This window comes from Acipenser ruthenus, chromosome 19 (genome assembly GCF_902713425.1).
Source record: "Acipenser ruthenus chromosome 19, fAciRut3.2 maternal haplotype, whole genome shotgun sequence".
Classification (NCBI taxonomy): domain Eukaryota; kingdom Metazoa; phylum Chordata; class Actinopteri; order Acipenseriformes; family Acipenseridae; genus Acipenser; species Acipenser ruthenus.
Genome location: NC_081207.1, coordinates 18,948,440 through 19,068,402, shown reverse-complemented (window position 1 = coordinate 19,068,402; position 119,963 = coordinate 18,948,440). Strand labels below are relative to the sequence as shown.

The following is a 119,963-nucleotide window of genomic DNA, read 5'->3' as shown; positions in this document are numbered from 1 at the left end:
CCATGGCATGACGTGGCATCGACTCCGCAATGTGCTGGAAGGGGTCCTGAGGGATGTTAATCCATGTAGACATTAATATTTAATGCATTTTTCTGCAGAGAACTAGGAAGAGGATTGTTATGACGAATGCGTCAATCAAGACCCAAACATGCATGTTTGGTTTGTGGTGGCTATGGAAGATGCCTGAAGTATCTGGCATGCTCCTCAACCCATTGGCATGGTGTACGAGTGCATTACTGTCTTGAAAGTAGCCATCGATATCCAGAGTAATCAAAGGACCCAGGCATTACCAGGAGAACATGGCCCCCACCAGGGTGATGCCAAATCCAATCAGGTAGACATGTCCTAATAAAGTGGCCAGACACATTATATATATATATATATATATATATATATATATATATATATATATATATATATATATATATAAATCAATATGTGTTTTGCTATGAGTTTAATAAGGCACACCCGAGCTTGTTACAAGCTCGTAATGAAACTGGAATGGGTGACAGTGCTATACAATTGGAGTCTTATTTTCATCCCTGCATTTGGTATGCCTGAATAAATAGATAGATAATCTGGGAGGAACAATGGCTCTTCATTTCACCTAAGGCTGTAAAAGTGTATTCTACACGGCATAGTCTAAACGTTTAACTAAAAACGCACTGTTTTGTCTTTGATTTTTTCAAAACGTTTCAGCATTTTTAGTATTTGTAAACCACTGTAATATTGTATGAAACAAAGTAATGTAACATTTGAAATATACAGTATAAAAAGAAAAATATTGACTATCAATACTAAATCAAGTGTACTTTTGCATTGAAAATGTCTATGAAGGTTTGAACAGGTAACAGTCGTTTACACAAAAGTGTTAACTGTCTAATCTAAGTTTACAGCCTTCGTTTTACCTCTGCAAGGGTGAATGCCACTGGTGCCACCCTAAATACCAGTACAGCCAACTACTTCTAACACTGTCAATAACTAAATAATAGCTGTCTCAGGGGTAAACCTTTGTGACTGCAATTAGACTTGTGTCTTTAAAACGAGCAGTACAGCCAAGCCCTCTGCTACTATAAATCTAGTGATACCTTTCCCTTACAGGGGGCCCTTTCAGTGTCTAGTTTGCATATACACAAGCTCTGCTATTCCCTGCAGTGTGAGCACTCTGCTATTGCTATTCCAGTCATTTCTCATCTTGCACAGAACAGGTCTAAATCCATTATTAAAAAAAAAAAAAAAACAAGTTAGTCATCTGCTCACAAGCAGCAGACATTATTTAAAGAGAACTGTGGAGCTATAGCTACAAATGTTATTAATATTTCCACCTTCCTCTTGTTTTTTCATGTTTTCAGCCAAAGCAAGATTAAAGCCTGCTTTAAACTTGCTTTGGGCTTGTCCAGAGAATTCTAACGGAGGCAGGTGGAAATATTAATAATATTTGAAGCTATAGCACTACAGTACTCTATAAATAATGCCTGCTGCGTTGAACAGACTTCCTCATTGCATTCCATTCCTAACCTTTCAAATCTGCCCCAACCTTACTGTACACATGCAGAGTAGGTGGGGCCAGTCAAGATGAAAGGCTATTTTGTGTATGAGTGCATTCCTGTCTTGAAAGTAGCCATCCATATCAGGATACAAGTGCAGCATTGTTGGGTGGACTTGATCCACAACAATGCTTAAGAATTTTGTCTTGATTGCAGGAGTAAGTCTGTTCGGTACTTGCCAGACAGAATTTTCCAGACAGGTAAAGACATATTTAGTGACAAATGATAATAACTCAATATTCTAATTCAGAACCACTTAACATAATTTGCAAGTATCAAAAAACAAAAACAAAAACAAAAAAAACACAAGGGAAAGGTCAATAAATAAAATTATGTTTGAAGCTGCACGCGCTTTCAGGAACCAAGCAAGCCTTGGGTGTGTGTGTTTACTAATTGATACACTTGCACTCATGCCTAAAAACATGGAAGGCGACAGACAATCCTGTCTTTCACGTGCACAAGTGTTCTACAGCAATTACAGCTTAGAGATGTTATAAGCCTCTAACCACCATGGGAAAAATTAAACCAGCCAGGTGCCAGAACTGAGAGTAGAGCTATGTTATTATCCACACATTGAGCTGTAGTGAGGGGTGTATATGTACACAAGTCACAGGAGTTTTATAAATTCAGAGCTCTCTCTTTATTTCGTTATCTAACCTACGCATCAACAAAAATTCAAGTGAATCACTGAAGGGCCTTTATAATGTAAAACGTAGTGCAATTTACTGTCAACCTGAATTATTAAATCATAAAATGTTGAGAACCGTTAATCCAATTGTGATGAAACTTGGTTATATGACATATTATTGAGAATATCAAAACGTAGGGATATTTGAGAAGTCTGCTCATACATACGTACATACAGTGAACCCTCTTTATACCACCAGGTAACGGCGATTGGCAAAAACGGGCAATTAGCAAGGGTGGCGTTATAATGAGGGTCAATAAAAAAAATAAATAAAGAAATTAAAATACACACACACACACACAACCTTCTATGTTTGCAATAAATCCAAACATTTTATTTTTGTTTTTTAGTTATACAAGTACAGTATCTCCAGGCCATTTTAATAAAACATGCACGTAAACAAACAAACCTCTTATCGTACTTTATTTGTTTATTTATTTACTGTGGTTTATAAAAGTCACTTATTTTAGACTGCGTCAAGCCTTTTTCAGGTTAAACAAATCGACCCATTCCATCAAGGTAAGCCATTTGTTTTTATCCAGAATGTCTCCAATTGTCCTTCGATTAACAGTATATGCCTCACATAGGCGAGAAAACATTTGCGATGTCTTGCTGACTTGCTTTCTTATTTTCAGATGCATACATGCAGATTTGTTTCTTTTGCTCTGGTGTAAATGTAGGATCAGCTTGCCATTTTGTACTTTCTGTTTTGCTTTGGGAGCGGGAGTGTTGGTGACATTGGTATGAACGTTCAGTTAACAATGAATTAGGAAAGTAAGTCAAAGGTTAACTGCATAACTTTGTTGTTTTAATTGGCTATGATTATTTGGCTGGCGCTACGATGAGGGAAACCACAATGCTTATATTTACGTTTGCTTGGCTTGGGAAGTTGGCAGGTGGCGGACAGTGGGGTGGTGATATAACGGGTAAAAATAGCACTGTTTTTATATTGGTAACATTTGTTCGGAGAAAATTGCTGGCAGTATGCGAGGGTGGCGTTAAAAAGGGGGGCGGGACAACTGTATGTCACTAATGTTGAACTACTATAGGTTTCCAAATCCATTTTCTTCCATCTTATCAGCACTAGCAATTTTGTTCTAGTCGCTATTTCTTCTAATGTATTTCTTACATCCACTAGGGACAGTGTTACAGGAGGACAGGTTAATGGTTATACTCTGGTGTACCAGCTGTACTTGGAGAGAAGACATGTTTCATGGCTCTATTGAGGCCACAGGGGTGCTTTAAATTTTTTTTAAATTGGTTTGCTCACGTCTGCTGCCGATCTCCTGGGAGTAAAGAGGTGGTCGGCTTGATCGTGGGATCACAGGATGCCCATCGATCTTCAGTTCCCCTGATTTGTTGTAGGAACATAATTGCACATGCTAAATAGGGGAGAGGAATGTGGGTAAAATAATTAGGCGCTCTAAATAAAACTATTAAAATAGATCCTGACATTTTGCATAGTTTTACAGACAGAAATACAGTACAAATAGACTCACAAACACTTAGATGTTTGATTTTCTCAACCTTTGTACACCCATTTTAATTATGGGCAATGCTGCCCCTGCCTCACCTGCATGGTCCTCTGGTGCACGTCAAAGCTAAAGGAAAGGATGGGTGACAGTGATTAAAGGTTAGATTGGATTGCTCAGGCTGTTTTTTTCAGGCAGTATTGAATGTGATCTGCTTGCAGAAAGTGGGTCGTATTGTTTTTTCACCCAGCTACAGTGGAATACGTCTTAAGATGGATTTTCTGTTCTTTTTTCAATTCAAATAGTTTTTCTCCAATAAGGAAATATGGCACTTAGTTGGTTATATTCTTGTTTCCTCAACTGTTTTTCATAATTTTAAATGGACAGCCTAAATAAGTCCACAGAAAGGGAGTAGTTTATGTGCGTGTTGAAATGGCAAGCCAAACTGGGCTCTATCGAGAGGGCTTGTGGAGATTGGTATTGTGTAATTCTGTGTGCAAACCTATGTTTAAAAATAAATAAATAAAAATAAATAATTATATCTATGTATACTGTATATGTATATATATATATATATATATATATATATATATATATATATATATATATATGTATAAAAAGTTGTTTTCGTTGTACGTATCATAAGAAAGGTAAGCCACTGTAACAACTGTCTAGGAAATAATTGTATTCATAAAAAACTGACTTTGAAATTACATTCTGTTGAGCCGATCTATATTCCCTGCTTTTTTCAGCCACTTGCTAATGCAGTAATCAAAACATACTGGCATATTAATTTCCCCCAGCAATCCGAAAAGATTAAGTACACAAGAATAAAGGTTACTGTGGGATCACCAAGAAAAAAACATGTAGGTATCCCATATTAATCCTGTAATACACTGGTCACTAATCCTGTCTGTAAAACACCCTGCAGCATTTAGTGTAATGTTTTGTTGTGTGGGTCCTGCAAGACCGCTTCTGTGTAATATGGGATTCTAAACCAAATCTTAACCGCACTAGAGGATTACTGTTATACAATTACAAGATAACGCACTGTGCAACTATTAGAGTCATAATCCATGCAACGCAAGCAGAGACACAGCCCAGAGGTTAAAGATTGTGCTATGCTACATGTTGTAAAAAAGATAATATGTTAATTTGCTTAGGCACTGCTGTTTCTGTGGATTGATATATAAAATCGCCTTGGACCTTAAAGGAGTGCCAACTAAGGTTAGCAATGCTTTATTTTAATCACTATTTTTAGCACCAGCAATCTGATCTGAGGTCCCTTTTTTATCTGTTGAAGATGGTCTGGTTCTTTGCTTGAAATTTACACTTAAGCGTGCAGGTATCTCAACGGGCAATACCATTGTTAAAGTTGCTGCTGCTCCTTCCTGGTGCCTCATCACTCATCATGTGTTGTAGTTGCAAGTCACTCCATTAGTTGCAATACGACCATGTGACCTACAGAAAAGGTACCAGGATGCAGCACTTTATCCATGGAGTTGTATTTGAAATATTTGCAATTGAATTCAAAACAAATTTAAGTGAAATCTGGTGAAGAACTGAAAGATTCTAAGCACAGTAAATGGTGGACCAATAATAATGTTAATAAAGCAAATGAAAGAAAATGGATTGTAAAACACTGATTAGCTCTCTAATAAGTTTAAAGAGGTTCTCAACACAGCATCATAACAAGCTCTAATTATATCATTTATCCATCCAGTCAATGCAATAAAGCAGTCACTGCTACAGTGTAACACATTTAACTGAGTTCAGACACTGCTCTTCAGTTCTAGTTGCCTGTCATATTGTAGATATATGTAGCACAGGACAGATCAGTCAAAGTGTCTAAATATTGTATATATGGTCCTGGAGATCCATTCCACTCCCAGGTGTAACAGGTAAAATGAATTAATTAACTACTTTGTGGTCTGGATGTAGGTTTAATTTAGAACAGGGTTAAGACAAATGTCAGGAGTCAAAGAGCCAACGTTGACCACCCCATCTAGTGATCTGCTCCTTGGGATCAAGTTTCCTTTCTTTTTGCTGGGCAATACACTACAGAGATTGAAATACGTTTGATGCATTCCTGGTTTTTACTATGAGTTTAGTAAGACACACCTGAGCTTGTTACCTGTACACTGTGGCTAATCAAGCTTGTATTAAAACCAGGAATGGGTGAAACTGCTATGCAATACGAGTCTTATTTTCATTTCAATATTTCAGAAACACTTGATGACTACAAACATTATAAAAAGGCAAGGGGGAAGTAATTAAGTAAATAAGAAAAGTTCTCACATTTCCATGAAGTTTTTCAGTAGGTGGCATTCCTCTACAGCACATGGCCATGTGGTCTGTGATTGTTTTCAGTGGAACGGATACAGTAATTCAGAGTCTCTGAGCTCGCGAAAGCTGCCAATATGCTAAATTACTGAAACACTTTCGGAATGGTATTACATAAGGAAAGAAGGTCCCTGCACACTGCGGATGCTTTTAAATTTATCACCACAAAATAAATTTGGGTTGAGAAAACTGCATTGCTGTTATTGCAAGGTCTCATGTTTTGGAACAAGCACAGCCTTTTCAAGCAGTGCAAATTTAAAGAAGGATATTAGTTTGCTGTAACAGTTTCCATTCTGCACATCATTTTCACCCTACTCATATACTTCATCCACTGTACCGTGAATAATGCATACATTTAGTCCTCATATATTTATTACAATGAAGAAAAACTGTCCAGGCATTTTCTGCCAGTACACTTTTCAATACATGAACCTGAAACAGAATACACTGGGTTCTAGTCTCTTGACCTAAATATTGTCACAGTTAAAATAATGAATTATGATGTCATTTCACTTGCTTTAATAAAACTAAAGAAACTCACAAACACTATTAGAGATGTTGGTTTGCTCAACGGCCCCTTCTTTTAATGGTTTTAATAACTGCGTTAATAACATCTGCCACCACTTATAGTAGATCAATTGAAAAGACCTCATTATCTTCATACTGTAAAAAAAAAGAAAGAAATCTATCAAACTTAAATTATAAACTTAGTCATATTAAATTAGCCCCAAATCTACGGCCAGCACTGGTAACAAGACAGCCCCCCTCTTAAAATGTAATATAACTAGTAACTAAACATGTAATACAAAAAATAGGCACTTTAAATAGGCTTTGCTAAAAATAAGATGTTTTCAAAGATGTTGGCATTGTACCCATAACAAAATACTGTTTAGTTATTTATATAAAACTTTTAAAAGTAAGAAAACCAAAATAGTGCAGAAATAATAGGATCTCTGTAGCATTTGAGTAACCTCTTCCCTCTTCCAGGCTAGCATCTATTATTCATATTTTACGAGTTCCGCAAAATTCTGCAGATGAAAAAACAGGTCGATCTGGGACTTTTATTTGAAAACACAAAGGGTTAGCTTCTCCCTCGGTATAGACTGTACCTGGTTTGGAAGTAATATCGACAGTATTTTGTGCTGTGCTTTTAAAAGCTAAATCCCCATTATGCAACTAATATGTAAACTACACAAAACTTATTCATTTATATTACTAGACCACACTTTTGATGTGACATGGCCATCACATTGTCACCTAGATGCCAAGTGTGATGCACAGATACCTTCCACTTGGCACTGCGAGATTCCCTTACGGGAAGGTGAGTTCCTGAGATGTTACTGCCAAAGGTTTTTACAAAGGAATCATTTAGAACAGGAAGCCTGCCCAGCTTGTAAACGTCTAGACTGTTTCTAATAGCAACACCTGCAAAGTAGGGCGTGGGACTGAGTTTCAGGACTACAGTAACTGAAATAACCCGGAGATGGGGTAGACCAGAGCCCTCTACTGGTCCAGCAGACACTAAACAGCTCCCTCACACTACAGCTTGGCCCCCATTTTTAACACAAGCTTGTACTGTAGTTCCAATAATAGCCTATTTTTTAAATCATGTTTTGCATTGGGCAGATTCTTTTTTGTGACTAGCACCTCCTCTTAAAAACGACACCCTTTCTTCTGTCTGTTTTTGTACATTTGAAATGTTCTGGTCAGATTTAAAAGTTTCCAAAATATTAAATAACCTCAAAAAAGCTTTACAAAACAAATTGGTCAAAACCATCTGGTCAAGTGGACTTTGTGAGCTCAAGGCTTAAGAGAATGTACTTTGAATTCTTAGTTCAACCCATTTCCATCTTTACTGACAAAGTAAAAAGAGAGTATGGTGTGCAATTCAAAACTTAAATGAGTATGTTAATGAACATAAGACTCTGAACTCATAATTGTAAACCTTTGAATCAATTGACTGACTTTTGCTGAATTTAAGCAACTTTGAAATCGCTTGCATTACCATTCAGGGGGAAAAAAGGCAGAGAAATACAGCAAGGCAACTGGCAGTAAGGAATCACGAATGAACACCATCTGGGAAAAGAAAGGCAGAGAAATAGAGCAAGGCAACTGGCAGTGAGGAATCTCAAATGAACATCTCAGCAATGCCCCACATGCAGGTCAGGGTTCACAAAGTATTGGCCCTAAGTTTAGAGTGTATGGTTTCTTTTATGTTAAAGCTTCAAATAGAGATCAATAATTTTCATGGTAATTCTGTAACATGAATCTTTAAATGAACACAGGTAAATGTCAACTAGGAGGACAAAACTGATCCTTGTTCATTTTAAAACAGGTTCCAGCTCCTATCAGGTAACCACAGTGAACAAGCAACATTTTCACCTCGATATAAAGAAGCTCATAAACTACTGAAAGAATCATTCCATTGTTTTCTTCATTCCAATTTTTATTGAAATGATGTGTGTGAGCTGAATTAAAAAGACGGGGATCAAATTTAAAAGACGTGTGCAAATTATTAATTGTCAAGGTTACCTGCACAGCAGTTTGCCCCAGTGATGCTTCCTACTGGGGATGGGAAAGTGATCAGAGGTGATTTCTGCCAGGAAGAGATTGCTTAAACAAATGAAATACCAAACTGACATTGACAAACTGGAATTGTATTTCCATTCGTGAACAACATGACGGTTTATTTACTGCCTGCATGCAAGCCTATCAGCAGCCAACAACATAACAGCAATCCAGAACACCCTTAAACCTTATTATAAAAATATGTGGTAGAAAAATACAAGAACACATGCTTGTAGTATTGCTCTAAGATATTGCATATATCTACCGTATGATTTCCTCCTTGCTGAATGTATGATTTAGATCTGTCCAAGAGTTATACGATTAACAGTAACATTTGAGAAAATTTAAACTTTCCATAATTGAAGTACAATCAGTTACAAATGCCTTTCAATATATATATTGTATGTATGTATATATATATATTGTATGTATGTATATATATATATATATATATATATATATATATATATATATACACACACAGTATATATATATATATATATATATATATATATATATGTATATATATATATATATATACATACATACACATACATACATACATATTATTGAAGGTTTGAAAGCAAGGCAGCCTGTTAGATTGAGCAATAGAATTCGGAATATCTGAAACCCTCATTTAAAGGACGTTTGTAGTTATATGTACTTTAAATAAACAAACATAAACACTTACTAATTAGGGATCTAATTAATGTCTTTACACTTGGAGCTCTCTGCTATTCCCTTTAATTGGGATTCCAAATCCTGTAATGCTGCTATTCCACGACTGTAGCGGTTCAGAGAGCAGCCTGCCACCAAGCTGAATGACTGATTCAACTCAACAGTGGAAGCAGCACAGAACTGACTTTTTAATTAAACTCCTGGACAAAAGGAATGACCAACACACAAGTCTTATAATAGCTATAATGACAGGACACCAGCTTTCATGCCATGTAGTAGCTTTAATAACTCAATTGTATCAACACATAAATAAATAAAGATGTAAATCCTTGATGTGTCAACACATTGAGTAAACACAAATGTATTTTCTTTCAATTCTCATGAATATAAACCTGGTAAGAGAGGATGAGACTTGTATAGGGATAGGCCTTTCTCTGTTTGACTGTTTTTAAAATTGCCTGTGAATATCATAGTAAAGATAATTAACAAACATGTAAGCCCTCTGGTGACTTAATCATAAATGATGTCACAAAAACCTTGATGCAAAACCTAACCTTGTTAATTCACTGTGGCACATTGTGGCAAAGTGGTTAATAGTGTATAGGTGCAGGTGATTAAAGAACAGACAGACAATTGTAATCCAGGTGAAAAGGTTTGTTTTTATTAGTTGTTTTTGTCCAATGCCTGACGGCAAAACAAACAGGAAACAGTAATGATAAGTAATACAGCAGCGTGTATTACTGACATTTATAATCCCCCAAGCTGGGCCTGAATTAATAGTCCCATTCTTGTAGCCCCACATTAAACACAAAACACATACACAAGTCTGGTTAGTGCGTGAATTAGTGATTGTGGTGCAATACAGTTTTACAGTGGTACAGATGAAGTGCTCTTCCGGGTTTGTGCAGGCCTCTGGTGACAGCTCCGGATCGTGTTAGCCGTCTAGTGAATACACTCAACAATAGACAGAACAAACAAACACTCATGATCATTTCACCAACAGTACAGGTCCTTCCAGGTCAATGACACAACCAAAACGAAGGAACAGATAACATCGCTTCGACCCCTATTTATACCGTCACTCATGACCCCTTGGTAAACGATTGCAGCTGCTTTTTATGATCTGCAGCTGTCACATCATTTCCCCTCCGGGTCAATGAGTTAGTGTACTGAAGCTCCGTCTCTTTTCTACATGACCAACTTCCTTTTAACCCTCAGAACGAAGTGTCAGGTCAAGTAGTCCAGAGTACTCTGTTCCTGTTACTTAGCGCCCTCACAGGTCGAGAGGGAGATTTACCACCAAGAATCATTGTCTTTATGTCACACATCTATTATTATGTTTCCCAAAACCAGTTTGGAATAAATATGTTATCAAATAACAGTAGCACCCATATTTAATAATGGCAGAGTCTGAAATAGTTTGCAAATTTACAGAAAATCTTAAAACAATATAATAACCAAATAATACAAATCATAACTTGACCAAGTTATACACACAAACATTACAATTATATGCCCCCTCATCCTGTGGAGATACTCTATAGGTTTTTTTTAAATTAACTAGAATCTTGAATTTTAGGATTGTGCAAGTTCCTGAAATTCCTGAAGGTCTTTACATTGAATTAAATGATAACTGTATATATTGTGCGTAGTCATTAAAAACACAAGGCTGTTGTAGAAGTCTTAATCAGGATCAGCTGATTGCAGTCTAGTATTCCAATGCATAAAAATGGTGTTGACAATCACTCTGAAAAATATGGTCATTTTTAAACATTACAAAAATGAACCTTTGAAAAAGGTTTACTGTGTGTTTTATAAGTTTTAATTCCATGCTACGAGGACTTGCTTTAGTCATTGTATGTCGTTAATGCGGGCTTGTATCAGACCAGGCCGTCATACAAAACCTTTGCCATGGCACGAGCTACCTTCACAACTTTCTTTTCCTTGGCTTCTGGGCCCATATTCGCCCGGGATACTTTCACCCAGTACTGTTCAGTCCTGCTCAGGTAGTCTCCATACTCCTCTCCAGGCTTAACAGGAGGGTGATCATTCTCTAGAAAATAAAAAGGAAACATTCTGTAACTGGTATGGTCCATGGCAGATATTAGGAATATTTATTCTGTTTTTGGCACACATGCAAAAAAAAAAACCAGTGCAAACTTAAGCTATGACTTATTCCATTTGATGATTGTTTTCGGTCTGCATGTTTACCATTAAGTTCCATCTGTCGTTATGGCATTTCTTTTTTTAGGTAGGCGTTTTAAGAAAATTGCCATAATTGCAGTGGTCATTTTCTAATAATAAATCTACATTTCCAAGTTTTTAACTCAGTTTCTGAAGTTTTGTTGTTTCCATTTTAATTCGTAATTCAAATTTTAAACTACATTGGTCTGCTTCTATTTGTTTGCCAATAGCAATCAGCACAACAAAAACACCATTGGGAAATACAAATGTAAAAACAATGCCCATAGTTGCAGATCACACAGTTTTTTAACAATAAGCAACTCATTCTTTCAGCATCGTCTTTTCTATGTCCTTACCAAAATTCAGCATATACCCCAATTCACTTTAAGCCACCCATGTAGTTAAGTGGAAAGCTGAATGTAACTGCGTAAGGAGAAGTGAAAAGTTGTGGTCATGCTTGTTACCTTCTCCTTCCTCACTTTCTTCCTCCGAGTCATCTGATTCATCCTCTTCATCATCCCCCCCCGTCGCTCCTTCATCAGACTCGTCGGACGATCCCTCCGAGTCAGACTCCTCCAGCCACTCCTGCGTTTCTGTAACAACAACAAACTTTCAGCCTGGAGTGCTGGCAACCTGCTGGATTACCAAGTCCAAGCAAACAGCTGCACATCTTAATACAGCTGCTCTGAAATTAAGAAACCAGTGGCTGGTTGCATTAAATATCATATATTACATTCAGACCCCCTAAGTATAACACTTCAGGGTATACAGTGCCTATAGTAAGTATTCACCCCCCTTGGACGTTTTCACAGTTTGTTGTTACAACCTGAAATCTTGATGCATTTAAATAGGATTTTTTTCCCTTTGATTTACACAACCTACTCAACACTTTCAATGTGTAAAACAATGGGGGGTGAAAAAACAAATCAATTAAAAATAAAAACCTGAAAAGTCTTCATTAGATAAGTATTCACCCCCTTTGCTATGATACTCCTAAATAAGCTCAGGTGCAACCAATTGCCTTCAGAATTCACACAATAGGTTAAAGTGGTTCACATGATTTCAGATTAAATACACCTGTCTCTGTAAGGTCCCACAGTTGGGTAGTGTATTCAAAGCAAAGATACTACCATGAAGACCAAGGAGCTTTCAAAACATCTCTGGGATAAAGTTGTGGAAAGGCACAGATCAGGGGAGGGGTATAAAAAGATTTCAAAGGCACTGAATATCCCTTGGAGAACAGTCAAGTTGATGATTAAGAAGTGGAAGGTATACGGCACCATCCAGAATTTGCTTAGAGCAGGCCATCCTCCCAAACTGAGCAGCCGGATAAGAAGGGCATTGGTCAGAGAAGCCGGCAAGAGGCTAATGACAACTCCGAAAGACAGCGTTCCACGGCCGAGATGGAAGAAACTGTCCATGTGTCAACAATAGCTCAGGTACTCCACAAATCTGGCCTGTATGGAAGAGTGGCAAGAAGGAAGCCATTTCTGAAAAAAGCCCATGTAAAATCCCGCTTGCAAAAAGGCATGTGGGAGGCATGTGAAAAGATGTGGCAAAAGATTCTGTGGTCCGATGAAACAAAAATTGAAAAATTGAACTATTTGGCCTAAATGCAAAATGTTATGTCTGGTGCAAACCCAACACAGCATATCACCCAGGTAACACCATCCCTACTGTGAAGCATGGTGATGGCAGCATCGTGCTATGGGGATGCTTTTCATCGGCAGGGACTGAGAAGCTTGTCAGGGTAGAGAGCAAAATGGATGGAGCTAAATACAGGCAAATCCTTGAGGAAAACCTGCTTCAGTCTGCAAAAGACCTAAGACTGGGATGGAGATTCACCTTTCAGCAGGACAATGACCCCAAGCACACAACCAAAGTGACACTGGAGTGGCTTAAAAACAAGAAAGTGAATGTCCTAGAGTGGCCCAGTCAAAGCCCGGACTTGAATCCGATTGAGAATCTGTGGCAAGACTTGAAGATTGCTGTCCACCAACGATCCCCATCCAACTTGACAGAGCTTGAACAATTTTGCCAAGAAGACTGGGCGAATATTGCACGATCCAGATGTGCAAACCTGGTAGAGGAGTATTAACTGTTGTTCCACAATAAAAATTCTCTTGCCTCTTCAAAGTGTTGAGTAGGTTGTGTAAATCAAAGGAAAAAAAAAATCCCATTTAAATACATCAAGATTTCAGGTTGTAACACAACAAACTGTGAAAATGTCCAAGGGGGTGAATATTTATTATAGGCACTGTAGTTTCCCTTATCCAAAGTATTGCCTTAAGTGAGCAAGAAAGACTCAAGAAATAAGGGAAAATGTGTTACGCAACTAATCTTTTTTTGTAAAGTTCATAAAAAATTCAAAAAAGCAGCAGCAGGATTAATACAGTTTTTTTTTTTAGATTTGCTGTTCAGTTCCTTATAATAGACTCAATGTGTGCTTAATAAAGAATCTACACAGGCAGTAAAAAAAAAAAAACCACTGCCTGAATGTATCAATTCTGCATACACGCACACCTGTTTAAAGATGGGTTCATTCCTCATTTCTGTTGGTACAGGTTAGCAGAATAGTATGTGCCTGAATTACTTGTATGCTGGCAAGATAGTTTACTTTGTATTTTATTTGGGAGGCAAGCCAGAAGGCTGCTGCAGTAATCTAACCTTCAGGTGCTAAAAGTATCTGCAATAGAAAGGGTTAAATATGGAAAGTGGGCAGGGTATATGTATTGCTTGAAAACTGTTTTAAGCTCAGAGAACATCCTAAATGACATTTTTAAATTTTACCAAACATTTTACTGAAAATGTACCGTTTTAGGAGGATCTTGCATTGATTTTGGTCGTTCATATTATCTAGATGCATTGTAAACCACTGTAATTGAATTCTATATTATGTGAAACAATCTAAATAAAAACAAAGTAATGTATGAAGATGTCTTTAAATACCGTGCCAAGTCAACTTTTGCATTGAAAATGTATGACTTTAAAATGGTAAATGATGGATTACATAGAAGGTTTGAACGTTTTATCAACTAAACACTGATTTTAAGATTTAGAGCAGGTTATACTGGGAACAGCAAACTGTGCCAGCAAGCAAATTTTGTGTGACAAAACTGAGTGCGCTGCTGAGTGAATATTTGTTTTTAAATGGCTCTCATTTGGGATGTTGTGTTGCTAAGCAGATGCAGAACTCTTCAATGGAGGCTTAAACATATATTTTTTTCCATACATTTTACGTTCCTAGAGTGCTGCGATTATTTCCCTCATGAGGACAGCCGATACCAACCCGCTCTGGGGCTAGTGGGTTATTGGGCTCCCTCTTTCATGGAATAACTACAACACTGTGTACACCCCAGTACACATGACCTGGATACTCACTGGGATCCATCTCCACAAGAACCTTCCACTCATCCATCTTGTGCAGGTCGACACTGTAAAGGTCGTTGAGTGTGAACAGTCGGTCTCCCACCTCGAACATGCCCCCGTAGACATAGAGGACCCCGTGCTTCACAGTGGTCATGGCGTTGGAGCGAGGACAAGGCTCCACCATGGCAACTTCAGCTCCACCCGCCTCGCTCCCCTCCTCCTCCTCCTCGCTCTCCAAGTCTGATACGCCCCCCTGGGCGCTGGGTGGTGAGATGACCTGCTTGATGGTCATGACAGTCCCATCCTCTCCCACAATCTCCTTCACAATCTCCACCGGCTCCTGGAGTGCCTCCGTCTCCACGCCCGGCTCTCCCCCAGCACCCTCCTCCTCGGCCTTCTTGTCTCTCCGACGCTTTTTCTTCTCCGTCTTGGGACCCTTTAAGAATAGATGTAGAGAGTCTGTTAGTCTGAAGACCTGCCTGCTCATGTAGGCTTATAAGCCAACCACTGCTCATTGCTCATTACTTCACATTATTTTGGAGGCAAGATTTGTTTTCTTACCAAAAACAGTTTTAGTAGAGGATTCAAATACATGCTGGATGAACATGGGTTTTTATATTCTTTTAAAATTCAAACAAATATTAAAATGTTCTTTTTGAATTGAATACGTACCATATGATAACAAAAAAATAAAAATAAAACTACACACACACATTACGTATATATATATATATATATATATATATATATATATATATATATATATATAATGTAAAAAATATCTTAAATAAATAGACTTAAGCTGATAAAAGCCCACCACAGGTTTCATCACAACTGGCTGAGCAGTTCTCAAGACACTTAAACAAATGTGTCGCATACACATCTCCACAGTGTTACCATGGCTATTTAATGAATAACAAATATGGTAATATGAAGTGTTTTTTTTTTTTTTTTGTTTTTTTTTTAAATCGTTTCCCCATCCAGCCAGACAAGCACACAATGTTACAGTAACCCTGCTGAGAAACTGAGGGATACCTTGAGCTGCCCTGTGAACCAGCGGTTCTTGCCCATGTCGTAGAAGTACATGTCATTGTAGAAGTCTCCCTCCAGCGACTCGTCATCCTCCTCGTCGTACACCCCTCCGAACAGCACCGTGCGGTTGTTGGGGCCGACGGCCAGGGAGAATCCTGAGCGGGGGGTGGGCCTCACTCCCGCTGAATTCATTCGGCTCCATGCCCACTTATCTGAGAGGAGAGACGTGAACACTGTGACAATCCCAACCCCTCTGCATACCAACAGCCTGCTGTTGACCACTCTTCTGCAACACAGGCATTAAAAAATACAGTGTAGTATATTACATTATATAATTAGGCGATATCAAAAACTGGCATGTGCTGTGCTTCCTCTCCAAGTTTTACTTCAACTAAATCATTAATTCAGCCTGACGACAGGATGCTGTCAATAAGACCCTGACTTGAACTGTGCCGTGCCATGTCATTATAGGGTAACAGTAACTTGAATCACACCATGTCAAATAATGAAAGATTAAGGGGTTGTATTGTAATTGTTTGGTAGTTTCCCCGATTGGGAAGGTTATAATTTATTGTTATACATAAACAGTTCTGGATATGCTAAAGCAAAAAGTGAATCATGGATTTTATTGCATATGAATAATCCCAGCCTCTACCTTTATAAACATCAATTTGAAACTCAGCATTAACCAATATCTTGAAGTGGAAATAACACAAAATAAAGCTTGCATTACAATAATGTAATATATTCTTTCACATATGACATGAAACCCCCTTCTAATTAGTTTGTTTTAATGAGATTTCAAGGTGATTTAAAATATAATTGGGTATAGAGAAAACATGTGCTATATTGTGTCTAACAGTTGGAGACAGCGCTCCAGTCAAGGTTTTGTTACTCTCTAATTTTAACAAAGAATAAAATGTATTTTCAGGGGGTAAAATGCAACATTACCTTGAAGTCATGAGTAATCTCGATAAATACTGTACAATCCTTAATGGTAATGGGGTAGGCATTAAAAAAGAGCCTTCCAGTTTAACTGCAATGCTACTACTACTGTACAAAAACTTCAGACACAACAGCTATTGTTATTCACTTTATTTACCACAGCCAATATGACTTTGAAGGTAAGCACAGAAACAGAACATATATATGAAGATAAGCACAGAAAATTCTTAAACTTAGTGAACATGTTAAAACTTCAATATAAAGCCACACAGACAAATAAAATAAGGAAATGCATTAACAAGTTATAAAACAGTTAGTTTAATATTATAGGCACCTTTTTTAGCGGTTGCCTCTGACGGTGGTTCCAGCTGGATTTATAGCTGGACTGGGGTGTTTCTGTTTCAACCTTCGAATTTTTCTTATTCTTACTGTGACTGGCTGCAAATACAACAGGGCTAGCTGGAGATTGGAAGATGTTTGTTGGGTTGTTTTTCCCTGTGTGCAGTTTCCAGTAACTGAAGACATTGTATTCTGGGAGATGTAGTTGTTAGTGGAGGTTTTAGAGGAGGCGGGAGGGGACGCAGACAAGCTGTGCAGCAAAATTGTTATGCATATTTTTTAAGGCTGAGGCGATGCATCGATTTGTTGATGTATTCTATCATTTGACAACTATCAATAGTCAAGCCTGTGCATCGTTTTTTATGTAAAGGGTTTAAGCAAAGGAAAGATTTTTTTTATTAAATTTGGATTTTTTGCATTAAGAGCAGAGCTTCTCTGCCTCACTGAATCTGCAGGAGCTCACCTTCTCCCCTCTACCCCGCCCCCTGTGAGTGTTTACTGATGGGCTTGCATCTATGCAGGAGTCTTTGAAGTAACACAGCAAGTTAAGAGCGCTGTGTTATAATTAAATACTGTATCGAGCGAGCTACAAATACAATGCCTTCCGATGTTTGGCAATTATTTTCGAAATACAGACAGTAAAGAAAGTGATGTTTGGGATACTCCGGTAACACAACTAATCTGCGTGACCATTTAATGAGATGGCACCCTACAAAACTTCAAACAAAACCTGCATTTATTCACCTGAACTACCTCGGAGTAAAAACAAAGAACAACTACCAAGATTTTCCAAAAGTTGTATCTTTGGTCAGAAGTATTAAGCATCCTGGCAATGTCAGTCCCTAGTGAGCAGGTATTCAGTAATGCTGGGCAGATTGTAATCAAGTGCCAGTCATTGCTTAAAATCAAAACAAAATGTGGACACTATCATGTTCCTTAACACAATGAAAACGCACGTCTAAGTTTTACATCAATAGGGCACATACATAATGTTATTTACATTTTAAATAGTGAGCAGATAAGTTTGTTGATTGTTTGAGTAATACTGTTCCTTGGGATAGGAAAACACTGAGCTCAAATCATGTGATTTCATAAAAACACCAGGTGCTCAGTGCTTGGTATGTGAGTTGAGTTTAAATTGCCAAAATGAGTTGATTAAGAATCTGTATAACTAGCCAATTAACGCAAAAACAGCAAAAGATACGACCATGGCCTGCTTAAGTAATGAAGATCGCCTGGGTGCTATCGGCATGATTGAAGGCGGCCTGTCTGTGAGAGAAGCTGCCCGGGGAATGAGATGTTCTGCTTCAACAAATCAGCAGACTAGTCCACAGAGACCAGGAAACCAGCTCTGTGAGGGACAGGCCATGTCCTGGAAGGCAGAGGGTCACCACACCATCACATCCGACTGATCCATGGCCGTAATAGTTTTCAGACTGCAGTGGCTACAGCAAAAGAAATTCCAGGAAGAAATAATCCACGCATCACCAGAACTGTAGCTCGCTGTTTGCATGAAAATGATTTGCGTGCTCAGAAGCTGTTCAGGGGTAACATGCTGACAGCTGAGAGACGAAATCGGCGTCCTCTGTGGGCCAGAGAACATCTGAGGTGGTGGCAGAGAGAGTGGTGGAATGTTTTATTCACCGATGAATGCCGTTTTGCTCTTGACAGACCTGACGGAAGACAACATGTGTGGAGATGTCGTGGTGAGCGTTATGCTGACTGTTGTGTTGTTCAAGCGAACAGTGGAAGTGTGATGATGTGGGAAGGAATCTCCTTTAACACAAGAACACCTTTGGTGCAGATTGAGGGGAACCTTACTGCTCAGCGATACATTGACGAAGTCCTTGAGGCAACAGTTTTTACGTTCCTGCAAGCCAATTCAGAAGTGTCGATTTTCTAGCAGGACAATGCAAGACCACACAGTGCTAGGATTACAATTGCACGACTTCAAGAAAACAATGTCGAGGTCTTGCCGTGGCCAGATTTTTCTCCTGAACTGAGTCCAATAGAACACCTGTGGGACCAAATCGCCAGTGCCATCCACAGGAGAGAACTGCGACCAGCCAACCTTCACCAGCTGGCTGCAGCTGCACAGGAAGAGTGGAGGAAAACATCCCACAACAGTCTATCCAGAGGCTGATCAGGTCTATGCGTCAGTGCTGCCAGGATTATGTTAATGCTCAGGGAGGTCAAATTGTATTGTTTTCATTTTGACAGTGTGTCACGTTTCATACTGAAAACTTATCATGATTCTTTGATCTGTATTTTTGTTCACATTTACTGTGATTCTGTTTGATATCTATGTTTAAAATATTTGAGTAAATCCATTAAACCTGAGTGTTGCGTTTCTTTTGTGCATCAATATATAAGCCATGGACAACACTCTTGTTACTAAACTGCTGTGGAAAATGATAACTTGTTTTAAATTTATTTTTTTGATTGGTTGTTACTCTGACTTGTTATGGATTTAAACAACTTTTTTTTTTTTTGATTTTGCTTTGACCCCCAACTGGTACAAACAAATAAGATAAAAAATATAATATAATATATTTTGTAATTACTATATGCATAAACAGATGTAATCAATTTAATATGCATAATAGCTTTTAAAGCGTTACTAGCAATGTTACACAGTAATACACAGCTCCACATGTATTACTGTGGGATTTTTTACCCTTTCATAGTGTCGATAAATCAATGCATCTGCTTTTTTGGAGAATGATATATCGATAGTTAAAAATTAGGCATCGCTCCAGCCTTGGTATTTTTTTAATGCGTAAAAGTGGCAGGTACGCAGCTTATCTGGACCTCTGGTTGGAGGTATAAAATGAACACATCAACACATACATTAAATCACAGACGCACCGGAGGGGATTTCTTTTAATTAATTTTTTTCACGACAGACCCAATCCAACATTAAAGCAGTGAAGTGGTTTGGTATATCATTTCCCTGGAAGTCTGTCACAGTAACCCGATCACCAAGCGACAGTTTTATTGAATCCAACACAATGAAATCAATTAAAACATCTTGGTGCTTGTGCATTTAGTGCTCATGAAAAGTGAGAGACAATGGCACTGGATACAATCAGGCACTGTGTTGACAGATGCCCTGCACAAGAGCTTTCCCTTCCAGCTCTGCAAGGCCCTTTGCCTGCCCTCCAGTCCCAAGACTCTGTTTGCAATTCATTTCTAACCTCTACTGGTTTGAACCCAGGATTGAATTACTATGGTATAGTGTTGTCGACTGTGACCCAGGAATCATATTTTTCAATATAAAACTGAACATACTGCAGCTTTAAACATGTCATATTGTGCTACCAGCAAGCTAGTTTTGCTTAAGTATGGCTGTAGATTCTGGCATTTGCAAAATACAATGCCTTCATTAAAATATTACATTGTTGTCTGGGAACAGAGAAGTTTATGTTCAAATGTCAAAAACTATAGCAATTAGTTGCTTAGCACTGGATTTAGTAAGAGGATTTCATTCATGAATTTGTCAGCTATACCATTAAAGATAATAAGCTGCTTTTTTTAAACTAATTGATATTTTGGAATTCTGCAACATTGTAAATCTATCAGCCATATTCAGAAGCGCTTGAGTGTTAGTGATCACTTAAGTTTGCTTTCTCAATATGAGCAACCATTACCTTAGCATACTTAAAGTGCTTTATCTTATTACAGACTCAAATGCACTTAAGTTAATAACATGGATGATGCAGAAATGGAAACAAAAGTCTGGATACACCAATATGCCAGTACAGTATCCACAGTGGTGGAACAGAACATTTGAAATATTGCCAAAAGGGGTTGTGGTGTTGACATTGTTCTGGAGAGATACGTTTGTCAATGATTGCTGCCTCTGCTGCCAAGTCTGTTCTCCAGAGTGAGTCAGAAACTGTACCCTGTGAAACATCAGCAATTTGTGCCGTCACGGATAGGAATAGGAGCGGAAACTATCAGCAATAACCCTAACCCTCAATCAAAGTCTGTCACATCTACAGTGAGATGTTTCCAGGGTCGGACGATAAAGAAATGTTCAGTACAGTAAATAAATCGAGACACAAGAAATGACAGATAATATTGCGATATTCAGTTATCGTTCCAACCCCAGGTTCAAATTTAAAAATATTACATGCATCGAACGACGTTCCACTCGCATAACAAATTAAAAACCAGTCATGTGAAGGACAGACCTTTTACACTAAACAGTGTGCTACATGTGGCAGCAGCTGTGTTATCAGCAGTCCTTGCAAGCTGGGTTAGACTACAACAGTAATACCACCATACCTTCAACAATGTAAAGGTATGGTGTCATTCTTTAAACTAAGCTCACAGAATAATTCTGCAGAATTTGAAAAATTCCTATTTAAAATCCAGAGGCCAACACTTTGACACAAGACTTCTAAAGATGAGAGCCAAAAACGATGTAATCATTGCACTGCCACTTTGCAAGTCCATGCCCCTCAATACTCCTCCTCATCCAAGGAATAAGTGGTTTTTCATAACAGTAATACTGCGTTTCACTCAATCTAAGTATACTTGATCATTATCATCGCTTTACAGTAGCAATCCAGCTTTGCTTAGAGCTCTATTCTGATAAATGGTACTGTATCTCAAGTCTTGGTGATCCGCGAATAAATGTAACATTACGGAACCGTCAAGCTTCAGGTGCTGTCAAAATATTGACAGAAGAAAATGTTATTTGCAAGAAACTGACAGAGAATTCACAAAACACCCTGCCAATGCATAAGGCTTCATATTAGTGAATGTATTAGTATTGATCTCAATAAGTATATACAGAACTGAACTGTACCTTTTCCCTCTTTGCCTTCGTTTTTCAGCAGGAACATGTCTGTATGGTGAGAACCTTTGTCCACATCCTTTTTCACTTTCTAGTCAAAACAAAAAGATAAAGGTAAAATTATTGTGCGCATGGTAAACTTGCAGTGCTGGGTTTCTGTGTATTTGAGTGTTTTATAGTTGGATCTGTGTATAGATTCTGCCTTATCTAGAACACAGGACTTAATGTTCTACCACATTGTTACCTATCCCAAGAAGACAGCCGAGGCTTTGTCATGAATACAAAGGCATGGCTATGGTGACACAAAATGAAGTCTATTTTATTTTTTTGTCTAACATATTTTTTGCAACTATACAAATACTGACTGGGAAAAATATATGTTTACTGTAACTTGACTACATTCTGTTCCCCACCAGAATCAATAATGAATAAGGATTCCTTTTTATGAAACACTGAAACAAAAATCTTAATTTAAAATCAAGAATCATAATTTACAGTTCCTTTCTAGTACTGTATCTGTATTTGAAAAATGTTTGTGCAAAATGAAAAATTTTACAACACAAAAAAAATACAGAAGTTGAATATAAAGAAAACTACACATACTAAACCAAGTCTACTTTTTATTTTTATTGAAGAATGTTAAGACATTAGATTTACAGCCTAACTAATGAAGCTAAGAATAATTCAGGAGCAGCAGAAACAGCACAACGTTATGTACCTCACAAATGAGACACTAGAGGCCCCAGTGTAAGGAATGATTGTGATGGATTTTAAAGTGACATGCTCCGGGATGCATGGTACTTCATTCAAGAAAGAAAAGCCCTGCTGGGAAGCTTTGCATTTCACATACCCACCAGGCTAATATGACAGCTCAGCAGAACTGACCTTTACCAATCACCTTAAAACTCAAAAATTATAATCATACCAGTGTATTGTTCTAAGCAGCGTTCTGCTGTGGCGGAACAAACAAAGACAAACACAGACAGATGCATGAATTATACATTTGTGTGTTCGAGTGGACATAAACATATTTGTAATTATTCCCCGGGCAAGATTGAAGCAAGGACATTACACAAAAAAATAAACATAATGTTTGAGTAACTTGCATAAAACAGAATCATTCTTAATTAAATTCTCTTTTTTGGAACAAAGTTGTAAAACACTGATTGTCAGTAAACCAAATCCTCTACTGACTCCTAATCCTTGTGCCCACAAGGAATCCATTCAGGTTATTACTTCAACCTGTTACTCGTTCAAAGTAGTCTGATGATGCACACAGAACAATGAATGCAAAATCATCTAAAATCTCCACCGCTGTGTGTGTTGTTTAATACCCAAGACTGAATTGCTCCCAACAGTTGGGAAATTCTGCAAAAAGACAGAGAATGCTCTTCTGAAAAGGGATCAACTTGCATTTCAAACACTTTATGAAAAGGCAATAGATATTTAAGCCATCATTACAGACAGACAGTTCGCAATTTGTATTATTACTTGCCCTTTATTTGCAATAATGCTCTTGTTTTTCATATCTGCTCCGATAACTGGCTGGCACAGGATCAGCTGATCAATCAAACAAAAAAGTCTAGATGCCAAAAACTGTTCAGGCTGATACCAAGTCTAACAGATGCTGGTAGAATGTAGGATTGCTGGCAATCATTCAAATTAGATTTTGAAAGAAGTCTGGCTGTTTTTTCCCCGCAGTACAGTACTTTGATTTTGCCTGCCTCTCTTACTGCTCAGGTATATAAATAATTCACCTGCCGTCTTGACGGCAGACATGGGCCTAGGCTGCCGCCACTAATGCCCTCCCAATCACCCTCCATCAGTCACTCTGCAATCTCCCGCCTAGGCCTCCAGTTGCCAAGCAACAGCAGTCTCCTTGCTGGCTGGGTCGTCATGGCTGCAGCCTCGGTAGGGCACAAGGAAATGTTGTTTACTGGTAAATGACAGCATCTGGCTCCAAAAGTATCAAAACTCATGGAGCATGCCATGGATCTTACTGCACACAGCCTTTCAACCAAGATATCAAATATAAATTACATTATAAATTGTTGACCTGCAAGTCAGCAGCATACAGATCACACACAATTACCGTACGCAGGATGAGCAGATACACAGCAAGATTCAATTAATTTAAAAAAAAAAAAAATTCAATCAAATCTGGCAGGAAATAATTTGGATGAAGGGTTCTTGATGCGAGAGCAAAGCAGCTGATCTTATGCTCAGTGGATGCAGGGTGCACAGTCATGAGACAAACTATGCAGATTAAAACATTTGTCCCTAAATCTGCTCTAACATGGACTTCCTCATGATGTTTTCTTTGCTGTATCCATTGATGTTAAAAAGTAGATCAATAAATCATTCTAAGGGACAACAGGTGCAAGATGTAGAGTTAAAGTGGGAAGGTATACAGATCTTCCGCTGCTTAGATCAGTAGGACCGGGAGCAAATGGTACAGCATCATCAATGCAATAGAACCAGTGGTGCAATCGGCACCCTAATTTCGTATTCGATTATCGTATATGCATTTATCAACTATAATTGATGCACTGACGTTTTATTTTTCAAAATAAACAACACACATTAGTTTTTTTTTTGTTTGTTTTTTAACAGAAGATCCAATAACTAAAAACACTGCTGTGCATAATAGTTAAACAAAAAGGCACAACTTATATTCAAATGCATTTGTGTCAACGTGATTCTCCCGCAGTAAGCGATGGACGGTATAAACTCCAACAAAATCTTTATTAAGACACTCATTACACTAATAAAAAAGATGTATTAAAACCTAAGAATGTAATAAAAAGTAAAGCAATAAGTAAGGGTGGATATGTAAAAAGGCGGATAAATGAATCCTGTTTTAAATACCATTATACACAGCTGTAACAATTACTGTACTGTATTATTGTAATGGTTTGTGTGAATGAAGACAGACAAGACGGGGATTGCAGTTCTTGAATTCACGGTTTATTATTTACAGGTACTGTATTTATTTAGTCACTGTCAGCCATGACCCACACCTCCAAAACAATAAACCTGGCTGGTTACTGATGTCCCTCTTTTTAAGTCCTACTGGATTTAACACTGTCTTTGGCTCCTCTCTCTCAAAAACCCTTCTCCGTTTTTGCTGTTGCCGGCTCGAGCTCCCTTATTTGAATCTTTAAGACTCTGGAGTGTTCGTCTGCCCCGTGCTGCTTAACACTGCCTCCGCGTCCGAACAGCAAAACAAGTCCTTTTAGTTAGCACAGACTGCCGGGTCATTACACAGCTCCCCCCTAAGAGTCCCTCGTCCTGAGGGGACCAACAAAGTCCCGAAAACGATCCGGGAGTCTGTGCTGGCATCGGGGCCTTGGTAGTGCTGGTGGCCCTGGGAGAACTCGAACCTCCAAGCAATTGGGAAAAGGAGATTGTCAGGCAAAGGGGAGACAGGAGCTGCTGGGTCAGGTTCTGCCAGGTCCTGTCCTCTGTAGGGGGCCAGCCGGTCTCGGTGGAGGGCCACCTGTCATCCTCTGGGAGGTACTTGAACACAGTAGACCACCTACCCAATCCTCTTCAGGAACCCAAGCCAGTGGCCCCTCTTCCACTGGGGGCTGTAGACCCACACAAGCTCCCCATCTTCAAAATGTCTCCCAGTGCCCAGGTGTCATAGTCCCGCTTCTGCTGGGAACCTGCAGTCATCAGTTGGTCCCTGGCAAAAGCATGAGCTGTCTCCAGGTGATCCTGTAGCCTCCTGGAGAATTCAGGAACTGGGGGCACCCGGCGCTCATCCAAACTGTCAATCCAGCTGGAGTCCGGAGCTCACGTCCCAACACAGGCCAGCAGAACCAGAGGCAGATGAGTGTCCCAGTCGCGCTGGTGACTGGTGGTGCTGATCGCAAGTTGGACTGCGAGAGTACAGTTGAATCGCTGCACAAGACAATCACGCTGGGGGTGGTGGCATGGTGCGGGTCTTGAGGATGTTAAACACTCAGGACTCCAAATTGCAACCGTCACTGTGAAGCTCATGGGGGACCACAAACCGGCTAAAAAACCCCTCCAGTAGGGCACTGACCACAGTCTCAGCTTCTTGGTCGGGCAAGGGGTACGCCTCGGGCCACTTTATGAAGTTGTCCATGGCCACTAACATGAACCGGTTTCCTCTGTCCAACCGCGGGAATGGCCCCAGGATATTGACCCTGACCCTCTTCATGGGCCCGCCAACAGGGAGGAGAGCATGCGATCAGTCTGTGGGTCCCTTGCGGGTGGTGCAGCTGTCTGCACCGCCCCCAGTAGAACCTCTGCTGCAGCTGACGCATGGTCTTGGTGACCCCAAAGTGCCCGGTATATGGTGCTCCATGGTGCGCCCTCAGCACCGCTTCCTTCAGAGCTCAGGGGACCACCATGTGCCACCTTGCTTCCACTGGCGCTGCATGACTCTGTTTCCGAGTTTCAGTCCCTACCACTGGGACCACAGGACTATTGTGGCTGTGGAATGGGGCGCCACTTCCTCCCAGGGGGATCGTTCCTGGTCTTCCAACCACTGGAGGGGCTGGAGGTCCGGATCCTGGTCCTGCTGGTGCCGCCACTCCGCAGCATCAGTGGTTGTAAGCTCCCACCCCGGCCCTGCTCACCTCTGCTGCAGGGCCCCACTCCTCCTCCTGGCCCCTCAACTCCTTCTCTCGAGTCTCCCTCCTGGGGCAGTGACTACAGCCGTCTATACTGCAAGGCCGGCGGAACAGGGTGTCCGCATTGGGATGGTGAAGTTGAAGGGCTGGAGCCACGCAATCCAGTGGGCGACCTGTCCTCCCGGTGTTTATATACAGACATATTACATAACACGCAACCTTAAAAAACTGTAAAAACTGAAATAAACAAATATTTGAAAATAAATTTGTGCATATACAGGAATATCATATACATACAAAACTGTACAACTGAAACAATGTAAATAAATATCAAATTATTTTAAATTCTGCCTACATAACAAAGCACATACGCAACCGAAGCTATACGTTTATAAACAGACATAATATAATCTAAATGGCATGCATAAATAAACATTTGAACAGAATGGGCTTCATTTACAATCGTTGAAGTCTAAATGCTGGCACAAATCACACAGGTCCTGCGCTTTAAAAAAAATGCTGTGCACTTATCGCATACTGTCGTTAGGCATTTGGCACAGCTATCAACAGTAGCCCAGGCTTCTGGCTCCAAATGCTCCACGGGCATATACTAGTGCAATGAAAGCTTCTAATTCCTCCAAGGACATTGACCAGGAATCATGATGGTGTCCAGTCTGCTTCAGAGCCAGATTCGTCATTGTCCGTCTTTGCAGCATCAGAATCGATGTTTGGTATAATTTGCAATAATTCCAAACACTGCTTTGCTCTCCTGCGTTCTTCGGCGATCAATTTTCATTGTGTATTGGGGTAACAATGAATTTCTTAGAAAAACAAGTGACTTATAGTAACCAGACTGCAGACAGAGCCTGGCGCTGTGAGCTGTCAAGGCTGATTGATGGGCTATCAGGAGGCTCACTGAAACAATAGAAATGTCAACAGACCGCTCACTTGAGGAATGCAGACTGATATAATCAAACTTCAATACATGGCTGCAAGTCCCGACTGATAAATACAAATAATATGTTTTATATGTATTGGTCAATTTGACCGCTCCTGGTCAGAATAGGTATGAAAGTATTTTATCTCGCTAATTTTTGCAGCTACACGATTCTTTCTTTGTCAAGGTAATTAGTACATACATTTAGGGAAAGTCAGAAAAGCACAGCTCCGTATCTTACACACCCACAACAACTTAAATTTAAATTCCAAAAACGGTCAAAATGACCGCCTTGGTCGTTCTAGTGGTAAAGGTAAAATTAGGTCAGGAAACAGGCTTCTAGAATGGAGGAACATTTTCATTTTGCCATTTCTTTGCAGCTCTTGGGATCTGCTTTTAAATTATGTCACAAGCTCCATAAACGTCACAGTTACTCTACAATGCAATTTATCAAACTGTTCAGCAGCATTTGCCTAAACATTAAGGTTACATAAAGCTTCTGAAAAGTTAGTTATTCGGCAAATACAGAAAACAGGGGCTAAAAAACAAAGAAGATTTTGGTAACATCCCATCTGCCACTACTGTATACATATATTTAGTTTGAGTGTACTGTACAGTAGCATGTGCTTGATAGACCAGGAAGAACATTTAGACACCACAGTAATTTCAAACAAACAAAGCTCCCCTCATTCTGCAAGATGATCAAATCTCCATTCTTCCAAAAATCAGTTAACATATAGTTAACATTAAATGATCTTTATTATTACTGTGCAAAAACAGATAAAACCAACATTTCTAATACAAAAAGGCGTCAGCTGGAGATTTTTTTTACCAAAACGCTCTGAAGAAATACACACCTTAAAGCTGTTGGAGTTGGACACAAAAAAATAGAAACAATGATGAAGGAGATATCCTTTCACTGTTGATCTTCCCAGCTGTTTACTGACATGGAGACAATGGTAACCCAGCATTATGTATTAGTGTGGCCAATCCTGGCACACAAACAATCTTAAGTCTTAGAGGCAGCGAGTAGGTGGTTTATGTGTACAGTGGAAATCAACACAGGTCTTTCCGTCAGAATGCTTAAAAAAAAAAAAAAAAGCCTATAACAAGCAGATTATTTTTGAGTTACCCACAAAGAACCATAGTGTTTTCTGTTTATCACATATGTAATTAACCATTTACTTATATTGATAGCTTGAATTAGCCATTGCTGTGGGGTTCTGCATTCCAGTAAGCTGTTATTGTGACATTACTGCATACTTAAAAGTGGTATGGGATTATTAGTGTTGGGAATCACTGAATTAGTGAAAACTGTACTGAAGATTTTACCACTTTAGAGTATCCCCCGTAGATGATGATGCCCCCTTCTGGTGTGGTGGTCATCTGACAGCCAGAGCGAGGGGAGGGAGCGGTTCCGGAGGGGGCGATTCTGGCCCAGGTGAAGGTGTCCAGGTTAAAGGTGTAAACATCATTGTAATAAACATAATCCCTAGACACATTAAACAAATAAATAAGAAAAAAAGCGTTACACTCAAGACAGATGACAAAGTCTTTGAATAATTTAATCTCACTTCTCAGGTGGAAATTGCAACTTTTCAGTGCATCTGTCCTTTCTTCAGGAACAATGTTCTACTCAATATAAGGCTATGAACCTGCGAGGCCCTGATCATAGCAAGCCTCTTTGGAGGAGTCACTGGGGACTCAATGTATGCATTCCTTTTAAATACATATCTTTCAGAGGATCATAAATTAAAACAGACTCTTACCTTGTGCTCTCATGGAAACCTCCAAAGACAACCAGCTGTCTCTTACAAGCCACCATCCGATGCCCACTTCTCCCTGAAGGCCCTCCAGTGGCTCTGTCAAAAACATGAGCTTTTAATCAGTACAGACATCACTAAGACTGTGGCCCTGTCCTGTTAGTGTGGAAAGTTGGTTGCAGCATGGATTTTGACAAAGTGAAATCTCATCGGTATGAACAGCCAAAAAAAAGCGTGAGCCAAGAATTCCGGATTTCAATAAAACCCATTGGGTAGGCAATTCAACCACTGGAGCCTTACAGTCATATTCAGAAACAACCCTGTGCAAGCGTTCACTTCAGCGTGCCAAGTTCATAGTACAACTGAGTACAGGCTGCGTATGATATAGTAATGTGTCACGTGTAGCAATTGCCAAAGGCAGTGGGAGTCCAGTGCAATTAATCAGTAGTATAAATTGAGGTCAGTATGCGTGAATTAACACCACAAGGTTTATTTATTTTAGCCAAGAGTCATTTTTTCTTGTGTACTGCCAATGTTTTTGAATTAACAAAGGGTCGACCTAGGACGTCTCATGAGAAGTAAGACTTACACAAAAAGGTTTTAAGAATATTAAGATTTCCCCAGCAAAACTGTACTTCTGCAGTATTTGATACAAAACACACAGACACAACATAAAGCGCAACAACTTTTTCTCTAACTACAGGGCCACAAAATGTGAAATACTGTGTAAGCCAGAACCACCACAGGCATTTTCCAGAAATTATTTTAATTCTTCACTGTGTCCTTTGAAATGAAGCCCACTCTAAAGGGCATGGAAGTTGTCTAAAAAAATTATTTTAAAAACATGCCAGCCAGAGATCTTGCACTTGATCCTTCATGATCCCACAATCATCTGAAATGTCTTGGCTCACCATGTTCAATTTTGGTGCCAAAGAAAAAAAATGTAATACAATTTAACACTAGAAGCCCCGCGGCAGTCATTTTGGCGGTTTTTGGTTTTAAAATGTCATTTTCTCCAGTCTTGCAACACATATGGGGCTGTGTGTTCTTGTACCTTTCTGTCCTTATGTATTAAATATTCTCACAAAGCATGAACGCAGGAGTGCAGAAATAAAGGAGATATATTACGTTATACCTAAAAGCCCCGGGAGCAGTCACATTGATGGCCACACAGAAAACAATTGTATTTTGATTATACAGACTGGTAAATAACAATAATAAATTAGAATACCAGTCTGCAATGTGTTTAGCTGAGTGAATGACTGACAGTCTATTGTTTTCAATCAGCCTTTTGAAGGCTGGCGTCTGCTTGCCAGCTGCACTGCTTTGGTCAGTCAATTAGCGTCGGGACTAGTGAAAATAAATAGCAGAGACCGTAGTTTTACAATGCAACAAAATATGGAGTTGATGTTTTGGATCAGATGGTATGGAAGTATTCAGTGAAAGCTGGTTCCTGACAGTGGTCTGTTCAGGTGTTTTACAATGTATTGGACCTAGCAGCCATCAACTCCTGGGTACTTTACAAAGAATGCACGGAGAAGAATTTACCAAGGAGAGAATATATTTTACAGTTAGCACAGCAACTTCGCAAGAAGCATTTGGAACAGAGAGAAACTGCCAAGCGTGTACCTACAGCTGAAGCTGGCAACCCTGCTGAGAGCCGCAAGAGATGCCAATGCCAGGTTGGCAAGTGCAATAAAAATAAAACTTCGGACAGCTGTGCCCTGTGCAGAAAGGCGGCGTGGAGAAGCACATTACTCAAGGTAGAGGAATACCCTTTTGTCAAAAAAAAAACTTTTTTTTCAACTTCTTGTGCTGTGCACTTCTGTAAAATGTTTTTTTCTAAGTCTATTTATCTATGTTGTTCAGTTACTTTTGTTCATCTGATAATCATCTGATTGCTGTTGAAAAGTTAAAAATGTACTGCTATCGTTTCAGTTTTATAAATATGTATGTTGTAAACCGATGTCTGTTCAGATGTTTATTTACATTTTCTTGTTTTGATTTGTAAAATAAATGTTCATACATACATACATATATATATATATATATATATATATATATATATATATATATATATATATAAAATATATGGCGGCGATAGCGAACTGTTATCCTAAAGTCTTAAAGTAATGACTGCTTTAGGTACTGGATGACTTTAAGCTTTTTGAAAATTAAGTTGATGAGTTTCAAGAGCTTTAGAAGGCATTTACCAATGGATGAGGACTGCTCAAATCAGATCCATGAGGTTTATAATATATTCACTGATTTTCAATATTCATTTTTGATCCAGCGTCGTGCGCAGTAATTGTATTGCTTTTATCCCCCACAATAAGGATATTTGATTTTAGACTGAAAAGTTGACTCTTACAGGTACCTCTCAGAAAAAACATCTCAATTCTATCTCATCTAGATAATGTAATTTCATCAGCTGGGTCTGTAATGCGATGAGTGCAACCGACAATTTAGACAGGATAAAATAGGATAAGACTTTTTTCCCCCCCATGTCAGATAAATTTGATTTTCCAAGTTTAAAGACATGCTCTCAGTGGGTGGTCTGGGATCTTCAATAAAGCTAGAAAAAAAACTCCTACTTATATTAATCAGAAAACATCTTCTGGATAAAGCTAGCTGTAAAGTGTTTGTTTCTTTCCAGCACAGTATTGTATTCAGTCACCTGTCTGTAACAATGTCATCAGGTCTACATTGTCAGAACACTGGTTCCCAGAACACCTTTCATCAGCTGAGCTCTGATTGGACGGCCAGCAGGCTCTTTCACAGCAGGTCACCTGGCAGAGGCCAGATAGACGACCACACACATTCTGGCGACTTGACCCTTTTAGCATCAATTGAGTATTACTGTTAAACCAGTTAAAGGACAGCCCAGTTATGACCAAGTAAGAACCTGGCATATAAAGCCATGCAACTCTCCTTTCATATTATGTAAGTTGCAACAGGATCAGGCATACTGTACGTATTAGAGATGAGAAGATATGTGTTTAAAAAAAAAAAAAAAATCATGTTTGGTCACTGATATATAGATATAGATATAGCGATAGATAGCTAGATATATGAGAGAGAGAGAGAGAGAGAGAGAGAGAGAGAGAGAGAGAGAGAGAGAGAGAGAGAGAGAGAGAGAGAGAGAGAGAGAGAGAGAGAGAGAGAGAGAGAGAGAGAGAGAGAGAGAGAGAGAGAGAGAGAGAGAGAGAGAGAGAGAGAGAGAGAGAGAGAGAGAGAGAGAGAGAGAGATAAGGGGTGTACCAATAAGGATTTTCTGGGCCGATACCGATAATCAATGATGACCCAACCATATCGGCCGATACCAATCCGATACCGATATAATATTAAATAATAGTGCAAGTCATTTCAAAATACTGAAGTAAATTAACTTAAGTTTTTAGTTTGCATTTATAAAACGTGCACACTTTTGTTTTTGCCTTACTGCTTCTAGACACATTTGGAACAAAAAATCCACACATACGAACTTTTAAACTTTTACTTTTAAAATAAATGCAGAAAAAAATGGCCAAATCAAAACACTTTTGTCTTCAAGATAAAACAGGCTTTATATCTAGATTAAGGTGTTACAATTACAAAATAAAAACAGTGTATACTAGTAGAAACGTTGTCATCACAAAAACAACAATACCAAAAATAGATAGATAGATAGACAGATAGAGTAAAAGGAGGGATCTGGACTGACTATTTGGCACATCTGTATTACTGCAGGTGGAGGGCAGCAGTCTCGTGGGATCCGCCTGTCGGTCATGGCGATGACATGGAGAGGTGGAGAAGAGGGTGTGTGTGCTTTCCCTCTCTCTGAGTGGCTGAGGGGCGGGCCTTGGGAGACTGCTCGGCCCATAAGATCTGGCTTGGTTGTGCACTCGGGTGGCCATGTTTGGGGAATATCCAGTGACACTGACGAAACACGTCAGTTTTAAAACAAAACAAGGCAAACCTGGCTGGGGAAAACAGCCGGCCTTAAAATAATTTAAAGAGGAAATAAATAACAGAAATCACCACGTACCCGAGGGGACATGCTTAGTTGTACGGGGAACTCCGGCCATCCCAGGTATAGGGTAACTGAGTGTAGGACGGATGCTCGTTCTGACCAGCTTAGCGGCAGTGGGGGCACTGCGTAAGCAGCACTTTTGTTTGTAGTTTTATTACTGTGTTTTATTTTCCCTTTTTCTTTCGCCTTTGGTTTTCATTATTATTTACGAGCACTTGTTGTACCTGTACCTGTATTGGTAAACACTGTGGTTCTGGTTACTGTTGTCAGTATCCAGTCCACGGACAACAGCGCCATCTACTGTACCACATAAATCTGTGCGCCTGAGCGGCGTTACAAATAAAGTACTGTCTCCTTGTGTCAGTGAATTGCCCACCACCCTTCCACAGACAGATTTACAGATTAGCCTCTGTATCCGATTTACATTCTTGCCTCCATCATACAATAGCTTACTCATATATTTAGCATAAATAAGTGAGTGGAAGGTTTTTCTTAACAAATAGTAGCATTTCTGCTTTTTCGCACATTACCCTGTTTCTCTTCTCATCCACAATATGCGAAGCTGCACTGAACAGCCGTTCACTGTCAGCGCTACTGCAGGAGGCAGACAGAAACTTCCGTGCAGATTCAGCTAGAATGGGAAAACGACCCTTGTTGGTCTCTCAGTATTTTAGCTTATCTCCACTTCTTTGAAGTGTGGGCTCGCTCATGTAGCTTTGTTTCTGAAGCATAACACTACTGCTTATAGCATCAGTTACTACCCCACCGGTACTTTTTTCCAATATCTCATCGTACATCGAACACAGGTTGTGGCTGGGTTTTGTAGTGCCGTCATCTGCTTGCTTTGGTTTCTTCGAAGCAGGTTCCGTTGAGGTCTGTTCCTTTTCATTCCCTTTGGCTTGCATGTTTTCCAGGTGTGTCACCAGCATTTGTGTAGCCAGCAGCTTTTTGTCATTACCAGTGAAGTACCTGTTCTTGTATCTTGGGTCCAGCAGGGTTGCAACGCAGTAGAGAGGTTCAATTTTCTCAAAGCGTGTTTCCAAGGCTTCCAGCAAAGTGTGTTTCATAGTCTTTACTCCTTGGTCTGAATCTGAAACTTTGGTCAAAAGTCTTTTTAAAGCTATAATGGAAGGGATGACATCAGAAGCAGAGGCTAAGGATGAACTCAGTTCACGAGTTAGTTCTTCAAATGGTGCTAGCTATCACTATTTTTTCCATCATCCCCCAGTGATGTACAGTGAGAGTTGTGGGGATTTCATGGTCAGCAGCATATGCTCCAAGCGCACGCTTCTGCTCCCAAAGGCTTTGCAGCATGTAGTGCGTGCTGTTACATCTTGTCTGTACGTCCTGCTGTAACCTCTTCCAAGGCATTCCGAGCCTGCACGCCTGCACCCTTTGAAGACGAGGATATGCCAACACAGAGTGTTTAAAGTGCCCAACAATTTTTCGTGACACTGCCAGTAAATTGGACACGCTGCGCTGTGATAACAGTCCTTCGTTCACAACAAGCTGGAGTATATGTGCTACAAAAGGTAAACTTGGTAACTGGACTCTTGCATTGCCTTTGCTATGTTTCTTGCATTATCCCTGATAACCGCATGAACTTTTTCCTTCGGAATTTTCCATGCTGCAAACATATTATCAAATGCTACTGAAATAGCCTCAGCTGTATGGAAAGTGCTGAACTCCTGTGCCTGTAGTACTGCCTATCCATTGTGCAGTTAAACTCAGCATTGACATTGGCGACACATCAGAGCTCCAAATATCCGTCGTAAAGCTCAGTGCTGATACATGATCATCTTCAACCAGTGTCTGTATTTGTTTTAAAACAACACTGTAGAGCTCAGGAAATGCAGTCTCGGACATAAACTTTCTACTGGGCAGTGTGTAACGAGGCTCCAGGCATTCAATGAGACGACAAATCCAGTATCTTGTGCAAAGGAAAATGGCTGATCATCCAGAGCTATAAATTCCATTAAACGGTTTGTAATTTCTTTAGCCCTTGCATCCTCACTTCCAAATTTTTGTGTACGTTTAAGTGTTTCATGTAGTGATAGTTGCTTCGGCGCAGCTCTTTCCTCCCCCTCTTTTTTTCCGTAGCCTTTAAGTAGTCCTTGTATTCAGGGGCATGGCGTGACTTGAGGTGATGAATTAAGTTTGTTGTGTTGAAATCTTTATCTCTGTTGCCACCACATGAAATATTTGCACCACATAGCTTGCAATCAGCTGCTTTGGAGTTATTTACATGCACTTTAAAAAAATCTGTACTCCTTAATTTATACATACTTACAATTGACAGAGAGCACACCTTACACACTATAGCGAATATATTCTTGTCTCACGGTTTATACGTCACCGCATAAATATTGGTAAACATTATCGACTATAAATAGCCGATAGCCGAAACGTTATTTCCCCCTTTATACCGTCTTTGAAATCAGTTTCTAGACCCCAGCTAAAGCGTGTGATAAAGTTGTTTTGCACAAAAAAATGTCATGAAGACTCCATTGACACCATAGCAACAGCAACCTGTCACCGAGCCAAATTACTGATTTAGTTAGACTCGGAGCAAAAGCAGCACTTGAAACACTATTTATTATAACCAGAGGACTCGTCAAGTTCCCTTGTCTCAGAATTTCTGTGACAAGTGGAATACTTCTTCCATTCCCTTTCATTTATAGTCTAAGCCCATGATAACATGACAGGTTACAGTTTGGATAAACATACATCACAAAGGGTCCATAGCAACAGCAGGCTGTTGCCAAGATGACTGTAATCTCCTTCTACACTTGATTTGCCCTGTAGTTTTATGCTTATATGGCAGGTTGCTGATTTAATTATTTAAAAATGTTGTCTTTTATATTCTTGACAAACGTATTGCATGAGTTCAGCTTACTCTCCATTCAAACTATAGCTCCCAATTTAAACTATGGAACCCAGGCAGCAAATGAAAGCTCTATGAAAGGTACTCTGACCTTAATCAAGTTTACAGTTGCTAGGCAACCATATACACTCTCCACAGAAACTGGCTTAAAGTGCATGTCCATTTTTAGTTGTTTATTGAGATGGACATCTAAATAAGCAGTTGTTTAACTAATTAACTAAGACATATTTTGTCCATTTATTTCAGCAGGGCATTTTAGGGAGAGGTGTGGTTATGGTTTAGTTTTTATAAATGTTGTTGTTTCTAGGTTTGTATCTAACTTTAAGCGTCTTTATCCGAATTTATTTTGAAAATGTTGTATTCAAATTAATCTTTTTAAATGTTTCTTTTAGATAATTTAGACTGCCCTGAAGAAAAAACAATGCTGGTTTCTGAAGTTAGGTTGCAGGTTAGAGATTTAAATTCTCTCCCCCGTTGCTTTAGAAACCCTATTTTGCAGTGATAAGATTGTTATGGAAGAACACCTGATAAGATGGGAAGAGATCTGATAAGAAAGCACGACATCCTTTGGGATTAGGAAGCACTTTTTCTCAAATGCTTTATCTTTAGGACACAGTACACTCTCTTTTCTCAGCGTATCTCGTTGCATGAGGAGATAAGCAATTCATTTCAAAGATGCACTAAACCAACTACGGCAGGGGTCAAAATATTTTTTGGGAATCAGCCGGATGTAGATTTAGGGGCTCCTGCACATAATAGAGGATTGTAAGTACCCTTGGAGTAATACATATACACAATTAGTATAAGAGAATTTTAAACAGCCTTATAGAGGATACTCTATGAACATTCACGTGAGTATTGTAGTTATTCCACGAATGAGGAAGATAAAATAAATGATAAACCCCTGAAGGCATACAGGGTTTCAGGCACACGGGACCCCACAATTTCTTGGCCAGGGTACATTTTCTCTTTAAATCAGAAATCGACTTATTGTGGGGTTTCTTACTTGATCTGTTCCCAGGTCTTGGTTGCCAGATGAAGCACCCACAGGTCTTTGTAGTGGTAAAACTGTTCACCGTCTGGAGATGCGAACTCCCCTCCAAAAACCCAGAGCTGGCCGCCAGCCTGCGACACCACGACGGCCTGCCAGAGGAAGGAGAGGGCAACACCGTTACAAAGTCAGCGTTTAGTAACCAGAATTTGACATCCAAAACTGGAAATGGATTAATAATCATTTATGATGGGTCATGGGGCCTACTGTAGAGATTGACAAAAGTTCACCAATATTCTCAGGAGGAAAGACTGCAAACACATATGATTAGGTTTGGAAAATTCACACACAGTGTTTCAATAAATCAGGAATTTTGGATAACATGGGATGTATTTACTGTATAATGAAAGTGGTGCTTAAACACTAAACCGTTCGTCTTTAATTCAGGACTTCAGGAAGTCTAAAACTCTGAGGAGTTCGTAATGGGTCCTACATTCTTCCCATAATTACGTGCAGGTATGACTCACTCTTTTGGGAATGTGGTGCAATCCTGTTAAGTCCTGTCTTTCAAATCTAAAGTCTGTAGTAGAATATGAATCTAGCATTAGGCACCAGAAAAGTACATTTTGTGGTCTCTCTTTATTACTAATGGGTTACTGTATGCAAAGAACAACCCACTTGAATATATTCTCAAACAGAATGGTTTGAGCCACCACATAAGAAATAAATATTGATTAAAATAAGGGGACATGTACTCATCTAGAGGTGCAATCAGCAATCAATCCCCTAATAGAATAATCAGACAGGTGGTGATAAACAATAATGGATGCACAGAGAACATTTCAGTATTCAAGAAAAACTGAAAACATGCTTGTGTGTATAATTATACACAGACATATATTAGATGCTTTCAGAAAACATTACTATTAAAAAGCAAGAAGACATCCGATTTTTCATTAGATGCCGCAATTTACCATCGCAAAACAAATACAAAACGGAAGAGGTTTAGTCTAGCAAAATGTTAACGAAATCCTGTGTTTCTGGGTAACGAACTGAGGTTCCAAATAGGGCAACAGGGCGATAAAACAACATGCTTTGAAACAAAAGAAGGTAAAATCAGTAGATTTAATATTGGCATTCTTTTGAAAAGATTACACATTAACATAAAAGGTATGTTGTGTTCTTGTCACTGACTCACCAGTGAACAACTCAACTCATTTTACACAGGTATATCCAATGTGAATGTAGAGGCCTAAAGTGTGTATGTATCCTAGCAAGGCGCTGCCATTGTTTATATACCGTACTAGCACTAAAAGGAGCACATTATCACACACTTAGGTTTTAATATAAACCAGCAATAGGAGACTTCAAACTGGGTTCTAATTAGATGCATCAATTCACCAATATGTAATCAAAGCTCAGGAAATTTAAGGACAGATTATAATAATTGATGCATCGATTAATTGCTGCAGCACTAGTTTATATATATTGTTTATGTATGGAAAATATATGGTAACACTAGCTCTTTCATCTTGTTGTATAATTACAGATGATCTAAAGCTTATAGGTGGTAACGTTACCTGGTGCGCACAGCGGCGCGGTGGAGGGTTTGGAACGTCAGCTTTTGTCCAAGAGTTCTTCTTAATGTTGTAAAAAAACAGATCACTGTACAGAAAGGTCTGTGGAAGAAAGAAAAAGCAAAGTTGTGAACTAGTTCTCAGGTTTGGCCCGATTCTTAAAATCACCATGCAGAGGCGCACACACACAAAGAAGTTTACCTGACTAGCATACTACTGCGGACTTGTGTGCATGGTACATGTTTTAAAAAATTTAACTAAAAGTAAAAATCGCAATTTATAGCTCTTGTTCCTTACATTTATGGCCCTTCTGCAAATGTTTTGATTCCCATAAAGTTTAAAAGAGGTACTCTTGCAGTGGGCATGATGTTTGCTTTGAATGTGTATTTTTAAGTGTGCATCAGCGATCTCAGTATGCACTCACTTGGCTGTAACTGATGGCCACTGCTTGCGTGAGACGAAAAGAAGCAATGAGAAAACCTAGACAGCGCATATTAACTCCAGACTTTAATTGCACGATTGAGGAATGACCTAATAACTCATTGGTGGAGAATCACAAGTCAATGAATTAAACATATAGGTCATTCCTCAGGAGTGCAATTAGAGTCTTACCTGGTAACAGCCAATACTGTAACCTATTTCTAATAGGGCTGTCAGTTAAGCCTCCAAATAGCAATCGATTAATTGGGCACACAAAATCGAATCGTTCGAATAAATATCGATGATTGTACTGCCCACATACATTTTCGCTCCATTCCTCTCCCCCCGGATGTGATTATTTTAATATCATTGCAGTTAAGTAAAAGCTTGTGAAGGCGAGGGGTAATTAATCCTTGGTAGTGTCAGGAGAAAAAACAACACACAACATTCTCAACAAGCCTAAAGCAAGTTTAACATACTACAGGGGTGTTACTAACTAAAATATTTATTCCAAACAGATATAGGTCAAACTGATCGTTACTCCAAAATTGCGTTTCACGTCACTGATGTTTTTTTCTTAACGTTACTGAATATTGTTAAATATTCACTATATACAGACGTGCTCAAATTTGTTGGTACCCCTCCACAAAAAACGAAGAATACACAATTTTCTCTGAAATAACTTGAAACTGACAAAAGTAATTGGCATCCACCATTGTTTATTCCATATTTAATAGAAATCAGACTTTGCTTTTGATTTTTTATTCAACATAATATTGTGAATAAGAAAACAAATGAAAATGGCATGGACAAAAATAATGGGACCACTAACCTAATATTTTGTTGCACAACCTTTAGAGGCAATCACTGCAATCAAACGTTTTCTGTAGCTCTCCATGAGACTTCTGCACCTGTTAACAGGGAGTTTGGCCCACTCTTCCTGAGCAAACTGCACCAGCTGTCTCAGGTTTGATGGGTGCCTTCTCCAGACTGCAAGTTTCAGCTCTTTCCATAGATGTTCGATAGGATTCAGATCAGGACTCATAGAAGGCCACTTCAGAATAGTCCAATGTTTTGTTCTTATCCATTCTTGGGTGCTTTTAGCTGTGTGTTTTGGGTCATTATCCTGTTGAGGACCCATGACCTGCGACTGAGACAGAGCTTTCTGACACTGGGCAGTATGTTTCGCTCCAGAATGCCTTGATAGTCTTGAGATTTCATTGTGCCCTGCACAGATTCAAGGCACCCTGTGCCAGGCGCAGCAAAGCAGCCCCAAAACATAACCGAGCCTCCTCCATGTTTCACTGTAGGTATGGTGTTCTTTTCTTTGAAAGCTTCATTTTTTCGTCTGTAAACATAGAGCTGATGTGACTTGCCAAAAAGCTCCAGTTTTGACTCATCTGTCCAGGACATTCTTCCAGAAGGACTGTGGCTTGTCAATATGCATTTTAGCAAATTCCAGTCTGGCTTTTTTATGTTTTTCTTTCAAAAGTGGAGTCCTCCTGGGTCTTCTTCCATGGAGCCCACTTTCGCTCAAAAAGCGACGGATGGTGCGATCAGAAACTGACGTACCTTCACCTTGGAGTTCAGCTTGTATCTCTTTGGCAGTTATCCTTGGTTCTTTTTCTACCATTCGCACTATCCTTCTGTTCACTCTGGGGTCGATTTTCCTCTTGCGGCCGCGCCCAGGGAGGTTGGCTATAGTTCCATGGACCTTAAACTTCTTAATATTTGCAACTGTTGTCACAGGAACATCAAGCTGCTTGGAGATGGTCTTGTAGCCTTTACCTTTACCATGCTTGTCTATTATTTTCTTTCTGATCTCCTCAGACAACTCTCTCCTTTGCTTTCTCTCGTCCATATTCAGTGTGGTGCACACAATGATACCAAACAGCACAGTGACTACTTTTCTCCATTTAAATAGGCTGAATGACTGATTACAAGGTTGGAGACATGTGTGATACTAATTAAAGAAACTAATTAGTTTGAAATATCACTATATACCAATTATTTATTATCTTTTCTAAGGGGTACCAACAAATGTGTCCAGGCCATTTTAGAATATCTTTGTAGAATAAGCAATAATTCATCTCTTTTCACAGCTTCTTTGCTTTATTCTATGACATACCAAATACATGCAAGTATACATGAAAAAATAGCTTTTAATTTCATCACTTTTCAGGAGGAATGAAGCATTATTTCAATGAGCTGTAAGGGTACCAACAAATTTGAGCACGTCTGTAACAGTTCATTTTGAAACTCCAAAGAAGCGCAATACAGTCAGTTGTCTTTAATGTGCACAGTTTATTTACAGGCTGTTTGCCAGGAATACCAGCCTGCCATCCTGCTCTGGATTCAAGGTGGCACGCTTTTTTGTTTGTTTACATCGAATACACAGAGGGGTGTACTTACAAAGCATTTTCAAAACTGATTCGCTGGTAGGATGGGACCAGCAAATCAGAGGCTAGTTAACACGAGCAGGAAAAGAAGAGCACGCCCACTGCTTGTCTGGCAGAAATACTGTAAATAGCAAGGCAGGGCGTTCGGTGCAGTTTCATTGATAAACTTAATAATTTTATTAACTATGCACGTTACAAAAATGTACTTATTGAATCGATTATCTAGTAATTATATCAATGTATATAATGAATGGAATAGACCAAAAAAACACATTTTCGATTTCATCGTAGCAGCCCTAATTTCTAATACAGCATGCTAAGCAGGGTGGTTATAAAGTCAGTACTCTGCTATGGAGCTAACCGCAGAGCAATGAAACACTATGAAAACCACCTCAGGTCATAAAGTACATAAAATGTTATACTAGTGAGGGGCACTGCTGTCTCCAAGTATACATAATGTGTCCCCTAGTTTGGTCTTTCCCTTCTCAATAACATGTGTTTGGCAGGTGGATGGCAGAGAGGTTCCAATTGTCATATAACCAGCCCTGTATAGCTAGATGTACAATGCCCCCCCCTCCTTATAAGTTTAATTTAATCAAAATCAATGTGATTCTAGTCTGAATTATTCAGAGACACCTGTATTAGCAACCATCTGTATCGAAGGACCACTGTCTGTAGCAACCACACTGATTAATCTCTTTAGGGTGATTATACTGCACTTAAATAAAAAGGGAACCAATCTACTCTGAGAAAGGATCCTCGAAGAGGTTCAGAAGCATTTAAACTAGAAAGGAAGGGGGACAAAATCAACAAAAAAAACAGAAGGGAGACTACATCAAAACAAGGGCAACAACTCAGGTAAGATAGCAATTAAATGTATTTATCTAAATGCTAGAAGCTCAAAAACAAAATGTTAGAACTTGAAGCTACTGCACTAACAAGTAACTATGATGCGATAGGTGTTACAGAAACTTGGCTATCCGAGAGTGATGGAGACGAATATGTGGCGTAGGGGTAGGTTCTCCTTTGCTATACTCATTTCTAATGTCATTGTATAACAGATTATTTTGCTTGGTATCTGAATTTGGTGGTCTATAGCATGCCCCTATTATTATGTCCTTTGAATTTTTGACCATTATTCTGACCCATATTGATTCTGCGTTGTTTTTTTCTTCCAGATTTAACACTTGGGCTTCAAGACTATTTTTGATAGTCACACGCATTTGCCTTTCATTCTTGGGAGCATAAGGGACAGGAGTTCAGGTAATGGAATACACAAAAATGTTGCACCCTGTGTATTCAGATAGGAAACTATATGAAATCCCCATCCCTAATTCTAATAATAAACACTATTAAAACAATATTCATAATACAAAATAATAACAGTCCTTCTCAGAGCGTTGTCGCTTGTGTAGCCTTTCCCAAGTCAGTGCCAATCTTGCTGAGTGATACCAACGAGTCCTGGAAAGATTGTGAATGGCATTTTTGACCTGAACACATCGGATCCCAAATCAAAAATCGGACATCTTACTGTGAGACGGGATATGATGTAAACGAAATGTTGATTTCACAACAAATAAAGCTGCTGTTTTATCTGCAAGTCTGGGAAACTGACGCCAAATAAGGCAGAACGTTACTTTTTTTCACTGTCATAATGAAGCATCCACTCCAAATGTTCATCTTTGTTTTTTTTCCATAATTACTTTCTTTATGATTTATTGATTTCAGCGCTTTCCTTTTGGCTTATTGGTTGCTTAGTTGTAGAAAACCCGATTTGTAAAAGATTTGCCATGTCGCGGGAATGAGTTCCACCAACACAGCACTTCGGTACTCAATCTCAGATTCTGACTGTACAACAAATATGATGTGCGGCGGGAAAGTCAGGATTAGTTTGTAGTTATGTTTTTAAAAAAATGGTTTGTAAATTAATTTTCAGCTTTTTGGCACACTGGCCCATTGCCCTGGATTCATGAAATGGAAGCCATGTGCACTAATATATATATATATATATATATATACTAGTTAAATGTAACCAGCCCTGAATGCGAAGCGTATGAAAGCAAGACGAGCATTAATTATTTTCAGACCGTCGAGTCTGATTCCAATTAAATGTCAGTATGTCATAATTTCGGTAAAATTGAATCATTTATCTCAGTGTATGTGATGTAGCTTCAACATTTCCCCAAATATTAGTAACTTAGCTACCTATTGGTGATGATGGTAATAACATGATCCAACCAACATTTTATACTAATTCGCTCACATTTATGTCATCATTAAAGTTACACTGTAGATGATGCAAACGTTAAAATATTAAAATAGTAGGAGGCTGTGTGGTCCAGTGGATAAAGAAAAGGGCTTGTAACCAGGAGGTCCCTGGTTCAAATCCCACCTCAGCCACTGACTCATTGTGTGACCCTGAGCAAGTCACTTAACCTCCTTGTGCTCCGTCTTTCGGGTGAGACGTAATTGTAATTGACTCTGCAGCTGATGCATAGTTCACACACTCTTGTCTCTGTAAGTCGCCTTGGATAAAGGCGTCTGCTAAATAAACAAATAATAATAATAATAATAATATTAAAAAGCAACCAATTACATTTTGTAATGTAATTGCTTGATCTGGAATCAAACTAATTTAGGCTACTTGTGCTAGCTATGTATATATTGTTTTAAAATTTAATTGTGTTGGTGAGCGAAAAAATCGTTATGAAACTTACCCGAGTGCCTGTAAATGATAATCCGCTTCTTGCGCTGTGTATCATTTCTCATCCAATCATATTTCGATGCGATAATTGGCCACTTCTTGCATTGGCCGTAATTTCACAGCCAATCATGTTTCAGTACAACCACAGGGTTATTCACATGACGTGAACACCAAATACATCACGTTACGCAGGGGGTGGGGAGGCAAGGCGAGGCGGCACAGGAGCCCTGCAGAGCCTGTTCCGCTAAAACAAACCTGAAAACTAACTTCACACTCGCAATTATGATTTTTTTTTCCAATTCTGTAGGCCCTGTGGCTGCCTTTTTTGACCTGGTGGCCCGCCGGGCCTATAGAATGGTAGGGGAACCACTGACTTGGCTCATTGCTGGCATTAAAATAAGCAGAAAAAAAAACTTAATTATACTGCAACAGTTCAGAAAACAAATGTCAAGCACTGCTGTGAGAATCATATTTACAGTCTTCCACTAATAATGTAGTTTACAAATGAAAATACCTGTTTATCTTATTGCTGGCATTACAATAACAATAAAAAATATGAAACAGTTTAGTAACAGTCCAGCAAAGTCATGTGAGAGCAATCCTATGTACTGCACAAATTAAGTTTTACTGGCATTACAATAACCAGGATAAAATATGAAACACTGATAAAAAATTAAAAAAGGCGCAGTGTTGACTGACTTGTTGCTCTACACAGGTTCACTGCTGTGTATCACCCGGTTGTAATTTAAATGGCGCCCCTTTTAATGTAAACGCATAATGAATCCTCCCAATGGTTTCTTTGCTGATTCTGCCTTGTTAAATTTAGCAAATAACAAGATGTGTGTCTCTGGTCAGAATATCTTTATGAAACAAATGATGTGTAGTGTAGTGACTACATCCCTACAGTAAAGCGATACATTTCCTTTGAATATATAGCTAGAAAAATAGCTTTGAGCTTGTTTCTTCTTCGTCAGGTAATATAATGTAATTAAGAAACGGCCATGGTTTAATATTGATAATTACAGCGTTATTAAAGGCAGGAAGCATGGAAAGAATAAACTAAACAATAATTCAACTCGCAATTCATTTGGGTGTTTAATTACAGATTTAAAATTACTTCGGGAAAGCCCTGCCTGAGCGCAGTACAGTTTTCACAAAAAAAGATTAAAGATTCTTAAGTTAACTCTTAAGTCAAGGTTCTGTCTATTGAAAGAAAGTACCAGCGCTTTTCTGGGTCGACTACACCACTGCTGGTAATATGATCCTTTAATGGTATTGACTCCTACATGATCAATGGAATGACAGCAAAACTCATATAGATAACCAGATTTATTTTTTTTTAGCCCTGTCTGTTACTGAAACACTGCATTTTTTTTTCTTTGTTGGTGCAGCTGCCATGTTGAGTTTCAGCAGACACGTGAGTGAAGTCACATGATGAATAAACTCAACTTGCAAAAAAAATGCACATGGTATATCTACTTTAATTACTACATGATGCATTTAACTGTGTATTTTCAGCGCTAAATCAATATTTTGATTACATTTTTACCACAATTTTTGTACCACGTTTCAAAATGATTGAGATGATGATATTTCTGAAATGTTTTTTTTTTTCAAAAGGGAAATAAAACAAAAAACGTCAAATTATGAGCATTGTAATAATTATTTGTTTGTATTCAATTATACAACAAGTTCAAAACCACAAAGTTTACGAGCAGCACCGAGCAGCACTCTACATAGAGGCAGAATCGCCAAACGCCTGCTTCTCCCACCCTGTACAGGAATGTGATGTGCTTTTTTACAGAGAGAAATCAGAGAATCAGCTGCAAGACAGATGCAAATATGCTTATGTTAATGCTTTGTAAAAATGCTCTCAAAATGATAGGTTTACCTCAAGATGGTGGAGTCATGATTTAAGGTTGATATTTATGATAGTAAATTGCGAAAGTTAGTAAACTGAGTGACATTTATTGTCAAAAATGCGCGCATTTTAGCCTTAGAGGGAACGCTGTTTCTTATGTTCTTATAGAGCATATAGGCAGCTTTAGCTTTCATTTTTCCCCCACTAGGGCAATGGTAGGTAACTTTGTACATACCATGTGCTTAATTATACAGCTGAACCCATCAAGCCTCTGACCAGATCCTAATCCTGGAGTAGAATGGCCCAGATCCCCAGTTGTCCACCCCTGCAGTAGGGCTTCACATTGGCCAATATTATGACTATTAACCACTTCAACACCATGACGTGAAAACCCACTTACAGTACCATGCTGTACCTGCATACGTAAAGTTTCCCATTCTATGATCGGTTTCTCAGTCTGTTTCATGTTTCATTCTCTAAGGCAGTGGTAGTATTGTGGAATGTGCAATGAAAGTCAGGGGAGAGTCAGGTGACATCCAATTGCATGTCACGTAGCGATTCCAATCTAGCTGTGGGCGTTTAGAAGACCGATATATTGCGAGAAGCCATTCAACTTTTACAAGAATATATATATATATATATATATATATATATATAGTGTTTTAAATCATTATTTTTTGTTTTATTATTAGTTTTACTTGTTTAGTTGTAGTTTATCTAGTTTTTAGCGAAAGCTAAACATGGCAACGTACGTGGTCTTTCTATAATGAGCTACGGGAGTGAAGTTGGTTTGGAGGATTTCGATACCAGCGACAGTGATGCTGACTTATCACTCAGCGATGATGATGAAGAGGATGTGGAGCCAAGAACAGTACAAACTGTACAAACAAAAGAGCATGCAGCTACTTTACAGGTAAGCCAGCTGCAAACGGGAAGCTGTTTGGTTTGAAATGGCAGTGCTGTGACGAAATACTATCAAAACACAGCACTGGGTACAGGCAATGCGGCAGCCAGATCCATCACAATGCCTGCGCAAAGTAGCTGTGTACACGCATTTGTGACGATCCCTCCAACACAAGCGAAGCAGACACCGTAAAAAAGGTACAGGGTCTGCTATTTCAAATGAAAACAAAAGACACAAGAAAAATGTGCAGTGGTTGCGAAGGCAACCCCGGGTTCTGTTGTATTGAACATTTCAATAAATGGCACAGAGCAAGTCAATACTGACACACGTTTTGATGTTGTTTGACTTTTATTTGATAATTACTGTTTACTGATTATTATTAGCAGCGTTTTTGTTTTAATTGTAAAAAAAAAAAAAATTGTTTTTATCTCTATATTGAACATGGTTATGTAGTACACAGAAGCATAACGGGTTAATGAAAAACACAGTTTAGGTAATTTATTTGTGTTTTATTCATCATATGTTAACATTTTATAGCAATTACAGTTTTGAAAACATTATTATTATTATTTTCAAAATCTGGTACCTGGGAAGGGGTTTCATTTTTACATCTGGAGTTGAAGTGGTTAACAGGTGGGTTTACAGCTCCTTTTATACCATCCTGTCCATATGAGGTGCTGGCAGCAATCCCACATATACCACCTGAGTTTCCATTATTACTATAAATAGGCATTCTAATCTGTGTGCCGGGTTAGCCAAACACACGCAATGCATGCAAATAGAAATACCAAAGTCATACTTACTTTTTGGCCATTGAAATATTCACCACCAAACAGGATTAGCTCATCTTTCTCAGGATGGACAGAGAGGGAGGCATTTAACCTGTGGGCGAAATCAAAAGAAATACAGGATACTGCATGAATGTTCATTCTGCATAAAAAAAATATTAAGGGATCTCAATCTCCTGAAGAACATTGTAAAGTTGTACACTACAAGGCTGATTTAGCAATTTATGAAGCATGCAGATTGCACAGAGAAATTGTCCTAAACTAGTTAGAAGAGGAGGATGGCGAGACAGTATAACGAGACACACTTTTTTCAATGACAGGCCACAAACTGGGAGACCAAGAGTCACAACACCTGCCCAAGATCGACAGATCATTTTGCAGCATTTTCGTGATGTCAATTGTTAATCAGCACAATTAAAAGTCACTGCACCTGCTCTAAAACAGTCATTTTTCGATCATCTAGTGAATTTTATAAGTGATAAGTTTCTTTTGATGCTCAAAAATAAGTGATAAGTTTCTTTTGATGCTCAATATAGTTTAAGTTAGTAGTAGTTGCAGTAGTAGTAATTTAGAGTCCATGTAGCCTATACAGTTACCAGACTAACATTCACCCTAAGTAATGCTTTATAATTAGTTTAAGGCTGACAAAACTGTAATAAATATAGGTGTATATTTATTATTCGTAAGAAAATAGTATTAATCACGCAAATTTTTGCTCAAATGCAGCATCGATTATTATTATTATTATTTATTTCTTAGCAGACGCCCTTATCCAGGGCGACTTACAATCGTAAGCAAATACATTTCAAGTGTTACAATACAAGTAATACAATAAGAGCAAGAAATACAATATCGATGCGCAGTTAGTTACAAAACCACCTCTGCGATATCTCTGCTCCGTCTCTCTCTTGCAGCTTGGCATCACTTCAGGTCCTCTTCCGTAGCTCATTTGATCAAACCCTTGAACGTAAACAGTTTTGCTGAAAAGCACTTCAAAACCAAGACTACAGCAACAACGACAACAATCTCCCTAACTTCCAAGGAGTTGTGGGCTCTCTAAACATTAAGTGAGAATTACCTTTTGTAATTTTTGTTTATCTTGCTCTGTTTGTTTATCTTAATCTGCATTGGTTTGGTAGCATTTTGAAGCTGGAGTTGATTACTGTGCCGTCTTGTTTAGTAACAAATTCAAGTTTGTAGTTGACATTGCATAGGCTAATTTTTTTTCTACTGTACAATATTAGGGATCTACCTAAACCGCGATTTCGCAGAAATCGTGAAATTGAGGGGTCACCGCGAAATACACTTCTTAGGGGCCAATGCATACAAACAAGTATGGAGAGGGGGAAAAAAAGAAACCTTGTTTAAATGAACTACTGCACAACGCAAGCGACGCAAACTACGTATCTTCCTTCTGTTGATAGCCCTTTTTGATTCCTTCGCCGTCCCGTGTGCATTGCACTTAAGCAAAAAACCAACAAACAAAAAACGTCCACAAATAACATTTACACAAAAAAATTCTCCAAAGTGGTTAACGTTCTTGTTTACTATTCAAATGACAAAGTTTTAATCAGCCTATTAGTGCGTCTTTACTGCTTTTATGTGATCTGTACTGTGCAGGAGGGGGCGGGACAAAGTTGGTGCTGCATTGTTTTGATTTAGGTTGCTAAAATCTAGTTTTCAGCATTGGAGATAAAATAGTAGAAATGGACGACAAAAAAAGCAAAGTATATTTCGGCTGATGATTGTTTCAAGATATTTCCCAAAGAAACACATGCAGACTGAGGTAATTGTTTTGCATATCTTAATGTCTTTGGAGAAAATACGATCCGCAATTTAGCTTCAGAATCACACATTAAACAAAAGGCTACTACAGAGGCTGCTGAAAAGAACGTAAAATAAACAGTTTTCAGAAACCAAACTGTAAAGTCAGCCCAGACAAGTAGTATTCCTGTCTTCAAGTTAAATCAGTACTAAAACGATCCAGCACAGCCACCTCGCTTCAACCTGCTGTTTACTTTTTCGCAGTTGGAATTTTAGACCCGAATAGCCACGTCTTCTTTGTTTTGACTCGGTACTATAAAATAAATTATTGGATGGGACAAATATGACAACGAACATGCTGCATATATTGCCTTTATTAAAGTATGCCAGATGCCCTTGAGGGTAACCGGGTTTTGGGGCTGTTTCTAATCGATTTCCACATCTGTGTAACTTGGCAAAGCTTTGCCTTAACTTCCAACCAATTCAGTGGATGCAAAACAAGCAGTCTCAATGTATGGGCAAGTCAACTGCAGGGGGATGCTGCATGCTTGCCTTTAACAAATGACAGCACTCTGTTTTTAGGCTTTTATAGTGCTCTGAAATACTGTCTACTTAGGTTTATTTAACGTTTAAACAGGTCCGCAAAATCCTCATTTTATTCCGCAACATACCCGTGAAAAAAACGTAACATTTACCGCGATTTAAGTAGACCCCTATACAATATAGGTCGAAGTTATAATACGCAATGTTTGACAGCTAGCGACTATAAAAAATATCACATTATATATTTTTTCTACAGAAGTGTTTTTACTAGTATAAATGCAAAGTGTTATTTTTGTGTGACTATGTTGTAAAACAAATGTATAAATTGCTGACAAGCACACAATATAATACTACATTAATCTTTGTATTCAGTTTCTGAAGTAAATGCAACAAGTAAACAATACCTGTTCGTTTTTGTCATAAATACAACAAGTAAACGATATCTGTTAATTGTTTAACATTTATAATTATAAAACAGTTTAAACATAGGCCCTATTTTTACCTGCACTGTCTATTTATTCTCGGTATCCTATCGGTATCGGCCGATATGGGTAGATAACCATTGGCTATCGGTATCGGCCAAGAAAATCTTATCGGTGCACCCCTATTAAAAACTCTTATCAAGTCTCCCTGTGGGAGGAGTTTCCGTAACACTGCAAATAAGGAGTCTGTGTCTCAGCGGTTTTCGAGATGTGAGCTATTGAAACAGCAGAGATGGGTTGACTTTCATACACTGGAGGAGCTGCCGGATTTACTAAAGCACGACACCCCCTACATGGGGGCTAAACCCATCATGCAACACCAACCTCATCTGCCTTACCGAGGTGAAGGGGGAGGGCAGGCTGTCTCAACAACTTGCGTCTTCTTAGAATCAAGTGCCTGGAATTCAGCTATCAGTGCTTCAAGATCCTCCTGGGGATGAAAGGAGATACAGAATGATGAGAATAACGTTTGCAGTATCAGCTACACTCTTGTGAAAGCCCTCCACCAATTTCAATGATGTCATTTCAGCCATACAGGTATTTATTACTGCCAAGTCCCAATCCCACAGTGTATATTGACCAATCAAATGCATTGATGAGGGTGTGGACAAAAACTGATGTATTTAGTGGGTGGCTGGGAGTCAGCCAAGTGGCCAATCCAACAGTTTTGTATGTGACTAATACCCTAAAGCAGAGGTCCCCAAACTGGTGGTCACAGAACTGTTTCAGGGAGATCACGAAACTACCAAATAACAATCTGAGAGATTCATATAAGCCTTTATTATTACATTTAAATAGTTCACCTGCTCCAGTATGTACTGGGTACAGTGCATTGTGGTGAATCTTTTGTATATCATATGTAAGGGCTTTTTCGCTCATGTTCCTAGTGCTATTTGTACAGAGTGAGTTATGACAGAGGCCCATTTCACAAAAGTCCTGCGATTGCAATGTGCTTGCGATGAGGTTGCTAGGAGGCAAAGAAAAAAATGATACGATTATTGAAATGGCTGGTCAAGACAAACCCGTTCTATTCGGCACGTTTTCTGGAAGTTTTAGTCACGAAGAAAAAATAAGTTGCAGATGATCACTGATGCTGTAAACACTGCTGGGGAGGAGCAAACAGTAGCTGAAATAAGAAAGAAATGGATAAACCTAGCGAGCAGAACAAAATGAAAAGAAAAGGGTGATGAAAAAGCTTTAAAGTTGATTGAGGTAAACCAAAATACCTCACTGTCGACAGATATGGAGCTGTGTAGAAGTGACAGGTTGTACTTTGAAGTTCTATACATACATACAAACATACATACAGCCATTCTTCAGCTGTGTAGAAAGAAAAGTAAATGCAGTACACGTATAGAAAAAGTTTACTTATCTGTGCTTACTTTTCCTTTTTACTTGGCCTAACAGTATGTAGCCAGCTCAGCACACTCGCTACCTTGACACTTTTATTAGTCTTTATTAGGGGGCGTGCCTGTTAATCAAGCTGCATCTAGCTTCATTATTTAAATGTGTGGGGCAGGTAATAACAGAGGTGGCCGCTGCAACAACACAACTTTGTTATTGCTGTGGTGACCTTTAGCCGAGACGAATTGTGGAAAGTGCTTTTTGTTTCCATGATTTGGGGATCGGCGGTTTTCTTTTAGATAGTTTTTATCTAGAAGTGAGAAGGAGGTGCTTGTCACTCTCTTTGTCACTTGAGTTTGGTCCATTTTATTTATTTGTATCATGCTTGTGTGTTATTTAACTTAAATATTGTACACATTTAATGTAGTTTGTATTATTATTACTATAATAATAATAATAATAGGGCAGCAGTGTGGAGTAGTGGTTAGGGCTCTGGACTCTTGACCGGAGGGTCGTGGGTTCAATCCCCAGTGGGGGACATTGCTGTTGTACCCTTGAGCAAGGTACTTTACCTAGATTGCTCCAGTAAAAAAAGCCAACTGTATAAATGGGTAATTGTATGTAAAAATAATGTGATATATTGTAACAATTGTAAGTCGCCCTGGATAAGGGCGTCAGCTAAGAAATAAATAATAATAATAATAATAATAATAATTCACATAATAACTGCTGCATGGCACTGTCACCAGTTCAAGGCAATCTGCCCAATAATGCTATTATCATACTGAATAAATCAGCACTTTTCTTATATGATTGTATTTAATAAACCAACCCTGCTTCTTTTTACAGCTTGACTTTTCCTCTGTTACTGTTTTTCACCCACATAGCTTTGGGTTACACATCATGAAAAATCATTTTGTAATTATAAACCTTTTGTACATATCCCTAAAATAATTGTATACTGCAGTTATACCTCCATTTCAGCCCTATACATGTGTGCGTGTGTGTGTTGGGAGACAAGCTCATGTTGTCATCAGAATGTTTTACTTGAGAAATCCATTTAAAAATGTACAATACCACAGCGAGCTAGTAGTATGACGGCCATGGTATGTCCTAAAACAGGATCTGCGATGAAAATTGCTACTTGGTGGCTACTGTCTGGCACTCGCAGGTTTCTGGTGAACATCGGCGATGTCACAGCCCTGTGAAAGTTTGATAAAACTTTCACAGGGCTGTGAAAGTTTCATCATTTTTTTTTTTTTTTTTTTTTTATTTTTTATTTGCAAGGTGCTTGCTATTGCTAATCGTCCAAAATCGCTTTTGTGAAACGGGCCCCAGTTCATTATACTAAGAAATGTATCTGTATTTCCTGTTCATACTGTAAAAAGATCATTCAAAAATATCTTCTGATATGCAACTGTAAACAATCAGTTTGAAGACAATATTTCTCAAGGTCTCAAGCTAGTGTTTGTATATCACAGTTAATCTACTATACTGTATAATGCTGTATATTAAATATATTAGTGATGGCTTATTTGACATAATTTGTTGGGGGGTCGTGACAGGCAGAAGCCGTCGACACAGTGTAGAGCAGGGCTTCTCAAACTCCTGGGAACCCCCTGTGTCTGCTGGTTTTCATTCCAACCGAGCTCTCAATCACTTAACTAGACCCTTAATTGAACTAATGATTTGCTTAATTATACCTTTTTTTACTTGTTTTCAGCTCTTGAACAGTTATATATTATAAGTTAGCTATAACATTTGATAAGTAACTTGAACTGCAACTGTTTAAGAGCTGAAAACAAAACAACAAATGTCTAATTAAGCAAATTATTAGTTCAATTAAGGGTCTAGTTAAGTAACTGAGAGCTCGGTTAGAATTAAAACCGACACAGGGGGTACCCAGGACCGAGTTTGAGAAGCCCTGGTATAGTCTTTGGTAAACTTGGGCTGTATGTCCTTTTCAAATTATAAAATGTCAAAAGCTGTCATGTTTTGAGAGCTCGTTGATGCTTATTTCAGGAGTTTAATCTTCATCAAGTTTAATGACACCATTGGGAGCTGCGTTGTCTACCTGTCAACATTTTTTTTTTAAATCTAAGAATGTCTGTATAATTCAAATAAAGTATTTTTCAGTTAAATGTTATTCCTACATGGCGTGTCAACAATTCTCATGTATTTAAACGGACTATTTATTTAATTTGGTAAATAATCCGCTATCCCCAATTTGTAATTTTTTTCCACCTCTCTTTCGCAAAGTTTATCATGTTGTTGTTTACCGGTATACTAGAAGCTACTAAAAACATTACATCCGACTCACCTCCTCTCTCTTCGATCTTTTGGAGACTTTTTTCTCCATTTTAGCGGCTGTTTTTTCAGCCCCCTTCACTTTCTTCTCTTTTTTGCCTTTCTTGACCATGTTTATGTTTCCTGCGCGACTCCGTCTTGAAAACAGCGGTAAAACGTGGAGCAAGCTGTACAGCCAAAAACACACATGGGAAAATAACAACACAGCACTTCCTACGACTACTGGTGAAACTTGTGTCACTTCCTATTACGACACAGTAGGGGAGGCAGCCAGTAAGACGTCTGCCAATGACTCTAGCGACCACTGCTGGAAAGTTTGGAGATAAGGCTACATCTTGTTTTTTTATATATCATGGAAGTGATTCTCCACCGCATAATGTTGTAGATTGTCAACAATGTCTGCTTTCCGAGTAGATATTATAAATTGGACAGAAAGCTAAACTATGAAAGTATATAGAACTTAAATAGATCTATTATTAGCACCTGTGTAAATTGAACTTTTAATTTCTAATACATTTTATTTGAATGTATATCTTTCTGGCGACAACTGGCAGTCCATGCATTCTCTGTCAAGTTTATTCCACCTCATTTGAGTTGATACAAATCAAAGTGTTGCACTGTAGTTAGTGTAAAGGCTGGTTCATACTTGTGTCTTGCGACCACCAGACGGTGGTCGTGCACTACTAGCTACATTTGAGAAAATGTAAAGTTTGTGGAGCAGTGTGGAGTAGTGGTTAGGGCTCCGGACTCTTGACCGGAGGGTTGTGGGTTCAATCCCTGGTAGGGGACACTGCTGCTGTACCCTTGAACAAGGTACTTTACCTAGATTGCTCCAGTAAAAACCCAACTGTATATATGGGTAGTTGTATGAAAAAATAATGTGCTACATGTATAATGTGATATTTTGTAACAATTGTAAGTCTCCCTGGATAAGGGCCTGCTAAGAAATAAATAATAATAATAATCGTCAGAAAGTTGCATGACCAGAGAAACTCAAACAACCTCAGCAATGGTGGCACGATTGGTATTTCAAATTATATTGGCTGGACGAGTGTTTGAATCCGATCCATTCCAGACATGTTTTCAATGCTGGGAATGACTGAAGTTAGCAACATAAGACTTTTGATTTAGTTGGATGCAGGCAAATATATCGTCACGTGTGCATGGAATCAGGAACTTTATACAACATTACTAGCTGGAAGAAATGTTATACCTATACACACCATGGATTCCTAAATGTTATGTATACAGCCTGGCAGGATTGTTTGTGTTCATTTAGGCTCTCTACTCTTCCATTCATTTTGATGGGCGATGTGACTGGTCACTTTCTTTATTTAATATCTTTCTGTTCATAATCATTTTCTGATGTATTACAACTGTCAAATTCGGAATCTGTTTTTGTCCAATCTTTCTTTTAAAAAAAAAGTTTAAAGTAATTGTAGTTAACAAAATAATTCCATAAATCTTAACCCATTTTGCACTTCCATTAGCTACATAGGTTTCAGATGTGCGGTTTTTAAAGAAACGCATTTTTTTCATTTTAAAACAGTTTTTCTTTTGCTAGCTCCACTTAACATGTATTGTGTATCCCCCTTAAAAAAAACAACAGCGATGCACTCACATAAAATATGTTTATACCATTCTGTGATGCAACAAATCCCTTTTTCCAAAAGCTTTGTTATACATCCAAAACACTTGTTTGAAGATGATGTATATATATATATATATATATATATATATATATATATATATATATATATATATATAATTGGCATCCACCATGGTTTATTCCATATTTAATAGAAATCAGACTTTGCTTTTGATTTTTTATTCAACATAATATTGTAAATAAGAAAACAAATGAAAATGGCATGGACAAAAATGATGGGACCGCTAACCTAATATTTTGTTGCACAACCTTTAGAGGCAATCACTGCAATCAAACGTTTTCTGTAGCTCTCAATGAGACTTCTGCACCTGTTAACAGGGAGTTAAGCGACGGATGGTGCGATCAGAAACTGACGTACCTTCACCTTGGAGTTCAGCTTGTATCTCTTTGGCAGTTATCCTTGGTTCTTTTTCTACCATTCGCACTATCCTTCTGTTCAATCTGGGGTCGATTTTCCACTTGCGGCCACGGCCAAGGAAGTTGGCTACAGTTCCATGGACCTTAAACTTCTTAATAATGTTTGCAACTGGGGCTCCCGAGTGGCGCATCCAGTAAAGGCGCTCCGCGCAGGATGTGCCCTATAGCCTGGAGATCGCAGGTTCGAATCCAGGCTATGTCACAGCTGACCGTGACCGAGAGTTCCTAGGGGGCGGCGCACAATTGGCTGAGCGCTGCCCGGGTAGGGAGGGCTTAGGTCGGCAGGGGAATCCATGGCTCACCGCGCATCAGCGACCCCTGTGGCCGATAGGGCGCCTGTGGCTCTGCAGCGGAGCCGCCAGATCTGTGTTGTCCTCCGGCACTATAGGTCTGGTGGCATTGCTGTGGATCTGCAGTGCGAAAAATGGCGGCTTGGCAGGAGCACGTTTCGGAGGACGCGTGTTCCAGCCTCCGTTTCCCGAGTCGGCGCGGGGGTTGTGAGCGGTGAGCCGGGGATACAGATAATAATTGGGCATGCTAAATTGGGGTGAAAATTGGGGTAAAAATAATTGGCGACGACTAAATTTTAAAAAAAAATAAAAAAAAAATAAATAAAAAAAAATAATATTTGCAACTGTTGTCACAGGAATATCAAGCTGCTTGGAGATGGTCTTGTAGCTTTTACCTTTACCATGCTTGTCTATTATTTTCTTTCTGATCTCCTCAGACAACTCTCTCCTTTGCTTTCTCTCGTCCATGTTCAGTGTGGTGCACACAATGATACCAAACAGCACAGTGACTACTATTCTCCATTTAAATAGGCTGAATGACTGATTACAAGGTTGGAGACATGCGTGATACTAATTAAAGAAACTAATTAGTTTGAAATATCACTATAATCCAATTATTTATTATCTTTTCTAAGGGGTACCAACAAATGTGTCCAGGCCATTTTAGAATATCTTTGTAGAATAAGCAATAATTCATCTCTTTTCACAGCTTCTTTGCTTTATTCTATGACGTACTGAAGGCATGCAAGTATACATGATAAAATAGCTTTTAATTTCATCACTTTTCAGGAGGAATGAAGCATTATTTCAATGAGCTGTAAGGGTACCAACAAATTTGAGCACGTCTGTATATATATATATATATGGAAAATAAAAACCTGGAGTTAGCCCAAGAGTTATAATTTTTTTAATGTGTTTTAATTTAGTTAATGTATATGTACACCTAACAGGTAATGAACAGAGCCTCACCAGAGACACAATGCTCTATCATGAGCTGCCAAAAATGTCAGTGGATTGTAAAAAATGACAAAGTAGCCTGTTCTCAAATGAGGACAATGGCACTGAATGGATTAATGCTATTCTTTTGTGTAAAGGGGCTTTTACCAGTTGCTCTTCAGTTCTGTATTGCACAGTTGTGTATTGCCCGCAACACAAAGGGGAACTTGATCCAAAGCAGCCGATCGATAGATAGCACTTACTTACATAACAAAGGCACTGGCTGATCTAGCCCGTGTTACACATGTTTATCCAAACCATGGAAATGAACCAGTTTTTTTGCATTGTGAATTATTTTGAGTGAAACTGTTTAAAATTGAGATCCAAATGTTCTCAAAATGAGAGAATCGGCTTCCCTTCTCAAAACTAATGTTCCATGACCGATATACTGTTGATATATTTTTGGGGGCAGATAAAATAATTTTGCAGCCCACTGACCAGTCTAATGAGATGCATAGATATCAAGCCTTGGGCCATACATGTTCTATATGGCATTTGGGACAACAATAGGTTTCAAATGGCCCAGAAATATTGCTGGATCTGTGAGCGACATTCCCTCACTGAACCTTGACATGCTTCATTTAATTTTGCTGAGATCAGGACTTTGAGTGTGAAAGGGTTCTTTCTTTCAGAGAGGCCACTGTAATACAGGATGCCTCTACTGCAGATCCTGTGCGATAGCAGCAGGGCAGAAAGCCTCTTTTCAGGTCCTCGTAGGATATCTGCTAGAGAGAGAGAAAGACGCTTCTCAGCGCTGGCATTGTACACACTGTTCAAACAGTGGACTAAAACCTGCCTCATCAGCAGACCAATGGATTACAAACACTAAGACTCTAATTGCAGGTCAGCGATTTCATAATTCAATTATTATTGCCTGATGTGGTATTTCTCAGTCACTATTAGGGGACTGCAAGCTCTGTGATCCAAATACAGTAATCCCTGTAATTAATTTGTTAAAGGAAATGTAAGCAAGAGTTCTTCCCAAGACCCTACCTTTACCTCACCACTATTTAAAATAATTTATACCACTCATTTGGCTAAATTGTTATTAAACTAAGAAATATGTTTCTTGTGTTTGCTTTTCGGTTCAATATTCCTGAATATTCCTGCCGGTTGCTGGCTTTTGACAGCAGTGCAGTATAGTTTCAGAAATAATAACATTGATTTTATTCATAACAAAGCAGACATTTAAAAAGCAGTCTTTAAAAAAGTACTCTATAGTGAATAAGACAGTGCCTCTGACACTGCAGAGAGAGAGGCCTGTTTCCTCAGGTCAAGTTCAATTACATGCACAGGCTCCTTGAGTGCAGGTAGAGTTCATAGAGTCATCGTGTTCATGGAGGGCCTGACTATTTCAGTTTACAGTACTGACCGATTCTTCCATTATGCTTGTTACACTTTGCTATGCTTACATTCACAAGTGAAGGGCTGTATCATTACACTGGAGTGACTCTACACAGCTGTTTTTCAATACGAGGCTGATTGCTTCAACATCTCACCGAAGTGCCACATCAAAAGAAGGGCTCTCGTTTGTGTGCGATTTCTGGACTGTGAGTGTTTAGTGTGGGGATGTGGAGTCCAAACAACCCATAGTAAACTTTTGAACAGAGTGAGGATGGAAAAGTAGCCACATGGAAATAAACATTTTTCCAATGTTATAACCTATGGTTATACTATGCATTTACCATAGTTTACCATGGTTGGCAATATTAAATAAATAAATGAATAAATAAATAAATAAATAAATAAATAAATAAATACTTTACATGCTTACTTATGGTTTCCAATGCTTTCACTATGCCTTATTACACTTTGCAATGTTTTTACTGAGGGAAACTTTAATAAGGGGTCTGCCTCTGTAATAAACAGTTAAAAAGCAGAAACATTGCTTTTAATACAGAGAGAGATGTATTGTTGACTCGAACCCCAGTGTGTTTCTTGAATGTTGGTACTAACAAGAGGCATCCTGCTTCCCAGCAGAATCATTTCTTATCTGTGCCGGCAAACACACAATACATCCAATAGAAAACAGGAAATGAAATGATAGAAATCAGTTGTCTTTATACACCGAAAGATAGAAATGTTCTTATTTCCGAAGTCTTATCATGCCTGCTCAAGTACAGGATATTCTCATCCAATTGATCGCTGATTTTATTAAGAGATGCCATCTCCTTATTCTTAATTTTAATTGAATAACCTCTTTAACTCTTTAACCAGAAGGTGGCAGCACTGGCACACATTGACTGCAGCAGTATAGTATAAGCTTTTTTTGTTTTGAGTTTATAGGTAACCAAGGTTTTGAAATACATTGTCTTCCCTCCTGTTAGCATCTCATGGAACATCTGCATAGCTGTATTAATGTTAAAAAAATACATCAAGCAGAGAATGACAGGACTCATAGAAAATAAAAGTGTTGCTAGGGCCAATAGAAGAAATTCATTTTAAAACCTTGGTTAGAACACATTCAAGATGCTTGGAAGCTCCACTATTGACCACAAATTCCATTCCGAAAAACAGTGGTGTCTCATTTGATCAAGTATTTTACAGACAGACAAAAATTACTAACATACACTGTTGGAGGTTTGATTTGACTAACTTTGGGACCTTTTTTTTATCTAAAAAGTAGCTGAATTTAGCTCCCCTGCCATTTATGTTAATTGAATAGTCCACAGGTTTAATTGTGAATTACAATTTGATTCCACAATAACTATTTTAGTATCATCCTTCCATTGATCTATAACTATAAAACAATAATAATAGTATGTATTGTAATACTAAAGAAACATATACAATTCTTAGACAAGGTTTTTACTCAAAGTCTTGCAAATTGAAGACACTGAGAAAGACTTCTAGTCAAAACGTTTGACAATGGTGTTTATTTTAGCATTCCTATCCATTAAAATAAGCGGTGTGGTAGACTAGTGATAGGTTTGCGTCCCCTGTTTGTTTTCTGTGTTTAAGAGAGAGCAAATAACACCTATTTAAATGAATCAGGAGCAGAGTGGAACCTAATTATTTTAATACAATAGTTCAATTATATTCAAAATCAACACGAGCCACTGAAAACCTATAAAATTGTACTGGGAAAAGCAGTCCAAGGTTCAGAAAGCTAGTGGTACAAAGAGGGGTTCTTGGAAAAAAAATCTGCATCACAAAGATTAATTAACCACACTGTAGTAACACAATATTTGTGTGTTGTTTGATTCAAGTGTTTATTAAAATTGTTAATATTTAAATGAATATTGTTAATATATATATATATATATATATATATATATATATATATATATATATATATATATATATATATATATATATATATAGTTCTATCCTCACAATCATAGAATTAGGTGCTAAGTCATGTAGTAAATAGCAGTTAATAGTAACTACAGTGTAGCTACATGTAGTAAATACAGTGGCTCTCAAAAGTATTCACCCCCCCTTGGACTTTTACACATTGTATTGTTTACAACATGGAATCAAAATTGATTTAATTAGGAGTTGTTGCCACTGATCAACACAAAAAGTGTAGATTTTATTTTTCACTTTGACATTATGGACTTTTTTTGTGTTGATCAGTGGCAAAAACTCCTAATTAAATCCATTTTGATTCCATGTTGTAACAATAAAAAAAAGTCCAAGGGGGGTGAATACTTTTGAGAGCCACTGTATACCTGCATTTTGAAGTGTAACTCAAAAGTCTAAAATTAGATAGTGTACAGAAACACATTTTTTGGACAGACAGACAGGCAGACACTCATTAGCTTGCGTTTACAAGGACTTTGGCAAGTCTCTCTGGATATATAATTTTGAATTTGCAAGGATATGCATATCACTGATATCCTGTGGGATTGATATCTAGCTAATCTATTTCAGCTGTTTCAGCCTTTCTTGACATTTTCCATTTGCGTGTCTTTTTAGCTATTTTGATACTGAGCTCTTTTTTGTTAAGTGAACTGGCTGTAGGCAAGTCTATGGGTAATTAGAAGTCACATTGTATATATTTCAGCAAATGGAGCATATGACTTCAGAGTATTGCCGAAGCTCCTAAATACATACTGATACGTGACATCATTATTCCTGACCTAACAGAACATGTTTGTGGAGCACTGGAGATAAGTTGGCTTCAGTGTTAAAATACCATCTCTGAATTGCTGCAAGACAAGTCACATGTATGAGGAGAGGAGGTTTCAGAAGCATGTGATACAATTCAGTCTCACACACATTTATTAGAAGGTGGAAGAAAAGATGACTGAAATACTATGGGGCTCATACAGGGGTTCAGCAGTCATGGGTCCACTGAACCGGGTTTATGGCACAGTTCATGGTTGTAGCCAGAGGTATAGAGGTTTCTTGTCAAGATGGCGACGCACGTTTTACAACTTGTTCCTGTAACCTTTTCTGAGAAAGATGGACAACAAACATTTACCATGCTCGTACACCCTGAAGTGCAGGAAAGATGTATTAAAGGTGGGTTTAACTTCCAGTGAAAATGGTTTGATATACCCCCCAAAAAAGCAAATTTCTTGCAGTTTACTGCATATACAACACTGTAACAGTTACATTTCATAGAGTCACAAAAGGCTGAGTGGAGACGATTGTGTAAGTGTGTTTAATATTTTAATGTAAGATGGTTTGTGTAGATTATACACTCATGTATAATAATGGGGCTGATTTAATATATATATATATATATATATATATATATATATATATATATATATGGTGTTTGAATTGGGTGAGGTAGTGTGTGATTAGTACCATGTGAGTGTGGTTAAATTGAATAGAAGTTGATTTGCTATTTGATTGGTTTCCACACAGTTTAGTTTTTTCTTTTCCCATCTAGTTGTTATACTAATCAGGCAGGCTATTTGTGCGCCAGCTAACAGAAGAGCCTCAACAAAAGAGCCGGGAGTCTATCTGTGGGAGTCCAGTGAGGGGAGGCCTGCGCTGATACGCTGTTGGAATAGATCCAAACCTAACAGCGCTCTGGAAGACGCCATCTACTAGTCAGGTCTCTACCCTCCACCCCACCGCTCCCACTTTATTTAGCAGATTTTATTTAGCAGATGCCTTTATCCAAGGCAACTTACAGAGACTAAGGTGTGTGAACTAAGCATCAGCTGCAGAGTCACTTACAACTATGTCTCACCCGAAAGACGGAGCACAAGGAGGTTAAGTGACTTGCTCAGGGTCACACAATGAGTCAGTGGCTGAGGTGGGATTTGAACCGGGGACCTCCTGGTTACAAGCCCTTTTCACTGTGCCTATTTGTCTCGCCTGTCCTGCTATGACTGTTTCTCACATCCCTGTACTATCCTCTCGCCCTCGCCCTCTGCCCTCTCTCCGCCGCTGCTCCTCCAACCCCTCTAACCTCATCCCTCTGCCTCTCCCCCCTCCCGCACACTCTCTGGTGCACTCTTCTGCTAACAAAGCTGATTTCATCTCTGCCTTTGCCTACCACCTCTCTCTCAATTTCCTTGCTCTCACTGAAACCTGGCTGTCCCCTGATAACACTGTAACTCCTGCCGCCCTGTCCTCTACGTCCTGTCCCATACCCCGTGTCTCACTGGATGGGGAGGTGGGACTGGTCTTCTCCTCTCTCCCTCCTTACTCTTTTCTGTCCCCTCCGACCTCTCCTCACTCTCTGTTAACACCTTTGAATTTCATACTGTCCAACTAACCTCTCCCTGTCAACTCCTGCTAATTGTACTGTACCGTCCCCCTGGGCCTCTCGCTCACTTTCTCGATGAACTCGACTATCTACTCTCCTCCCTCCCCTCTCTGTCTACCCCAACTGTCCTGTTAGGTGACTTCAACATCCATCTCTCCAACCCCAGCCACTCTGCCAGATTCCTCTCTCTCCTTCACTCCTTCGACTTCTGTCTCTCTCCATCCTCCCCTACCCACAAAGCTGGCCGTCAACTGGACCTCACCTTCTCCAGGGCCTGCTGCCCCTCCACCCTGTCTGTCACCCCCCTGGACCTCTTTGATCACTATTTCATCTCTTTTTCTCTGTCTCTCCCCTCTCTCCCTGCTCCTCTTACCCCCACTGTCACCTCTTGCCGTAACCTCCGCTTTCTCTCCTCCTCTGTCCTTGCCTCCACTGCTCTCTCTCACCTCCCTCCTATCGACTCCTTCTCACAACTCTCTGTAGACTCTGCTACCTCCACCCTCTTCTCCTCCCTCACATCCTCCCTCGGCTCCCTCTGTCCCCTCACCTCCCGACCTGCTCGCCCCTCCCCTCCCCAACCCTGGCTCTCCTCTGCGCTCCGCTCAGCAAGAATCACACTGCGATCTCCTGAAAAGAAATCGAAGCGAACCAAACTCCCTGCTGCCCTAGACCTCTACCGCACTCTCCTCTCCTCCTTCTCCTCTACTCTCTCCTCTGCTAAATGTATTTATTTCCAATCTGTAATCCAAGCCTCCACTAACAACCCACGTAAACTATTCTCTACCTTCTCCTCCCTCCTAAACCCTTCCCCCTCCTCCTCCCTTCTCTATCTCCTCTGATGACTGCCTCTTTCTTCCCTTCTAAAATCTCAGATATCCACAAACTCTTTAACACCTCTCCCTCCCCCGCACCCCCTCCTGCTCTAACCCTACACCCACTGCATCCCCTACTAACTCACCCTCCTTCTCCACCTTCTCTCCCCTCTCAGACTCTGACCTCTCCTCCCTGCTCCAGGGTCACAGACTCACCACGTGTGCCCTGGACCCCCTCCCCACTCACCTCTTTCAAGCTGCTGCTCCTGCTCTACTTCCCTTCATCTCCTCCCTTCTCAACACCTCTCTCCTTTCTGGTCTCTTTCCCTCTGCCTTCAGCTCCCTCCAGAGCTAAAATTCTGTCTCCCTCCTACCTTTCCTCTCCAAAACCCTCGAGCGGCTGTACACCGCCAGCTCTCAGCTTTCCTGTCTAACCACTCTCTGCTCGACCCTCTCCAATCTGGCTCCGCTCTGTTCACTCCACTGAAACCGCCCTCCTGTCTGTCACCAACTCACTAAACTCTGCCTGTGCTGCCTCTCTCTCCTCTGTCCTAATTCTCCTCGACCTCTCTGCTGCCTTTGACACTGTCGATCACTCTATTCTACTATCATCTCTCGCTGACCTGGGAATCTCTGGCACTGCTCTGGCCTAGTTCTCCTCCTACCTCTCCAACCGCACTTACCAGGTAACCTGGCATGAAGCAACCTCCACACCTCGCCCTCTCTCAACAGGAGTCCCCCAAGGGTCAGTCTTGGGTCCTCTCCTGTTCTCTCTCTACCCCCGCTCCCTGGGCCCCCTCATTGCATCCTATGGTTTCTCATACCATTTCTATGCTGATGATGCTCAGATTTTCCTCTCCTTCCCCACCTCTGACTCCACCATCCCCTCCCGTATCTCTACCTGTCTGTCTGCTGTCTCCTCCTGGATGCACTTGTATCACCTCAAACTCAACCTCTCTAAATCTGACCTCCTTTTCTTTCCCTCCTCATCCTCCCCCTCTGATCTCTCTATTTCTGTTCCTCTGGAATCTACCACACTCTCTCCCTCTTCCTCCGCTAAGAACCTCGGAGTCACCCTGGACCCCTGCCTCTCTTATTCCCAGCACATCTCCACTCTGGCACGCACTTGCCGATTCTTCCTGAGCAACATACGAAGAATCCCACCCTTCCTCACTAACTACGCCACCCAGCTCCTGGTCCAGGCCCTGGTACTCTCCCACCTAGACTACTGCAACTCTCTCCTGGCTGGCCTCCCTGCATCCGCCACCCGTCCGCTTCAGCTCATCCAGAACTCCGCTACTCGCCTGGTGTTCTCTCTGCCTCACTTCTCCCACGCAACTCCACTGCTCCGCTCACTCCACTAGCTCCCAATCACCGCTCGCATCCAGTTCAAGACTCTTGTACTAGCCCGCTCCTTCTCCACCCTCGCCCTGCAGTGGTGGAATGACCTTCCTACAGATGTCAGGACTGCCCAGTCCCTGACCATCTTCCGGCGCCTCCTCAAGATTCACCTCTTCAGACAGCACCTGTAGAACTCCTCTGTTTTTCCCCTGGGACACTTCTCACTCTTCCTTAAATGCGCTTTACTTGCTCTTATCTGCCCCCTATTTTACTGCATCTAATCCTGTACTTTAGAGTACTGTAATCTGCCAAGTGTTATTTAATCTGTAGTATTTTGCATTTAATTATATCCTGATGTAACTATCACTGACACTGTTATCTGAATCGTATTTTGTCATACTTGTACTTGCTAGAACCAAAGTCATTGTATTTATCTTGCTCTTAATTGTATTATTACTTGTACTGTGATTCTTGAAATGTATTTTTGTTTATGACTGTAAGTTACCCTGGGTAAGGGCGTCTGCTAAGAAATAAATAATAATAATAATAATAATTCACACACACACACACACACACACACACACACGGCTCAAAACGATTGATTGATTGCTCGAAGTAGCTGTTGATCACAAATAAAAAAAAAAGTTTCACATTACTAGCGTGAAATACAATTACAGCACTTGGAACAAACTACCTATAGAATGAGCAGTCTATATGTAAAACTGTGATTACATTAGAGATAAACTAATGAATCCTGTAACAAAACTGTAATAGGGGGCAGGATATATATTTGCAATTAAAATAAATCACACAAACGACTATAGATATATGCTATTTGAAAGAAAAAAGTAGATCACCACAGAAAGCCAATTCTTACATTCGTGCATAACATGACAATTTATATAAAGTAATAGTCACCCATAGTTTACTATATTAGTACAGCAAAATACCACATTATATTTTAAATAAAAGGTTCTGGAAAGATCTCTCTCTTCGATCACAATGCCTCCAAGCTTTCCTACTGGTGTTGACGTTATTCCTGTGACTAGGGTTGCCACCTGGCCCCATAATTCCGGAACACTTTGGGATGGAAAGAAATAAGCATGTGAATTGAATGCTAAACACTTGCTTAATTTATACTGGTTCTTAATTATCCGAACCATTGTGATAATAAAAATCTTACAAAATAAAATAAAAAAAAACGCATCTTGAATAAACATGTGTGTAGGTTTATTCAAGATTTATTTTGTAAAATTAGTATTTCAGTTATCAATATTTAAAAGTTACTATTTATATCCTGTTAATTAATCACAGCTGATGCAGTTAAACACATTATATTATCAGAACAGAAAAGCTACACCAGTGTGAATTAGTCTACCTACGGAGCAGTTCATATTAGCTGCACTGAATATCTCCCAAGATCTTTTATGTCTGTGGTTATGCAAATTCACAGTTAAGGCTAATTTTATCTTAATAGCTGGTATTGAGAGAACAAAGGAAGTTGTCTGATGCAACACTGGCAGCCCAGATCCATCTCTCTTCCATGTTGAATGACTGACTGCTCTGATGCTAAGCCTTTTTAAAGATATTTTTAGTAGAGGGGATTACAATACTTGTAATTGTCAACATGAAGCCGACTGATGTGGCAAAAATTCATTTTGAAAATACTGTAATACCTGAAGTGTAATAAGAGACGCTTGCTTTTGACCTGGCTGCTTGTCTGTAGTTAGGCCCAATTTTGTTTCTGCTAGAGAAATTGGTTGGGCCCTGTTCACAAAGCTTTAACTCCTTATTTAAAGGCTGTTTCTGATTGATTGAATTAAGATTTCGATAGAACATATTTTAAAGCATGAAACTTTTCCTACAGTGGCAATGTTTTGATAGATAGGAAATGTTAGTTTATTGATGAAAACAGACTTTGTAAAAGCTTTACCATGGTAACCTTTTATAAACTAGAAATAAGATACTCTTTCATCTAATTAAGTTATTTTTTACTATTACAGAAGCTGTATAAATTGCCTTTTAATTTATTTACTTTTACACATTTGGTGCAAACTTTGCAATGTGAATAATATTATCTTCAACAGTAAGCACATGTGCATGTAAGCCCATTGTGGTTGCACAAATATCTGAAAAGCATTTGAAGTGATACCGGATATGCTGTAAGGAAGCAGTCAGTGGTTAAAGCAGGCTACAAAATGTTCCAACCCAGCATCACAAAAAAGTGGTTGAATACTTTGAATCACTGTTGTTCCTTAAAACACAGTTTCCACCCTTGCAGCTATTCAGTGGTCTAATTGGAAAAACAAAAAGGGGAGCGAGGGTGTAGTGTATATACTGAATTGTCCAATGACCAGGTAATGCCATCTGCCAAGTAAAGTTAATAGGAGCTGGGTTGCCATCCACTTCTCAGTGGATTCCCTAAGCGTAAATCTAATCTCCTCCAATTTAAGGAAATACAGCCTGCTTCCAAACAAACAAAATCATCTGTCTGGACTGCGGAGAAAATCATTTAAACCAGGTAGTTCCAAAGACCACACAGGGAGAAGGACAAGCTGAACCACTTTCCCCTCTGTCTGGATTTTTTCAGAACAGTTCTGTGGGGGTGAAACCCCTCACATGTAAACAGTGTTTATTTTTGTGTAAAAGTGTGGAGTAGTGGTTAGGGCTCTGGACTCTTGACCGGAGCGTTGTGGGTTCAATCCCAGGTGGGTGACAGTGCTGCTGTACCCTTGAGCAAGGTATTTTACCTAGATTGCTCCAGTAAAAACCCAACTGTATAAATGGGTAATTGTAGGTAAAAATAATGTGATATCTTGTAACAATTGTAAGTCGCCCTGGATAAGGACGTCTGCTAAGAAATAAATAATAATAATAAATAGCTTGCTTATTTTGCACCGGTATTTGTTATTAGTCACTGCCATATTGTACAGTATAAATGTGCATACCTTTTTCACCAACTACATCAATAACAGCATAATCTTTATAGTCCTGTTTTAATGTGTTTACTTTATTTCTTGGGTGAATGTTCAATAGTGTTAGTGTTTGTTGTTAAATGAGTATATTATAGTAACTGAACTCAGGAAAGGGTTGTTTGAGCCTTAATTTCAATACCATGAGAATGTGGATGGAATGGAGAAGACTGTGGGCCTTGATTGGTGGTTGATTTGAATGAATTATTCAGTTTGGTTTAAATGATGCTGGTGTGTATAAAAGGCTGCAACGAGCTGGGTTGTTCAGTCTTGTAGAGGCTGGGGCTTAAGAAGGAGCTTCAATGGGTTGCTCCTAAAAGCAGTCACAATGTAGAACTTGTCATCATTTGTTTTACTTTATTTTTGTTTGTATAAAAGTTCTCAATAGCATCACTATTTCAACGGATACCTGACTTCCTGCCTTTTTGCCTGATCACTTTTGCCAAACCCTTTCAAGGCCATATGAGCCATAATGTATAATGCATGCTTTACTGTATATTTGAAATACATGTTTTTTTCATCATGGGGTAACAACAGCATTGTCCTGAGTGTTGATCCCATTCATTTCTTAATCACTTGAGCCGTGTGGACTACTGAACAATGCAATACATCCTAACAACCCCAGAGCCTGCTGTCAAATGCTGGTAAATGTAGGTTTCAAATTGTTTTTTAAAAGAAAACAATGAGAAATATTTTTCTCATAGCGATGGTGCCCTGTCGATGAAGTTTTTACAGTGTGTTGACCTTAACCTCCGTTAGCGCCCTCGCATTCGGCTCGGGATACAGAACTCCAGATCTGGTCAACTGCCACACGGCAGAGCCGTCATTGACTATCATTTAAATATCAAGGTGTCTGGACGGACCTGGAGACTAGAGTGTGACATCCAGTCCAGATTCTTAACCACTGTAAAAAAAAGCACCTATAGCCTTTTTTACACCCCCCCCCCCCCCAATATGCTACAGTATACAGTACTCAGTGTCTCAGTGACTCATTGTTTGAACTGTGACAGAGCAGAATAAATATTTGATTTAGATGTTTTTCCTTTATAATTTCCCTAGAACTGAATGAAGCTAATCTTTACATAAACGGTGTGGTGTTTCTCCACAATGGGATTTTTTTTCCACTTGTAATTAGTTCTCTTACTGTTCTCCACAACCAAAGAGCTGTAAGGGGCATATCCGGTACCATCAATAGCACATTGCTGGGGCTGCATCATTTGGTTAGGTTAATATTTGTGTAGCCCTTAGTCATTCTGTTAAACAATAAACAGACTGTATTAACTGTACGCATCATATCCCCTTCAGGCCCTGGGTTCACTAATGTGGGCATAAAATGATGTGTTAAATATATAAAAGGACTTGTGTATTCTGTTGAAATGTAGTTTAGAATAATGAGTCTTTTCGAATTTAAAAAAATGGGACTGTAGGGGAGAGTATCTTGCTAACTTTTAAAAACTGTTTTGCTTCTTAGTTTGAAAAAACACTAGAACATGTATTTTTAGCTTGGGAAGTATGTGGGCTAAAATACAATAAGATCACCTTCTATTTCTGCTTTGTGTGCAGTCAATATGAGAGAGTAAAATAATAGGTAGTTATTATTTTCTCGATACACTGTAGTTATATATGTAGGTATGTAAGACTCTGTGACAGCAGTTTTATTATTTTTCCAGGAAATAATTCCATTGAGATTGAAGCTCTCATTTACAACGGCATCCTGGCAAGACAACCACACATTCAGATACAGTAGTTTCGAACACAATAATACAATAAACTCAAATATAAAGGAGTCCCCAGAATGTGTGAACTGTACAGTCATTTCTTAAATAGTTAAGAACGATGCTAACCTAAGGGGAAATCGGAAGTTCCAAAATAATCTTTTTGCCTTTGGGTGGCTTCATCTTTGAGACCGTCAAAATAACAGCATTATCAGGGTGTCATAGAGAGCAGGTTCCCATCCTGGCTGTGCGAAGTAGGGCAGTCTTCGCTGGGGTCTTCGCTGGGGACTCCGAAGGGAGCAGCGCATTGGCCCAGGCGCTCCCGTGGGTTAGGGAGGTAAATTTGGCAGGGACTGTTTCTCCTTATTGCTCTGCAGCGAACCCTGCTGGCCAGGCGCCCAGTGAACTCAGAGCGGACACCTGCAGGGTTGGCCTTTGTCCTCCAGAAGTCGGTAGCTCACTGACATCCACTCTCGAACTCCTGGGTGAAAAAGGAAGCTGGCTTGGTCGTGGGATCGGAGGATGCCCACAGAATCTTCGGGTCTCCAAAGCCATATGAGGAGAAAAGCAATTCGGCATTCCAAATTGGGGGGAAAAGTTATATTTGGACACACTAAATTTAAAAAAAATTAAAAAATAACGGTATCATTTGATCTAAGAGCATAGTTGGATGCTGTAACCATGATTGTTACCATTATAAAAGAAAGGTTAGAAAGTGGAAAATACATTGGTTTCCCAGACCATTTGAAAATAGCATGAAGATGTCAGTGTTTATTTCTAATAGAACAATCACAAGATATCTAGCCGCACAATTTTAAATAGGGTCTGACAGATGCAATTACTATATCTCTGTCACTGTGGTAAAAACACTTATCCAGTTGTAATAAACGTTGCTTAGGGCATTCTTTAGTTATTGGGGACAGAGATCGAATGATTCTTGGTGTTAGATCTCCCTCACCCCTGCATTTCACGGGGAACTGTAAAACATCACCAGCACCTATTCACTGTCCCTAAAAACTGTGTTTGTGTTTTGTGTTGAGTGTTGGTGTGTAAAACTGAACTTTTTGGTTGCGGGTCAAACCCGGGGATTTACAAATACAGAGTGATATACGCGGCTGTCACTCCATCATTATTATTTACCGGTGTTCGCCATAAGGCTCTGGACATTGTTTAATAATTCAATAAACACCCTTGCACCTGGAAATCATTGTCTGTCTGTTTTGTATCCACTTTGCACTGCACGCACCTGTATTCACTCACCACTTTGCCACGGGGTATCAGAATGTGGGGAATGTAGGGTATGTCTGTCTTTACATATACATGTACTGTAAGACACATTACATATATCTAGAGAACTTGCTGGTATAGTAATATGATGGAACCTGACTGCAACGTGGTACTTCCTTGTGATATACTGATACAGTAGCTGTATGTGTTTACAGCTGTGATGGGGGATGTTATTGACACACTGCTTTTCTTTGTATAAATTTTCAATTATGTTGTAAGAGAGTGTGAGTGGAGCAGATGAACAACACTGTGGATTTTCTTATTGAAGAATGTTGACTGGTTGTGTTACCTGGAATGTTTGTGCAAAAGGTAGAGTTTGCTGTATGGTGAGACCTGCTTGTGAAATTCAGCACTTGGCAGCGATCCCTACTGCAGCAGTGTGGCAATGTGCTCCACCCGTGTGCATTTCTGTGTTGTATGTTGCGTGTGTTAATGTTGGTGTATAGAGATTGGTACACGGGACATAAACGGGTCTGTGTTTCACGTGTATTTAAAAATGTAGATTTGTATTTAGGCACGAGGATGGCACAGATCACTTCACGTGCTGGTTAAAATGTAATGTGTGGTCACGGGAGTACACTTAATTAATTCACGTGCAGTTGTACCGAGATTCCAATTGAATGATTGACTAGCAATCGACTCTCGGTACAACTGCATAAAAGCAGCATGTTTTGGTCGGGGTTGGGTGTTCGGTGAGTAGTGAACGGGACAGAGAGAAGGAGAAATAAAGTTAAAGATAAAGTTAAATAACAATTGCTATCGCGTGCTGGTAGGACCAGCACGATACTTCTTGTTTGTTTATTTACTCACCGTGTTTGTTTGTGTGTCTGTCCGTGCACCGTTTGTTAAGTGTTAGTCCGTTTTGTTTGTCTCTTTTATTTTGGCGTGAAGTGCCGTGTCCTGTTTTTGTGTTCTGTTTAAACCTTTTATTTTGTTAATAAACGCTGAGTGCTACCATTTGCACTCAGCTACTCATCACCACCGTCTGTCTGTGTGTTTCTTCCGGGTCTGACGTGTCACCACTCAGCCAGCCTTGTGAGAAGCAGGTTTTGGTTTTATTAGTTTGAATGACTGTTACACACACACACTGTATATATTCAGAGGATCACAGCATTTCCCAAAATATGAAATTACACATACTGCAAAAAGGTGTGGCGCTTACAGTTTTTTCATGAGCTTTAGTACTAGTTCCACTGCTCTCCTGGTCATTTAACTTGAATTTCCAATAAACACTTCAACACTATTGAGCATCACTCTTATCCAAGTTTGTCTACTTCCTTTAGAAACCACTAAATGTTTGGCTACCTTATGATGTAAAGCAGTTTAAGAGAAGTGCTAAATATGGGGTTGTGAAAACCAGACGCATTTGTTGCAAAAGTATCTTAGTTGCCATTTTAGCTAACACAGTATGTTGGCAGAGTTTATGACCTTTGATAGCCATCTTTAGAAAGAACATTTCTAGAAAAATGTATATTAAAAAAGGTTTAAAGAAATATTTGAACTTCACAGATCTCAGCCAATCAGGTCTGAGTAGAGAGGTCATCATCCTATGATGGATATAAAAGCTAGCAGGACTTTAGAATCTTGAAACTCGCTTTAAATACGGACATAACAACAATTATAATAATCTGTGTAAATCAGACAGTGGGCAGCATTTTGAAGTAAAATAAATCATGAAAAATGAAAATGACAAGTATTTTGATGTATTTATTTACTTTTCCCAAGAAACAAAAACAAAAAATCCAAAACACAAACACAGGTCAACTTTTCAATATTTGTCAAAAGTAACATGAGAAATATAACAAGAAAGTAATCTGTGGTCATTTTTAAATGACTTCAGCATAAAAATATGACAGCATAAAAATAGGATGCCATGGTAAAACAACATGTGGGGCCCACAAGATCAAACATCTACTGATAAATCCCAATCATGGTTTCAGGTGAAATAGCCAATCCAAGTGCTACCACAGGTACACTGGATACAGTATCCCACAATTCAGTGCAGTCTCAGTTATGGAGTGGTCCCTTTAAAGGTTTGAGGCCCCTAAACAGAAGTCTTGCTTAACAACCAAGATGGGGAGTTGACTGCAGTTCAAAATGGATGAAACAGGTCAAAATGGTGACTCAATGTAAACATGAGAAGAGAAGGGCTTATGAAGACTGTACAGGTCCCACAAGATGTGCCTTCATTAAAATCAGCAACTTCGGCATTTCAAAATTGTCAAGAGGTACAATAGTTTACCCTTCCTATCTTGCCCTCCTCCCCCTTATATACTTTATACAAAAACGAGAGTATTAGCATGCCAAAACTTGAAAAGCACAAGGCTTCCACGTAGCATTCCTTAGGAAAATCAACACTATACGAAGACTTCACATGGAACAATATTTACTGTTTAAGACGCACAAACATTCTACTACAGACAAAGGAAGCAGCATTGCCTGCCCCCCCATAATTAAATCAGCGCTGCAAGGCTATGGTGAAGAGAAACTAGAAGACTTGGATCCCTCTGATTTAGCTAGAATATGCATTGCACCACAAATGGATGCTTAATTCTGACTGTTATACTGAAAATTGTATGGCAAGCACCACCTTTTCTGACAATAACATACTTTTATTTTGTATTACTTGTTTTCTTATGATTCTATTATACCTAGCCCAAAGAATGTCCTATTTAGTAAAACATTCCAGCAGGCCAGTTCAAAACACAGTACAGAGACAAGACTGTAAACATTCTCTGGAGGAGTCTAGAGAAACTGCTTATCTTCTTTAGCTTTATCAGTTAATAGGCCCCAGCATTATCATGAATAAGCAAGCAGCTGAATGAGATAAAAAGGTTTTTACAAAAGAGCTACTATCCCCATTTGAGATTAAACTTTTAGGTGGAACTCAAGTTAAGTGACTTTTCTGCTCAGCATGCAGGAAATAGCTTCCCCTCACAGCTAAACGAGAGAGAGAGAGAGAGAGAGAGAGATCTTCTGTCACTCAGATAGAAGCATAGTCTACCAATTGTGCCAAATTAGGTGGTGTTTGTATTATGGATTACTCCAATGTCCACTAAGTTAAGACTCATTTCACCTACAGCCTAAGGTGTATGCTTCAGAACCCTCTTATCTTAGAAAATGTTTACAAATTCAGTAAATAAAATATGAGTGAAACGTTTTGTAAACAAAGACCCCAAGACCGGTACTGTGTTTTGGGTCAAAGTACAAGCTTCACTTCTTGCAAAGTGACATGCTTGTTCTTTCAGAGGAACTCAAGCTCAGGAAAACTCCTTTCTGTGTTAATCTTCTTGTGTGAACTCACATTATGCAACATTTTATTACTAGTGACAGCAGTAAGAAGCTTTCGTTAAGAAAGGAGTCTGGAGAATTGCAGGAGTGAACGACAGCGAGATGGCACCAAGCTCTCAAGCTCCAGCGATTCTTACTGAGGCTACTGTTTGAATACTTTAGAAAATAAAATGCATTTCACTCTTGAACCATCTTAAAATTTCCCAGCTTCTCAGCAAACATTACCACCGCCTATCCTAAAAGAATGAGTCTGAAACTCCTGAGTACTCCAACATTTTGGTCTACAAACACTTAACTTTGCTTTGTGAACTAGGGGTCTCAGACAGTTAAAATACTGGATTATAACATAAGCTTAAAAGGTGTTCAGTTAGGCAGATTCTTTAGCTGTTTATTCGGTATGGGTAATCAAATCTGTTTTTTATGTTCAGGATTTAAGGTTCAGTGTTTCTGAACCGTGCATACGAGTGCCATTTCTTACATTGTTGCATAGATCTGCAAAATTGATGATTAAATTGTAATTAAACATTTAATGTTTTATACTACAGCAGTGGCCAAAAGTTTTGCATCACCAAGAATTTTAGGATTGAGTCATAATAAATAAATAAATAAAACTATTTGAGTTTTAGATCTTTTATCTATCATGTAATCCAAGAAACTACAAAATTATATTGCAAAAGTCTACCGGAATCCATAATAGTAGTACAGTACTTTTAAATGTCACATTTTTCAATTGGTCAGTTTTTCAATAAATATGTAATATGTAATTCAACATGTTAACAAAATATTATTCAGCAAAATTCATTTGAATTTATGAAGCAAAATTAGTTAATTTTATAGGGTGATGCAAAACATTTGGCCATAACTGAATATTTAAAAATGAATTGAATGGATACAAAACCCATACCTCAATGTTAAAGAGCACTGTTTGACAGCCTATACACATTCTGTTTACTGAATATATCTCCTCTATATCCAAGCTCTTTTATGACAGTTCCTACTACTGAGGTTGAACTGTAATATTCAAGTATTTGTATTTGAAATTGAACCAGACTAGATGACCAGCATCTTACACAAAGATAAGACAACTGTAGTTCAGTTTAATATACTACATCTCAGATTTGGGAAAAGCATGTCTGCACTGGCCTGTTAAAAAGGTATGTATATTATACTGCAGTTTTATATTTGGATGTTTTTTAAGTCAACGGAGATATCAAAGCAGGATCATATGGCTTATTAAATATATATTTTCTGGAACATTTAAAACCATTACGCCCATCCCCCAATCATAAAAATGAAAGCAAGTCTCCTGCAACACTTAGCTAGCTTATATCTCTACAATTCTCTAAGCAAGGAGTTTACACTGGTAAATGCTCTCCATAGCTGTTTAAACAGTGGTTTGATCAAAAATTGTTTCCCTGCCTCAAAATGGGTTTAGACTAAATGACACTGTAGGCACATGGGTATCACCAGCATTAAGATTTAGGTTTAAAAATAAAATTTTGCAACAAAAGTTAAATAAATAAAAATAGAGGTAAACTATTTGCCATCTAAAAAGCACAACAGAATATGCTAGACATAAAAACCCTGTTGCACAAATTAAAATACCCACCCCCCCACCCCCGGTCTCAGCAGCCCCCCCTCCTGTACACAAATCATATGCCCTATTCAGAATGAGGTACAGCGGTTGGTTCCATGGTTGCTTGCCAGTTTCCAGTATTCACTTCACGAGTGTGGGTAGCAGGAAAGTTGTTGTGCGCAGGACTGAAAGGACAGCTGCTCCACCTTAGGATTGCTGAGGCACCACCTCCAGGACTTTCTGACATAAAGCGGTTGAAGAAACTGGAATAAATAAATAAATAAATAAATAAATAAATAAATAAAACCTTTAGTTTCAAACCCTGATCATCTTTTTCATGATACTTTGACCGGCTTTCAATCTGTGGACAGCAGAACTACAAGTTATATTACAGCTGGAGTTTTCCAACTGTGGGGCTTGCACCTTTAAACGTGCAAATGGTTTCCTTTAGTTTACTAGTAATAAACATTTATAAAATCCATAAAACTATAAATATTTTGCAATTGCAAAGACGGTCTGTAGATGTATTCTACTTTACAAACTACAGAGTCCACACTGCACCAGCGAAATGAAAACTCAGAGGCTGGCCTGTGGAGTGTAAATTGCCTTTCTATTGATCGTGTATGAACATATTCAAATTATTTTTGTATCTCTATTTGTGCAAGTTACCTGTAGATTTGCAGCATGTTTCATAAAACTTAACCGGCAGTGGGTGTGCAGTTTAACATCATGCTTTATGTTAAATCAGCCATTAAGTTTTCTGAATGCTCTGTACTCCAACAGAAGTGCAAATAACTTTTCCTAATGTATCTAATTTGTTTCTACCTTAATAGGAAATATGTAATACTTAGTATAGTTTAAAAATGTTTAATGCCCAATTGAAAGTTTTTTTTAATTATTTTTATTAAGGACGTTGTTTTTTCTTGAAATGGCCCCGGCCATAGCTTAAAACTGTGCCGTTTAGTTTACTTCAGATAGTTTACACAAATGTAAACGTGGCAGCCTTACGAATCTAGTGTTCTACATTTGCTTTTTATGCACTTGCATACATGGGTGAAAATGAACAAATAAGCATAATATTACTGCATAACCTTGCTGTTGTACTGTTTTAGCAGTTTATTCTGAAGCTTGGCTATATTGAAGGGTTGCAGTTCTATTTTCAAACATGAAGTGGTGCACAATTCTACAGATTATCTGCAGGCGATTGCCTTCAGTGTTCTGTTGAAGCCTTCAGTGCTGGGGACAGAAACACACATGCCTTGGATTCACATCCTGGGAATGAGCGGTTTGGATAGCACAGAAACCCTATGGGAATTCCTAAACCATAGCTTTCCTTCTGGTATTTAGGTTACAGTATTATTCAGAATTAGGCTGCACGTTTCTGTGGCCTAACAATGCTACTAGTGAGAAATGATTTCTGATTCTTGCAAAAATTAACATGGAGCTGTATATGGTTGTCTGAGCTTGTTTGCTATGTTTTATTCCGATGCTCTAGTGCCACCGGTTGCTAGAGGCCTAGCTGTATTTCTGCCTTTCTCTATCCTAATCACGACTCTGTTGTTAAGGTCAACTTTCTAGTGGAACAGTGGTTTCCATGGCGATTCAAGAGGATTCCACTGTACCTCTATGGAGTTTGATAGTCAGATCAGAAAAAAAAGAGAAACCATTAGGCTTGGTTCTGGTTCTTTTGTGTTATTGTTTTACTGTTTTAAAAAGGCCCAAGCTAAAATCTGAGATCACCACACCAAAGTGCTATGTTTACATTCTTTGTTCTGGCATTTTTTATTTTTTTTTGGTACACTTACATTTGTTGCAGTAATATTTATAAAAATCAGGTCTGGCTTAAGAGACCCAAGGAGACCATTTCACCCAGAAAATGTGTTTTTATACCATCAGGCGATAAAGGTTGGGGTACACTGTGACTTTAAGCAAAATAATTGTTGCTGGTGTATTCCAAGGTGGCACACAAACTAAAAAGGTGTCTAGACAACAGAGAGCAGACCACTACACTAGATGTAATTCAGAGAAAACTATGTTTCTGTATTTGAATCTGAGTATAATGTTGCCTCACTGCTGCACCATTCCCACTGTCTGTCAAGCCCTGAAAGTAAGGGCAAACCTGGGAAGTAGAGGTTGGAGGAGTGCCATTATGTGAACTAACCCCAGCCCATTTTTCTCCCCAAACCAGCAAGTGTGAAAGACCAGTGCATCATTCCCTGTGGGTCACATTGTCTCTCCTTAATAAAATATTAACCAAATATTCAAACTAATATTTTCATTAGCATCAAAAACCCATGCAAGTCCCAACATCCCCAGCGGCATGCTTTTATTGAACCTAGCAGGACAGAACTAAGGACATGATTGGTACAAAGTACTGAAAATGAAGAACCGCAAGCAAGCAGCACTGATCGGGCACACACTGCTCACAGCACGGGAATTTTAAATTCAAAGGATTCGTTGAATTAGGTCTATTGGTCAGATACTTACAGATGGCTTGGAGCACCCACTTGGGCTTGTTTGTCCACCACACTCCGAAATAGTAAACAGGAACCCCCGAGAGGATAATGGCAAAGCCAATGGCACACTCCACAGGAGTCATGTAAATGGACACGATGATCAGGAACACACAAGCCAAGACGAAGGAGATCGGCAGCAGGATATTCACCTGAGAGCAGAGCAAAATATTAGGTAACTTATAATGAATGTAAATACTGTAGCTGAGAACAACCTGCTTTTACCAGGTGAGCCACTCCCTTTAAAATGAGTCTTAATTACATTCTTTCTTCTGTATAGGCCTATTATATTTTTTCTAAGGACAAAATTAGACCCAACTTATTCCTTATTATTTTATTTAAAAATATGTATGCTGAAAGCTAAACAGTACTTAGATTGTTCTACTTGTTCGATTTATGTTTAACAATAGAGTTTAACAAAAGTGGCAGTCTATTGCCCAGTGAATTCCAGCCTGTTTCAATACATTGTGAAACATAAGCCCTCTGTGTTCCAGGGGCCCAAGCAGGGCCAATCCAACGCTGGCTCAGTTCTCACACAGCCCTCACCTTGATGGGTCTCTCCAGCTCCGGCTTCTTGTATCTCAGCCACATCATCCCGATGATCGCCATGGCGATGCACAGCCAGTTGAAGAAGCTGAAGAAATTGATGACTGAGAAGATGTCGTTGGAGAAGGCATACAGGAGAGTCATTATACACTGCGGGGAGGGCAAAGCAAACAGCATTATAAATGGGACTCCAGGAAGGGATACCTTTTAATCCTGTGCATGTTATTCACATTCTTTATATTTTGTTTGTTTAAATGTTTGGTGAATTTGCTTTATTTGCAGTGAAGTGGTTTTACTGCCGTCATCTTTAATGAATTAAGGGCTGTCCCATTCACCAATCCAAAAATTACAATGTAAGATAGTGGTGTTACCCCTCTGTAGTAGGAGGATAAAAAGCAGCAAGCTACATACTGTAAATATCAGGGAGGGCAGTGGAGTGAGCAGGGTAGGGTGGATCATGGACAAAAGGCTGGGCAGATGCCCCTCTCGTGAACCAACGAAGAACAACCTGAAAGTAAAAAAAAAACACCATACATTAGTTGTTCCTAACATCCCAAGCATACCTACTGCAACTGAAGACTACATGGAGGGGTTTTAAGAACATTACTGTACACTATTCCACGATTTAAAAAAAAAAAATCAAAGCAAATGGCAGCTGAAACTGCCAGTACTGTGTGGAAGAAATTCAACACAAGACAGATCTCACTAACAGCAATCAAAAAGTAAGCAAACAAACTTGATTGTCTTTGGTCAGTAACATACACCTATATTCAAGAGAAAACTGCTGCTATGCTTTTGTATTAAAATGTAGCAGTTTGTGGGCATGACAACCCCCAGTTAAATCTCAACCCTTTTATTTTTTTTTGTACACCGCACAATAAATCACTAGATATCAGGTAGTTCAGCTCTTTGGGCCTGCTTTATTCTGGGGGGTGTTCCTAATGAAGTGGCCACACTTCATGGCCTGTGCGCTTCTCTTACCTTGAGGAGGTGAAGAGAGAACCGTTCACAGAGCCGAAACAGGACAGACCCACAAACACGGGGATGATCCAGGCCATGACTCCCAGGTGATAGTTCCCAAACTCCTGAACAGAAAGAAGAGTGCTGCTGTGAGCGATTGTCAGGGCTGAAGAAGCACCACAAACAATTACAGAATTAAAGGTGAGGCTCAGCTGGTGGAGCAGATTTCAATTACCACGGCAACGGCCTCTGAATTGAGCATTTGCTGGGGGCTGAGGGTGGTGAAATAGGCCAGGTTGGTGAGCACGTAGACCAGGGTCACTATCGGCAGGGAGATGATGATGGCACGGGGCAGGTTTCTGTATAAAGAAGAGTAGGTTTCACTTAGCATGATCAAATTGTAGCTGCAAAGCATGGCTCCTGACAGCTCTGAAGAGTACTCAGTGATTTTAGCTCATACTGTGCCGTAAACACAAATAAATAATTAGAAGGGAAAAGAATGTAGTGCTTGCCATGGTTGGTAAACTACGGGCTCACATCTACATCATTGACCAAGGTTTATACTGTAAATGTGAACTGTAGACCGACATAACAAAATTACACACACACACTGTGCATTAGGAAAGCACAGACTGTTGGGTTTTTTGGGCCAATTCAAATTTCTGAAGTCTGATATTTTCTCTTTATTTTTAATAAATGAAACAAAAATAACTGGCAACTTGAAAGCTTACTTGAACTTTAAACGTATCCGAGCACAATAAACTTAATATACATTTAAAAAAAAAAATATATATATATATATATATATACTGTATATATAAACAAACTTAACTTACTTGAAAGGTTCAATCATTTCTTCTGTGACAAAGTTCAAGTAATTCCTAAAGAAAAAGGAAAACAAATATTCCTTTGATAAGTGTAAAAGCCAAATGGTACGCAATCTCACTAAAACATATATTAATAATGTCATTTTCTGGAACTGAATTTTCAGAAAAATATATCTATATCTATATCTATATAGATATAGATATAGATATAGATATATTTTAAATACCAAGGATGTAAAACAAAATATTTAAAATGGCTGTAACTGATTGCATTAAAAGTCAGAAATGAAGATGGTAGGACTCTCTAGTACAGTCACACTCCTCCCCTTGTATTTGATGCTCAGCAGGCAATGTTCTTTCTAAATCTGATAGTGTGGTAATTAAAATATACAGCTGTCCAGCAGCATATCGTTTTAAAGAGATGCAGACAACCGGCTCTATTTAAAAGAGAAATCTGAAGAACAGCTCACTTCTATTTCTGTGGCTCCTGCTGGTCACAGGATTGGAATTCCTGTTGTGATTCCAGCAACATGACATTATGCAGGCAAAACAGGAGACCATCTAAAATATAGCTCCTTATAGGAAGCCATTGCTTCAGGAAAATATTATAGGTTCAAGACCAAACTTCTGGGGAACCCCCCCCCCCCGGAGTCGAGTCCCAATTGCGAAGACAATATAAAACAACATGACCACAATATGGCAGCCACATTAGGTCACTGGTCAGTGAAAGTGTAGTTATGTTATGCTGGTAGTTTATGATATACAAGCTGTTTAAGAGGCACAGGATTTATTAAAAAATAATAATAAAAAAAAAAGTATTGTGCCCGTGTGGTAGCTAATACCGCAATACCAATGTGTTGGTAGGGGAACTAAATCAGTTACGATATATATATATATATATATATATATATATATATATATATATATATATATATATATATATATAGATATATAGATATATAGATATATATAGATATATAGATATATATATATATATATATATATAGAGAGAGAGAGATAGATAGATAGATATATATAGATAGTTATATATATATATATATATATATATATATAACTGTTGTTTTTTACATTTTACCTTATGCAGAACACAAATGTGCAGGTGGCCAAAACATTTTGAAAAACAAAGTCGGGAAGCTGAAAGTTTGATATTTACTGAGACAGTCAAGAGCAGTTTCATCATGAATAACAAACATTTATGAAATCAAATAAAACATAAATTAAAAAATAAAATACATACTGTCATTAAATAAAGCTTTTAGATAAAGATTTGTAAATAGTACATTTGGGCTATTAATGTAATTTCAGTTACAAACAACAAAGTGCCCCACCAGCCTCCATAAGCAAAGAGTCCACTGTAGAGAGCCAGGCCGATCTTCCCAATGTCAGTGTTGGTGTCTTTGAAAGCATTCTCCGGCAAAAGGTATTCAGTATCACCTGTGTGAAAAGACAACACCACACAGTGAGATATTGCACAAGTAGGACACAATAAGCAAGAATGAGCCTTACCAAAATTGAAAATATTATGAGGGTACTCTTGTTACATTAGCTAGCAATGTTGTATGCAGGGATCAGAACCTAAATTCAAAACTATGTATTCATTCATTCATCATTTATGCTAATTGCATGCTTAAAAAAGCTTTATAGCATTTTTCATGGTACTATTCATAACATTAAAAGAAAAGTTTTGTTTAGAACTGTTGTTCTGAAAACATGAAATACAAGTAAACCTCCATTTCAAAAATAAAGAATCAAAAAAACACCACATTAAAATACTTGTCTTGGCATTCCTTCAAGTTAATTGACCTCTAGATGCTTAGTGTTTGTACTGTAGCTAAAAATCATTCCATGAGTGAAACCTTCTATGCACTTTAATACATTGTATAATGCAGGTCTCAAAATGTGCAATTTGTTAAGAAACACGTCAGCAAACCTGCATTTTCATTTCAAAATATACGGTTCACTTCAAAGTTTCTGTTTGCAAGCCATACAGTGTGTTCATCTTCTCAACATCACACAGAAACATGCAGTACTGATAACTAAACCTATCAGCCTGCCTTACCAAGACAAACTGTATACATTTCATCTGGGTTCACCTATACCTTCAAAACACACTCAGTCACAAAGTATTTAGTAATTGCTAACCAATAAACAGGGCACCAGGATTCATGTTCTCAGAAATGTTCCATAAACCCAGACAGGACAAACAGGTTATTGTGCATTGTACTCCATTATAAAATGCAGGCCACAGTGTTTGTACAGACTCTAAATTGTGTGTGCCACAAAAGGAAATTTAAACCTGCCACTACTTCAAGCATAAAAACAAAATAATAAAAGCTCTTTTAAAGTGATGCCAAAAATATTACTTAGATTAAACTATTTCCGTTAGATTATGTATTTCTGTTGCACAATAGAAAGCAATACAACTAAAAGATCCAGGTAGAATATTCCTACAAAAACACATTATAGTTTGTCCCCAGAACCTTTGAGCTCACACACAGAACAAAAGATGACATTTACTGCACCTATGAGATCAATTCCTCGACAAAATATATGAATGTCCCTGGGTTGCTCTGAAAATAGCAAGGCTCATTGGTGATACATTAAGGCTTTGTCCTTTGATAGATTCATTTAGCTGTGGGAATATTATGGACAATCACTGGGTGAGGATTTTAATTAATTATCCGTGTTCTTTCTATGGCATTAATTGGCATGACCCTGAAACGACTCGCAAAATGGACAACAATTAGATCTTCTTTACAGCATGTAGCGCATTCATTTGTAATGCAAATATATACAGTAGAACGGAAAGTCAGCCAATCTGACAGACCGATAGGCTGATGAAATTAATCACATGGAGGCTAAAGGGGGGAATCAATGGACTATTCAGGAGAATAGACGTCGCTGCAGATTTCCACTCCCCTTGAAAGGCAGTACTAATTGAAGTGTGATCGTGCATCCCTCAAGAACAATCGAAACCTCTTGCAGATGTCATCCTGGTTGCCCACGGTGGCCCAATAACCTGCTGACAGTGTTATGGTGGGTGTTTCCCTGTAAGTTATATATGCCAGTTGTGTCTGGGGTCGTATACTGCCAACTCTGCCAAAGGTATCTAGTCTTCATTGAAGTGTGTTGTTCTTTTACTCGGTTGCTACAATCCAGCAACAACAAACTTCAGGGGAGACCATTAAAGAAAGCCCTTCTTTGGAATATCCAGTGGTCTGACACCTCCTGCAAGTGGCCGTGTTGTGTATAATGGAAACAAACTCAAAAGAAAGTGCCACACTAATTACATTTCAGTGCATACTGGCCATACTGAGCAATCTCTCCCAACTTTTAAACCTATCGCCTCCATTGAGGCTGACACTTTTTCATCTGTGAAGCTTGTAGCGCAACAGGCCCCTTCAGCTTTCATATTAATTTTAATTACAATTCCAGAAGAAACCCCCTATTGTCTAATTCAATAAGCCAACAGGTCTTTTACTCCAAGGATTCCTTTTATAGCTTTTATAGCTCAGATTCGTTTTGACAATCTCTTTCCGGTTGCCTTGACAGTGTTCTCTGTGGCGTTCTCTCGTGAGGGGGCCCAGTCATGGGAATGACTGATCCCCAATTAGCAAACTTGTCAATCTTCAACCAGGCAGATTAGGTAGGTATTTAGCGAACAGATTTGTGCTTGCAAAAACATTTTTGATGCAAGCTATTGAAATCAATTCTCCGAAAAGTAGCTTAAGGATGTTTTACATGCACGATGACACAGGTGTGTAAAGTGAAGGCAGGCATTGCTGTTCCTAAGGATTCCTGTGCTGGACTGAAGGTCTAATTGCAGTGAGACCATTGAGGTAAGATTGCTTGACAGCTCAAGAACGAATTGGGTGCCATGAACTAGTTTAGATAGATAGATAGATAGATAGATAGATAGATAGATAGATAGATAGATAGATAGATACTTTTACTTTTTCAAAATACCTTTATTAACTACTCACAAATCTTTAACATTACAAAGAAACACATAAAAACAAATACATTAATACAGTCAAATATTTACATTTTTTTTTTTTTTTTTTTTTTTTTTTAAATTAAATAAATAACCAACAACAGCAATTTACAAATAAATAATTAAATTCCCACCATCTGTCTCACAAAGTGCACCAGCAATACACCAATTCGATGAAAACATTTCCAAATCATTCACCATACTGTAATATTTAAAATCCAGTTTAATCCTACTGATAACCAGCATTCTAAAAACAGTAACTGCATTGATTTCACCAACACCAGCAATATGAGCTTTTCTAGTTTTTAAAATAGAGAGCTTGGCTTGTCCTAGCAGGAAATTTGCTAGCTGACACACATATTTTTCCTTTTTTGTGTAAGCTACACCATAGATAAAAACACACTCAGAAAAATCCAAGCCTAGGTCAATAAACAGGCGCCTTATGAGAACAAACAAAGGGGCTAAACGGTTACAGAAAACAAAACCATGAAAAACAGTCTCTCTTTCTATACAAAAGGGACATTTATCTGTTATTCCTGGGTCTATGATGCACAGGTAAGCATTGACAGCGATGATGGTGTGCAGGAGTCGCCACTGCAAGTCCCCTGATCTCTTGGGTAGAGGAGGTTTATACAGGCTCCTCCAGGCCGGTCTGGCCTGCTCTCCCACCTCCAACCGCTCCCTCCAATGTGTGTCTGGAAGTTCTTGTAACTGTCTTTCATGACACAATTTAACACACAATTCATATAATTTTTTGCCTTCTGTATTTGCCAGGGGGAGATCTGTCAACTTTTCCATTTTTAGCAGGCGACCTTCATCTTCCCCACTCAAGGGGGCCAATGGGGAAATCAATAAGGAGGGGAACGGGGTCTCAAGTAAGGCCTGGTTCTTTGCTGAGAACCCATTTTTCAAAATGTCATCCTGCTCTCTAGACAGGGCTGCTTGAATCTGACAAAGTAACCTGCCACCTACTCTCGTAGAATGTAAACCCAGAGCTAAGGACAACTGTTGTGGACTTTTCCATTTTGCTCTATTCACATCCACAACGTGTCGAAGCTTTATAACCCCAGCTTTCATCATTGATTTTGTAAACGACTGAGACTCTGTTAATTTTATTCTAAATCCAGGATTAAAAATGACAGGTTCCTCAAGCAGCCAATAGAAGTCAAGAGTTCCCTCACCTCTTTTAACCCTCAGACTCTGCCATGCCCTAAGCAAACTCTGGTAAAACGGTGGCAGATTGGGCGAGTTGAACAGGGCACTATCTAGGAGGAAAAGTTGTTTGTCCAGACCCAGCCCTCCAGCTTGATGCAGTAAAAACTGAGCTACATCAGTCCAGGGAAGTTTCTCGCTGCTATACAGCAGTTTTTTAACTGTTTGCAGCCTGAAAGCTTTGAGTCTACTAGACAAGTCCATCAAACCTTGCCCTCCTTCTTCCAGCGGCAAAAACAACACACACTGCCTCAACCAATGTAACCCGTCCCAGAAGAAACTTAAAAACTCTCTCTGAATTTCTTTTAAAAGATCTTTCGGAGGTTCCATACATATAAGCCTATGCCAGAGCATAGAAGCAGCTAAATTATTTATAATTAAGACCCTTCCCCGGTAAGAGATCTTTTGCAAAATCCAACGCCATTTCTGCAGGCGCCCTTTTACTTTATCCAAACACCCCTCCCAGTTCTTCCTGACTGCCCTCTCATTCCCTAAGTATACTCCCAAATACTTTATCTCCTCTTGACTCCACTGCAAGCCACCTGGCAGAACTGGGATCCCACATCCCTTCCAATGCCCTATTAACAACCCTTCACTTTTTTGCCAGTTTATTTTGGCTGAAGAAATTGCTTCAAAACATTTCTGACTTTCATACAATTTGTCAACATCTGCTTGACTCTGAATAAAAACAGAAACATCATCTGCATAAGCGGAGACCTTAATTGGTTGAGCTAGGCTACCTGGGATAGTGAGTCCTGTTAAAACCTGTCTAAGTCTATTGATAAGCGGCTCAATAGAAAGAGAATACAGCATTCCTGAGAGAGGACAACCTTGTCTTATACCCCGGCGGACTGGGAAAGGTGCACTCAGCTCCCCATTGATCTTCAGCAAACTAAAAATGTCACAGTATAGGGACTGTAATTGAGATATAAATCTCGGGCCAAATCCGAAGGCTTCAAATACCTTCCATAAATAACTGTGGTCGAGACTGTCAAAGGCTTTTTCTTGATCAAGAGAGATAAGCCCAGCAGGGAAACTAAAGAGCTTAGAGGCAGCCAATATGTCTCGAATTAAAAAAATGTTGTCAAAGATGCATCGGTTGGGCACACAGTAGGTAAAGGGCTTTGGACATTATTTTATAATCTGTGCATAACAAGGACACAGGTCTCCAGTTCTTTATATTACACAAATCCCCTTTCTTGGGTAATAGTGTTATCACTGCCCTCCTGCAGCTCATAGGCAGCACTCCTTTCTCCGTGCATTCATTTAGAACTGCGTACAGGTCATCCTTCAATAATGTCCAAAAAGTTTTAAAAAATTCAACAGGCAGCCCATCCATTCCTGGAGTTTTTCCCCCTTTTAGCCCCTGGAGGGCATCAGAGAGCTCTTGCAACGTTAGGGGAAACTCAAGTGCTTTCTTTTCCTCTTCAGCGAGCCTTGGCAGAGCCTCCAGGAACCGCTGTGTCGCTTCAGCCTGTTCCCCAACCTCCATTGTGAACAGTTCCGAATAGAAATTCACAGCGTGTCGCCGAATCTCCCCAGGCTCCCTCAGCTCTTCCCCTGTCGAAGTTTTTAAACAGTGAATGACTTTCCGCTCTGCTCTCTTTTTTTCCAATCCAAAAAAAAACTGTGTGGGTGCATCAATCTCAGCTATATGCTGCATTCGGGACCTCACCAGCGCCCCCTGCATCTTGACATTCAGCAGTTCAGCCATCTGCTGTTTTTTGTTCTTGAGGTCTTGAATCGACCTACTACTGGGATTGGACTGTAGAGCTCCCTGAAGCTCTAACATATCCCTCTCCAGCTCTTCCAGAGCCGCAGTCATCCTCCTTGTGACATTAATAGTGTACTGCTGAGAGAACAATCTGATCTGCACCTTCCCCACATCCCACCACTCAGCCAGGGAAGTAAAAGCAGTCTTCTGCTCTCTCCACCTTTCCCATAGAAAACTCATACATTCTTTAAAATGGGTATCTTTTAAAAGCTGAGTGTTAAAATGCCAGTAAGACTTTCCAGGCTTTTGCAAGGGAACCATTACACTTAAAGTTAAAAGAGAATGATCGGATAACCCAGTTGGAGAAATAAAACACTTGGTGACCAGATTAAAATGCTGTTTAAAAATATAAAAGCGATCCAACCTGGCCAAGGAAACATTATTATTGCAGTATTTGACCCATGTATACTGTCTCATTGAATTGTTAAATTGTTTCCACACATCAGTCAAGTCATGCTTTTTTAAAATCAAATTAAGTTCTGAAGCTGACTGAAGGTGTGGCTCAGGATGATTACGGTCCTCCATGTGGTTAACTGTGCAATTAAAATCACCAGCTAAAACAACCCTATCTCTGCCACTGCAGCCATTTAAAACTTGATCTAATGTTTTAAAAAGCCGGACCCGCTCTCGTCCATCATTCGGTGCATATATGTTTAAAAAAACAAACATGTTTTCCCCTATCTTTAAGTCAACTTTTAACAATCTCCCTTTCACTACTTCAGTAACAACAGGGGGAGACTGAATAAAACCTTTTGAAAACAGCACGGCCACCCCAGCGCTTACATTGGAGTCGTGACTAAGAAACATATCCCCCTTCCAGTCACCAACCCAGTCGACTTGGTTATTACAATCAGTGTGTGTTTCTTGTAAAAAAACAACATTACATTTTTTCTGATCAAGGTATTCAAATAAAGCAGCTCTCTTCAGCTCATCTCTGCACCCATTAATATTTAAAGACCCAATTGTGAACGAATTCATTTTAGTGTGAAAAGGAAGGAAGGAAACTGGAAAAAGAAGAACCAGACACACTGACAAGAAGGTAAAGAAATTCCAATCCATTTAATCACTAGGTTTTTTTTTTAACTGTTTACTGACTCTAGCGATCAGGTTTTTCAAACGCCAACGCTCCTGCTCAGTGAGGTCGGAGCCTGACGCTTTCTGTGAGGTAAAACGTGCCGCTAATAAAAACAAAGAGATATTTGGGAAATGGTCCTCAATATTAATCCCTCTTCTACCCTTCGTGATTTCCAAAAAATCTTTTATGTTACTGACACTGTAGCCAGTTCCAGAGAGAGCCGAGTCTGATGTTTGGGATCAGTCAAAACTGCCTCCTCTTCACTGTCTATCTCTGAGCTCTCTTCGGGAGTTTTGCTGGCAACTCTAACACTCCACGGCACTGTTGTTTTACTCTTCCCAGGCGCCGCTTCACTTTCCTCAATAACATTAGCTCTTTTCTTTGCAGTTTCATCATCTTCCCGTTTCCTCTGTCTTTTCTTTTTTGGAGTTTTGAACTTAAACTTTTCCTCTACCGTTTCTACATCCATTTTTTCTAATACTGAATTTATTTTACTTTCTTCACCTGCTGTTGGATTTAACTCTACTGCCTCAACCACACTCTCTGTTTGTTTGACCTCTACAGATTTAACAATACTCTCAGTTTGTTTGAGCTCTACAGACAGACGTATTCTGCATTTTTTTACTGCAACCTGCTTCCACAGCGCTGTCTACATCAAGAGCTGACGGTTTTTCAGCGCTAGTTGTTGCCGTCTCTCTGCTCTGTTTTCCAGTCACTGCCAGCTCTCCTACATTCACCTCAGTACTAGCTTCTTGTTCCAGTCTCTCAACCCCCTGAGTTTCTGTCTGTCGGCTACTTTCGTTACCTGCATCTGCAGAATTATTAGAGCCGTTCCCAATTTCTTTCCCCTCCTCTCTCCTCTCTGTTTCTTTATGCTCACTCTTTTTCCCCTTGTCCTGTTCCGCCGTGCTAGCCTCATTTTCAGGACAGTTTTTAACAACATGCCCCTCTTTCCCACAACCAAAACACCTCATGACATCTGTAGTCGCAAAGATAATATAACTATTCTCCTCTATTTTAAGTTTGAGGGCTACGTTTAACTCCTGACTCATGTCATTTAAAATCATGTTAACTTGCCTGTGGAAAGAAACGATGTGTTTCAGCTTCGGAGATTTACACCCCAAGGGGATTCTCTTCGGACTCGAAACAATTTTCCCGTGTCTAGAGAGTGCATTCTCTAACACGTCATTCTTTAGAAAAGGGGGAACATTTGAAAGAATTACTTTTCTGGATGGTAAAACCAGAGGTAACACGGTAATAAATGTCTCATTTACCACAATTCCCTTTTCAACAGCTTTAGTAACGAGATTGATTTCATTCAGAAAAGCAACAATTGAACCATTCATTCGAGATGCAGACTTGATATTCTCGCATCCGACAACTTCACCTAACGCCAAAACACATTGCTCCAATGAAACAAACCCCTCCGTTATGATTTTTACTCCATGACGGCGACTTAACTTTTCAAAAGAAAAGTTTGTGGGAGCTTCCCTCCCCCCGGAACTGGCCATACTGGCCTATTCAAGCTGACAAAAGTCAGCTAAATTTTTGAAAACACCCCAAATAAATAAACCTAAATAACACTTATATCCCAAAAAAAGAAAAAACACATATCACTCACCTACTCTCTCCACAAACCCTCCTGCAGCAGCACACACCCCTCACACTCCCAGCATGCACCAACAGATAGATAGATAGATAGATAGATAGATAGATAGATAGAACAAATAGGCTCAATACCATGATGCCTGATTGGAAAGGAATAATAGATTGTTACATCATTAACTATGTATACATTACATCACAAGCACATTAATAGATTTTAATAGAAGTAAATGAGTATAGTTATGTACCATACCATAGATTCATTTTGAATAAAAGGAAAAGTCAGGCCTTGTGTTTTCAGAGAAGGTCGCAGGAGAAATTGCTTGACAGAACTGGCAAGTACTTTATTTTTTACGTGGCTGCTACTGTAACTGCTCAATCAGGCTACCTTCTGTATTCCTTTTTCTAAAGGCCCATTGTCCAGTGTTTTAATTTGTAAAGATTATTTTCTAATTTGTATTAAAAGCGTATACTGCACAATAAAGGGTTTATATAAAAAACCAGAAGAGTGTACCAATTGTGTATCAATTTGTCTTTGTCTTGTGTATCAGGAGTGAGTGCAGTTTTGACAATGTCTATTCTGAGCTTCCTGTCAGCAGAATTCCAGACTCACAGAAACCCATAACCGTAACCCATAAACTTATCATGCAAGGACGAAAACAACTGCAGTCATGCTGTCCTGTCTTCCATTCTCACGCTATATTATCTTCAATGAAAACACAATGGCTCTGTACTATGGAGCAATGGCAGCACAACGGCAGCTCCAGCGATATGCCCTTAGCAGAACGGTACTATAGAGGGAGCACTTTATAGTTTGACACACAAATGGTCCCAGTGTTACAGTACCACATCACAATTTTGTTTTAAAAATGTCCTTTAATTACTCAAATGCTGCATGTACTAAAGCAAACTTATGACCTGTTTTGCTTTTTGTCCTTTACTTTAAGCCTTTGCCCTAAAATTTGAAGTCTTTTTAAAATCACAGCTATTTCATCCAGATGCCAGCCACCACATCACACACAGAAAGTACACCAAAACTACACAACAAATGCAAAGCAGCTGGAAAGTTCAACACTGCCCTGTTAAGATTAAAATGTGCATCCCTTGGTTTAACATGCGTAAAAAAGTGGCAAACTACGAGACTTCAAAGCTGATTGTAGCACAATTAAATCAAAGAAATAAAAGCAAAACCAATGAGCAATGGCCCTCCTAGAGCAATTTATCAGGTTGCTCTTATTGACAGTGGTATGGCAGGTGAATTGCACGTTCTAATTCTTCTTCACACACAGACAGCATACAGGAGGCAGCCATGTGTGGGCAGTTATGTCTGTGGCAGAGATGGCTTTGTGGTGATGCAAGACCAGGAAGTGAATGGAATACACAACACGCAAGTACTACTTAAATAAAATATTTAAACAAAACACTTTACAAAACAAAAACGGCTCATTGGCCAAACCAAAAACAGACAAAACAAAGGGAACACTAAATCAAACAAGTATCGTGCAGGTTTAAAGCCAGCACGAGTAGCAATTGTTTACTGTCAGTATCTGTTCTTACTTGTCTCTTTCCTCCTCTGGACAACCCACCCCGTTCAGCCAAAGCTGCTGGTTTTTATATTGCCGCAGAGGGGTCAACTGGCTATCAATTACCTAATTTATCCCTCTGCCACATTCGGCACAGGGTTTCTCACATGCGTGGTCAACAGCCAGTTTATCAATAAGCACTCTCATTGTCACTATATTCAATCAGTACAGCTGTAAAAATAAACACATACAAATTAGAACCATCATCAACATGAAGTAGACCACCATGACCTACCTAAAATATGCAGCTCACAAGTGACACAGTTACAGTCTGTGCCTCTTCATAGCCCAAAATGCTGCTGTTCTCAATAACTAAAAGAATGTCTTTAGCGAGTTTCATCACAAATTGGGTAAGCGGTTCTGTCTACATAAATATTTTCCAAGTGGAGGATAAGAGGTAGAAAATGTATTTTAAAATGTTGTTGGTTATCCCTGTCGCTTTAAAAAGCAGTGTGAGAATATAGAAGGGAGAAGGGTACATTTATACAATAAAAGCAGTACTCATACTCACACACCACCTCACACCAAATGATGGCCAGCGACACTGGGAAAATGAGAACGTTTCTGCAGTAACAGCAAAAAGCTTTTTGGCCTTACAAAAGGAAATGAAGACAATGACATCAGATTAGACAGCAGATTTCAGCGTCAAACTCTTGCATTGGATTAGAAAGCTCACATTGTAACTGTACAACTCAGCATCGTTTCCATTACAAAACTCAGAGTTTGAGTTCATTTTGAACGATGGACACAATTGAGCTGCTTTCAAAACTGCCTCTCATGGTCTCAAGGGAGGCAGGAGTAGAGCGAGGGAACTTAACAGATTGCCAATGAGCTATATCATGAAATAGTTTTTATAACCAATCAAGTTACACGTAGGGCAGGTATTATGCTGAAGCATATAGCTTGAAGCGTTGTACAGCGTAAGCTGTATTTAAAGAAAAGTCTCGAAACCCCTCTGCTGTTTGGGATTTTTTTGTTAATGCCCAGACAACCAAAAAAAAAGTTGAATGTAAACTGTGCAAGCGACTCCTATTATGGAGGCATAACCAATCTCTGGAGTCACTTGACATGCGTAAGTTCGTATTATTAGTAGTATTATTAATATTTTTAGTTGTAGTAAAATGTGACTGATAACCTGCTTGGAACGGTGACTGTTGAATAAAGCTTTGTCCGCTGCAGTTGGTGCTGCTGCAATGCAAGCTTACTGTATAGATCGCAAGCAGGCTCAATTACGTGTAAATAAGCAATGCGTATTTTTATTTGTATTTAAATTATAAACACATGATTAATGTACTATATAACGTATTTTAAACTACATGTGAATGTTTTATTCCATTTATATGGATTACCTGTAAAATAGGATTTTCAATCAAATATAAACAAGTAGTCATGGCGACGTCACCAATAGATTATGCAAATGAGTACCATCGAAGGTTCGAACCTTCCTTCGGTAAGGAAGGTGTTCCAAACCTTCAAAGGTCAAAATGTACACTTTGTTGCAGCCCTAACTTACAGTGTTAGCGTTTTACCCAGGTTGAGTTACATTCCAGAGATACACAAGCAGGGCTAACAGTCTTGGACTTGTAGCATTTAGATTTTTCAGCACTCCTTAAAAAATGGCTGTCCATTTAAAAAAAAAAAAATAATAATAAAATACATGTCCCAAGAGGCTCTGCCGCAGGGAACAGACTCCAGACTCCAGACTCCAGTTTGCTTGGAATAAAACTGGAATACCACAGCCTGTTGCAAGCTTGAAAGGGGTATGTGCTGTTTATGCAATTTGTTTTTTTTATAGTGAAATCAGCGGGTGAATAAAATCACCAATGTTAAATAGCCAGCCAAATAGGGAACCTGGGAGTGAGAGGTAAACCTGAAGGCATGTGACTTTGTGATTGAATATAAAAATAACCACACGGACACGTGAGAGACTTTATATAAAAAAAAAAAAAAATTAAAAAAAAAAAAACTTTATTTTGTTGAACACTATTTCTGGTGGGGAAACCATAAAGCCTGCCTTCTTCACATCCGGGAGGTCTGGACCGGTCATCTCGGCAACGCAGGAAGTGTTGGACCTTGTGGAGCGGTTTCACCCAAAGTTTCCTGATACTTACCTGAAGGCGACCCACTCGGAGCTGTAATAAAAGGAATAAAGAGGGAATAAAAAAAAAGGAGAAACAAGAAAAGAACTGAAGGTCTGTTGCGCACGTGGTGCGACGGAGTCTCCACTCACCTTACAGAACCTTCCTTACTGCCCAATTGGTGAACTGCGGAAATACTTGCCTACAGACTCAAGCGGTGTTTGTTTATTTCACTGTGTTTGTTTCACTGTGTAGAGAGGGACAAAGAAGAAAGTCAGTTAGGCCCGAACAGGGCTAGGCATATTATTTTGGTTTGTTTGATTATTTTGTGTAAATAATAAACTTACCTGGACCATACAGTCCACTCTTTGAGAAACTCCTGTCTGGATCTCCGGTTTTTAGTCTCCCCCACTTACTTGTCTGTCACAACATTTAATTTAGAGAGTTCAAGATTAACCAGCAACAGCAAGACTGTCACGCTGTTTTTACTGCACCTTCCCTCCGCTGCTAAAACGTTGTTAATCCTCAGCTCAGCATTTCGGCAATCTTACAGACTGCCAGCTGCCATGCTAATCCTATACACCATCCACACAGCTCTTTGGGCTGCATACTTATGAACAAAATCTGGGGGTATACTACTGTTATAAAAACGTAATCTGTCAGCATTACTAAAACTAATTCAAAACAGGGAAGCCTGCCTTTAAAAGCCTTTATGGTAGTAGTACATCTTTGATTGCTCCCTGCAAAGTACACATGTGGTTAACCACTTCATCCAGCGATGGTGAAGATGGTTGTGCTTTTGTAAAAATTGGCTGCATGACTGCTTGTTAACTTTATGCGTAATCCCTGGCAGGTACTCTATTATATAAAAGCTGTATCTCCCTATTGCAAGTCTGTTGTCTATAGCCATCCTAACAAGTGAAATAACCACAGAACTCCATTGAAGTTCATGGAGTATTCTGTTTATATAACAAATACAATGGGTGGAAAAGAAAGTTTGTTAAAACCTAATCAAACAGCTGAAGTCAGAGAATGAATTTCCTTAGATCAATCTCTGCATCTACTTAGCAACGGTCAGTTGGTCACTTAGTTTAAAAAAAAAATACAAAAATAAAAATCACTCAGCAGCATAGAATATGAAAGTTATTCAATACTAGATCTCAATATTAGTTGTATAACTAGAGGCTACACCATGAACAATCTTACTGTAGTCATTCCACAGATGACGACAGACAAATAGCCCACAAGCCCTGATATTTAACAGCGGCTATCAGAGAATTAATTTCTTTAGGTCAAGCTCCGGATCTAACTTGCCAGCACGGCGACTGGCCCAGTCATTCTGTCGTTGGATTTGAATGAATGCACAATAGATTCTAAAATGACATCCAGGAAGAAAAATAAATAAATATTCTCAGGTCCACCAAATATGAAAGTCTCAACACTGTATATGAAAAGATCTAGGGCCTAAAATGGCAGGTAAAGCAACAATATATCTTTTTTTATTAACGCCCCAAGTCTGAGGTGTGTGGTCACAGCTGCCCCCGGTGTCTCCACATCCTGTCTATTATGGCAGGCATTTCTCATACATTGTCTAGTGCTTGTAAATGCAATACACTACAATTTGGTTTTCCTTCCAGACTGAAACCAATCTGGTGTTGCGATACACCCGACGAGTGACTCGCATGCTGTGCTGAGATAAGCTTTGAAGTAAAGCCCTGCCTTCAGGGAACATGCCAGGCATATGAATAATTTTGTATAACATTGTTTCAATCTACATTTTTTTGCATATATGTGCACGTGTTCTGCAATCTAAAAGCACAAAAGGAAGAATAAGGTTTTACTAGAGCAGCCACAGCTGGTTTCACAGACCATGTGGGCGTTTAAGACCACAGAAAAAGGAATATTCAAAAGCTACACATTCATATGTTACCACTTTTACAAAATAGACAAAGTGATTTAGTTCCAGATCTGTTTTTTTGTAGCCTAGTTATTCTTATGCCTTTTTAATAATAATAATAATAATAATAATAATAATAATAATAATAATAATAATAATAATAATAATAATAATAATAATACAGCACGTCAGGTTCATGTCCTTCTATGTGTGAATGAATTGTACCTTTGTGCCCCTCTGCCAGAAACCGTTTCACTGGCAACACAGGTGCTGAAAAAAGAACTACACTACCTTGCCACCTTTTAGGCCCTTGGCATTGCCCTACTGTAGGGCATGTTCTCCTTGTTTACCCTGGATTCCTCGATTACTCTGTAAGACCGAATGAAAGTTGTATTTTCTTAAGCATTGTTCCGGATTAACAATTAACAATGCTTTGCTTGTACTCAGATAGCACCAGCTACTTCCAAGACGACAACGAACCCATCTATCATGCCGGAGTTGAGCGTGATCATTTGAGGAGCATGAAAGTGAATCGCCTCTCTCAAGGCCACCACAGTACCAAATTGATTATGCTTGGGATGAACCTGAAAGAGGAATCCATTATCACGATTCTCTACCTACATCTCTGCACCAATTCCCTGAAATATTATATGACTAAATGAATAAAGAGTGTGCACATGTAAAAATGGATACAAGTCAAGATGGATGAACAAGCCTCCATATACCCCCAGATTCTGATACTCTAAAGCCCTTGTTACACGAGTCAATTTACTAGCAACTTTTATCGCCTGCGACCAAATCCCGTGAGGATTGCCCCATGTAACAGCCCTGACAACGTATTGTCAACGTTCTGGCAACTGAGTGGAAACGCGATTGCTTGAGTGGACAGCAATCCTACTCCAAGCAACAGGTTCCAGGCAATATCCAATCAGAGCACTGGTGTGTGTCACGTGATTCTGTCTGCTACAGTGAAAACAACACTTGAAATGGAAATGAAAGCCGCAATTACCTGGACTCAGGAGAAAGAAATACTTCTCATAGAGTTTTATGAAGGTTGGTCAACACATCGTTATTTTGGTAGTGGACTATTTTGATAACAACCAATACTGGGAGCTTTTAGCAAGTTTTGAAAACTACGCCCGAACTGCACCTTTGTTCAGGTCTCCCCTTCTTAATATTTAAAATACCTTTGTATAAAAGACAGCAGTAATAATAATAATAATAATAATAATAATAATAATAATAATAATAATAATAATAATAATAATAATAGGGGAATAAAAATGTAGCTACTGTAACTCTGCCAAACTGATGTCCATTATGTTATTTTGTTACCTTTTTTTAAACCGTTACTCCGCAGCACTGTGATAATATAACCATAAAAGGCCGTTTTTTTATTACGACCGATTATATATATATATATATATATATATATATATATATATGCATGCTGCTTTTTGTAATGAAGGTGGATTTAATTATTCTAGTTGAACTGTTTAGAGCACAAATTCCTCTGAACTGAGTGGGATTCTAGGTGTTAATGGCACGGGAACAGCATATAACAGTAGGTATTTTACAGCATTTAAAGAAATTAAGAATTATCGTTCATTTTTATCTACGTGTAGTACTGTACGTTAAATTGAGTTTTACATATTTGGCTTTTATTCTGTAAACGTTACTACTTTATTATTATAATTATTAGTTGTTCAATTATTTAAAGATGACAGTAATACTAAATAGTTGTACTGATGCTTGGTATTTGTAAGTATATGACCTGAAAACCAGAACCACGTGACGTAATTCTTAAATATGATTGGATATTGCTTGGATTAAAGGCAATTTGTATCGAATGCGAGTTAACTGTTAGTTGTATCGTGTAACAGGTCAAATCCCCCGCGGTGACGTCATAGGCAACACGTTGCTGCAATTTATGTTGCCAGCGCGTTGACTCGTGTAACAAGAGCCTAAGTGTGACAAACACATTAATAACTTCCCTATAAGCAAGGATAATCTTCCTCCACCACATCACGCAACATCTAAAAAATAAAATTGTTTAGGATGGGCCCCTTACAAGAAAAACATGGGAATTGCAGTCCACTAATTTTCCATGAAAGAACATAAAGTACCTTCAACAAACTGCTGAAGTTATACTATTTTGTGAAGAGCAAAGTGATGATGAATTGTGGTCAGAAAGATGACAACAGTCCTAACTTCTGTTGTGGAATGGCAGTAATACCAGGAGATTATCCCTGCGTGCTGAACAACAGACAGATCGGAAAGGCTTGGCAACATTTCAGCTTTTAAATGACTGTCTGGAAAACAGATGGATTATTTACACTCCTGCAACAGAAGTTCAACATGTATACACAATTATATTCGGTATGCATGCATGTAATTGAGAAGTACAGAGAATATTCACAACTCAATACCCCATCTGCACGGCTCCAGTTAAGGGATATTTACAAAACCCTTCAGTGTGCTTTCTCGATATGAAAAAACATTAACATAAGGAAGCATGAACACTCAGTATTGTTCTTGTATATGACCATAACCATGATAAATCCCCAAATCCACCACCGACACGAATATAGGCCTAGCATCGATTAGGTACAGTAGAAATGAGTGTATGTGCAAGTCCCTTTTTTCACATGCTTAATATAAACATCTCTGAATATCACTCACTTTTTTTAGTACAGTGTATTTATGACAAGTTTTGAACACTCTCAGCTATTCACTTTCATAGGGATTCTAAGTCCTGTTATCCTGCAATTCACAGCACAGCTTGCCACTGAATGACTGATACCAGTGAAATCCAACTGTTGGTTTAAAATTACAGACACACGCCATGTATACATTTGACTAAGTTTGTTATAGTTTCTCCCCATAGACCCGAGCGCCCAGCTGGTAACAGTGACATCATTGCTCTCCCTGCTGCTTACCTTTGCCAATCTGAACAAAGCCGATAACGATGATGATCCCGAGGGCGAACAGTTTTGCCGCGGCGAAGGCATCCTGAACACGGGTCGCTGCCTTCACACTGTAACAGTTCACTGCTGTCAGCACCACTGAAACACAGAAACACACAGCAAATCAAACACTGTACCCAACACGCCACAGAAGTGGAAAGGGTGCAAAAAATCCACTTTGAGAAGAAAATAAACATTTCCATTCCCTCAAAAGTGTACGCTAATTACACCCCACTACAATATGGTGGTTGGCCAGAGAAGCTCCCCACTTATAGGCAGAGGTGCACATTAACACACCCTTAGATATTTACACCAGTGTGTACATCAAAAGGTATACAATAGGTCAAAAGGTATAGGTAAACATATATGTCTTGCTTGACTGCAATAGAAAAAGCTAAAAATGTTGACACCAATTTAAAAACCACCAATTTTCCAAAACTTGGACACCCAAGAAAACTCAAAGATGTCTTTCTCAGCGAAGTAAGGTTTTAGCTGCTGAGAGAGATGGCTTTCAGCTGTTCAACTCCCAAGCACAAACCTGACATGGTTTTTTAGAGGAAAGTAGTTTGTCCTTGGCTTGTTGGGTTATGGACTTTTTTAGCGCAGTGTCATTCCGAGGCACAGCTATGGTTGTTTAGTAATGATAAATTGGGGAGAAAAACCGGGGTAAAAAAATTGGCGATGACTAAATTTAAAAAAAAAAAGAAAAGTATTTACTAGGTCACACATTAAAGACTCCATAAAAAGAAGATCACATTATGGTAAAGGTGTATTTGATGTTAAAACTGGATTTTTTTTTTTTTTTTTTAATACCTGAAATATCTGCTTATCTTTAATAGTTATAGATTTGCATGTTCCGTCTGCTGTGTTGCAGGTACCCAGCGTGTTGCACTACTGCACGCAAAACAACATTCCAGGAAGGCTTCACTGAAAAGTTAGCAGAAAGAGGTTTCTTTTTCCTAACATCTGTGTGGGTGCTTGATCAAAACCGGTTCCCTAAAGTACAGTCAAATAAAAGCATCACTTGGCAATATAGGTTTAAAAGAAGGGGATAGACATCATTTTTGTTCGCAGAAACAAGCATTCCACAATTCATTTGAATTCTTAACCAGACGGGACTGTATGTCTAAATTACAGCAGCTTGAGGGAATCTAAAAATAAGTCATTAATGAACACAGAATGATGGAAAGCTCTAATGTCCCTGCAAATTTGTGAAAATGCATCAGCCATCTCCAAGGAAGCTGCCTGGAAACAGAGCAAACTGTAACTATTACATCAAACGGTTCCCCAAGAGGGAAAAGTAATTATGGGTCAATGGGGGCATTAGATGCTGTGTGTATGCAGAGGAAGTCATGTAACTAGTAGTTTGGCATAATATACATGTGTACATAAAAAATAAATTAAATAAAAAAGGTGGGTCGTTGAAAATACTTCCTTTCATAGTCCTTTGAGTTCCTGTTTTACGCTCAGACACCTGCAGAGCCCGACATCCTCTTACCCAGACAGCACAGTGCTTGCATCATTCATTAAAGACAGGAAGTGCCCCACCCCCACTGTAACAGAGGCAGCATGGTCTGTCTGCCACAGAAGATTAGGCCAACCTAAAACACAGTGCCACTGGGATAGAGGGAGATTAAGCTAACAAAGACCAGCCCTGTCCACCACCATGAGACTGATGGCCTGCTAAGAACTTTTACTTTGTAGGAATGTTTATTTCAAGGATTCATGGGATGATACAATCTGAATGGTTTCACATTTCAAAAACATTATAAGTACATTATAAAATTCATTATTATCCATTTGAGCTGAACCAGTCAGTGACCTATCTGGCTTTCTGCAGCCATCCAGCCACTTTTTAAATTTACATCTGGATCCATACACTATTAATATACACAACATTCTCACTGCAGAATCTCTTTGAGAACCATCACATTTATCATTGCCATTTTAAAGACTGTTGGAAAGTATTGAGTGAAAATTTTAATTAAGCTTTGAAGATGGATCTCTTGCAATTTATTCGGTGGAAAAGTCTGTGTTACTTTCTCCATATTGGCACAGCTTATAATTCTACAAGGCTCTGAATAAACTCAAGAGTATTGTGAAAATGTAGATCACCACTACTTTCATCCACAGAACTGAGGAGTAGTGGTTAGGGCTCTGGACTCTTGACCGGAGGGTTGTGGGTTCAATCCCCAGTGGGGGACACTGCTGCTGTACCCTTGAGCAAGGTACTTTACCTAGATTGCTCCAGTAAAAACCCAACTGTATAAATGGGTAATTGTATGTAAAAATAATGTGATATCTTGTAAGTCGCCCTGGATAAGGGCGTCTGCTAAGAAATAAATAATAATAATAATAATAAAAAGTTAAATGTGACATACAGTAAGCATGTGGAGTTAAGTGAAAAGAAAAGGTAATCATCAAGTTTCTCTTACAGAATAAATCGCCTTCCTTCCCACTGATAGCAAAGCATTCTGTATCCCACTTAAACAAACAGGCAAAGTTGTACCTGCATTTCTTGTACCCGTAATTCAAGATGCTCAAAACAAACAACTGAATAGTGCACTTGTGTTTCCAAAATGCTACACCCTCTTATCTATACAGTTAGAGCATTAACAGGGAGTGTTATCTTGTGTGCTGGATTTAGCACCCTCCTAAAGACTGTATGTGCTGGTTTTGGGAGTGTAAAAGCAAATGTCTTATCCATGCTAATGGGGTACAGTCTGCCTTAATGGTACAACTGATAAAATATAATATATAGATGTCTCTATAAAAATGAATTTATACATATAAATTGTTAAATTACAGATTTACTAAACTTTGTGTTAAAGAAATATAATAGAAAAAAAAGTTATGCATATGTAATTATCAAAACATCTAATTGATGGTATTCAGGTCCCAGTACTTTTTAAATATGTATTGTAATGTGGCCGTTGCATTCTTATTTTCCTGCCTTGCTCAAACTTAAAATAATTACTTTAAGCCATATTTACAGTACACCTTTGAATTAACGAAGCTGTTGGGGTCCAAGCCCTTTGTTCATTATATTGAGGGGTTCGTTATAGCGAAAGGACAATCAAAATGAACGATAAACTGTTGGAGTAAGTTAATGAGCTGAGATTATGAATAGAAGTAGAATTACATGTACCTCTTTGTCTCATGTATGCATAGTGTTCCGCGTTTGCGGTTCACTCAGCATTTTACAGAAAAATTACAGGATTTTCTTTTTTTAAAACTGGACATCGTTTTTACTGATTTATAACCGATTTTTGTCTATTGTTCAATATTTTCCCGGTACTATTTTCTAGGAAATACACAACATTTTGATTAAAATGCTGTTTTATTTTGACTCTGACATTGTAATAAGCAGCCCTACACTCTATCCAAGGATACAGCAGACGTTTTGACGTCAGAGGATCAAATAACGTTCAAACGTGGTTCACTGTCACGTCACAAACATATTATCACGGGATTATGTTGGCCAATCAAAGTCTGATTATTGTAGCAATTGCTGGGCGCAGTAACTACCAGCTTGATCAAAAACTTAATTGAAATATTTACACAAAAAATATAATATTTTTACTGGATGAGAAATGGGCAGAAAACGTAAATTAGTTTATGAATATTCAAAAGAAAACGAATGCAAAATAGCAGAAGTGGGTCAGATGAGGCAGAGTATACATAGTGTTGCAAATACTGCTGCATTAAGGTACATGATCCAGCTGACAATAAAAGAACATACTGAAAAATAAGCAACACATTAAACTAAAAATAGAAAGTGACCTGCGACAGTGACATTTATGCGGCTTTTACACACGCTTTAATAAAAAGAGAGCGCAGAATGACTGTTAATGAGTTTGTCAGAGCGCTGTGCTTTGCTGGACAGCCACTGTTTATTGCAGAGGTATGTATCGGTGACTGTGCGACAGTCTGTCCATTAGCTAAAACACTGCCTAACGCCGACAATCTTAATCGTAAGTATTTGACAGAAAAATGGTGATGCTTTAGTTGGTAAACTTACATGGAACGCATTGATGGAAATGTCCAGTGTGATTTTTGACGCGTCTCCCGATGGCTTGCACCACCCAGTTCTGTCAATTTTCTTTTCTTTTTATGATTTCAAGGCAAATAAACCTGGCTTGTTTTGTGCTGATGTGCTGACCTTCTGTAGATACTATTTCCGTCAGCACAGCGATTGCCGAAACGTTCGCAAAGTACCAGCTAACTTTAATAGAACGTGGCTTCGACGTGCACAGATTCTGTTCGTGAAGCTCTTACTCCTACTGTTATTCCTAAAATTTGAAACGGATCCAGCTTGAATTAGGCAGCAGCTTCTTAACATGCACGTCAAACCCCAATACGCATACCTCAAACCATAAATGTTGTGGGCACAGCAGTTTTGTTACATCTGTCCTCAAAGCAGACAGATGCTGTCCATTCATATGTGGAAAAACAATATTAGATACGTGTTGATTGGTAGTGATGGAGTTTAACCTAACTACCTCAGCCACTGATTCATTGTGTGACCCACAGCAAGTCTCTTAACATCCATCCTTGTGCTCCGTCTTTCGGGTGAGATGTAATTGTAAGTGACTCTGCAGCTGATGCATAGTTCACACACCCTAGTCTCTGTAAGTCGCTAAATAAACAAATAATAATAATAATACTTGATTCTGTGACAATTTTTTTTTTGCACGCACTTTGTCGGAAAATCAAAGCGATACTCAAACAAAATCTCCTAAAATAAGATAATTCAGTGAGCACACATTCCTCCTTATATCCTTCGGTACAATCAGTCTATCTAGGATTCAATCAGTGAAAAGAAAATGTATATTAACAAGTAGATTGCCTTCCTCCCAGGAAACCAAGACGAAAACAGATCAGCAAAAGCGATGAACTACGATTCAACTGTTTCTAAAGGGAATTTATTACTGGGATAGTCGTTTTTACAGGAACTGGCTGAAAACGAGCTCCCTTGGTTTGCGTCACCATTTATTTAAAAAAAACCATCCTGAAAATAAAATATATGTTTGTAATAATTTAAAAACTTCATTTAAAACCCACATCAACAGTATATATATATATATATATATATATATATATATATATATATATATATATATATATATATATATATATATATATATATATATATATATATAATTATAATACGATTACTATACGTGTATTTGTCTGGTATTCGATTTTTACAGTGGGCACTTTCTGCGGCATGTGTTGACAGCAAAAACACCAACATGTTTAATCTAAGGGTGATTTTTAAGTGAATACAATATTTATAAAAGCTTGACATTGAGTCTATATAGAAATAATAAGTTGCTGATTTACATCCATCTGCAACAAATGCGTTACAATACAATTTTTGTAACTTTTTTTTCAAATATAGACCTTCATGATATTTTATTCATACATTAATATACATCACAGAGTTGGGTTCCCTTTCTATTCACACTGCAGCAGCCCCATCAGAAGCCGTCCATGCCACACAGGCTATGTGCAATCCCAGCACTGATGGAAATTCAACAATATTATAACGCAGATTTATTTTGACGCTGGAGTCAGTGCAGAGAATATTTATAGAATTGACTGCCTTATGAAGTAACGCAACTGTTACTTGATACAGGCCACGGGGAATGACAAAAAATATCTGGCTATTTGAAAAGACCCTGCTGTTGCATAAAATCCCCACAAATCATTATTATTTTCATACATCAGTAATGCTTGGCTTTGCGAGTCATTCATCACGTAAAATGCAGTAAGCAAGTACTCATAAAATAGTAAGAATCATTTTCCAGACAGCAACTAACAGAAAAAGTGTTAGCATTCTCCATATAACTGCTACAACACAAGCGCACAACCAGTGGCGGAGCAATACCAGGTGCAGCAGGTGCAACTGCACAGGCCCCCGCACTCAGAGGGCCACGGAGGGGTTCAAAAGTTTTTATTTTTTTATTTTTTTAACAATGATAATATCCCTCGCATTTATAATTTGCAGATGTTACACATTTGTATCACTATAGCTGCCGGTGTGCGGTGCCAATAATTCAGATTGTATCCTCCCTCATTTCAACAGGTATCACTATTGTCTTAATTATCCTAACTTTCTTCCCCCGAAGGCTGGTACGAGGGACGTCTTCATGGAAGGTTTTGGGGTACTATTCAGCACAGACATTTGCAGTTATATTCTGCGTGCACGATTCATTCTGTAGTTTAAACCAGTGGTGAGCGAACTTGGGGCCGCGCACCCCTGGGGGGTCGTGAAGTGTCACTAAGGGGGGCGTGACTAAAGAGGCAGTTCTGTTTATAAAAAAAAAAAAAAACCCAAACATTTTAAATAAATACATAAATGACTGCTAATTAGGCCGTTCTTACCTTTCAAATGAGCCGTTGGCGATTACTCTAGGTAGGAATTGTACTAGAACCGGATAAATTGTGTTTGAAGTGGCGAGTGTGTCAGTGAAACTGCAGTGAACAGTGCCGATAAGTGTAAAACAAAATGTCCTGTATTAATGTAAATCGCGTAATTTTTCCGATATTTAACCAAAAAAGTCCAGATTTAGCTAAATACATAAATGTTAACAAACAGTCTTAAAAGTTGGAGTGTAAACGCAGCTCTGCAACATACACTGCCAAATCACACGTCAATGCTGCTTGCATGTTAAGAGCTATGCTCACCGGACGCGAGCTTGCGAATCAAAAATAAATAAAACTATTGATTTAATGGAGTAATGCACAACACAAGCGAAGCGAGTGGCGTGCATGAAGTGAGCAATTATAGAAATACATTTGTTTTATTTGTAGTTTGCTATGTTCTATTCGCGTCGCAACAATGGACCAATCAGAAATAAAGTCAAAGGTAGCGGGTCAGACTGTCAGTGTCTCGCTCACGCAGAGATTACCACAGAAAGAAATACAAAAAATCTACATCAATGAGAATTTAATTATTAAAGTCGAAAAATATAATGTTCTTTGTGATGCCAGTGTCTGTGGTTATAAAGACAATAAAAAGGTCGCACATGTCAAGAAATAGCAGAACAATTGGAAATTGATGGTATGTCTCTCTTTATTTCACCTTAATTTTAGTCAGTGACGTGGAGTGCCACACACTGGTTTCGTATTTCTGTAAAATGACGCTTCTTTGTTTTAATAATGTTGACCAATAATAATAATCACATTAGCTCTTTTACAAGCCGGTGGTATTCCCTAAACTGTTTCCTTTAGTGTGTGGTGTTCCCATGCTCTTCTGTGTTTTATTTATTTTATTTCGTCTCCACAAAAGGAGCAAAAGGAGACAGTCTTTTCATGACTAGCTAGTTTTTTGTACTCGTGCTGTATTTGTGTCGTTCGCTGCTCCCGATGTGCATACTGTATTTTGTGAAAACCTAAAATTTAATTACTGAACGATAATGTTTTTCAGATTGATGTCAGGTAACTGTTTCACGGATTTATTTGTTAGTAATGTTGGCTAAATGTTGACTTGCCAAGTGTAAACAAAATATTTAAATTCACTGATTTATTTGTTAAAAACCCAGGTTTAACATGTCAAAATGTTCACTCGAAGTGAAAAAAAAAAAAAAGATTTCAAGACTGACTTTAAATGTTGAATTTGTGATACGCGTATGTATTTAGCTAAATCTGGACTTTTTTGTGGTTAAGGAAAAAAATACGCAATTTACACAAAATCGGGGGAAAAAACTGTTACAATATAAAGTTATGGTCTAACGTTTTAATATGGGGGGAGGGGGCACTACAAAATGTTTGCTAAAAAAAGGGGGGTGGCATTTAAAAACTTTGCGCAACACTGGTTTAGACGGAATCTGTCGGGTGCTGGTGTGGGCATCAAAATAAACCACAGAAAATTAACATGGCTGTATTAATGATTTAATAATAATAATAATAATAATAATAATAATAATAATAATAATAATAATAATAATAATAATAATAATAATAATAATAAATAAATAAATAAATAAATAAATAAATAAATAAAACGGTTTCCTATGTGAGACAATTTATGCAAATGTCTGTGCAGAATTGTGAATTTTGTAATAATTTTAGTGATCGCAGAACTGGGTAATCCTGGTAGGACTAGAGTTTAAACCTGTTCGTTTACGATTAAAAAACAATGTAGTGTTGGATGTAGATGTACGCAATATAAAATAAAGTAGGTGAGTAGAAAACGTTGTTATTACGTACTGTTTCATACATGACATTCTGACAATTAAATATAGTTCAATATTGAACACTTGATTTGGTATGTTTGATGTTTATAAATAAGGATTACATTAACGTTTGGGGAGGGTGGGGCTACAATAAGGTCCTGCAGTGGGGCCCATCTTCCTCTTCCTCCGCCACTGCGCACAACAGCACAAACGTTAGGTTACCTACCGTAACCCTGGTTCCTTGAAAGAGAAGACGACCACCAACATTAAGTATGGGATATTCCGTGCCCTAGAGGTAGGTAATACTGAGCTCTCTATATCAGAGCTGCTGAAGGCCCCTTCCTGTGATGACGCACTCGGTCCCGCCAACCAAGGGTATAAAACCGTCACTCACCGGAAGATCTCCCTCTTTTTCCGCCGAACCCGTGAGGGCGACCGGAGCGACCTAATGGTTGGTGGTCGTCTTCTCTTTCAGGGAACCAGGGTTACGGTAGGTAACCTAACGTTCCCTTTCAAGTCTACCACCAACATTAAGTATGGGATAATGTATACCAGAGCCGTCGCGAGGGAGAAGGAACGGCAGCATATGAGGGACGCACAACGCTGTCTAACCAGAGGTTAGCAGTGCGAACTTACACCCTCAAGGACCCTTGTGCCCACAGATGGTACAGCAGGATCACCACATTAATGCGGTAGAATCTGGTGAAAGTATGCGGCGTAGCCCAGCTAGCCGCAGCACAAATCTCAGACATCGAAGTGCCTTTAAAAAGGGCCCACGATGTAGCCAACCTAGTCGAATGCGCAGCTACTCTACCAGGTGGGGGTAACCCAGCATCACCATATGCAGTCGACACCGTGTCCGCAATCCAGTGTGACAGACGCTGCTTAGAGAGGGGCTGTCCCAAGGTCCGTGTACCATAACAAACAAAAAGCTGATTCGATTTACGCAAAGCTTTTGTCTGAAGTACATAAAACCTCAATGCCCGCACTGGACAGAGGAAATTTAGTTTCTCATCCTCCTGTGAAGTAAACGGAGGCGGGTGAAAAGACTCCAGTTCCACAGATTGGTTTATATGAAAAGCTGTAATCACCTTGGGGAGGAAAGCGGGGTTGGTGCGCAGCGAAACTCTGCTTCCATCCTCCCACACACGCATGCAGGAGCTGTGCACAGACAGCGTCTGCAGCTCACTGACCTGCTTAGCAGAGGTGATAGCCAAAAGGAAGGCTGTCTTCATAGACAGATACTTCAGTTCTATGGAGTCTAAAGGCTCAAATGGGGCCTTTGTAAGAGCCTCCAGTACCATGTTAAGGCTCCACTCTGGAAGAATAGTCCTTCTCGGAGGATGTAATCTCCGTGCGCCTTTGAGAAAGCGCGCAGCCAAAAAATGCGCACCCGGAGACTTAGAATCTACGGGGGTATGACAAGCAGATATAGCTGCCAGATACACCTTCAGCGTGGAAGGGGACCTTCCAGCCTCAAACAGTTCCTGCAAGAACTGCAATATAACTGGCATCAGGCAAGTAACGGGGTCATGGCTCCTAGCCAGGCACCAGGCTTGAAAACACTTCCACTTGTAGGTATAAACTGACCTAGTGGAGTCTGCCCTAGCATTCTGCATAGTGCTCACAACCGTGTCCGACAGCCCCAGGGCTAGCCAGCGGTCCCTTTCAGGGGCCAGGCCCACAACTGGAACCTGCCCGGATCCGGGTGCCAAAGGGAGCCCTGTGCCTGAGTGAGGAGATCCAGGCGAAGCGGGATCTCCCAAGGCTGGCCGTCCAGCATCTGGCAGAGGGTCGCAAAACATATCCTCCTGGGCCACCTGGGGGCCACTAGAAGAACTGACGCTTTCTCCGACCGGACTTTCTCTAGGAAAGCCGGGAGCAACGGTATAGGAGGAAAAGCGTACAAAAACGCTTTGGGCCAAACGTGTGCTAGGGCGTCTACGCCTAGTGGACCGCCTGAGCGATGGAGGGTGTACCATAGGGGGCAATGTGTCGTCTCCGCCGACGCAAACAGATCGACCTGTGCCTTCCCAAACCGTTCCCAAATGCGCTCCACCGTCTGGGGGTGGAGATGCCACTCTGACAGATGCGGACCTCTCCTGGAGAGGAGATCCGCTGCTAAGTTTACCACTCCCGGAATGTGCGTCGCCCGCAGGGACAGCAGGTTGGCTTGGGCCCATATTAAAAGCCTGAAGGCTATGCGATGCAACCCCAAATACGTGGTGCATTGCACTGGTGCGAGCCGACTCTTTGCATCGTTCAAGGCTAAACCCAGCCTGACCAGATGCTCCGTCACAATTGCCGTGTGGGCTAGAGCTCCCTCTCGAGACTGGGAACAAATCAACGTTGAGCGCGTATCGCGCTGGCCCTGAGGGCGACCCCTGAGACGCTGGTACGTGGATCGACCACAGCCTGCGTTTCCTTTACCTGCTGGCTGGGCCCTGTTACTCTGAAGGCGATGCCTTAGGTCACCCCTTGGGGCTGTGGGGACTGGAACCGTTCTGGTAGCCCGCCAACGGCTCGACCTATTACATGCCGGAGCGCGGGGAGGGAGCAGCGCAGCCACCTGACGGGAAGCCTCCTGGTCTCGAAGAGATTTCTGCAGAATCTCTTCCACAGCTGGCCCAAACGTATGTTCCGGGGATATGGGTTTCCAAGTACCGTGTGCGTAAGCTCCTACGCTGGCGTCGGATAATACGCAGCCTGTGCCAAGAGAATCAGGCTATGCGTGCGCCGCAGTGCTGTAGCACCGGAGAGGACGCTATGCAAAGTGCGTACCCAGACCGCGTGGTCAACACACACACCTGGTCAGCGCAAGGCGTGTACCAGGGGGGGACAAAGGCCAAAGCCGCGGTGGGTGAAGTTTTTGTCAAGCAAAAATTAGTTTACAAGAAGGAAGAAAAGGAGAGAGAGCACACCGAACGCACATGAACCGACACACCGCAGCGGTCAGGTTCGGCCGGCGACTCAGCTCGGACGGGGATACGGTAGTACCTAGCCCCGAGGAAGGGAGCGTGGCTGGGTCACTCGACAGCGGGGATACGGCAGGCCTAGCCCCGAGGAGGATACTTGTGTGACTCTCTATAGGAAAAGTCAACTCACTCGCGGGTGGCTGCACAGACAGCCGCTCACATACAACAGACAGCAAAGAGAGAGCGGCCCGCCCAGGGGGGGATGCTGAAAGACAGAAAGACAAAAAACTCGGCCTTTTTTCAAGAGTCGTTGATTCCGGGAAAGCGGCAAGCCAGCTTTCAGCACGAATGCTAGAACTATAACAGACCCAAATCGACTCGAGGGCTCTTCCTATCAACACGCTCAGTTCTAGACACAGAGGTCCTACCTTACCGTCTTGAGAAGGAAAAAGAGGGAGATCTTCCGGTGACTGACGGTTTTATACCCTCGGTTGGCGGGACCGAGTGCGTCATCACAGGAAGGGGCCTTCGGCAGCTCTGATATAGAGAGCTCAGTATTACCTACCTCAAGCACCCCCTCCTGCTCCAACCCCTACACCCACTACATCCCCTACTAACTCGCCCTCCTTCTCCACCTTCTTGCCCCTCTCAGACTCTGACCTCTCCTCCCTGCTCCAGGGTCACAAACCCACCACGTGTGCCTTGGACCCCCTCCCCACTCACCTCTTTCAAGCTGCTGCTCCTGCTCTACTCCCCTTCATCTCCTCCCTCCTCAACACCTCTCTACTTTCTGGTATCTTTCCCTCTGCCTTCAAAAAAGCCTCCATCACTCCCCTCCTCAAAAAACCTACCCTCGACCCCACCTCCCTCCAGAGCTACCGTCCTGTCTCCCTCCTACCCTTCCTCTCCAAAACCCTCGAGCGGACTGTTCACCGCCAGCTCTCTGCTTTCCTGTCCAACCACTCTCTGCTTGACCCTTTCCAATCTGGCTTCCGCTCTGCTCACTCCACTGAAACCGCCCTCCTGTCTGTCACCAACTCACTAAACTCTGCCTGTGCTGCCTCTCTCTCCTCTGTCCTAATTCTCCTCGACCTCTCTGCTGCCTTTGACACTGTCGATCACTCTATTCTACTATCATCTCTCGCTGACCTGGGGATCTCTGGCACTGCTGTGGCCTGGTTCTCCTCCTACCTCTCCAACCGCACTTACCAGGTAACCTGGCGTGGAGCAACCTCCACACCTCACCCTCTCTTAACTGGAGTCCCCCAAGGGTCAGTCTTGGGTCCTCTCCTATTCTCTCTCTGCACCCGCTCCCTGGGCCCCCTCATCGCATCCTATGGTTTCTCATACCATTTCTATGCTGATGATGCTCAGATTTTCCTCTCCTTCCCCACCTCTGACTCCACCATCTCCTCCCGTATCTCTACCTGTCTGTCTGCTATTTCCTCCTGCACTCGCATCACCTCAAACTCAACCTCTCTAAATCTGACCTCCTTTTCTTTCCCTCCTCCTCCCCCTCCTCTGATCTCTCTATCTCTGTTCCTCTGGAATCTACCACACTCTCTCCCTCTTCCTCCGCTAAGAACCTCGGAGTCACCCTGGACCCCTGCCTCTCTTATTCCCAGCACATCTCCACTCTGGCACGCACTTGCCGATTCTTCCTGAGCAGCATCCGAAGAATCTGACCCTTCCTCACCAACTACGCTACCCAGCTCCTGGTCCAGGCCCTGGTACTCTCCCGCCTAGACTACTGCAACTCCCTCCTGGCTGGCCTCCCTGCGTCCGCCACCCGTCCGCTCCAGCTCACCCAGAACTCTGCTGCCCGTCTGGTGTTCTCTCTGCCTCGCTTCGCCCACGCTACTCCACTACTCCGCTCGCTCCACTGGCTCCCGATCACCGCTCGCATCCAGTTCAAGACTCTTGTACTAGCCTACAGATGCCTTGACCAGACTGCACCCAGCTACCTCCAGACCCTCATCTCTCCCTACACCCCCACTCGACCTCTCCGCTCCGCCTGCACTAGAAGACTGGCTCCACCTCCGCTACGCTCCCCTGCCTCCAGAGCCCGCTCCTTCTGCACCCTTGCTCCGCAGTGGTGGAATGACCTTCCTACAGATGTCAGGACTGCCCAGTCCCTGACCACATTCCGGCACCTCCTTAAGACTCACCTCTTCAAACAGCACCTGTAGAACTCCTCTGTTTGTATCCTGGGACACCATCACCCTTCATTTAAATGTGCTTTATTTTGCTCTTATCTGCCCCCTATTTTACTGCATTTAATTCTGTACTTCAGAATACTGTAATCTGCCAAGTGTTTAACCTGTAGTATTTTGTATTTAATCATATCCTGATGTAACTATCACTATTATCTGCTGTATTATTGAATTGTGGTTTGTCACACTTGTACTTTGCTTGAACAAAAGTTATTGTATTTCTTGCTCTAATTGTATTACTTGTATTGTAACACTTAATGTATTTGCTTACGATTGTAAGTCGCCCTGGATAAGGGCGTCTGCTAAGAAATAAATAATAATAATAATAATAATAATAATAATATCCCATACTTAATGTTGGTGGTCGTCTTCGACTTGAAAGGGAATCCTTGTTTACGGAGACAAAATACAGTTCATATGCTTTTTACGGCAGACCAAACCTGTCGGTTGATTTTTAAGGAAAAAAGTCTCCTTAAACATGACTAAAACTTTTGTGTATCACTTCGAACTCCTACATGACCAGTTAATGAGGCGATAAGAAGTCAAACTGTCGGAATTTTGTCAATCGTCGAAATTGTGAAAAACAGCAGAATTATTTTCCTTAAATAGTCGGAATGTGAGAAAGGAGTGTTTTGAGTATCGCACATATTCTTTAAACGTGCCTTAAACGTTCCTTATTAAGAAATGTTGGTACCGACACTTGAGTATAGAGGCCCGTTTTGCATGTTTTCACAAGAAAGGTCTCAAATGTGCGGTTTTATAAAGAAACTCATGTTGTAGCCAACACAGCTGGTTTATAGGATATGGCTTGCAAACAGATTTCTTAAACCTAGTGCAGTACCAGGTATCATGTGTTAAAATACTAGAACATGTTTCTTTCAAATGGCACATTTGAGATATAGGCTATAGCAAATGGAAGTGCAAAACACTCAAGCTATGTATTTTTAAAATGATTTTACATGATTTTACAAAAATTACAGGTTAACCAAACCAACAGCATATTTTAAGTAACACAGTACTTATTTTGCTGTTCATCCAATACAAAACATATGTCTGTATTGAATCATCTGGTTTGTGTGATCAAAATGAAGGTGTACAAATCAATTATTATTATTTTGTTTATTTAGCAGACAGCTTTATCCAAGGAGACTTACAGAGACTAGGGTGTGTGAACTATGCATCAGCTGCAGAGTCACTTACAATTACATCTCACCCGAAAGACGGAGCACAAGGAGGTTAAGTGACTTGCTCAGGGTCACACAATGAGTCAGTGGCTGAGGTGGGATTTGAACTGGGACCTCCTGGTTACAAGCCCTTTTCTTTAACCACTGTACCACACAGCCTCCTATCAATCTAATAGTATAAGTGATAAGTGCCATACCCGTGTAAGTATTAGCACACACTGTGGTTTGCAGTTGTGGAAATAACTTTAAAGGCATGTCACAGAACCAGTCCTACAGGAATGTTTAATAGCACCATGGAAATACACGTTAATCATAAGACTTTAACTGTAATGGTATGTAAAAAGTCCATGATGGCGAATTCCTGTAATTATCAAAGGATTCGCTAGCTTTGTATACTTCTCCAAAATTATTTCTAAAGGACAGGCTTAATTTCACATCACTGACACAGTTGATCCAGTCCACAATCAAATGCATGCAAACCTAGGAACACTAAAAGAAAGCTTGTCAAATCCAATGACAAATGTTTTAACTAAGTATTAAAAGGTCTTCAAAGTCTGAATACTTTTAGTATTTCTTAATGCACCAGTGCTTTGTAGTTACAGATGCATGCAAACCTAACAAAAAAAACAAACCAGGCAATAGAATGCCACTTTGATGTACCCTGAATGGATTTTGGGCAGCAGACCGACCACTTCCACTTCATAAAAAACTCAAGGACATTCCCATTCTGTCACACGCAGCTGCTGCTTCCATGAGGGATTTAACTCTGAAAAACTGACCATCATAAAGCGAAGAACAGAGCTTCAGCCCTCTGCAACAGGGAACAGATATTGCATTTCTGTCTTGAGAGTTTGTCCACTGACAACTTCAACAGCCACAATACTGAACTGTGAGATGGTAAGCCAACAGTGACTAAGTGATCCAGAGCAGCATTGGAGAGCCACAGTAGCACTACAAAGGCAATGCTGGAGCTCTGTTCCAAGGGACAATGGTAGCTACACTGGAACGAGGTTGCCAACGTATTTTGAAATAAATAGTATGAACTGACGAACACTGCAGGGAGATGCATGGTATTTTACATACACGCTATCTTTTCAGTAAGTGCAAGGAGAATATCTTAACATTTGTCTTGCACCGTGACTCTGAGAAAGTGATTGTCCCAACTTGTGATGCTGTGGTTGATATTTTCTAGTTTCTATTCCATTTTTGCCGATACATTAAGCAGCTTATAAAAGAGTTTTAAGCTCAACTGGAATCCTTTCATAAAATAACTTTGCTAACAAAAGATCCGTCACATGAGCACTACACAAAGTCATGCGTTCTAAAAGACCCGGGGGAGAATTGACATATGACCCGAAAAAACTAAATGTTAACCTTTAGGTGTGGTTTAGGGGGAGGTACTAGGCCCATATGCCCTATCATCTTCTTCCACTAATTAAATCTATTCTATTTAAACCTCAGTCACTTCCTTCTAGTTGTCTTGTGTTTTTTCGTTTCCTCCTCCTCCTCTAGAATCTCAAACCGCCTTTGCATCGGTCTCCTCTGGATGGTTAGTGATTCCACTTTCTTCAACCGTTTGTTAAGCATCGCTTCATTTACCTCATAGAGGAGGGTTCTCTGTGAGTCAGAGGGGACCCCCGGCCAAACCCCTCCTTTAGCATGCACGATTCCTTGTCTTTTTTTTCTTTCAGGTATTGATGCCTCTATTTACGTGAGGCCCCAAGCGGTGGAACCCCTCTTGTTTGTCGGGTCTCCTCAAAGACGATGACCCCTCTCCTGATTGTCGGGTCTCCTCAGTGACGGAACCCCCCTTCTATTATGTTGTTCTAACATCTACTAACTTGTTTTCTTTCCAGTTCGCGAGCCTCTTCGTATGTCGGGTAACCTCAAAGACGGTGCCCCTCTTTGTATGTCGGGTCACCTCAAAGACGGTGGCCCCCCTCCTGTTTGAGTGACAGAGCCCCTCTTTATATGCGTAGGGCCTTTGAAGGACGGAACCTCTCTTTTATATGTTATACGTTACTAACTTCATGTCTTAAATCATCACAGCAGATGGCCTAGTTCCACCCCGTGAACCAGCTCGCTTCTGAGAATAACACTTGTTCTGACTAAATACAAGGATGGAAATACGACTCCTGTTGCATAGCAGTTTGATCCCTTCCTGGTTACTAGGATTTTAATAAGACACACCTGAGCTTGCTACCTATACACTATGGCTAATGAAGCTTGTAGTAAAACCTGGAATGGGTGAAACTGCTATGCATTAGGGGTCTTATTTCCATCCCTGAAAAAGTACAGGGATGCAATATTCAAATCAGCATAAACAATGTTAAACTTTTGCATAGATTTACTGAAGAGCTGAAATAAAATGTCATGTCAGTAATGATTCGCACAGCTTTGCTTACAGATTTCAGAGTTTCTATGGTGTAGCCTTCATAAAAAATGTCTTTGATGTTAAATCCCAAAGTCTCTGTTGAAACTATAAGTTATAACTATTTTATGAACTGGCTCAAGAGAAAATAAAAGGATTCCATTTGAAATTAATGGGATAATACAAGTACCCTAAACGGTTCAAAGAAACCAGACATCTTTGTCAAGCATCCAATGACATGATTATTCAAGAAACATGCACGCAAATTAACAATACCTTGGCACCAAATGTAAAGGTGTGGTGCACCATGGGTTTAAGGTTGGTGACCTCATATGAAAATATCTGCTTTATAGGACATTCCGCTCCAGGTTTAATAGGTGGGAACATGGAATAGTTAACTGGTTTAGAGTGTAGTGGAATATTAATCGGTTCAATTAAACAACTTGGAACAAATTTGGAACAAAAGCCAAGTTGGAAAGGCCAACTACGGACACCCATGCCTAAAGCAATATTTTAAAAAAAACAAACATCTGATCTACTTTCTAATGAACAACAGTGCAACGAGGTGTAAAATAACAGGAGCCAGGAAGCCAGGTGTGAAAACAAATTGTGTGGGCTGTGAATAGAAAAGCCAAATTAAGCCAAAACGAGAGGATGGAAACACCAGAGGTACTTTAAAAGTAATTGGATCGAACACTGTTAAATACAGTCCCACCCAGAGCCAAAGTAAGAGAATAATTTATAGCGCCTTTGTTCGACCTGTCCCAGAACATGGATGTTTAATCTGTCTTTATTCCCTTGAAACTAAAACTATGGAAATCAGAAACAGAAGCAGAAGTAATAATTCAGTGCTATCTGGTTTGTATAGAACCTGGTTGATGCAGAGTGCTAAATGAACAGCCTCATGCTAACATGAGCACGTGTATGGGTGTGGGCGGGGAGCTACAGCAATGCAGGCAGCACCAGAGCAGTACAGACACAGCTGTGTTGCATCATGCTGTGCAGGCGTGCCAGGCTTTGCTTGTACATGGATAGAGGGCTTAATAAAATGCTAATTGTGTTCAACTAGTGCATACTGGGATAAATCCTGGTTTTGCATGGGCATAATTGCTGGCATCTGATCCTTTTTTTGAACAAGGTATTGTTAAAAAGCAGGACTAGATGTGGGGGAGGTATCATGGGTTGCGAGTGACTGTGGTACGTGACCTAAATGCACGGTAGCTACTCCTTGCTGTCTCTCAAGTAATTTGTGAATGATGGATAGACATACAAAGTCACTGTATTATTAACCCTCTAATTACTAGTCAAATATATGGAAGATCATTTTTTAGGATGCTATGAAGAATCTTGTCATGTGTAACTTAATGGTCAGATTAACTTTTCCTTCAAATTGTTATGGTTTTGTTCTGTTGTCTTTAACTTTGTATGTGCTGCTGTTAAACAAAACAACAAGTATAATTTCCAATATATACTTTGGTTCATTGTACAGGGCACCATTACATTGGCAGCAGAGGGAGGATGAGCAAGTACAATGCTTAATGGTTGCAGAAACCAGGCAGAGGAAATGGAAGTTATTTAGTGCGTTTTGCTATTACTGTGGAAGACGTTTCAGTTCAGCTGATAGATTCTAGAGTTTTGGCACGTACTTTTACATTTCAACCTTGTACACCAATGTCAAACCTTATACGGGATACTCATGATACGGGCTATGTGAACACGGGCAACATGGCGAATATACATTAACAGAATAGACCGCTTGTCTGGTTTCTGTATTTGTGGTCTACGTTAATACAGTTTGACTGTAGCAAGTCGATACATTTCATAGGAAAATAAAACCGTGTATTCAAAACTATTTTCACATTTCTGTACCTCTGGTATTTTCCACAGTTAGTGTATAAATGGGATGATGAAATAACGACAATTTAAATCAGTTCCTGGTATTAGACCCACGTGTACTTGTATGATGAAACACTGTAGTAAGAGCAGCATTAGGAGAACTTCCTTATTTGTATCGTGTAGTAAAACGCACATGTGGACAGAACAGTGTTTGTTGACTCAATATTCTAAATATAAATATGTTGCTTGTTTTTACTTAAATAAAAAGTAAGCTAATTAACAGAAATGTAATGTCATCAACATTATAACGCCTTTTTACTGTGCATCCTGTCTCAACAATTGGCTTGTTAAGAGAAAGGCAATACTTACATATACAGAGACAAGCCACAAGTTTGGCTCCAGACTCTGGTACCGGACAGTCGGGGAAGATGGGTTTGAGGAGGTAGGTGGCAAACACGAAAGCCACGATGTACTGCGAAGAGGGGCGGATAATGAGCAGCTCGATCCACAGCTTTAGGAAAGCTGGCAAGGACCCGTAGACCTCCAGAATGTAGGCATAATCACCGCCGGATTTAGAGATGGTTGTTCCCAGTTCAGCATAGCACAAAGCACCGATAGTGGAGAAGACTCCGCAGACAGCCCAGATGATAAGAGCTAACCCCACAGAGCCGGCCTCCTTGATCACCCCCGTAGGGGTTATGAAGATCCCAGAACCGATGATGGTACCGACAATTATGGCAACGCCATTGACCAGTGTTATGGTTCTTTTTAGAGCGACTCCATCTCCCTCGCTGGCATCTTTGTCTGGGCTCCCCGGCGAGCACTCTGGATTCGGGGAGTCGTGTACCCCCGTGTCCCCGTTTCTGCCGCCGCCAGAACCCAGCATCTTTTCCATCGCCTGGCTATCCTCCTCTGCCCGGTCCGCAGACAAATTTGAATTTCGTTTTTTTAAGTTGTACATTGCTTACGCTGATATTAAGGAATGTTCGATTATTATAATAAAATCACGCGTCTCCGAACAGTAAGATGGGGTGCCTAAAACACACACAACACTCTGTAGTGAACGCACCGCGGTAACTGTTTTCGTACGATTATATGTTACGCTTTACAGTTTAGGCTAAGCGTCACCGTTTCCTCCTCCTTTTTATGATAGTAGCGTCAGTACACCCCCCACTCGATGATTATCGGACAAAAACGAGCACGACAAACAATGGAATGGAAATGAAGGACGTTGCGCCATCTGGTGTCCAAGACCAAGTTGACACGTGCTTGGGAAATTAAATATTGAAAATATCAGCTTCTTAGTAGTGACTGGAGAGTTTATTTAAAACATACTACTGTACTGCACGTTTTGACATTGTGACCCAAGAAGGAACAATAGAGTGATGGGGGTACTTTGGACAGCCATCAAGACCTTACAATCGTTCAAGTTTACACATTGTACTGTTTGCTACATTTGTATAATTGAAAGTTATTTTTCTTGGTCATCATACAAGAAAGAAGTGCGTCTCTTATTTTTCCCCATTCATAAATACCAGAACAGGAATCACTTTGAGTAAAACTAGTATAACGAGCACAAAACCTTAAATCCTAATTTCTGTAACTAAAACATCCAGCCCTTACCTCTCACCCTGAACTCTCACGCACAATGCAGAAGGAAACGAGAGCCTTGCACACACTGCTTTTTTTTGCCACTACTCTGTACAACCAAATACAACTTGCAAAATCACACTGTTGGCTTGCAACCCCCCCCCCCCCCCCCCCCCAATAAATAAATAAATAAAAATAAAATCACTTAACCAAAACAAAACTTATGAAAAAAAATCCATCTGCAGGGAAATTTGAATCATTCAAAAAACGAGATATATATTTTATATTATTGTTTTCCAACTAAATATATTCTAGCGTTATTTTAAC

At 39.6% G+C, this 119,963-nt stretch overlaps 2 protein-coding genes across 2 annotated transcripts; both read right to left on the bottom strand.

Moving 5' to 3' along the window:
* Window positions 1–9,935: 9,935 nt before the first annotated feature.
* On the bottom strand, window positions 9,936–54,552 carry LOC117424313 (kelch domain-containing protein 4-like). The gene is made up of 12 exons (XM_058992561.1): window positions 54,267–54,552; window positions 50,941–51,032; window positions 47,829–47,907; window positions 38,741–38,839; window positions 37,176–37,312; window positions 29,280–29,372; window positions 28,843–29,002; window positions 21,982–22,060; window positions 15,885–16,093; window positions 14,862–15,285; window positions 11,945–12,073; window positions 9,936–11,349 (listed from the first exon to the last, which is right to left on the bottom strand). The coding sequence occupies exons 1-12, from the start codon at window positions 54,363–54,365 to the stop codon at window positions 11,177–11,179; spliced, it is 1,773 nt and encodes a 590-aa protein (XP_058848544.1). The 5' UTR covers window positions 54,366–54,552; the 3' UTR covers window positions 9,936–11,176.
* Window positions 54,553–73,118: 18,566 nt separating this feature from the next.
* Window positions 73,119–119,274, bottom strand: LOC117424524 (large neutral amino acids transporter small subunit 1-like). Its single transcript, XM_034040925.3, has 10 exons — window positions 118,416–119,274; window positions 99,318–99,443; window positions 82,489–82,594; window positions 81,149–81,193; window positions 80,548–80,671; window positions 80,334–80,437; window positions 79,764–79,860; window positions 79,353–79,502; window positions 78,781–78,958; window positions 73,119–76,556 (listed from the first exon to the last, which is right to left on the bottom strand). The coding sequence occupies exons 1-10, from the start codon at window positions 119,005–119,007 to the stop codon at window positions 76,501–76,503; spliced, it is 1,578 nt and encodes a 525-aa protein (XP_033896816.2). The 5' UTR covers window positions 119,008–119,274; the 3' UTR covers window positions 73,119–76,500.
* Between the last annotated feature and the right edge of the window lie 689 nt (window positions 119,275–119,963).

Bases quoted from the DNA above. Each gene is read 5' to 3' on its own strand.
- LOC117424524 (XM_034040925.3), bottom strand. From the start codon at position 119,007: ATGTACAACTTAAAAAAACGAAATTCAAATTTGTCTGCGGACCGGGCA. The intron at 80,672-81,148 runs GTAAGTTAAGTT...TTCTTTATACAG, and splicing joins GAAATGATTGAACCTTTCAA to AAACCTGCCCCGTGCCATCA. The intron at 78,959-79,352 runs GTGAGGGCTGTG...CTCTGCTCTCAG, and splicing joins AGCTGGAGAGACCCATCAAG to GTGAATATCCTGCTGCCGAT.
- LOC117424313 (XM_058992561.1), bottom strand. From the start codon at position 54,365: ATGGTCAAGAAAGGCAAAAAAGAGAAGAAAGTGAAGGGGGCTGAAAAA. The intron at 37,313-38,740 runs GTAACGTTACCA...TTCCTCTGGCAG, and splicing joins CGCGCCGCTGTGCGCACCAG to GCCGTCGTGGTGTCGCAGGC. The intron at 29,003-29,279 runs GTAAGAGTCTGT...TAATGTGTCTAG, and splicing joins GGTTTCCATGAGAGCACAAG to GGATTATGTTTATTACAATG.